The following is a 144,179-nucleotide window of genomic DNA, read 5'->3' as shown; positions in this document are numbered from 1 at the left end:
ATTATGCAGCTAAAATACTTCAAGTTATTGGATTTTTAATGCCTAAGGTCACAGATATGCATAACAAATAAGTGTCATAAGGTAATTTAACTTCAAAAGCTTAAGAATGAAATTTCATCTTTACATTTTTTTATTAATTTTTATTAAAGAAACTTTTTATTAATAAGAAATCAATTTAATAAAAGAACCAACATACAGGCCCACATACATATTTTATTAAAAGGTAAATGAGGAACACATGGGATGAGTTTGCTATAACTATTTATTCGCACTTATTCTACAATGCAAGTGAACTTTATCATTTTATTTGGTTTGCAATGTAGTAGACATCTACTAATATGTCTCTTGCTGCTGCTGGAGAAAATAAAAAATAACGTATCTGTCTCTCTACTTCTGCCCCTGTGAATGAGTTTTATCAATTTAATATAGCTGCCAAAGTACTGAAAACCATCTTGCAATGCCTCTTGCTGCTTACGTTCTGTCTCTGATAAGACAGTATGGTGCTTAAGCTATTAAGCCGCATTCGATTCTCGAAAATCACATTACATTTTTTTTTAATATATTAACTTTACACCGACCCGTTTCTCTCACCTCGTGCAACGACAACGTCCTCAAGTTCCCCCTCCTCCTAAATCGTTCCACTGTTTTAAGTTTGAACTTCATGGGATCAAAATCCCATCAAAAGTATTGCGGTCACGGATCCAAAAATAATAAGCGTGAATCAAAAAATAATAAGCACAAAAATAAATAAAAAGCGCAGATCAAAATAATGAGCACAGATCAAAAAAGAACAAGCATGAATCAAAAATATATAACACATTTAAAATATGCTGCAAAAAAAAAGAAAAAAGAACAATTAAAGCAAAGTCATAAGAATTGTAAACAAAATCATGTTTTGATTGGTTATATTACTGTTTATTGTGCTCTCTGACAATTTTGCTCATATTTTCATTTTTTTGTAAGCTTACGCTGAAGTTTTCTTTGCTTTTGTTTCCAAGTCCTGTACTTGGTTTTCCAAAACTTGCCAGTAGAGTTTCATGTAAATTTAGGGGGCATTTTGCATCCCCATTGGTCCACTAGTTCTTGATCGACAGCTCCTCCTCCAGCCAATCATTCAAAGAGGGGAGGTGACGTCACTCCAATGCGACTCCGCTGCTCAATCGCACAATGGTAGATGAAGGTGGATAACTGTCAGTTGGCAAATCCTGGACAATCACAGGTAATTGAATATAACTATATTATTTGTGGTTGACAGATACTGTTTTGAGTGTTTTCTGCCAGCTCTAGGAAACAAGTAACAAGTGTTGTCCAAGTAGGCCATTATCATAGTCCGTTAACACATGCATCGAGTCAGCTGAGTCTTTAGTTTAGGCATTATTTAAGACTTCCTTGTTTGTAGGTTATTGGCTGCATATCTAAAAAAAAAAACAAGGCTGGGTTGGTGTGGAGGTTTGATGCATGTTTTTACTAGCTGTACCAATGTAGTCGCGAGTTCAGAACCCAACTTGATCTGCTTTTCCATGCTGCTGAATGTGCCATTATGTACTGATCCTACGTTGTCATTGTTGGCATGGCCACATGCAGTTTCTTTTTCCATGATACTTCAGCGAAATCAGAAACAAGTGACCAAGCGTCCCCACGTCAATAAATAATGCAGTAAAGTTGGCTTGACGTTGGACATCCTTTATTCACAAATAGTTGCAAATTTAGGGACCGTCTCTAAAGATAAAGGCAACCAGTGGCGAATTCTCAGGGCCAGCAAAGCCTTCTCTGAAAATAAATATTTTCACCTTTTTCATATGTATTTATAATCGCTTTCCACTCTTAATTAAACTACAAACAAATAGAGAAATACGAAAAGTTTATCCAGTCAGAATTTTTTCCTTGATGCTTACAAGCAAAGTGTGACAACTGTTTCACAAATCGCATGCCCGAAGCCTAGCACATTAGCCGAAGCAGCACATGAGTCTGAGCTCCACCCCCGTCAGGCCTTCAGAATTTCCACAGAATCCCTCAACACTGCAAATGAATGGGCAACTAAAGTCAGATTGTCAGATTCATCAGCCAATCAGATTGATTTATTTGTTCTTGGTGATTGTGATCTTTAGGATATGTCCCAGTCGAGGCTGGCCTTGAGTGACGCAATCACGCTTTAAGTGATGTATGTAATTTGAAAGCGAAGAGCGCGAGATCGTCATCATTGCCTCTATCGCCATTGAGAAAGAGACCCTTGTGGATTTAAAAACACGAGAAGTTCTGCAAGACCGTGTGATTGCTTAATTTATTAAATAGGAAATGAAGGATGATTTTCACTTCAAGTAAATTGTTAAGTGCTTTTTGCATTGTTATAGCAACATCAAGAGTTTTCTAAGTGTAAATTAGGCTGCTTGAGCATTCAGTGTCAGATCAAATTTTGAAAAGTAGTGCTGCATTCCATTCAACTCGGAAGTCGGATTTTACAACTTCCTACTAGGAAAAGTGCAATGGAATGCATCTTGAAGTCAGAATTACAACTTGTAAGCTCATGCAGAAATTCTCAACTCCGATTTCACCGAGATGCAGGGGCATGATGTCACACAAACATGTGGACACTCAGGGAGATATACAAAGTAAGTGATAAACATTCACTTTATTAAATAATATCGATAAATGAGTTCATTTCCACATTACATGATATTAAAGCTTGTTTAACAAATGCCTGTAGAAACAGGTGTATAAAACATTATAATCTTTTGATAATTGCACATCTCAAGCACAAATGCTAGCACTGCAGCATTGTTTATCAGTTGGGTTGCTAGGAGACATCTCTAATGAGAGTCAAACATCTGCTAAGCTAACGGGAGCATTGCAGTTTTTTTTTCCTTAAATGTCATCTTCGGAATATTGGGGAATGGAATGCATTTATGGTCGGAGATATGAAGTAGGAATATCCCACATCCAACTTGAATGGAATGCAGCATAACCATGTACCCTGACAAAACTAAATTTATTGCATGCAACATTTAAATTGCAAATATTATTAGATAGAGTTTTCCAGGTACTATAGACCTCCTTGGTAGATTCATATGAAAAATTATGATTTTTGATTTTCATTTCACAAAACAGTCATGCTGCAGTTAAAATTAGGCTTGCTTGAGCATTAAGTGTCGTTTCAAGTTATGGCTTTCATGCATGGACGTGTTTTTAAAATGTCAATTGTTATTATTAGTTGATTGCCACATAATGTATGATGCATACGCCATCCTATTCATTGTGAAACTGTGTTTTCTTAATGGCATGAATCGCACTGAAGGCCTAGATTTAAAATGCATGGCCCGCGGCTGCAGGCAACACTGGAGCATACATATCCAAAACATTTACAAACATTTCCATAACAGAGTGTACAACTTCAATAACATTTGAAGTAAATGGGTTCTGAACTCGCAACTACATTGGTACAGCTAGTAAAAACATGCATCAAACATCCACACCAACCCAGCCTTGTTTTTTTTTTTTTTTAGATATGCAGCCAATAACCTACAAACAAGGAAGTCTTAAATAATACCTAAACTAAAGACTCTGCTAAATAAATTCAGCTGACTCGATACATGTGTTACCTGACTGTGATAATGGCCTACTCAGACAACACATTGTGTCCAAGAGCTGGCAGAAAATACTCAAAACAGACAAAAGCAGCGTATCTATCAACCACAAATAATATAGTTATATTCAATTACCTGTGATTGTCCAGGATTTGCCAACTGATGGTTATCCATCTTCATCTACCATCGAGCGATTGAGCAGTAGCCATCAAAGTCGCATTGGAGTGCACCTCCCCTTTTCGAAATATTGGCTAGAGGAGGAGCTGTCAATCAAGAACTAGTGGACCAATGGGGATGCAAAACGCCCCCTAAATTTACATGAAACTCTCTACTTGCAAGTTTTGGAAAACCAAGCGCAGGACTTGGAAAGAAAAATACAGCATAAATGTACAAAAAAAAAAAAAGAAAAAAAGAAAATGTGAGCAAAATTGTCAGAGAGCACAAAAAACAGTAATATAACCAATGAAAACATGATTTTGTTTGTAATTCTTATGACTTTGCTTTATTTTTTCTGTTATTTTTTCTGTTTTTCTGTTTTTTTTTTTTTTTTTGGCAGCATATTTTAAGTGATTATATATTTTTGATTCGCCCTGCCCCATCATCCAGACTGCAATCTAGGGCTACTCCTTGACGCTGGTGTTGCGTGGAGTGTTGACACCTCAACTCAACTCATGTGAAATGCGTTTTACAATCACGAAAGGACATTATTGAAACTTAAAATTATTATTATTAGGCTATTACTGTTGTCTTTTCTGATAAAAGTCATGCTCAGCAGTTTAAATAATGTAGAAAAATTATACAGCATATCTTCTTTGTTCTTTGCTGAAGTCAGTAGATTTGACATGCAAATTTTAACAAGGGAGAAGGTAAAGACGTTATTAATATTATTATTATTAGACTATCATTGTTAATATTCTTAAATTATCTTTTTTGGATAAAATGTCTTAGCAATTCATAAACTTAATGAAAATTATAGATCTGCTTTGTTCTTATAATGCTAAAATACTATAAAGTCTCTTGGCAGATTTCGGTTGTGATAGCTCAAAATGATTCAATAACTCACTCATTGCACATAAGACACTCATTTGTCGCCATCTAGTGGCATCTCCAGAAGGGGTCACTGAACTAATCAATTAATGAACAATTTTGTGAAACAGAATCAAGCCACACCAAAATACCCTTTATTTTTGTAGCTAATTCTGCACAGTTGTGCAGATAATTTTCTATACTTGAATAATTAAAATAGCTTAAGTTGGTGCTTTTAGCTTATTCATTAAAAAAATAAAAATAAAAAAAATAAAAACACTGGAAAATATGTTAGTGGATCAGTGATTGTCACAATTTTTTTGCCCCTCATGAGTTTGCATCCCTGTGAGTTATAAACTTTAGACAATGATGACAGTTGTACCACTGATTTAAAAAATAATAATAATAATACACATTGGGTTGGTAGCGTGGTGATTCAGCCTTAATACCTTTGGATGTGAATTAATTTTCAATAATTCAATGATTGGAGTGATCTTATATCATGGTTACTACATGTAGAATGTGGAAAACACGGAATCTAGTCGTAAATTGGCATTAGCAATAAAATGCAGAATGTCATGGAATATGACATATTTGGATGAATGTACAATGTTTGAATGTACAATTAATCAAATTAAAATTGTGATATGTCTTAGTGTGATAATCTAAAAAAGTCTCTGATTTAACTGAATAAATAAATAATCTGCAAGTGATGCACGCATGAATGTGTAGAACCGCCAGCACATACAATGAAAACATCTCAGCTGATAATCACGTGTGCTCTTGTGTGTGTGAGATGACAGAGAGCACTCTGAAGTGCACAGCACATACAGACTATGTATTTATTAAACTGAATTACATCTTTAAGGGGATTAATAATCCCACTGGGCCATGGAGCATAATGCTTATCTGGAGGTGATAAACTACAGTAAAAAAACCCCCACAAAAACACCAAAATAAAAGAACGATTTAAATGGACGCATGTGTTTTTGCTTAAAAATTACACTTGTTGGGCACATAAAATGTCCTGGAGTTGTCCTGGAAAATTGTGCATTGAAAAGAGTGGGAACACTGAATCATGTTTTGTGCTCCCATAGGTCTCTTAGTTTGTTACTTTGGGGGCACTCAAAAAATGCATTTTAGTTGCTTGTTCAATTTAGTTAATCAAAACGGCTAATGCAATACAATTCTTGAACATTTTGGCACACCTTATTTTCAAGTCAAAGTTATTTATAAAAAAAACTGCAAAGTAGACAAAAGATACATTAAGGTCAGATTACATTCTATTGCATACAATCAATTTAAATTTGTAAAACTGAAATTTACCTAATCCATTTGTGTTGGGACTACATGAAGAATTTTCAATGACCATAACCAGATGTACATAAATCCAGATCAAATCCCACACAGATATGTTCGAAATTGAGGTGTTATTTTTTTTAACATCATCTGTCCATGTAGTTTATTGATTTCAGTACCTGACTTTGTATTCCACTAAATCCTTCACCTTTTAGACATAACTAAACAAATTTAACTTAAATACGGACAATACTTTAACAAATCTGTCCAAAACGATTGCTTTTTTGTTGAAAAGACTTAATTTAACTGCATAACTGCATTTTTCCCTCAATTTAATTTAGCTTATTGAACTTTTTTTTTTTTTTTTGTATTTGGGATGATCTTCAAGTGAACTGCAAGCTTACACTCAGTTGGGATTTAAACATAATGTGGAAGAAGTGAGAACAGATTGTCCACAAATCAGTTAATCTGTTGTTTTAATATTATGGCTGTATGGCATAACACTATAAATAACACCTGCCACACAGCTGTTACGAAGCTGAGACGAGGAGTTGAACCCAGATGCAGTTTTATTACAAAGCTCAAGGAGAAACAGAAAAAAACAAAAAAACATAAACAAGGAGAAACCACAGATTAAATCAGAATTAAAGTTAACTAAGATAAACAATGACTGACTGGTAAATAACTCACAACACTAAGAATCAAGGGAGAGGAGATCACTTTAGAAGCTGGTCCAAACGAGACTAGACAAAGACTGAGGGGAAATGGTGAGGTTTTTTACTGTCCTGGCTGATGGTTTGATGGGAAGCAGCTCCTGGGACTGGGATACTCGACGTCTAGGACGGCCTCGACCATGAGGAGCTGGACGATCAGGATTTTGACTATGGAATTGAGTAAGGAGTGATGGGTACAGGATGTCATGTCGGGGAACCCAGGACCGCTCCTCTGGACCGTAGCCCTTCCAGTCGATGAGATATTCTAGTCGACCCTAGCGACGCCGAGAGTTCAAGATGGCCCTGACGATGTAAGCTGGGCCATCTTCCAGGAGCAGCGGCGGAGGTGGAGGATCACCCTCATCAGGTTCTGTGGAGGGAGAATGAGGAGAACATATATGAGGTTTCAGAAGGGATACAAATCAAATAAAGTCAAATCACTTTTATTGTCACACAACCATATACACCAAGTGCATTAGTGGGTAAAAATTTTGGGTGCAATTCCGAGCAACATAGCAGTCATGACGGTGACACATAGCAGTCATGACTGTGTTGGGCCTCATGTATTCAGATAGAAGACAAAGGCAGGCCTAACAGTCATAAAAAAATAACTCAAGCCCCACCTTCCAAGTCGTAAATTTTACTGATAAAAATCGCGCCAAAATCAAACAAAGGGAGTCCAAAACAGACTACAAATCCATGAAGCCTTGCTCACTAAAGGATCGAACTCTCAACTCCTATTGGATGAGGCACACAACAGAACGTCCCTCAAACATGACATCATCAGGAGTTAAAACACCTCTGAAATGCTTCCAGAATTTGCTTCCAGCGACTTTGTTCACCGAATATAGACGTAGCTTTTTTTGCTGCTCGGAAGTAATGTCCGACTTGAAACTGTAGCCATACAATCTCCATCTCGCTGGACGAGTTGAGATTACTCTGTGTTCAACCAAACACTCTAACGGATCCGAAGGAGACCGCCGAGCAATTCGCATCTTCATCCGTTTGCCTACAGAAGTGAAGAGATGAAAGATTTCTCTTCCATCTTCAATCAAGTCGACATTTCTGAGTTCTCCGCCAGCCCGACGAGAATCAACAGCTGTACCGCCCGCCGACAGAGTGAGTAAACGGCCTCCCGTCATCACCCGAGCCTCAAGGAACCGGGTCAGAGTTAAAGAACGAAGGAAAACACATTCTACCTGTGTCCTCATGCGAGTCAAGTAAGAGGTTTACATCTGGGCAGAGATAGAATATTATAGTGTGTTATTCTTGTGTTTCAAGGTTTTTGCTTGTACAGTTTACGGATCGCCATGTCTGCTCATTATTAATACTCAGGGTATTAATTATCGAATTTGTTTTGCTGTATTGTGGTCCAACCAAATTGGATTGTTGTGCAATTTCGCCATCGCGGGTGAGACAGCAGCTGAGTTCATCCATTAAAGAGTCAAATAACGCGGGACTGTTTACAAGCCGTCCACCGCGTCTCTGAGCGATGAACTAAACAGCTGCTTTCTCTCCCACGATTGCGAAATCAGCTTTAGGGCTGTCACTTCTCTTTCTCTCTTACTAATCACACACACACACACACACACACTGTCACACATACACCTTATGTGTTATAGGATTATTTTGATTTCCATATTTAATCATATCACTGTTTAGTTTGTAGTTGTAAGTCGAAGTTTATTGACTGCATTGTATTAATTATTAATTGATATTACTGCATAAATAAACTTTGTTTATATTACAAAGAGAAGTGTTTTGGTTTGTTTTGCATACGCCTGTGTCATGCTGACGGGATGTCAGTGCTCGGATTCAAGCCTTCATTCATTGTTCTTTTTTCCGGAAAATCGATATTCTTCGGATGTCGATTTTCCTAAGAAAACAATCTAATATTGAGACTGTTTTACTATTCGGTTATTAGTCCCTGATTTCAGGGTGGTGCCCCGTCAATGTTAATCCTAATTAATATTCTATTGATTTTTGATAATTGATAATTATCTTTGATGATTGAATTTGAATGATCAATAAGCTAGTATTAATTTTAATTAATGTTTCATCGATGTTAACAATTAACGATTATCTTTGATAACTGTTGATTTAAAGGATTTAAAAAAGCTAACATTGATTCTCATCAATGTTCTATTGATTTTAATAATTAATAACTATCTTTGATAATTATTAATTATTGCTAATAACCAAACTTGCTCCTAAACGTAGCACACTACATTTACTGGAGCCCCATATGAGGTTTTAATGAGTTAGATTCAATTGATTAATTTAAATATTAATTAATAACTACAGAAATAATTATTAATTATTTCTAATAATAACACTGATCTAAACCACCAGTAAAGCCCTACAACTGTGATACATTGCAGTCATAACAGTGATGAGACATATACCAATTTACAATAAACATCAGATTTACACAACACAATTTACATATCTAATATACAATGTACAGTATACGATACACACAATATAGAATACACATACACACAATATAGAATACACATTATACAATAAAAATAGTATATATAGTATATATAAAATATACAGTAGGTTGTATTGTACTGTACTGACATTCAGGCTGTCGGGTTGATTATCAGTTGCCAGTGTGTTGTTAAGAGAGAATATAATTTATGACAGTCCAGTGTAAGATTAATAAAGTGCAGTGCGGATGTATTAGATCGTGAGAAATCAAGAGTTTAAAAGTCTGATTGCTTGGGGGAAGAAGCTGTCATGGAGTCGGCTGGTGCAGGTCCTAATGCTGCGATACCGCCTGCCTGATGGTAGCAGTGAGAGTAGCCCATGGCTTGGGTGGCTGGAGTCTCTGATGATCCTCCAAGCTTTTTTCACACACCACCTAGTATATATGTCCTGGAGGGAGGGAAGCTCACCTCCGATGATGTGTCTGGCAGTTCGCACCACCCTTTGCAGTGCTTTGCGGTTGTGGGCGGTGCTATTGCCGTACCAGGCAGTGATGCAGCCAGTCAGAATGCTCTCTACAGTGCTGGTGTAGAACCGAGTGAGGAAGTGGCGATTCATTCCTCAGCCGCCTCAGGAAGAAGAGGCACTGATGAGCCTTCTTCACAATGGCCTCAGTGTGGATGGACCATGTGATTTCCTCAGTGATGTGGACACCGAGGAACTTGAAGCTGCTGACTCCCTCCACCGGTGCTCCATTGATGGTGATGGGGCTATGTTCTCTGTCTTTTCTCCTGAAGTCACAAGCTCCTTTGTCTTACTGACGTTGAGGGAGAGGTTGTGCTCCTGACACCAGCGTGTCAGAGTGTGCACCTCCTCTCTGTAGGCTGTTTCATCATTGTCAGTGATCAGACCTACCACCATCGTATCATCAGAAAACTTAATGATGGCATTGGAGCTGTGTGTTGCCACACAGTCATGTGTGTACAGGGAATACAGGAGTGGGCTGAGAACACAGCCCTGTGGGGCTCCAGTGTTGAGGGTCAGTGATGAGGAGATGTTGCTGCCCATTCTAACCACCTGGCGTCTGCTTGAGAGGAAGTCCAGGATCCAGCTGCATAGCGAGCTATTTAAGCCCAGAGCCCGGAGTTCCCTATCTGTCACTCACTCGAAGTTGTGTTGATGTAGTGACACTAGGGGTCACTCTTGGGAGCCCCAAACACCTCTGCTTTTTGAAAAAAGGCCAATGGGAATTGGCGAGTTGAATTTGCATGCCACTCCCCCAGACATACGGGTATAAAAGGAGCTGGTATGCAACCATTCATTCAGATTTTCTCTTCGGAGCCAAGCGGTTGTGTTCAGTGAGCTGAATTACTCTGCCGATCCATTCACCTCGAAAAGCTGTTGGATTTACGCCGCATTACAGCGGACTCTCCCCCTCTTGCACTGGTGAAGTGCAGAGAACGCCCCTGGGCACTTCAGCAGCTAAAAGAGTATATTCTTCCTACTGAAAGAGTATATTTTCCCTTCTTAAAAATGGCATTAACGGAGAGCGTCTTTTTAAAGATGCCTCTCCGTTTGTGTGTATTTCCTGGTTGTGGTCATTACCTCTCCGCTTCTGATGGCCACGATCACTGTCTTACGTGCTTGGGCGCTGCCCACGTGGAGACAGCGTTCGTGGACGGGTCATGTTCTCACTGTGAGAGCGTGACCATGGCAACTTTGCGGTCGCAGTTTTTCCTTCGTTAGAGGGAAAGAACACCCCAGCGGCTCCCTGCCTCAGTCCTTCTACCTACGGGTTTGAGGCCATGTCGGTTAGCACCTGGGGTGATTTGGGGACCCCAATGGGAGCCACTCCACCGGATAACTCCACACGGACCTCCCATTCCCCAATATGCTCATTTGCCCCGCTGGGATGAGACCTCATCTCAGGGCGAGTTCGTGATCTCGTTTCGGCACTCGCAAAGTGGATGAGCTCTCGATTGCAGCATCGGAGAGCGGGCTGTCCAGTCTGACGCTGAGGACTCGACTGGGCTCCTACCTTCGGGTGTAGTCGCCCAGTCGCAGCCTGACACGCAGCTGGCAGCCATGCTTGCCCAGGCGGCTGTGTGTGTCGGGCTGGAGTGGAACCCTCCACCCCCCCGAACCCTCGCAGCCTGACGATTGGTTCCTGGGCCTGGAGCACCGCTCACGGCCGCGCCCTGCCCCAGTCCCTTTCTTCCCGGAGGTGCATGAGGAGCTCACGAGGTCGTGGCAGGCACCTTTCACTGCTTGGACCCGGTCTCTGAGCTCCTCCGCTCTCAATACCCTCGATGGTGGGGCTGCCAGGGGGTACTCGGTGATTCCCCAGGTGGATAAGACGGTTGCGGTGCACCTGTGCCTGCAAAATGCCGCCACCTAGCGGGGCCGCATGAGACACCTGTCCAGCGCCTATAGGGTTATGTTGTCTCTGGCGACTAAGGCCTGCAGTACCGCTGGACAGGCCGCCTCGGCCCTGCACTCCATGGCTTTCCTGCAAGTGCACCAAGCCAAGAAGCTAGGAGAACTGCACGAGGGTAGTTCTGACCTGGGATTGATGCAGGAGCTTTGCTCGGTGACCGACCTCGCTCTCCAGGCAACAAAGGTCACAGCGCGGTTTCTCAGGCAGGCGATGTCCACACTGGTGGTCCAGGAGCTCCACCTATGGCTCAACCTGGTCGATATGAGAGAAGCTGACAAGGCACGGTCCCTTGATGCCCCCATTTCCAAGGTCAGCCTGTTCAGCAACACTGTCGAGGACTTCGTCCAGCAGTTCTCGGTGGTGAAGAAGCAGATGGCGGCTATACAGCACATCCTGCCCCGGCACGGCTCAAGACCCCACACCCCATCTGCTCGTCGCCAAGGGTGTCCTCCTGCAGCAACAGCACCGGCTCTGCCGCAGCCCTCCACCGAGGCCCACCACAGGAAGCAGATGCCACCCATCTCACTGCCGGCCGCCAAGAACCCAAGGAAGGCTTCGAAGCGCCCCTGAGACAGGCGACCCAGGGATGAGGAGACCCGCTTCTATGGAGCTGGTGGACAGACCACTCCATCTCCCGGTGGTGGGCCGGGAGGAGAATCTTTTGTTTCATTTTTCGCCGCATGCCCAAGAGGCTGCGGTATCCAAAACTTCAACAAAAGAGTGGTTTTCTTGTTCCCTGGGTCACATGTCTGGTGCGCACGGCCATCGTTATGACCACCATCCACCATCACATTTTGGCAGGTTTGGCGCTCCAGCGGAGGACCCCCGCCCCTGTGCGCCCAGCTGTGGCACAAACATGCCCACACCGGGTTGGTTCCAACGGACTGCGGGGACGATATTCCTCCTCCCCCCTCCTCGACCAATCTTGTGGTGGGCGTCAGGAGCAGGTAAGTGCTTCAATGTCTCTGGACTCAGCACGGCCACGGGGTTCGAGCCCCCTCATCGTAGCGCCTCAGGATCCGCCCCGCTGCGAGGCCCCACATGCTGGTATGTCCGACGTGATTGTCCACTTGGTCCCCCTCGCCCGGAGTTTGGACGCGTGGCTCGCACTTTCCAACCCGTCGCGATGGATGACCCAGACCGTCTGAATCTGCAACGTGATTCAGTTTGCCAGGCGCCCACCCAGGTTCAGCGGTGTCCGCTTCACCTCGGTGAAGGGCGAGAACGCCGCTACCTTGCGTGCGGAGATCGCTACCCTTCTACGGAAGGGTGCGATAGAGCCTGTCCCTCGGGCCAAGATGAAGACGGGGTTTTACAGCCCCTACTTCATCATACCGAAGAAAGGCAGTGGGTTGCGGCCAATCTTGGACCTGTGAGTACTGAACCGGGCCTTGCACAGACTCCTGTTCAAGATGCTGAAGCAAAAATGCATTTTAGCGAGCGTCCGGCATCAAGATTGGTTCGTGGCGGTAGACCTTAAGGACACATACTTCCACGTCTCGGTCTTACCTCGACACAGACCCTTCCTGTGGTTTGCTTTCGAGGGCCAGGCGTACCAGTACAAGGTCCTCCCCTTCGACCTGTCCTTTTCCCCTCACGTCTTCACGAAGGTCGCAAAGGCAGCCCTTGACCCGCTAAGGGAAATGGGTGTCCGCATCCTCAATTATCTCAACGACTGGCTAATCCTAGCTCACTCTCGGGATGTGTTGTGCACACAGGGACCTGATGCTCACACACTTCAGCCGACTGGTGCTTCGGGTCAACCGGGAAAAGAGCAAGCTCTCTCCGGTTCAGAGCATCTCTTTTCTCGGCTTGGAGTTGGACTCAGTCTTGATGATGGCGCACCTCACGAATGAGCATGCACAGTCTGTGCTGAACTGTCTGAAGGCGTTCAGACAGAAGACAGCGGTTCCACTGAAACTTTTTCAGAGGCTCCTGGGGCATATGGCATCCTCAGCAGTGGCCACACTGCTCGGGTTGATGCATATGAGACCGCTCCAGCACTGGCTTCAGACTTGAGTCCCGATATGGGCATGCCACCGGAACACATCACGTGGTTGTCACGCTGATCTGTCACCGCCTCTTCAGCCCTTGGACCGACCTTGCACTTCTACGGGCAGGGGTTCTGCTAGAGCAGGTCTCCAGGCGCATCGTGGTTATGACGGACACCTCCAAGATGGGCTGGGGCACTGTATGCAACGGGCACACAGCCGCCGGCTCCTGGACTGGCCCGCAGCTGTGTTGGCACATCAACATCTGGCCCTTGGATGGGATGCGGAAGACCCAAGTGGCCTACCACCCGCTGTGGTAGACATGATCACTCAGGCTAGAGCTCCCTCTACGAGGCGCCTGTATGCCTTGAAGTGGCGTCTGTTCGCTAAGTGGTGTTTTTCCCGACGCGAAGACCCCCAGAGATGCGCAGTTGGATTGGTGCTTTCTTTCCTGCAGGAGAGGCTGGAGGGGCGGCTGTCCCCCTCCACCTTGAAGGTGTATGTGGCCACCATTTCGGCACATCACGATGCAGTGGATGGTAAGTATTTGGGGAAGCACAACTTGATCATCAGGTTCCTGAGAGGCACTAGGAGGTTGAATCCCTCCAGACCGCACCTCATCCCCTCGTGGGACCTCTCTGTAGTCCTTCGGGGTCAGTTGAGCTTAAGGCATTCTCTTTGAAGACTGCCCTCCTGACTGCGCTCACTTCCATCAAGAGGGTAGGGGACCTGCAGGCGTTCTCTGTCAGCAAATTGTGCCTGGATTTTGGTCCGGGCTACTATCACATGATCCTGAGACTCTGACCGGGCTATGTGCCCAAGGCAGACCTAGCCTTGGCGTTGCTGTGTCCGGTGCGAGCTTTACGCATCTATTTGGATCGCACGCAGAGCTTTAGAAGCTCCGAGCAGCTCTTTGTCTGCTTTGGTGGACAGCGGAAAGGAAGCACTATCTCCAAACAGAGGATCACCCACTGGGTCGTTGACACCATCGTGATTGCATATCACGCTCAGGACGTGCCACCCCCCACTCGAGCCCACTCTACTAGGAGTGTAGTGGCCTCCTGGGCCCTGATCAGTGGCACCTCTTTGGCAGACATCTGCAGAGCAGTGGGCTGGGAAACACCCAATACCTTTGCGAGGTTCTACAATCTCCGGGTTGAGCCGGTTTCATCCCGTGTATTGTCAGGTATGAGCAGGTTAGTTCCGGGACAGCTGGCCAGGTGTACTGCTTGCGCATAGTGCCTTTCCCCTCCCTTGAGGTGAAGACATGTGCTTTTGACTCTCAGTCATGTTCACAAGCTGTGATCCCTGGATGACTTTCCTCCTTAGCCCTGTGGCAGACGAGTTTGCGGAGAAACTCGCTGCCGGCCCAGTACGTGTGTTAATTAGGCCCTGTACTGGGGTAGGTGCTCCACATGTGCTGGTTCCCCATAGGTGACCCCATGTGATATCTTCCACTAAATCGTTTCCCTGTTGGTAATCTGCGTCTTCCTTGGGCAGAGGCCCCTCTGCCCCCAGTCACCACGTTTGTAGAAACTCCTCCCCCTCGGCTAGGACCTACCATGAGACATCTCCACATGACATACTTCCGACAAGACTCGGTAAGACCATGTGATGTATTTCCACTCAAAATAACCCCCCCCCTTCTCTGGGCAGGGTGTGGTCTCTGCGGTGTCTTCCCCTTGGTAGTGACACCCCCCCGACATAGACATTAATGGCCCCAGTCGGTTAACAAATTCCACTCTTTTTGGGGAGAAAAAAGAGGAAAAGAGGCCACTGTTGGGCAGTCGACTTGTTCCCGAAGGACTGTTCGACGCTCATAAGAACATTAGGGGAGGTTACGTGACAGCCTGGTGCGCTGGCTATGAGGCACACAGTGGTCTGCCCATCTCGCACCGCCAGTCCACGTAACACAGTTCAGCTAGTTGTGGCGTTTTGTATAGGGACCCCTAGTGTCACTACATCAGCACAACGTCGAGTGAGCGACAGATAGGGAACATCCTGGTTACTTTCGTAACCACCGTTCCCTGATGGAGGGAACAAGACGTTGTGTCCCTCTTGCCACAATGCTGAATTACCTGCTGAAATGGCCTGGACCTTGTCTCGGCTCCTCAGCACAAAACCTGAATAAGTGGTTGCATACCAGCTCCTTTTAAAAAGCAGAGGTGTTTGGGGCTGTTGGGGAACGGAGGTTACGAAAGTAACCAGGATGTTTCACATCAAGCTTGGAGGGCACTATGGTGTTGAATGCTGAGCTGTAGTCTACAAACAGCATTCTCACATAAGTGTTCCTTTTTTCCAGGTGGGAGAGAGCAGTGTGTAGTGTAGATGCAATGGCATTATCAGTGGAGTGGTTGTTGTGGTAAGCAAACTGCAATGGGTCCAATAAGGGAGGCAGCACAGAGCAGATGTAATTTCTGATTAGCTTCTCAAAGCATTTGCTGATAATGGAGGTCAGAGCAATCAAAAGTGATTTTGGATTGCTTTGGTACAGGCACAATGGTGGATGTTTTAAAGCATGTGGGGACCACAGTCAAGGAGAGGGAAAGGTTGAAAATGTCCGTAAAAACACCAGCCAGTTGGTTTGCGCACGCTCTGATGACGCAGCCCGGAATGCCGTCTGGACCAGCGGCTTTACGGATATTCACCCGTCGGAAGGATCGGGTAACATCCGCTACAGAGACGGAGAGTGAACTAACCTCTGTAGCTTCGGCTGAGAGAGCTCTCTCTGTGAGAGCGGTGTTATTTCCCTCAAAACGAGCATAAGAAGTATTTAGCTCATCCGGGAGAGAGGCAGCGGTGTTCACGGTGGAGTTTTTATTCCCTTTAAAGTCCATGATGATATTAATTCCCTGCCACATACTTCTAGAGTTGGTGGTGTTAAACAGTCCTTCAGTCTTGTCCCTGTACTGGCATTTTGCTGCTCTGATAGTTTTGCGGAGGGCATAATTGGCTTGTTTATACTCCTCCGCATTCCCAGAATTAAAAGTGGAGGTCCACACATCAAGTGCCATGCGAACATCACTATTTATCCATGGCTTCTGGTTGGGGTAGATCCGTATTTCTGGGTTAGAACAACATTCTCTACGCACTTTCTGATGAAACACATTACGCTATCAGCGTATACCTCGATGTCATCATCAGAGGCGGACCAGTACATCTCCCAGTCCACGTGATCAAAGCAGTTTTGTAGCATAGAATCTGATTGGTCCGACCAGCACTGGATCGTTCTGAGGGTGGGTACTTCCTGTTTCAGTTTCTGCCTGTAAGCGGGCAGAAGCAGAATGGAAGAGTGGTCTGATTTGCCAAATGGTGGGCGGGGGAGGGATTTGTAGCCATCCCGGAGGGAGAGTAGCACTGGTCCAAAACCCGGTCCCCTTGTGTAATGAAACTGATGTGTTGGTGGTATTTTGGTGCGATTGATTTGAAATTGGCTTTGTTAAAGTCCCAGGTCACAATGAACGCGGCCTCAGGGTGCGCGATTTCCTGCTCACTTATACTCCCATACAGTTCCTTGAGTTCCCGGTCTGTGTCGGCTTGTGGCGGGATGTACACAGCAGTGATAATGACCGCTGTGAATTCCCTCGGTAGCCAGAATGGTCGACACAGAAGCATGATAAATTCCAGATCAGGAGAGCAGAAAGACTTGATAGAATGTACGTTCCTCTGATCACACCAGGATTTGTTGATCATAAAACATACACCACCACCTCTGCTTTTACCTGAGAGGTCTTTCACTCTGTCTGCTCGGTGCACTGAGAACCCCACGGGTTCGATGGCTGAATTTGGAATCTCAGCAGACATCCAAGTTTCTGTAAGGCAGATAATGCATTTGAAGTCAGGTTTATGGTGTGCAATTGCAGAACCAATGTCCAAAAGTGTTTGTCTGTCATAGACAATAAGGCAGACAACTTCCAAGACAAAAAACATAAGAATTTTAAACAAAACAAACAAAAAACTGCTATGTTATGTCGGAGCTCGCAACGCAGCAGCCATACTTGGCGCCATCTTGAGCCCCCCCCCCCCCCCACCCCCAATGGAATGAAGGAGAGATACATTAATGTGATGGTAGTGCTAGATGGTATTGGGCCTCATGTATTCAGATAGAAGACAAAGGCAGGCCTAACACAGTCGTAAAAACCTAACTCAGGCCCCCACATTCCAAGTCGTAAATCTTACTGATAAAAATCAGTGATCGGTGAGAGGGGCGGCCACAGTGCTGAAATTCCAGATAAACCTCCGATAGAAATTGGCAAAACCAAGGAACCTCTGTAACTCCTTAATGGTGGTAGGTTGGGGCCAGTTGGCTACGGCCTGCACCTTGGAAGTATCCATCTGAACTCCGCTAGAACTGATGATGTACCCCAGAAATTGAATGGAGGACTGGTGGAAGAAGTATTTTTCGGCTTTCAGGTACAGACTGTGTTCCTGTAGGCATTGTAACACAAGTCTTATGTGGTTAATGTGTTCACTTAAGGATGTCAAGTAGATGAGTATATCGTCAATGTAAACTAGGACAAAACAGTGGAGTATGTCACGGAAGATCACATTCATGTAAGACTGGAAGACTGATGGGGCATTTACCAGGCCATACGGCATCACCCGATATTCAAAGTGGCCGCTAGAGGTAATGAAAGTGGTCTTCCACTCGTCCCCCTTACGGATACGGATAAGATTATAGGCACTGCAGAGGTCGAGTTTAGTGAAAATGTTGGCCCCTCGGAGAAATTCCAAAGCAGCTGGTACCAAAGGCAATGGGTAGGAGAACTTCACAGTGATACTGTTTAGGGCATGGTAGTCTATGCATGGGTGAAGACCACCATCCTTTTTGGCCACAAAGAAGAAACTCGAGGTGGCTGGAGAAGTAGATGGGCGAATATAGCCTCTTTCAGGGCTTCCTCCACATATTCCTCCATAGCTCTCTACTCGGGTACCGACAGTGGATATAGCTTGCCTCTAGGGAGTGATGAGCCTGGGAGAAGATCTATGACGCAATCCCAGGGACAATGTGGAGGAAGTTGGGAGGCCTTTTGAATGCTGAAAACTTGTAGATAATCTTGGTAAGTCGATGGGATGGAGATGTTTAGTGAGATGTAAGGGCTCTCTACAGAAGTGGCCAAGCAATAGGTGGATCTAGTGGGTGAAGGGTGAGTGGGTAATGTAAGGCATTGGGTAAAACATCACTCGCCCCAGGCAGCTACCTTTTTGGTGGACCAAGAAATGATTGGATTGTGGTGGAGAAGCCATGGTAGACCGAGTATGAGGTCTGTTGTGGCATCGGGGAGAATGAGTAATGGCAATGACTCAGTATGAAGGGCTCCTACTTGGATGGTGAGTGGTGCAGACTGGTGTGTGATCAAGCCTGAGCCGATAGGTTTGCCAATGACTGAGAGAATGGGTAAAAGCTTAGTTACTGGTTCTGTCCAGAGGTGGAGCTGTTTGACGAGTGCAGGAGTGATGAAGTTGCCTCCCGAACCGGAGTCTAGAAGGGCATGAACATGGATTGATGCAGTAAGAGTCAAAACCGTGATGGCTATACTAAAGGGTTTCCCACATACTGGTTCACAGGAAACAGAGCTTACCAGCAGCCTGGGAGGATGAATGGGACATGTGGATATGTGATGATCTGCCACTCCACAGTAGAGGCAAAGGTTGTTAATAATCCGCCTCCTTCGTTCAGTTGGAGTTAGGTGGGTTGTGACTAGTTGCATAGGCTCCTCCTCCTCAGTCTTTGTTATAGGAAGTGGTGGGGCTGGATAGTTGCGGTTTGTCGAGCACTGTTTTACACGAAGAGAGAATTGGATGAGAGACTCCAGTCCAAGAGAGTCATCCACACTAGCTAGGTGAATTTGAAGAGACTTGTTTAAGCCCTGGTGGTAGTGAGTAATCAGTGCTGGCTCGTTCCAATGAGAGGTGGAGGCGAACGTGCGGAAGGGCTGGGCGTAATCTGCAACAGATTACTTGCCTTGATTGAAACGGCTTTGTTGTTCGCTGGCAAAATAGGCTCCAGTAGTGGACTCAAAAACCTCACGGAAATGGGTTGTGAAGGCATCGATGGACTGAGTAACAGGACCTCCCTGTTTCCAGATGGCATCACCCCATTGTAGAGCCTTCCCAGAGAGGAGAGAAATAATGTAGGCTATCTTGGAGCGATCCGTGGAGAAGTGTTGGGGTTGTAATTCAAAGGCCAGTGAACATTGGAGGAAGCCGCTGCATGTCTCATCATTGCCAGAGAAAGATTTTGGTGAAGCCAGAGGGCAGAAGTTACCAGGAAATGGAGTGAATGGAGGATGAGAGTCAGAGTCTGGTACTACCGGGGCTGAAGCGAAGTCTGATGCAGGAGGACATGCTGCGGCAGTTGAGGTAAATGATAGTTTCTCCAGTTGACGTTGAATGTCATGAAGCGCCACTTCGTGTTGTATAAGTTGTTGTTCATGTTCAAGAAAATGCTCCAGGGTTGACGTTGATCCTTCTGGGTTCGTGTTTAAAGGTCTAGTCTTCTGTTATGAAGCTGAGACGAGGAGTTGAACCCAGATGCAATTTTATTACAAAGCTCAAGGAGAAACAGAAAAAAACACAGATTAAATCAGAATTAAAGTTAACTAAGATAAACGATGACTGACTGGTAAATGACTCACGACACTAAGAATCAAGGGAGAGTAGATCACTTTAGAAGCTGGTCCAAACGAGACTAGACAAAGACTGAGGGGAAATGGTGAAGTTTTATAGTGTCCTGGCTGATGGTTTGATGGGAAGCAGGTGGATGTAATTAATAAACAGGGGAATGAGAGGAGTTTGGAGGAGCAGAGGCTGACGAGGTCCTGACAACAGCGCAGCTATTTGCACCCTAATAGTCTATTGGAAACATAGAAATTTAAAACAAACTGCATTGTGAGTGTCACTTCAGTGGTGTGGGGTGTAACACTGGTGAGACTTTTTATTTTCAACCCAGGTTCGATTCTCTATTTCTTACACTCTTTTTCCCATTCAGTTTCCTGTCTCCTCTCTTAATATTTTCTTTAATACTGTTGGGCCTCATGTATTCAGATAGAAGACAAAGGCAGGCCTAACCAGTCGTAAAAACCTAACTCAAGCCCCCGCATACCAAGTCGTAAATCTTACTGATAAAACTCGTGCCAAAATCAAACAAAGGGAGTCCAAAACAGACTACAAATCCCATGAAGCCTTGCTCTCTAAAGGATCGAGCTCTCAACTCCTATTGGATGAGGCACACAACAGAACGTCCCTCAAACCATGATATCATCAGGAGTAGAAATACCTCTGAAATGCTTCCGGGATTTGCTTCCAGCAACTTTGTTTGCAGTGTGTCGACGCAGCTCATCGCTGCTCTCAGGTGTAACCTCGTGGCACAAGGAAGTAACGTCCGACTTGAAACTGTGGCCATACAATCTCCATCTCGCTGGACAAGTTGAGATTACTCCGTGTTCAACCGAACACTCTAACGGATCCAAAGGAGACCGCCAAGCAATTCGCATCTTCATCCGTTTGCCTGCAGAAGTGAAGAGATTAAAGATTTCTCTTCCATCTTCAATCAAGTCAATATTTCTGAGTTCTCCGCCAGCCCGCCGAGAATCAACAGCGAGGAAATGGTCTCCTGTCATCACCCGAGCCTCAAGGAACCAGGTCGGAGTTAAAGGACGGATGAATACACATTCTGCATCCTCATGCGATTCAAGTAAGAGGTTTACGTCTGGGCAGAGATAGAATATTATAGTGTGTTATTCTTGTGTTTGAAGGTTTTTGCTTGTACAGTTTACGGACCGCCATGTCTGCTCATTATTAATACTCAGGGTATTAATTATCACAAATTTGTTTTGCTGTATTGTGGTCCAACCAAATTGGACTGTTGTGCATTTTCACCATCGCGGGTGAGACCAGCAAACTGAGTTTATCCATTAAAGAGTCAAAGAACACGGGACTTTTACGAGCCGTCCACCGTGTCTCTGAGCGATAAACTTACAGCTTCTTTCTCTCCCACGATGGTGAAATCGGCTTTAGGGCTGTCACTTAATTCTCTCTCTCTCTCTCTCTCTCTCTCTCTCTCGTACTAACCACACACACACACACACACACACACACACCCTCATGTGTTGTAGGATTATTTTGATTTCCATATCTAATCATATCACTGTTTAGTTTGTAGTTGTAAGTCGAAGTTTATTGACTGCATTGTATTAATTATTAATTGATATTACTACATAAATAAACTTTGTTTATATTACAAAGAGAAGTGTTTTGGTTTGTTTTGCATACGCCTGTGTCATGCTGACGGGATGTCAGTGCTCGGATTCAAGCCTTCATTCATTGTTTTTTTCCTGAAAATTTATATTCTTCGGATGTTGATTTTCCTAAGAAAACAATCTAATATTGAGACTGTTTTACTATCTGGTTGTTAGTCCCTGATTCCAGGGTGGTGCCCCGTCAATGTTAATCCTTATTAATATTCTATTAATTTTTATAATTGATAATTATCTTTGATGATTGTTGAATTTGAATGATCAATAAGCTAGTGTTAATTTTAATGAATGTTTGATGGATGTTAACAATTAACAATTGTCTTTGATAATTGTTGATTTAAAGGATTAGGAAAAGCTAACATTGATTCTCATCAATGTTCTATTGATTTTAATAATTAATAATTGTCTTTGATAATTATTAATTATTGCTAATAACCAAACCCGCTCCTAAACATAGCGCACTACATTTACTGGAGCCCCATATGAAGTTTTAATGAGTTAGATTCAATTAATTAATTTAAATATTAATTAATAACTAAAGAAATAATTACCAATTATTTCTGATAGCAACACTGATCTAAACAACCAGTAAAGCCCTACAATACTAATTAGAATAATACATGCAAATGAATATAAAGCTAGTTTTACTATAGTGATATTATAATAACAGTGTTTTTTGATACAATTAACAATGGTGTTACTACAGTAATATGGTGTTTATATAGTAAACATATTTAAATTTGTGGTTACTATGAATACCATGGTTATACTGTGGTGACGTTGCAAATGCAGAGATGGTGAGGAGGCTGTTTTCCTTCTAAACTTTGTTCCCTACCCCAAACTACCTTTGTTACAGGCCTGCTGGCTTGAATTTTTGCATTTCAAAGGAGGAATAATGGCGTATTTGTGGTTGTGTTCGAGGTTTTTTACACCTGAATGTTCCAGAGGTGATCACTTCTGAATAAAACACATCTGATGCAGAGAAAGTGTCTGTAGTCCAAGGGCGTAGCCACTAAATTACTTTAGGGTGGGCCTCAATAAAAATGGATGAGCCACATTTTTGCCCCAATTATTTTTTTCTCCATATTTTCCTTAGCAAATGAAAGGCTGCACATTCAAAGAGTTCTTTTACACTTTCAGAAACAGAATTTATACATTTTTAAAAATTGTATAAATATATATTTGAAGTAAAAAAAATCTCTTATATTCTGGGTGGTCCTGGGTCTAATTTGAGTTGGCCCAGGCCCACCATAGCCCACCCTTGGCTATGCCAGTGCTGTAGTCTATTCCTATTTTTTTAATGCAGGCAGTTTTCGGAGCACAAGTAATTGTTCTTTGTTCTTTATATTTAATTTTTTTGTGATTGAAAATGTTGAAATATTGTGATCTTTTACACGCTTGTTTCTTGTTTATCTGCATTGGACTTGCACGACGGCTCCAGCCTCATTGTAAGTGCTGTGTTTTTGTGGGCTGGTTATGTATTAATGTTGTCAGTTAGATCATCATTTGGTTCTCACATCAGTGGAAAAGCGGGCTGGTATTGAGATTGGTTCTCTGTTTCCCAGGTAACCGGCTCTATCATGAGCAGCATGGTGGAAAGAGGTGTATATGTGTATGTGTTTTCTGCAATGCAAACTAAAGCCTTTTGGCAAATTTTTTTTTTTTTTTTTTTAAAGGGACAAGCCATTCGACATGTCACGCAACAACACCTGCATTTTGAACCAATTGAAGTTTATTTATTGATCTTGCTGGACATCCTCCTAGTAATGCATTACAATAATCTAGTTTTGAGGTCATGAACGCATTAATTAGTTTTTCGGCATCAGCAACAGAGAGCATGTGTCATAATTTAGCAATATTTCTTAGGTGGAAGAATGCTGTTCTACAAACATTGGTAATTTGATTTTCAAAGGACAGATTGGTACCAAATATAACACCTAAGTTCTTCGCTGTTGAAGATGATGTAACAGTACACTCATCAAGAGTCAAATTATGTTTTAGCGGCTTGTTTTTAGAGGTTTTTGGTCCAATAATTAGTACCTCTGTTTTGTCGGAATTGAGTAGAAGGAAATTTCTTGCCATCCAATCTTTTATTTCATTGATACACTATGCTAATTGTGAAATATCATCAGGTTTTGAAGAAATATAAAGTTGGGTATCGTCAGCATAACAGTGGAAACTTTTTCCATGATTCCTGATAATATCTCCCAGGGTAGGCATATACAAGAGGCCCTAAAACTGATCCTTGTGGCACTCCATACTTTACTTTTGTTTGGTTTGACAATTCCTCATTTACATAGACAAAGTGGTAGTGGTCTGCTAAATAGGACCTAAACCATGCTAATGCAACTCCACAAATGCCAACATAATTCTCTAGCCTATTCAAGAGAATGTCATGATCTATCATGTCGAATGCAGCAGTAAGATCTAAAAGCACTAGAAGTGAAATGCAGCCGTGATCAGATGATAAGAGCAAGTCATTTGTAACTCTGATAGGTGCACTCTTTGTACTGTGATGGGGCCTAAATCCTGAGTGAAATTGTTCATATATACTATTTCTGTGTAGAAATGAACATATTTGGGAGGATACTACCTTTTCTAGTATTTTTGACATAAACGGGAGATTTGAAATCGGTCTTTAATTAGCCAATTTGCCAGGATCAAGCTGTGGCTTCTTAATAAGTGGTTTGATAACTGTCATTTTAAAGTTTCATGGGACATGTCCTAAGGATAGCGAGGAGTTAATAATATTAAGAAGAGGTTCTGTGATTACAGGGAATACCTTTTTTAAGAGCTTGGTTGGTATTGGACCTAACATACAGTACATGTTGTGGCTTTTGATGTTTCGATAAGTTTTGTTAGCTCTTCATGACCTATGACAGCGAAGGATTGAAGTTGCACATGAAGGAAATTATGAGCACTGTTTTCTGAGGTACTGTGACAGATGATTGCATAATTCCAATATGATTTCTGATTATTTAAATTTTATCAGTAAAAACATTAATGATGTCATTACTCTTGTGCTGCGATGGAATATCTGGTTCTGTTGAGGCTTTATTCCAAACAAATTTAGCCACAGTACTGACCCAGCTAACAGGGAACGTTCCCACAACTTTCGCTAACATTCTGTAAAGGTTATGTAAATGTTAGGATAAAACGTTCTTAAAATAATGTTCACGGAACGTTCTTATGATGTTATAATGTTTGATAAATGTTCACATAACATTCTAAAAACGTTCATAGAACAATTTTCTTGGAACATCCTTTTGATGTTATTAACAACTGGCGAATGTTCTCATAATGTTGGGAGAAAACGTTCTTAGAAAAATGCTCTTGGAACGTCCTTTTGATGTTATTAACAACTGGCGAATGTTTTCATAATGTTGGGAGAAAACATTCTTAGAACAATGTTCTCGGAACATCCTTTTGATGTTATTAACAACTGAATAATGTTCTTATAATGTTGGGAGAAAACGTTTTTAGAACAATGTTCTCAGAATGTCTTTTTGATGTTATTAACAACTGAATAATGTTCTCATAATGTTGGGAGAAAAAGTTCTTAGAACAATGTTCTTAGAACGTCCTTATGTTATTATCAACTGAATAATGTTATCATAATGTTGGGAGAAAACGTTCTTAGAACAATATTCTTAGAATGTCCTTATAATGTTATTAACAACTGAAGATTGTTCTTATAAGGTTGGGAGAAAACGTTCTTAGAACAATGTTCTCGGAACGTCCTTTTGATGTTATTAACAACTGAATAATGTTCTTATAATGTTGGGAGAAAATGTTTTTAGAACAATGTTCTCGGAATATCCTTATGATGTTATGAAAAACTGAAGAATGTTCTCATAAAGTTGGGAGAAAACGTTCTTAGAACAACATTCTTGAAACATCCTTTTGATGTTATTAACAACAGAAGAATAGGGAAAAACATACTTTAAACAGAATTCGTGGAATATCCTCAAGATGTTACTAAATACTGATAAACATTCTCATAATGTTAAGAGAACATTCTTAAAATCTTTTATTCAAAGCGACTTACAAATGAGGAACATCACAAGCAATTTGTCATAAGAGCTAACAATATTCGTAGGACACATTGCAAAGCAGGGTGTAAGAGATTAGTACAGTGAAAGCTAGAGTAGAAGTGAAATGTGCAAAATGGAAAGAGAGGTTTTTTATTTTTTATTAATAGGAGTTAAGTGCCTTTGATTATGGTTGTGGGTTAGTCAAGTGAATGCAGAAGAGTCTTGAGCTGTTTCTTGAAAGTTGTAATGTAGATCGGGTGGAGGTTGGCACTCCAAAAGAGGGTGACGGTTTTGATAAGTGATTTTGTGCCTCGTTGTGAAGGAACAACCAGGCGACGTTTGTTCATTGACCGTATCTGACGTGAGGGAACATACCCTTGTATATTGAGGTAGGGAGGTGCAGTCCTGAAGGCCAAAGTCAAAGCCTTGAATTTGATGTGGACGGCTAAGTTAGCCAGTGGACTGAGACTAAGAGAGGTGTGACGTGTGCCCTCTTTGGCTGATTGAAGACCAGATGTGCTGCCGTGTTCTGAATAATCTGCAGAGGCTTAGTTGCGCTGCCTGGAAGGCCGGCCAAGAGATTGGTGCAGTAGTCCAGTCTTGAAATGACAAGAGCTTGAACACGGAGCTGCGCAGCATACGTAAGACAGGATGATGATGTTAAAAATAATTGTGAGTGTTTACATAGTTTCGGGGGAAACCTTTGAACAATATTCTCGGAATGTCCTTTAATCATCAAATTATTTAAAAGGTCATGCAGGTGACTTTGTACAAAAACTCTGACATGGTTTCATAATGTGACCTGACCTTGAGGTGATATCTTAAACATGTTAACTTTCTTTCCAGGGACATTCTCTGCTTAAAACATTGTTGCTAGGAATTGTCTTATTATGTTTATGTTCAAAATGAATTACATTTTTGTTGAGCAATGGTACCACCACCCCCACCACACACACACACACACACACACACACACACACACACACACATACTTTTTAATTGACAATTCACATCATTCACATAAAAAAAACAAAAACAATAAACAGTGTGAATACAAATTAAATGTAACAAAATAAAAAATACATGGAAAGGCCATATGGATTGATTTAGTCAGAAATATTAAATTCATTGAAATAAGACAATATTTATATAGATCAATCCATCCATCTAGCAAATGTTTAAATTGTGGTTTCTGTCAAGGTTTGCACTACACCTTTAAAAGAGATCTTTTAAACCTTTGTGGTTCTACCATTGGAAGAGCCCAATTTCTCTATTGTTAATGGTCAAAGAAGACACTGTGCACTCTAAAGTCTCCCCGGAATTGAGGCAACTCTGCATAGAAGGAATTGAATTTTGTGGCAATAAATGTACCAACAGGGTAATTACAAATATTCTTTTACAGGCATATTACCAGAACCCTGAAAGATGGAAATATGTGCTTAAGGAATTTGGTGCTGTAGAGATTAAGAAAATAAGGAAAATGTATTTGTCATTTTCACTTCCTCCTAAGGTTAAAGAGGTGAACTTCTAAATTTTAAATAAGACTTATCCAACAAATGAATTTATTTAAGATCAAGATTCAATTTGTGATGTGATTAATTGTGTATTTTGTTAAACAGATATCAAAAATTTAGATCATGTTTTTTCGTTGTGAATTGGTGCAACCTTTTTGGAGAGATATGCGGAGCTGGTTACAGACCAGGGAGACTGAACTTCCACCCCTGACAGTGAAGATAATCAAATTTGGTATTTTCTTTTTTAAAAATAAGGAACTAGACTTTGGAACAAAAACTTTATCAAATGATTGAAACTTGTATAAGTTTGGATAAGTTTAAGCTAATTTGAGAAAGCCCTGTTTATACTGTATATATATATATATATACAACAAAAAAGGGAATATATATATATATATTCCCTTTTTTGTTGTTGTTGCCCTTCTTTTTAATTCCTGGTTATGTTCAGCCAGAGGCAGAGGATTCGTTGCTTTTTGTGACTTAACTGTACTTAAACTATAATTTGTTGAAGCACTGAAAAAAATATATATATAGAAGAGCGGCAACAGGGGTCATTTTACGACAGTTTGCGAATGCCATTCAGATAAATGGGGAGAGTCTTAAACTGACACCTTTCTAAAATCATCCGTGACTTCTCGTATAAAACAGCAGTTATATCTTAGTAAACTCCATAAATAGTTTACTTCAAAAGGATTGTTTAATGTAAATATGTTAAAGATTATCAGAAAGGCAGTCAATTCATTAAGTGATGAGCTGTTTCCTTACAAAAGCAGTTTATTCAGCATACTGAAGCATGTCATCCATACACATCCATTCATAAAGAATGGCTCACTAATCTTAACTACTTCAGGGGCCGATTACACGACAACATTTTCAACTAAAAGCTGAAAGCTTTTTATGCGTTTTGGCTGTTCGTTTACGCGACAACGGCGTTTTGGGGCCTGAAAACGCAAACTTTTGAAAACAGGTTTCAAAGTGCAAGTTTTTGAAAATGATGCTGTTATCGTCTCCGTGTAAACATACAAAAATGCGAATTTGTGAAAACAATGACGTCATGCGCACACGTATTACGTGTTCAGTCTATAGGCATGCACGCGAGTACTTCAAAACAACGCGCGAGACATTCAAAACTACAATGGCGGACTACAGGACTGTGTTTGTGATGCTCAAGATTTTGAGTTTATTGACGCTTCTCCAGCAAAGTAATTGTAGTAATAAAGCAACCTCATCGTCCGTCCAGACAAAATTGCTCGATGCTTTCGCCATCTTCATTGTTTGTATTCACCGCTCTGTGGAAGAATGCTTGTGTGATGTTTAATTTGGAACAATAAAAACATTAAGCACAGAAATAAATCTTTTTTTTTTTTTTTTTTTTTTGACAGTTGGTTTAAAAAATATATTTTATTGGTGTCACAACTATTTAACAGCAATGATAATTTACTTACTCTGAATTCGCTGGAAAATATTCCTTCCCAGCATCTTTTAAGGAATTTATGACTGTGATTGATGCTATACAAAAATGTCCTGGTGTGATTTAGAATATTTTATTAAGATGAATACGGGTATTGATATGCATTTAAGGAAAGAGGATGTTTTATTTTATTTTGATAGTAAAATTGAACATAAAGCATGGTATATTATAAATGTATTGTTGATTTATGGAAAAAATAATTCATAGACGTAAATGGTCATCACAGAAACCAAACTTCACACACTTCAAAATAGAAGTAAAGTATAACTTTAATATGTTAACAGGAGTAAAAAACAGTAAAGCGCTAAAGAAAATTAACTTTTATAAAGCCATGAATATTCCCTTTTGAATCTTGATATTATATGCATTGTATATTGTATCATTTATAGCCTTTTGAATTCTTAAGCTTTCAGTTGGTTTGACTGTCATGTTATATTGATTAAAGCAATAATAATAATAATAATAATAATAATAATAATAATAATAATAAATGCTTATGTGCGCAGGCGCGTAGTGTTTCTTTACAAAGTGACATCGCTAACTACTGGCCTGGCATGCATAATACAGCGTTTTTAGTCGTTTTCACGGCTTCGTGTGAACGGGGATCGTTTTGACAACGTTGTCGTCTGTACGCGAAACTTTTCAAAAACGCAAAGAAAAAACGTTCCCGTTTTTATTACATCGTTGTCGTGTGAACGTACCCTCAGTCAGAAGCTGGCTTTTTGAGCGCGCAATTACGGTTCGCGCTTGCGCAGTTGCGGGCGAAGACAGCAGTCGTTTAGTCTGATCACCGCTTCAAACATTGCATCAACAGGTAAGTGTATAAGAGCTGCTAATTTTCTTAATCATTATGAACTGTTTGTTTTGTTGATTACCAAGTTCACAGCTGTTTTACCTTACTGTGCATTTAATGTTTGAAAGTATATTTTACATGTTTTTTTAGCAGGATATTCTATTGTAAATCTAGCACACATACTTTGAATAAATTTTATGTGAAGTGCACTAAATATAACAAAGATATAAAAAGAAACATGATAATTTTAGTTGGGGAATGACCCAAATGATACAAAATAAATAAATACATGTTGCAACGAACCATAGACAGTAAGCTTTTTTCTTTTCTTTTCTTTTTTCTTTTCTTTTTTTTTTTTTTTTTTTTTTTTGCTATTGTGAATTTTCCTGCCCACCTTATCAGGACTAGTGATATTTGAGCTCCATTTTATGTTGGTAGTTTGCGCAGTTGTGTTTGTAAAACTGATTTTGCTAGACATATTGCATATAGCAGATGTTTAGTTGATTTTTTAGATTTCAAAATTAAAAGTTCAGTCTCTTTCATAAATACTGTAACATCCGTACTAGTGAAATTACATTTATGAGTGTGAAATATACAGAGAAACAATAAAATTGTGCACTTTTTTGATAGAGAGAGAGAGAGAGAGAGAGAGAGAGAGAGAGAGAGAGAGAGAATATATAAACTTGACAAAGAATTGATTGATTTGTTCATCTTTATGGAATTGTTTTACAAATTCTCAAGTCCTGTACTCTTAAGTTAATTAACACCAGTATATGAGTTTTGGAAATCCCTGCATGCCTTTAAAGGTTAGGGCACAAAAAGTGGGTTCATATTTTTATTTTTTCTCTACAGTGATTCAGCCAAAAAAGATATTTTCACACCTCCTCCACAACAGCATTCATACATTTCTTGACGAACTCACCATCACTGAATGGCCTACCGCTGGTTGCAATCAGTTTAGCTACCTGAAAGTTAGCTCGAACGGATGACTGGTTCAACTGGGTTTGGCGTACAAACGTATTCTGCTGAGCTGATAGTACACTTTTTAGCTTCGACACTTTGTCTGCTCTCATTTGGCCTTGCAAGCTTGCATACTTTTCTCTGTGGCAAGTTTCATAGTGTCGGCACAGATTGTATTCTTTGAACACAGACACTGTTTCTTGACAGATGAGACAAACACCCATTTCTTTGTACTGAACAAAAAAATAATCACTTGTCCACTTTTGGTTAAATACTCTGCATTCTGAATCAACCTTTCTCTTTCCCAACCGTTTCGCCATTTTGTCGTCTCTTTGAATTTTCTCGCTGGCTCGCGCTTCACCTGTTCGATCGTGATGGCACGTTATGTTGAACGTACCATTCTGTTGGTAGGTGAATTTTACAAATAATTAGGCTACGTTAATAACTAAGGGAAATTTTTGTTTGAAAGCCAACCTTTATTATCAAATACAGACATGATATAAGTAAAACACATATTTAAAATCGCATTTTAAAATTACAAAATATGTCTCTGGCATTGTTCAGAGGGCCGATCCAAATGTGGGGGCGGACCGCATTCGGCCCGTGGGCCGTAGTTTGGGGACCCCTGGTCTAGAGAGATTTAGTACATGGCCCCTTCAGGGAACACAGCCCCTCGAGGGAACATCCCTTAAATTTGAAATTGATGTTCAAGGGGCTCTAGGAAATTATGATTCAGATTCTTAAGATATGTCTGATGAAAGTGTAAATGACACACACCATCTTTACAAGTAAGGCTTGCACAGTGGGCCAATGAGTTTCAGGTCAAACACAATGCAGCTGATGGCCTTCTTAAGATTCTCGGAGAACATCACCCAGAACTTCCTAGAACTGCAAGAACATTGCTTGGCACTTGTGAGACTGTTACCTTTGAGGTGAAATATAGGATGCAGTATTTCTATTTTGGATGCAATTATAATTAATTAATAATTACAAATGCGAAACCGAGGACAAATGCACAGATACTTGAATATGTACCCTAGTAATGTTATCACTCATTTAGATTGTCTGGACATTTCTTTGAATATTGATGGCTTGCCATTGTTCAAAAGCAACAGTCAGTCACTGTGGCCAGCTCTTTGCAAAAATTAATTTGTGTCCATGCACTGTTTTTCCTCTTGCTCTGTGTTTTGGTGTGTCAAAGCCTAGGAATCTTGATTATTTTGACAGATGTTACTCATGACCTCAATGACCTTTTACAGAATGGATTAGAGACTGACAAGGATGTCATTAGAGATAATCTGTGCTGTGTCACTTGTGATACCCCAGCTAAAGCGCTTGTTAAGTGTACAAAGCAATATTCAGGCTGTTACGGTTGTGATAAATGCACACAAAAAGGTTTCTGGGATGGTAGTCGGGTTATTTACCCAGAGACCTCTAATCTAACTCTAAGAACAGACGTGTCTTTTCATGAGCAGTTTCAGGAAGAGCACCAACAGCCTTAAGGGGTTTCTCCTTTTTGCATGCTTCAAATAGACATGATTCAGCAATTCCCTGCAGATTATATGCACCAATGCTGTCTTGGTGTATTGCGAAAACTGATTATTTTGTGGTTGCGTGGAAAGTTCAGAAAACTTTTGTCAGCTGGCCAGGTAAAGGAGATCAGTTCCCGACTTCTTGGTTTAAGACCATTCATCCCAAGACCTTTTTGCAAGGAAGCCACGTGGCCTGGAAGAAATTGACAGGGGGAAAGCCACTGAACTGCGACAATTTGCCATTTACACAGGCAAAGTTGTACTGAAAGGCATTCTCTCTGAACTCTATGAACATTTTATGCTATTCAGTGTGGCATTGGCCATTTTAGTATGCCCACACCTAGTGAAAGAGTATAACTCATATGCAGAGGATCTGTTGGTGCACTTTGTGGAGGAGGGTAGAAAGTTGTATGGGGATGAGTTCTTGGTTTATAATATGCACTCTATGGTTCACCTTGCCTCTGATGCGTACACTTATAGTGGGCTAGATGAATGTAGTGCTTTTCCTTTTGAAAATTACCTACACCAGCTGAAGAGGTTAGTACGCTCTGGTAGGAATCCTCTGTCACAAATTGTCAAACGTCTCAGTGAAATTGACAAGCACAGAGAGGAAATAAAAAAGCAGCCCAAAGCTGTGGTTGGTACTCAAAAACCAAGCAATGTTTTTGCTCTCAGTGACATGCAGTGCTGTGAGGTTATTTCTGCCGTAGGTGAACGGAGACAAAGAAACAATGGTACTTTGTCGCATTTATGAGAAACTTGAGCCATTCTTTATGCATCCTTGTGATTCTAGGTAGATTGGTGTTTATAAGGCCCAAGTAAAGCACACCAGAATGAAAACAATGTCTGAGAGGCAATTGGTCAGAAAGGCATTTTTAATTGAGGCTGAGCACGGTGCCTGCATCGTCCTCTCAGTGCTTCATTCATACTGACTTTTTTTTTTTTTTTTCTGTTTTTCTCCCTACCACCCCCTTGCATTTTTGATATTTTGTACAAGTATTGAGCCAGGCAAATTGATTTGCCGCCTTTAATGCCACTTTATCATTATTGACTGATATTCATACCTCTATAAAAAAAACAAAAAAACATGTAGATTAACAGAAGCGTGACCGTACAAACATCTGCCTTGTCAATGATTACGTTTTTCATACACTTTTAAGTGAATTAAGGACAAATAGTGATAAATGCATTTCACTGAATTTTTTTATTTTATTTTATTTTTTACATCTTTACAAACAATGGACCTTATTCATGAGACATAAGCAGAACAAATTCGTTTGTAGTAAATGCATTCTTATGTTTATTGTCCCATTGAATGAGACAATTTACTTAATCATTTTACTAACTTAATAATCATTGTACACACAAAATGATTGAGTTTCGTGAATAATGGCCAAAGGTTTGGCCTTACAGATTTTACAGTTAAGGGGGTACTCACACTATGCCCAGTTGCCCTGTACTGTGCCCAAGCCCAATCTCCCCCCCCCCTGCTGGCCTGCACTCCTATTGCACTTAACATTCCAGGCCTGATCACGCTTGCGTCATTACGATGCAGCTTTTTGTTTTGAAGAAAACATGAAGAACAGTGCTCTCGCACAGCACAATGGAGTCCATTGTAATTTTACTTTGTGGCTTATTTGGAGTAATTTGAAGCACGGTGACACATGGCCCTCTCACATGCCTAATAGATTGATTAATAGATTTACTTATGCAGTGCAGCGATTTTCACTTAATCGTGTTGCACGTATCAGAAGATTTTTACAGAGGCAGCTGACGTTGAGGGAGGAATTTGCAGCTTTACTCACCGACTACTATTCCCGTTCATTAATAAGGTGAGAACCAGACCAGTTATAAACCCAAATATTCTCGAATAAATTGAAAAGGGTACCCGTCATGTTTTGAGTTCCGTGCTCGGCCATGTTTAGTGACCACACTAGATGCATACCGTGCCTGAGTCCAACTGAACTGTGCCCCAGCCCACCTCTTCAAGTGGGCCTGGGCACGGTTCAGCATACCAGGCATGGTATGGAGTGATCACACTAGTCAAACGAACTGGACTTTAGGATTCAAATGTGCTCGGGCACAGTACAGATCGCTTAGTGTGAGTACACCCTAAAAGGACAACTGTATTCTGTGACTTTACAGTCAACAAGGCCAGGAAATCACTGTTATATAGCAATGCTGTGTTGTAGGATCTTTTTTTTAATTTATTTTTTTATCTTCAATGCTTGTACATTTTGACCATTGTTGAGTTTTGTATGCAGAGTTTTAATGTCTGTATGCATGGTTGACAACTCATACTAAATGTTTATGAGAAATAACCAATCAAAGCCAATCAATGCAATGCACCCTCATCATTTGTTTATCTACAGTTATACTGTTTATTTGTTTTAACATCCAGCATACCTCATGGTACATTGCAGATGATGATCAAAATTTGGTGTCAAACTGTACATTTTCATGTAATGCCACCTGGGGAAATTAAAAAAAAAATAAGTTAGTAAGTCAAAGTTCCCATCCAAAGGGATCACCATTTTTGTGACTTCAAATGAAACATCTTTATTCCACAATGCAGTTTGATATAATTCTATCTTTCTTTTATAAAATTAATTTGTTTTTGTTTTTGTTTTGTCTAGCCTGCATTTATTTTACAGTTCAATTCAGAATACAGCATTGTATTTTATTGTAAGAAATTGCTGTTAAAGCTTGTATAATCCTGACAATTTTTATAGTGTGCTCTCTAGGTAAAACCCTGTAATGAACCACTATTTCATACCTTTGTATGCACCTGAGGACACACATGCTGACAGTTTAACTGATTTAAATTACTTTTTAGTGCACCTGCACTATGTTGATTCCGGACCCTCGTTGTTTATTTTCAGAGATGCTATGCCGTGATTAAATTTCCTCAGGATAACACTGTTGACGTTGTGCCTTCTACATGGCTCGAAATAACAAGCGAGGTATTACCAATAATTCAAACAAATGTCTACAGTATATGCAGCTGTAGGTGGATGTCTTTTTAATTTTTGACATGCAGCTCTTGTTCTCAACAGGCTGTATATTGCTGTTGGCTGCATATAAACATAACAGCCAAGGTGAAGCGAAGAGATGCACCTGATACTACACTCTGGTCGAAGCATGTCACGTCTGTTCTAGTTTATGCAGGTATAGGATCTGTTTGAGGTTTCTGATATTTTCGTGGTTTATACTGTTCTATATTTTACTGTTCTACTAATTTATTTTCCAGACAGCTACGAAGAAGCCAGGTGCAAAGCAAATCAGGCACCATAACTACAAACTTAGAGAGTGAGGGTGAAGATTTTACTCGTAGAAAAATAAGACCCCCAGCACGATACAGTAGAGCATTGGATAGTAGCAAGTACAATTTTTTTTTGTTAATACAGTGTTATGACTTTGCATAGTTGTGTTTAGGTATGGATAAAACCATTTTTTAGAAGGGTGGTGCTATTGACACCAAATTAGCTGAGTCTAGGTATATTTGTGGTTGGTCGTTTCAGTTCAGTGTAGTGGAACTTTCTGTATTAAATTATTTGACATATTTCTCATAGTCTTTTTTTTTTTTTTTTTTTTTTCAAACTAGATGACAACCCTTGGCACCAAAGATGTCATGAATTACAAGCAGACCCACATGTTGAGTTAATTGTTTTGATGAGCTCAGAGGCCTGTTGTAAGAAGCTTGTTGAAGGTTTCAGGTTGACAAATCCAGACATATGCAAACAGGGTAAGATCTGATTCCGTGGTTGCACTACATTCGTTTTTAAACCTTTTCTTTCAACTCAGAGATTGAACCAGAGTTCATGGTTAAACACAAAGCACACACACATGAATGAGTGACGTGCTATGAACAGCCAATTTAAAGAAACACAAAGAGATTCACTTCTCGCGAGAGAGTCAGCACAATTCACGTCCATTTTAATTACACTTAAACAGCAAAAACAAACACTGCTGCTTCTGTGAAAGAAAATGTTTGGCTAAATCAATGAAACAAGTGATTTTATACAGTTAATAATTTACATAGGTCCACAACAAGCTTAAAAAAAAAACATGTTAGCATAATAACTTTAAATCTTTATATACTGATTCCAAAACTTATTTGTAGGTATATGTTTATATTATTTTACATTAAAAGCTTAATACTAATTATCAAAATGTAATTGCACAAGTGTAATAGATTAAGGGTATAATATAAATAATATTTAATTCATATAAAATAATTATAAATTATTTTATAATTTATAATTATATAAGCTGAGCAATTTTGTTTCTAAACTCCTTTCACTGTAAAGTGAGCTTTAATTTACAGGGGGAGTGTATTTACTGTGTCTTATTTCGGTTTGCCATCTAACCCAGAATAAAACCATCTGTGGAGCAGGTTAGCCATGTAGCATAAGTTACCATGGTGATGAACACCGCTAAAACCAGTCCACATTCTTAACACTAAAAAACTGTTTTTTTGGGTAGCCACCAAAACCGGCTTTGTGCAACAGGCCTCAGTTGTCCTTTGCATAATGTAAACCTACCATTTACTTAAACCTACAATTGTATGCTATTAATTATTTTTTCAACTATTAACTAGCATTAATAGTTGCTGCCTACTATTAATGCCTTGTTTATCTGGATATAACCTGTGATTGTTTTCTGCCTGCCCTGACCTCTTGCCTGTTTATTGACTACCTCTCTCAGGGATGTGATTTATTTATTTTTTTTCATATAAATACGGATTTCCGTATTTTCTGACCTCGGTGGGATGACCTGTGTAAATTGCGTAAATCAGAAAAAACAATTGGGGGATTGCGTGCATTGTCGTCATCCAAACCGCCAACTGGATCCTTGATGCTTTCAACATTCTATGTTGTGCTTGTTGTGACTGCGCAGAACGACTGCATCATTCCGGACGTAATTCAGGTAAGTCATCTTTATCTTAATGAATCCAGAGAGTCCGTGAAAAATAGACACCAAACATAGATGGATTGGAACTCAAAAACATGTAGTGTCATTTTTATTAACCGTCATTTTCACTTTGGTGGGAAACTGCAACGGACATGACCGTATAAGTTACAAAACGCTGTAAAACCTTAACATTTTGGAATTCTTGCTTGTCTATGTGATATCCATGAAAGCAACATTATAGACTGAAATCGCGAAATGGCCTTAAACAATTTTAAGGCCATTCCATGATTTAATGGCTTACAACAGTACAAATGCTTGACTTACTACTCGTTTCTAAGTCAGGCTGGAATAAAGGGTCTGCTTAAATATACTAAAACTGCAAAATGCTGCATTTTTAAATACTATTATTACATGCGGATTAATGCAGACAGCACTGCATGAGTTAAGGCGCCATCTAGCGGCTGTGTGTGGAGCTCTCCTGAGCCCAATGTATTAACTTTTTACGTGTGCAAATTATTGCTGAAATTAATTATTGCTGATGCAAAGTAGTGAAGGAATGCCATTTGTTAATCATATTTAACATCAGCTTAAGACAGCTTTGCACAAAGTATCAACCTATTTGATTAAACATTTGTTAGTTGACTATTAAACTGCAAAAAAAAAAAAAAAAAAAAATGATTAACCGAAAACTAAAATTGCCAATCAGAATTGAGTAATTACAATGGTTTGTATTTTGTGTGGCCAAATGTGAAGTTTATTTCAGGAAAATAGTTGCTTATAGGATTTAGCCTCCTTCCTGATGTTGATTTACGGCTTTTAATTGAGTTAACATTTTATTATTAACATTAGAGACTATTTGTTGTGTTGTATTTGTCATTTTACTGTCAGAAATGAATTACAATGTCATTTATTTCTATTCTTTGTTTCCAGCATACCATAAACTCATGGCTAGGATAGATGTGAACAGCCCTGAAGTAAAGACAGTTGATGAAGGGGTAAAAAATTGTTTTAAATGGAGTTGGTTGCAGGAGAGTGTCCAGGTTGTAGGTTGTACCCTTTCACTGAATTGTTTCAGTAAAATCAGTGAACCAGGCAAGGCAATTTGCAACATATGTAACCAACCTATTAATTATGGAGCAAATGGTAAGACTGCACTGCAGAAACATATGGAGCATCCAAGACACATAAAAAAAATATGGAGAATCCAACAGCAAAACACGGGCATTGAGATGGCACCCACAAATAATGCTATTGTTGCGGCTCCTCACAGCGAAAGGTCAATTCCTCCTCTGTGTGACATAATATAATATAGTGTGTGTGTGTGTGTGTGTGGCTGGCTGGCTGGCTGGCTGGCTGCGGCCTTCCTCCCTTTTTTGTCCTTGGCTGATTACATGCCTGCTCTCTGGATTACCTTGGATATTACTGTTGCTGGTGATTGACCCCTACCTGTCTGTATTACTATGTTAATTGTTATTAAAGCCGCACATGGATCTCAACGCCGTTGACTCTTCATTACAGACTGACATTACTTCAAATATATCTGAAGCGGATGCATATTATTAAGGTGGAAGAGATTAAAAAGAATATACTAGCAATTTAATTGCATTAAGGTGACACTTTTATACATGCATTATTGATTAATAGTAATATTAGTAGTAGGTAATCATTCAAAAGTTGATTTATCCATATATATCTTTTTTTCATTCATAAATAACATTTAAATTTGTATAGTGCTTTTCACAATACACATTGTTGCAAAGTAGCTTTACAGAAGGTCATGCCTTTAAGGGATGGTTCATCAAATAATTTTTTCATAATTTACTCGCCCTCATGCCGCCTTCATTTGTGGAACATAAAAAAAATATATACTTTGAAGGATAATTGAGGTGTTTTTGTCCATACAATGTAAGTCAGTGTGGTCCAAAACATTCAAGCTCCTAAATGATATTAAAGCAGAATAAAGGTTATCTATACGACTCAAGTGGTTTAATACCGAAGCAGTTTTGGCTGAGAGACCATAATTTCCTTATTCACAAGCAGTTTACTTGCCATGTTCATGAGAGAAGCTTGTTCACACTTGCACAGACCTGATACATGTGCAGAGCGCTCTCCAGAAGTTTAGTGGATGTACACATGCTCTACACAAGTGTCAAGCATAAAGAAATGTGAACAAGCTTCTCTCATGAATGTGCAAAGGAAACTGTCGATGTCAAGTTTCATTGCGACTTAGTAGTCACATATTGGGCTCCCTACTAGCCCTGCCACTGTGGTAGTTTATTCCCTTAGAAGTCCACCTTAAGAGACCAAAGTAATACAGGCAGAGTTGGTTGTATTTCATTTTCTGTAAAGTCCATCTGAAGTGACACAGGCGGTTGACATAGAGGCACCCCTTCACCATTCATTGAAGCACTCAATTAATAAATAGAATAAAGAGCACCAGAAATTTTTCTAGGCTACACCTGGGTATTTGAAAGTTCTCTCAAGCAACAGAACACTGTTTAGTAGTGTTTGGAGTCATGTTTAATTTAAAAGTAAAACATTATTGTAGAATTTATTCTAGGGGCCTGGGTAGCTCAGTTGACAGTGACACTGACTATCACCCCTGGAATTGCAAGATCGAGTCCAGGGTGTACTGAATGACTCCAGCCAGGCCTCCTAAGCAACCAAATTGGCCCGGTTGCTAGATAGGGTAGAGTCACATGTCACAGGTTACCCTCCTGGGGGTAGCGATAGTGGTGCTCGCTCTCAGTGGGGTGTATGGTAAGTTGTGAGCAGAGAATAGCACGGGCCTCCACATGCGCCAAGTCTCCACAGTATCACACACAGTGAGCCACGTGAAAAGATGACCATCTCAGTAGCAGAGGCAACTGAGATTGTGCTACCACAAGAACTTAGTGAGCACTGAGAGTTGGACATGCCAAATTTGTTAAAGGGGGAAAATGGTCCAAAAAAGAAAAACATACTTATTGTAATTTATTTCCTTAATTTCAGTTGATTACATGCCATGCACACCTACATTGCCCTGCACTGCTTATTCATTCAATAAATATTTTTGACTAATACTGATTCAGTGAATCCTTGACATTTTGATAGCCTAATATAAAATTAGCAGAAAAGCGAGTCAATTTTTTCCTGAAGCTTATAGTATCAGATTAGGTTACTAGAATAATAAAATTAAGTTTTTCAAATGGATTGCCTATACACAATGCTTTTGACTGTTTACTAAAAGGATTTTTAACTTTCAAACTAGTCAATTACAACATTTCTGTTTAAACAGCACTGAAATGGGTCATTGGCACATCCCTATTGCTGAAATGAGCTACATTAACTTTTGTCAGATTATTTCTCTTCGACTAATCATGTTTTACCATAAAACAGGGATATCAATAAAAAAAATCTGTTTCAAATTGTCCAATGGACCTATGAACTGCAAATTTAAATGTTTTTATAAATTAATGAAATTTAGATGAGTCATTGTGAATGAAGATGTGAATTTTTGACAACCATAAAGTGTCTCACTACTTTTAACCTTCTCTTTTGTGTTAACTTGTTAACAGCAAAAATGTCAGAGAATTCAGAACTGAAGCCATTAACCGAGCTATTTTTGTTCGACTGGACGAAGTGGACCAGAAACTTTCAGATATCAAATCCATGCTTTTAGGTATTGTCCCACCAAATGACTCTTCTGATGAGTTTCTGTTAAATCCTTGCAAGAGCACAAATGAATTGGATGATTTTTGCATGAATTTAAAAGATGGCGAATAAAAGAATAAAACTAAGTTATTTAAATTTACCAGTAGATGATATGTCTGTTGATGTTTTGTTTAAATTTTGAATGCAGCATTTGTCATTCTTTTATTCACATAAGTCCCAGAGACATTTTTACAACATTTGATACTGTTTTAGTGGTCTGCACATAAGTCTGTATGGAACTGAAATGGGAAAAATGCAGCCCGCAAAGCGCTAAAATATAATTTATTTATTTCAGATCCATCACCTAAGCCTTCTTGGTAGCAAAACTCCAGGTGATGCTGTAAGGAGGGTGTTGCGCACAGCTGCCACAAACAATGTGTGAGCTCAGTACAGCATGAAGGGTCGAAAGGAAAAGAAAAGCCTTGAAGACCTGGAAATTTGCACAGTGATCATTCATAAGTGTTCCATTAAAAGATTTTCTGTACCTCAACTGTGGTATATATTGCTTTTATACAGGTTTAATCATCAAGCATATGTGTTCAATAAATGGCCATTTAAAACAGATATTCTGATACACAAAGATATTCTTTTTTACTTTTGCCTACCTATGCTAAATGGTTATTTCAGAATCCCAACAGAATTCATTCAGATTCATTGCACCTGTAACATGATGGGATACATTCTTTAGAACATCTTTGTTTTGTTAAGCTCTTTAGGGCTTTCCACACGGCTTATCCATAGTTTAAAGGAGATGTTAAACCAGGGTTAAGGAAAATTGTGGCCATTATAATCAATTAGATTGTATACTCTGGATGTGTCACCACATTGCGTTGCACAAACAATAGAACAGGGTTCCAATATGTCAATGAAATACCTCTTTTGAAAATAAAACAGGATGCAGGTTATTCAGACATTATAATCATTGTCGAAGTCTACTCAAGTTCAAAGCTGATTGTCTGTGCTTTATGTAAATTTACATTTATTCATTTATTATAACCTTTATTTAACCAGGATAACCTATCTGAGATTAAAAATCTCTTTTACAGGAGTGTCCTGGCCAAGATGGGCAGCAAGTAAATCAAAAATTCACAACCTAATTAAAATCAACAGAATTCTGTAAAGTTTAACAGAAGCTTTTATCCAAATCGACTTACAAATGAGGAATACAACAAGCCATTTATCAGCAATAACTTGAGAAGTGCTAACAATACGAGGTTCCAATGTCATTCAGAAAAGTACAGGCTAGAACAGGGAGAGAAGAAATAGTAAAAGTTTGTCATTTTGAATGTTCACTTCACATCCAGTGTAGACAGACTCAAGCTCATGTGCCATCTGCCTTGCACAGTGTAGAAAGGGTGTTATTGTGCTGTCAGTTGAAAATAAGAATGACCCTGGGTTAAAATTTTCAGGTGTGAAAAGTGTTTAAAGGTTTTTATTTTTGATGCAAACAAATGATTTATAAAAAATATATTTTTAGAGGCATGCCGCAAGATGCATCCAAAGGTGTCTATAAAGGTGTTTGTTGAATGCATTGCAGAGACCTTAAAGTATGCTCCAAATCGCGGAACAAGGGTCAGTTTTTATAACAACATGGATGCGTACCACATGGTGGGCGATGTCTTACTGGCATATTGGTAAGGCTTAATGCAAATATGTGATCTTTTGACACACATCAAATTGAAATAAGTTCAGTTGCATGAAGTAGCTAAAGTGAATGTCTTATGATAATCGCATAATATAATAACAATTAAAAAATAATAACTTGAGGCAATCTGTTCACTTCACAGGTGGAGAATCAGGAGAGTGGACACCAGTAGTGTGTGTAATGTGTACACACACTTATATACTGTTACTGTTAATGTTATAAAATACACACACACACACACACACATTTAATTTGAGGCTTCATAATTTTGCATGAAAAATTTAGATGTATCTGAATTTATATTTGTTGTCCTTGTTTTTTATACCATTAAACCAGTTTTTTTAAATGGTTTGAACATTTAAAATCTGTTATAAAAGTTTTAATAAATGTTTCATATAACATCATTTTACATGATTTCTTTATTATGAGAAAGAATACAGTTTGTAGGGTTGTTGTTGTTTTTTTTTGTTTTTTTTTAGCAGGAATGCTATCCTTCAAATGTTCTATTCATGGTAGGAAGACTGGACATTTTCATGTACTTGAAATATTACAAATAAACATTCCAATAATTATATTGTGAGGGAAAATAAAGTTAGCAAAATTTAAAAAACATTACTCAACCCTTTCAATGACATTCTAATCACAACAAGAAAATTATAAAATTGTAACGTTAATATAATGTTTAAATAAACATTTAAACTGTTATATTGTGAGGGAATTTTTTTTTAACCTTTAAATTATGTTCTAATCACAATAAGAAAACTGGACATTTTAAAGTTCATAGAATATTAAAAACAAATGCTCAAAAAACATTATATTTTGGGTGAAAATAAAGTTAGGAGAATGTTGTAAGAAACGTTTTTGTAACCTTTATTTAATGTTAAAAGCACAACAAGAAAACTGGACATTTTAACGTTTATAGAATATAAAAAAGTTAATGTTCAAAGAACATTATATTTTGGATGAAATTAAAGTTAGGAGAACGTTGTAAGAAAAAAGAAATTAACCTTTAAATAACTTTATAATCACGACAAGAAAACTGGACATTTAACGTTTTAGTAACATTTTTAAACAACGTTTGGAAAAAGTTTTTAGAACCTAAAATTGTTACCTGGGGAATAAACATCTAGGATTGTTGTGGTTATTTTCTATGAGTTTGCTAAAATATGCTGACCTGGCAGCTTTTAGTGCCTGTCTGTAGCTACAGACACTATACTTCCATGCACCGCGAAATACCTCTAATTTTGTATTCTTCCACTTGCGCTCCATTTTCCGAGCTGCTCTCTTGAGAGCATGAGTGTGATCATTGTACCATGGTGCGGGGCTTTTTACTTTAATTTTCTTTAATCGAAGGGGGGGTGACACTATCAAGAGTGTTAGTGAGAAGACTGTATTTATATTTTCTGTTATTTCATCAAGTTCTTTTAGGCTTTGGGGTTTACTGAGTGTATGAGATAGATCTGGAAGATTATTAGTGAAGCTAGCTTTAGTGGTCGAAAGAATAGTTCTACCTGAACGATAGCGTGGTGTAGATTGAGTAACATTAGCTGATCGCAGCATACGAGGTAATGATCCGAGATGTCATCGCTCTGCGGCCGAATTTCTATAGTATCAACATCAACTCCATATGACAGAGTTAAATCTAGCGTATTATTATGGTGATGAGTTGGTACTGTTACATTTTGTCTGACTCCAAGAGAGTTGAGAATATCGATTAATGCTAATCCCAATGTGTCTTTTTCATCTATGTGAATGTTGAAGTCACCAACAATTAAAGCTCTATCTACAGTAACTACAAGATCTGATACAAAAAAATTAGCAAATTCACCAAGGAAATCAGAATAAGGCCCGGGTGATCTATATAATGTAGCAAGGGTAAAAGACAACAGAGATTATTTATTTATATCTGACGGTGTCACATTAAGCATTATTAGTTCAAAAGACTTAAATTGATATCCTGTACTCTGAGTAACACCAAAAACTTGTAGCAATACTTCCTCCTCGACCCTTCAAATAAGGCTCATGTTTATAACAATAACCTGGGGGAGTAGGTTCATTATGTTGGCTTGACAAAGCCAACATACTGATCTACTATTTAAGCTTATTCTTCTTCTTCTGAGCCAAAATTTAAACAGTATCTCCTCCTAGAGCTTTCAAGCTACAAACACCAAACTTTCAGACTGGTCTGACTCGGGTTGCTGTCTCTTTTCTAACTGATTGGATTTCCGGTATTCCCGTATCAGACTTCCGAACAGGACTGATTTTAAATTGACTCCCATTCAAGGTGTGAAAACTTTTCCCTGTAATAACTCCTTTAGAGGATTCAATCTACTTACTATCACTCCACCACTCATACTTTCTATCACTCCATCACTCTCTTTTCTATCTTTCCATCACTCCACTCTTTTTATTCTTTCTTTCACTCCATCACTTTAACACCCTAGCAACTGCATACACCCTAGCAACCAAAACCCATTCAAAATGGCTTACATGGATATCTCCTGATCAGAATGTCCTACAGACATGATAGTTGGCTTGTTTGAATTGGGTGAGCAATCAGTCTTCAAGTATCATCATGGAAACTACTTAGCCACGCCCTAGCAACCAAACCCCACTGACTTCCATTTAAAATCGCTTAGATGGTATCTCAGGATCAGAATGTCGTAGAGACTTCATTGTTGGCTTGTATGACTCAGAACAGCAAGCAGCCTTATTGGTTTCACAGTGGGAACTGCCTAGAAACCACATGGGCTCACCCTAGCAACCAAGTAACAAATCAAATATCTCTGCACCAGAACATCGTAGAGACTTCCGTGTTGACTTATTTCACTCAGGATGGCAAAGAGCCTTGATAAGTATCACCCTGGTAACTGCTTAGCAACCAGATTTGGTTACCCTAGCAACCAAGTAACAAATCACATATCTCTGCACCAGAACATCGTAGAGACTTTCGGGTTGACTTATTTCACTCAGGATGGCAAGGAGCCTTGATGAGTATCACCCTGGTAACTGCTTATCAACCAGATGTGGTTACACTAGCAACCAAGTAACAAAACACATATCTCTGCACCAGAACATCGTAGAGACTTCCGGGTTGACTTATTTCACTCAGGATGGCAAGGAGCCATGTTAAATATCCCCTTGGTAACTGCCTAGCAACCAGATTGGGTTACCCTAGCAATCAAGTAACAAATCACATATCTCTGCACCAGAATATCGTAGAGACTTCCGGGTTGACTTTTTTCACTCAGGATGGCAAGAAGCCACATTAAGTATCACCCTGGTATCTGCTTAGCAACCAGATGGTGTTACCCTAGCAACCAAGTAACAAATCACATGTCTCTGCATCAGAACATTGTAGAGACTTCTGGTTTTGTTCATTTGACTCAGGGTAGCAAGGAGCCTTTTGAGTATCACATTGGTAACTGCCTAGCAACCAAATAGGGTTACCCTAGCAACCAATTTGCCATTCAGAAAAACAAGCAAAGGGTAGGGATGCATAGGACTTCTTGCAGATGGCTGTCTATCTGTATGATGTTCCTTCTGTCTGTCTGACTGTAAGACCTTCAAACTTCCAACTCTTCAAACTATTTTAAACTTTCAGACAAGGCTTTGTCAAGCCAACATAAAGTTTGTCTTCAAACTTTACTATCTAGTTTAAACTAATATATTCATCCAGTTTAAGCCAGGTTTCAGTCAAACAGAGCGCATCCAAACTATTATCTGTAATAATTTAATTTACAATTAGTGCTTTGGTTGAAAGAGATCTAATGTTTAGTAGCCCTACCTTCATATGATGTTTATCTTTAATTTTTTTGTTTTGTTAAAGTTTGACCTTAATCAAATTTTTTTTCTATACGATTTAGTGAGAGATTTGTGTTTGGTAGTTCTCCTCTGAAGAACGAAGATGTCATCTACGGGAGAAATTATGTATCTACTGCGGACAGTCGGGACATTTACTGGCTGCCTGCCCTACTCGTCCCCCTATGAAGGGGGACGCGGTGGTGAGTTTGGAACTTTCAAACCTCATTCTTATTGAACAGTTTGAAGTTTCTGTTACTTTGCATGTTCTAGATAAGGAACATCATGGATCTGGCATTTTAGATTCTGGGGCTGCAGGTAACTTTATTGACCTGGGTCTCGCCACAAATCTAAATCTGTCTTTTGTCCTCTGTGTCCCTCCTTTACATGTATCAGCGCTAGACGGACGACATCTGGGAATTGGCAAGATTCAGCAAATTACCCAACCCATTCATCTTCAAGTGGGCCTTCTTCATTATGAGGAGATTCAATTTCTAGTCACGCATTCTCCTAAGAACCTGATTGTCCTTGGTCTGCCATGGCTGAGACTCCACAACCCTGAGATCTCATGTAGAGATGGACAAATCACTCGTTGGAGTACTTCCTGTTTCCGGTCTTGCCTCAAACATCCTGAACCCAACTCTCTTCCTCCTGTAAGCACCACGACTATTCTCACTGAGAGGGTCCGGGCAGTGAGTAGGGTAGGGTGTGGTCTTGTGTGAACACTTAATGGCCCCCAGCTGAACAAGATTTCCATTCTTTTTTGGGGAGAAGAGGCAGCCTGTCCCCATTCTTGGGCAGTCAACTTGTCCCCGAGGTGCAGGGGACTGTACGAGGCATGCAATGGCCTGCCCATCTCGCATCGCCATTCCACATAACACAGTTCAGCTAGTTGTGGCGTTTCGTATAGGGACCCCTAGTGTCACTACATCGACATAACGTCGAGTGAGTGACAGATAGGGAAAGTCTTGATTACTTTTGTAACCTCCGTTCCCTGATGGAGGGAATGAGATGTTGTGTCCCTCCTGCCACAACACTGAACTACCCGCTGAAATGGCCGGGACCTTGTCTCGGCTTCTCAGCACAAAACCTGAATGAGTGGTTGCGAGCCAGCTCCTTTTATACCTGTATGTACGGGGGAGTGGCATGCAAATTCCACTCACCAATTCCCATTGGCCTTTTCTCAAAGATCAGAGGTGTTTGGGCCTCCCAAGAGTGACCCCTAGTGTCACTACATCGACACAATGTCTCGTTCCCTCCATCAGGGAACGGAGGTTACGAAAGTAACTAAGACGTTATGATGCACCAAGATCTTCACCAAACTGGATCTTCATAACGCCTACAACTTAATCCGCATTCAGGAGGGGGATGAATGGAAGACTGCCTTTTCAACACACACTGGCCACTACGAATACCAGGTGATGCCTTTCGGACTTTCCAACAGTATATCTGTCTTTCAAGCCTATGTAAATGACATTTTTCGCGATCTTATTGGCAAATGGGTTATTTTCTACATCGATGACATTCTGATATACTCCTCTTCCCTTGATGAACATGTTCAACATGTCAGAGTGGTATTCAACTGCTTTGTTCAACATCAACTGTATGCCAAGATGAAGAAAAGTGAGTTTCACCAATCAACCATCTCTTTCCTGGGGTATGTCATCTCCCCAAAGGGGGTCACCAAGGACTCTGCTAAAGTGCAAGCCTTGCTGCAGTGGCCACTACCTGTGTCTGTCAAGGACCTACAGTGCTTCCTTGGTTTTTCCAACTTCTTTAGACATTTCATCCAAGGTTTCAGCTTGGTTGCTGCTCCACTCACCTCGTTGCTCCATGGAAAAGCTCTGAAACTAATCTGGACACCTTCTGCTCGTCAAGCCTTCGATGATCTTAAACTACGCTTTACGACTGCACCCATTCTCCATCATCCAGACCCCACTCGACCTTTCGTGCTGGAAGTGGACACCTCTGATTCAGGAGTTGGTGTAATACTCTCTCAATGATAAGGATCTCCTGCCAAACTCCATACCTGTGCCTTCTACTCACGCAAGTTGTCAGCTGCTGAGAGAAATTACGATGTCAGGAACCATGAACTTTTGGCCATGAAAGTGGCCTTTGTGGAGTGGAGACATTGGTTAGAGGGAGCTCGTCATCCTTTCCTGGATCATCGCAACCTAGATTACATTGAGTCAGCTAAACGACTAAATCCCCGTCAAGCCCGATGGTCCCTGTTTTTCTCCAGATTTGATTTCACCATTACCTTTTGACCTGGCTCCAAGAATATCAAAGTAGATGCCCTTTCCCGCATTTATAGTTCCACTAACTGCAGCAACCCCGTGACTCCGATAATCCCACTAACCCTCATTGTCGCTCCCGTTCAATGGGACATAATGGCCGACATCACCCAAGCTCAGAATCAAGAACCCAGTCCCACTGACTGCCCTCCTGATAAAGTCTTTGTTCCCAGATCCTTACGCAACAGAGTTCTTCAGTGGGTTCATGACTCAGCCTGCTCCAGGCATCCAGGTGCACAAGCTACTTGCAGGTTAGTGCAAAACCGGTTTTGGTGGGAGAACCTAGCGACAGAGGTTGCTGACTATGTTAAAAACTGCAATGTTTGTCTAACCTCTGAATATCACCCCCAATCTAATGGACAAGCTGAATGCCTTAACCAAGACCTAGGTAAATTCCTCTGGGCTTACTGCCAAATGAATCGGCACGACTGGAGCCACTTCCTTCCCTGGGTCGAATATGCTCAAAACTCCCTGTTCAAACCAGCCACCGGAACCACTCCTTTCAAGTGCTGTTACACCTGCAGCGCCTGCTACCTCTCCTGAAAGCCGACAGAGGTCGCCATCTTCAGAATTCTAACTGCTACTCATGAACTACATTTCCCATAATCCTCCGCACAGACTGATTACTCACTCACCTGTTTCATATCATCTCTGTCTATTTAAGTTCCCTGTTTACATGCATTCATTGCGAAGGATTGTTCTGCCTAATCTGCAATTCTGAGCGTTATTAACATTCCTGTTTTTCCTGTGTTTTTGACTCCTGCCTGTTGATCGTATTTCCCTGCCTGCTTGTGAGTTTTTGGACCTATTGCCTGTTTACTGGATTACCCCTCTCTCTCTCGGATTTACTTGGTTTGCATTTCTTGGACTTTCTCCTATTTACCGAACCCTTGCCTCTTTTGACATTTATCCTTTTGTTTGCTACTTTGTTGAACTGTTCATGCTTTTATTAAACTGCACATGGATCTTAACACTACTGCCCCGGCATCTTCGCTACAATGACGAGCAGGGGGGGCCAGAGCATATTACAGTGTCTGACATAATTTTTGCAAATTCACACACCTCTTTAACATTATCTCTAGTGATTTCTGACTGGCAAAGCTGGATATCATAAGTGCCGACAAATTTTAGAAAATCTATGTTTAGCATTAGCCAGCACATGTACATTTGATCTGATGTCAGATGCTCTTGGACCCAGAATGCATTTAACAACAGTGGATGGAGTCTCTATTTCCACGTTCCTTACAATAGAATCACCAATTATTAGGGCTCTTTCAACATGATTCTCATTGGGTGCATCAATGAGTGGGGAGAATCGACTGGAAATCGTAACAGGAATGGGAGAGTGGTGTCGCTTTGCTGAGAGAGTATGCCGGCGAGACGTCACCCAAAATGTGTGTGTTGCTCTCTGTACTGCCCGCATCCGAAACAGTATCTACCGGCTTCTCTTTCTCACTGACCTCCACCTGCGTTCGGATGTGTGTCTCTAACTCATTAAACTTCTCTGTCAGCCTGACTAATTCCTTACATTTATCACATGTGAATCCCTCACTGCTGATGGAAGAAGCTATTGTAAACGTGACATGCAATGCAGGAAGAAATAACATGAGCGGATGCCATGACTTACCGCAATTGATTGTTGTTGTTGTTTGTTGTTCCTGAGCAGTGAGGGTTTGAGATCGATGTGAATCCCTCAAGCAATTTTTTGTTGTTATTGTTGTTCTTGATAAGCAGTGCTTTGAGATCGATGCAATTATCCGTGCAACACAGAGGAGAAAAATGCACACAGTTGAATCGCGATAAGAGAATAATGCGGGGGGAAACCCGATGCACGCTGAAAGATGGCTGATGTTAAGGATTAAAAGCTGAAAACAGATAGATAAGCAATGCTAAAAAAGCTAGCAGGCTACGAACACAGACTCGAGCTAGGCGCCAGCAGCAACAGGTAAAATACACACAGATGAAACAGTAGAAAAGCGGAAAAACCCGAAACACATGGTAAAATGACAAAGGATAAAATGACGAACGTGTGAGAATAAGAATAAGCAATGCTAAGCAGGCTAGCAGGCAACAAACACTCGTGCAGTGTGCCATCAGCAACAGGAACACATCAATCAGCGTCTTTGACTTTGAGACACTGAGAATTTAATATATATATATATATATATATTTTTTTTTTTTTTTTTTTTTTCTTGATTTCTGACAAATAATCAGACATTAGTTCTGAATACCATCTGACATAAATGGTACCTTAATGGATCAATGGTAGCAATTTGATTTTTTTTTTTGTAATTCAAAAACTAAATTTGACTCGTCCTTCAAGAACAAATTAAATTTTTCAAGTCAGCCAAACAGCTGCTCTAGGAGAGATGCCAACGGCACAGACTGGTCATTTAAACCAAAGGTAGAGAATCATATTAAAATGTATTCATCGCTGTCCTTTATATACACATCTACCTGTCTCAATGATTGACTTACAGCCATCAGACAAATTGATTCCTTCTTATGTAAAGGAGTAAGTCTGACTCAGGCAGTCTGACAGCTGGCTGCTCCTCTGGCAGTTTGGTGGGAGTGCCAGTTACCAGACTAGGCCTGTCAACCTGAGCCACCCACACAGAATTCACTTAATTGCTTTATCACAGCTCTTGTCTAGGGTCAGAAATGGAGTTTCCTCAAGCCAAGAGAGGGAATTATTAAACAGAGGGAAAATTCAATTTGTGCCAGCACTTGTCAGATACATTTACCCCCTTGTCAACAATTTATTTTTGCCCTTTTAGACAGAGAAACTTCAACAACAGAGTGAAAACATTCCACCCCCCCCCCCCAGGAGGTTTCATGGTAATTTTGTGATTTTTATCAAATTCTCTTGAGGGGTTATTTTAGAATCAGAATCAGAATCAGCATTATTGCCAAGTATGCTTACACATACAAGGAATTTTTCTTGGTGACAGGAGCTTCCAGTGTACAACAATACAAAAACAGCAGCAAGACATAGATACAAAATAAAACTAATTATACACATACGTACAGACACACACATACATACACACATACACATGGGTAGTGCTAATCTAATACAATCTGTTATTTACAGTGCAAATACAAATCTGTAATGTACAGTGCAAATACAAATCTGTTATGTACAGTGCAAATGTTTTTTTTTTTGTTGTTTTTTTTTTTTTCTACAGAGGAATAAAATGGCAGAAGAGGTTGGATGTGTTGGATAAATATAAAAAAGACTAAGCGGTGTATTGCACATAGTTATTGCTCAATGGGGCAATTTAACTGTTCATGAGATGGACAGCCTGAGGGAAAAAACTGTTCCTGTGCCTGACGGTTCTGGTGCTCAGAGCTCTGAAGCCTCGGCCAGAAGGCAACAGTTCAAAAAGGTAGTGGGCAGGGTGAGTGGGGTCCAGAGTGATTTTTACAGCCTTTTTCCTCACTCTGGAAGTGTATAGTTCTTGAAGGGGGGTGGGGGGGGGGGGGGGGGCAAGGGGCAACCAATAATCCTCTCAGCAGTCCGAACTGTCCTTTGTAGTCTTCTGATGTCTGATTTCGTAGCTGAACCAAACCAAACAGTTATTGAAGTGTAGAGGACAGACTCAATGACTGCTGAGTAAAACTGTATCAGCAGCGCCTGTGGCAGGTTGAATTTCCTCAGCTGGCGAAGGGGACATTGGGGATTTGTTTAACAACAAATATTATGTTTTAAATTGTTTCCTTTTCTACTCAAGAGGTGAATTATATCTGTCTTCGTACAGACGTTGTCTGAATGTTGCACTGTTGTAAGCAATTTTCCCCATAATACTGAAAGGTAGTTTAAATGGAACACAAAGCACAATTGTACATTTTTCTGGAATAAACTCAGAACATATTATGGTTGCTCTGATACCAAAATTTTGGCTTCGGTACGATACCAGCCCTTGTACCTCAGTATCGATACTAAATCTATACTAAATAGCCTCGGATTACTAATGAAATCACAGGAATTGATGACAAGAACTGTCTTGCAGTTGCAAATTCTGCATATTCCATTAAAAATTTTCTGGATTCCATGTTTTATGTTTTTATTAAATGTTATCATAAAAACAGTGTTTAATCAAATGAATAAGAAAAGCTTTAATCAAATGTCTTCAACTTCACACATCCAGTTTCCAGAGGTTTTATTTTGAGTTCCTCCTGTGTGGTAGTTTTCAATAAAGTCTACATTTTATGGGTGCATCTCAATCGGAAGGCTGCAGCCTAGTTAGGCTGTGTCCCTCCTAGACCAGTCCTTCTAAAGCTGTAGACTAGGCTCCTCCTCAGCATTCCAGCGCTTGAATGAGACGGTCTAGTAAGTGCGCATGTGCAAGGGATTGAGGGTGATTGAAGGCTGTGAAGGATGCACTTGATGCATCCTCCAAAATATGGGGAACAAAGGCTGCAAAGCGGGGCTGCTTTCCAAGGGTCCCCACAATTGAGACGGCCTTCGACGGTGCTTGATGACGTGACAGCCAAGATATCCAGCCTAACTAGGCTGCAGCCTTCTGATTGAGAAACACCCTATATGAAATGCTGAAATACTCGCAAGCTGAGATCTCAGAGCAACACCGGAGGAGTTCATGTGAGTGTTCACAGCCGCTCATACACTCATACACAATGCATTATGTGCATCACGTGCGATCTGTTTGTGTATGTGTGTGAAGTATGACAGAGAGCAGAGCGGCACCTCTCGTTCATTCTGAAGAGTGCAGCTCGTGTAGACTGCATACTGTTTAATTAAATGACATCCGCTGTTTAATGATCACACTTTGCCATATAAAATATTTAATTATATTTCTAAAATTATAGCATCTAAAAATAGCACCACAGTGTAGTATGGTAACGAAATTAGCAATAAGATGATATCCTACCATTTTTTTTGTTTTGTTTTTTTACCATGCAAACCCTGAACACATTCTTCCCTGTAAAATATTTTAAAAACAAAAAAGTTGAACTGGAGTTGTTGAATTGTATATTCAGCTTTATTTGTGGGGTATCCTGAAAAAGATAGTTATTCATTATACACTATATAAACAGAGGTTTAAAGTTTAAGTTGTACTTCACGGTTGATAAAGCCCTATAGCTCAGACCCTTTAGTCATTTATTTTGTTCTTGCCTTCCTTTCCAAAGAGGATTTATCAAAAGAGCTGCAAGCAACCCTGAAGAGAGGATGTTAATTGCTGTAAAGATAACCAAAATCCCCACTGAGGAGAAGGTGTGACTTTTTAAATGAGACAGACTTGTTTACAGCCCAGGTAATTAAGTGATTATTATCTCTAAGATATGTTTTACTAGCCTTATTGGATTTGTGCATGGTTTAAGCCGTATTGACCAGTTCTGTGGTAAAATGTCATGTTAGTCTAATAAAAAAAGTTCAGCCTAGTGGATGCAAGAGAATAACTCTTAGTAATGCTGCTTAATCAGGGATGTTTCACTGGGTCTGAGGCTTTGGTCAGATGCAGAAAAATCTTGGGGAAAGTAAACAACTGAGAAATTTTGCAGCTTTGGTGATCTTACACAGGTACAGCTCTGTATGTTAGAGACAGCAATGCATAGTGTTGAAAGTCTTTGAAAGAGTTTGTGCTTATTTGCATCATTAATAACTGATGATGGCTTCCATTCATTTTGTGTATGCCATTAGGCTTCTCAACAAAAAAAACAAACACAAATGGTTTCAAACTGCTAACTTTTGAGATATTCCTGCTTAAAAATATATAAATAAATACATGAACAAATAAATTCATACTATTTGGCTGAGGATTGTATACAGTTTCTCTGTATCTGTTTTCTATGAGACGGCCACACAGAAATGCACCCCACAGGTTCCTCCCTGCACAACAGGAGGTGCATTCTGTAATAAAAACTGCCTTGAATCTACTAAGAGATGTTAATAGCCACACACTGCCGTATAACCTCTGTGTTTGAATTAGGGCAGTTTCTCCCTCAGCTGCAAACACAGCTTGTATGGAGCTCTGCTATATAAAGAACCAGGAAATTATGAGATTGGATTTGGCCAAAGTCCTGACTAAATCCTCAAGACCCTGCTGTATTCTCTTCAGGGTAAGCTGGTGTTGGCAGTGTACCAGTTACCAACGGAGGGTCTCCCATACATGGAAAGCTCCAGTGACAGATGGTGGTGGTGTTGCTTATTTTTCAATACTTAAGATGACTCCAAATTATGAAGAGAAAATTAGAAACAATTATATGCCACTGATTATGATTAAATAAAGATTATAAGAATAAAGAGACATATACTGCATTTTATTGAACAGGACTGGATATTAATGTGTAATTTTGTGTTATTACCAACTTCCTGTTTCAGAAGGATAAAAAGAAATAAAGATCTAATACAAGGAGAAGCTCTTTCATCTCTCTGTCTCTTCTCCCCACTTCTCTCACCATCCTTCCTATGTCACTTTTGATCATTCCAAGCCTGTTGTTGACGGTTCCTTGGCCTCATTGATTTTAGCCGAGTCTGGCACTGAGTGTTGCAGGGAGCAGCGAAGCTCATCTGCAGTGAGTCCGTTCTTTAATTAGAGATTCTCTCAGCCAGTGTTCCTCAGCCTGATGCAACAGGATTTCAATAGAAGGTTTTGCTAAAGAAGCGGAAAAGCTAATTGCTGTCACGCTCTCACTGTCGGAACTGTCGGCATGAGAAGTGGGGAAAGAAAAGCCCAATTCATCTCTTTTATGCATGACAGTTATAAGACAGGGAAAAATGAGGGGAATGGATTCTAAGAGGGTTGCCAGGCATGTTGGGTTTGAGATCTCCTACCAGAAGGAACTTCCACTAGGATCATTTACTCACCCGATTGTTGTTCCAAACCTGTATGACTTTCTTTCATCCACTGAACACAAAAGGAGAAATTTTGTACAGTTATTACTGTAAATAGGTACTGAAAATTTTCAAGCACCATAAAAGTATACGAGTAAACTGTATATATAGTATTATATATTCCTAGTCAGAGCTGTTTTGTGAACCGGATCAGTCGATTATTTGAAAAGATACAACTCAAAAGAACAATTCCTTTACAAACTAAACATTGCTACTCTCACAAACTCTCATGAACATGACACAGAAAGCTAGAGCAGATGTAAATTTCTCTCTGTTACTCACACAAAGCTTATGTATGACTTTATACTTTTATGGTGCTTTTAAACCATTTTTGAAGCTTGAAAGAACTGGTTTCTCTTGAGTGTAAATGCATGGAAAAGAGGGACCAGGACATTGTTCAAAAATATAAGGGTGAGTAAATTATGACAGAATTTTCATTTAAGGCTGAACTATTCACAGTTTCTGTATTCACTATATCTACTGCAATACTCCATTTAGACAGACACTGTTTCATGTTTTGTGCTGCTACAGCTCACATAAAAGTGAGTGAATGAGATACTTATGAGGCACCACTTGACAAAAGCAGAAGTGGTTTCTCTAATTTACTCTATGGTTGGTCCCCTGTGCATGTCCTCTCTTCAACTCTGACTGTTGAGCCTATACAGTAATTACAGTTTTAATTGAAACAATTACCTTGAGTCAGTAAAGGAGATCTTGTGGGGCTTCTCTACACTAATCAAAATTACCAACAGGTTCTCACTCCCAAGTTGTCAAAGACTGATGCTTGTGCAATAAGAGCCCAGCGCATCAATCTACAGACGCCAAAAGAACCCTCTGGCATAAGTTTTACGAAACATCTGGCAAGTGCGTTCTTTTCAATGTGAAAACCGTCAACTGACTGACACGATGTGCCTTACAATTTTAGCATCATTTAATTATACGTTGGGGTACAATTTTGTCATTGTGACATATGTTGGGGGTATGATTTTCATTTCATTTGAAAGCAACATTTATTCACAATGGTTAATATTTAATCTGTTTTTTATCTGTCTATTTAATCTGTCTGTACACATCCTGTACTGCTGAAGTGACCCGTTTCATTCCGGGTGTATTCTGAGTCTTACAATCATTTTATGTGAAGAACAAACCTAAATGTAGGTTTTTAGTCACCGAACAGTCCACCGTAACACATCCTGCACAAGTTTAGTTATAACACACAGTGTTGCCAACTACTTTCAATGAAAAGTAACTAAAGCCTGCTCAAAAAGTTGCTAAATGTTGCTAGATGACGTCATATGTTAATTAGCATATTCATGATGTCATTGTATTAAATTTGCATTGTGCCTTATGCCCTTTACATCTGTTTGCTCCTCTCCTACTCTCTGTGCTCACATACTGTATTTTAATACAGCCGAATTCCCAATAAAGCTGTTCTCATGTACATATTTGTTCTGTTTCTGTTGTCAGACAACAGAACAAGTATGAAATAGTGACTGAAACGCTGCCCATTAAGACTACATGTTAACCAGTAGTCACTTCCAAGCAATTTCCAAGCTGCTGCTCTGCACTGCTAAAATCCGGATTTTATAACATAAGTTAAAAACAATGGCTGTGCTGTGATTTTGGCTATATTTACATGTAAAAAGATCACTCTGAGAGAAAGTTAGAAGCGGCAGAATGTCCTATTTTTTCTCTCGCACTGCGCACAGCCTCCATCTGGGTAACAGTGAGTGATAAGCAAGAAAAATAATGGTCAAATTAAATTGTTTAAATTAAAACAAAGGAGGAGCAAACAATACAGATTAGTGATTGGTCCTTGGCAACTCTGTTTGCACATGTGCATCTCATTCAAGTCTGTGTCAGCTGCCGTGCGGTCAATTGAATGTGCTGCTCTTCTTTGCCACTCAGTGAACAGAGTACATGCAGAGAGAGGTGTGCCTGCAGCGGAAAAGCAAGACCTCATGCTTGAGCGGTAGTACTAGCGACTCTTATACAGAAAGTAGCTAAGTTTTGTCCAAAAAGTCACTAGATTTGTCGCTAGGTGCTTTTTAGAAAAAAAGTCACTAAAGGGGTCTGAAATTTTGCTAAATCTAGCGACAAAGTCGCTAAGTTGGCAACACTGATAACACATTCAAAATTTGCTGCCTCAAGCGTAATGACACAGGTTTGACATCAGAGACTCAGCGATTATGCCATTGGCTCTCACGTGTCTTGTGACCAGTTGTGACAACCTCAAGTTCAGTTGCATACATTTTTTGAATGAGATGTGTGAGATGTAGAATCAGGATGACAGTTCCTTCATGGAGAGGGGGTATTTTTACCGATTAAAATCTTCAGTTTCACTCTGCTACTCACACAATGCCATCATATGGTTTGGAATATTATTATAGTGTTTTTTTTTTTAATGATCATGAATGTACTTTATTACATTTTTTGTTTTATTTTATGTTATGTCTTTTCTGTTTTTGATAACTGGTTAGGTTTAGACATATATGTGCGGTTGGGTGCTTAAAAATATCTATAAATAATGTAATGTATATCAAATCAAATCACTTTTATTGTCACACAACCATATACACAAGTACAATAGTGTGTGAAATTCTTGGGTGCAGTTCCGAGCAACATAGTAGTCGTGACAGTGATGAGACATATACCAATTTACAATAAACATCAGATTAACACAACACAATTTAAAATCTAATATACACATAATTACACATAACACAATATACAAATAATAACATACAATGTACAGTATACAATACACACAATATAGAATACACATTATACAATAAAAAAGTATATATAGTATATATAAAATGTACAGTAGGTTGTATTGTACTGTATTGACATTCAGGCTGTCGGTTGATAGTAAGTTGGCAGTGTGTTGTTAAGAGAGAATATAATATAATAATAATATAATTTATGACAGTCCGGTGTGAGATATAACAGTAATAAAGTACAGTGCTGATGTATTTTGATCGTGGGAGATCAAGAGTTCAAAAGTCTGATTGCTTGGGGGAAGAAGCTGTCATGAAGTCGGCTGGTGCGGGTCCTGATGCTGCGATACCGCCTGCCTGATGGTAGCAATGAGAACAGCCCATGGCTCGGGTGGCTGGAGTCTCTGATGATCCTCCGAGCTTTTTTTTCCGAGGCTCCAGTGTTGAGGGTCAGTGATGAGGAGATGTTGCTGCCCATTCTAACCACCTGGCATCTGCTTGACAGGAAGTCAAGGATCCAGCTGCACAGTGAGCTGTTTAAGCCAAGAGCCCGGAGTTTCACATCAAGCTTGGAGGGCACTATGTTGTTGAATGCTGAGCTGTAGTCTACAAACAACATTCTCACATAAGTGTTCTTTTTTTCCAGGTGGGAGAGAGCAGTGTGTATTGTAGATGCAATGGCATGATCAGTGGAGCGGTTGTTGCGGTAAGCAAACTGCAATTGGTCCAGTGATGGAGGCAGCACAGAGCAGATGTAATCTCTGATTAGTCTCTCAAAGCATTTGCTGATGATGGGGGTCAGAGCAACAGGACACCAGTCATTTAAGCAAGTGATTTTGGATTGCTTTGGAACAGGCACAATGGTGGACATTTTAAAGCATGTAGGGACTACAGACAAAGAGAGGGAAAGGTTGAAAATGTCCGTAAAAACACCAGCCAGTTGGTTCACGCATGCTCTGATGACGCGGCCCGGAATGCCGTCTGGACCCGCGGCTTTGCGGACATTCACCCATCGGAAGGATCGGGTTACATCCGCTACAGAGATGGAGAGTGAACTAACCTCTGTAGCTTTGGCCGCGAGAGCTCTCTCAGCGAGGGTGGTGTTATTTCCCTCGAAACGAGCATAAAAAATATTTAGCTCATCTGGGAGAGAGGCAGCAGTGTTCATGGCAGAGTTTTTATTCCCTTTAAAGTCCGTGATGATATTAATTCCCTGCCACCTGCTTCTAGAGTTGGTGGTGTTGAACTGTCCTTCAATCTTGTTCCTGTACTGACGTTTTGCTGTTCTGATTGCTGTTTTTCGGAGGTCATAACAGGCTTGTTTATGCTCCTCCACGTTCCCGGAATTAAAAGCAGAGGTTCGCGCATCAAGTGCTGCGCGAACATCGCTATTAATCCAAGGTTTCTGGTTCGGGTAGATCCATATTGTTGTGGTCGGAAAAAACGTCCTCTACGCACTTTCTTATGAAAAACGTTCGGCTATCAGTGTAAAGCTCGATGTCGTCATCAGAGGCAGATTATCAAATTATGTATATCAAAGTGTCTCTTTCATGTTTTATATTGTTGATTATCGGTTAGGTTTAGAAATGGGGTTGGGTTAGGGGATCTAAAATATTAAACTGTATATGATTGTATAATGTAATATCACACTAAAATATTTATAAGTATTATAAAACATTGCGGTTAAGCACACAAAATAATATTCAAAGATTGATAACTAACGACAACTTTTTCTCGTTGAAAACAATGGGGTTTCTCACCACATCAGTGTAGGGCCTTGGCCCACTCAAAATGGCAGCAGAGACCGCATGGCCCTTTGTTCTATAATCAAAGGAGAGATATTGAACTCAGTTTCCCAGGATCCTTCACAAATTCACAACTGGATGCGAAGTCCCGCCCATGGACCCAGTCTCAAACGCCATTGGTCGAAAGGGGCCTACGACCGATGACGTCATCTTGTCAATAAAACCAGCCGACAGATGTAGTTCGGGCTCTCTGTGCTAAGCTATGCCTGGCTGTTAAGGGACATCTGTACTGTGCACATACTGAAGGAGTTTTCCCTCCGTTTTGGACTGAGAACAAAGAGACCACGTTTTTCTAACCTCATCATTTGGCCATGGTAGAGTAAGATTAACTTAGCTTTGTTCAAGTCTTATAGTATACTTATAACAACCGGTTCAGTTTCACTGTAAAGCAACAGTGAATTTATTTCGAAAAACGGAAAGGCGACCAGTTTCCCTTCTCCCTCTTTTTCATTCAACATTGACTACTTTCTGAATTCTTCTCCATCGCTGGATCCGAAGAATAAAGCAGAGACGCGTCTTTTCACTGACGAGCGTAAGACAAGGGACCATCCAGACCGTTTCTCCTGACCGCTCAATGCAACAGGAATTCCAATGGACAATCCTACTGAAATCACACAGCATTTCTCAAGTAAGGCTTGATATCTGGGCAGATTTAGTTTAGAAACTGTGATTTTTCTTGTGAAACTAAATCGTATTTTTGATTCTAAATGCTGATGTTTTGAGTATATTTGTATGTTAAACTCTGCTCGCTGTTTCGAGTTGGGAGATTTGTATTTAGTTTTCTTTTGGGGTTACGTTTGTTTTGTTGAGTGATCTGAACTAGTAATTCAGTCCCGCTGTTACGAGCGGTTACCCTTAATTAAATTGCATGCACTTTTCCTCTCTCTCTCGCTCTCATTCTCTCTCTCTCATTGATATTAATTGAGTGAGCAGCGCCGTGGTTTATGTTCGACTCAGGCTGGTGAACCAAATTCTCCCGCCTGTTCCGTCAGTTCCTTTGTGTGTCCGCTCATTTCCACCCTCACGTGGTATCAGCTCCATTTTAGATCTAACCCTCCATTTTGAACCTGATCCTCCAGTTTGATTCCTTTGTTACAGTAGCTGGACACACATACACACTAGCATATAGCTCCACTGTTAGTTTAGGATTTCCTTGATTTATTTTTGGATTATATTCGGATAGTATTGGCTGTGTTCACTACTGCTTGATTATAATAAATCTTGTTATATTATAATAAGTACTCCTGTTTGTTTTTGTTTGAATATTGTGTTGAAGCCAACCTCTGCCACGTGAAGAACTCCCAAGTTACCTCAGAGTACTGTTATTTTATTGGTGTTAGAAACTAACTGTAACTAGATTACTATTAGATTTGTATAGCAATAATTTAACTAGTTTTTCCCCTTTTTGATTATTTTGATTAACAATTAAGATACTTAACCTACAGGGTAGATTTTGTTTTGTGAGACTCAATCAGTAACTTGCTATCATTTTTCTCTTTTCAAAGAGTGGTGCCCCGAGAATAGAATTTAATGAGTTAAATTCTATTTAATTATTATTGAATTATTATTTAATTGTTATTTAATTATTCCATAATTAATAACAATTAATTATTGATTATTTCTGATAGTAAAACTGATTTAAACAACCAGTAGCACCTACATCAGTGAGAGGACGCCAGGGGGCACCTTTGGCTTCATCATGCAGATGCGGACAGCTTCTGCACAAGCGTCAAAATTGGACGCTTAGGGAATGAGAATGGGTTGAAATTACAGCCACCAAGTCTTGGATACAAACAAAACAAAGCTTTTTTTTTTTTTTTTTTACAATGATGACTTGAATAAAAACTTCTAAAAAGTCATATTCATAGAAAATTATAAATGTGTGAATTAGTGCAATGAACTACTCACTTGAACACCAGCCATAGGGGCTGCTGAAACTAAATGCGTAATTACGCCACAAATAGAGAAGAATGCAGGTGTATAAAGACATATTTTTAACAGTTGAAGTTTTTTTTTTACTTGACGTCATCTAAAAAACATGTCACTCATGCACAAGATACTGCAAAAAAAAAAAAAAACAGCGTGATGCGGCACAATTGACAAAGATGTCTATCTAGCGAATGTTTACATAGGTAAACAATTGAAAAATAGCATGGACAGACACAAAAAAGAGAGAGAAAGAGTGGATGCATTGAGATAGCAAACTGAGAACAGTCTGTTTCTTTTGTGATGTAATCAAACTGTGAGCAATAATCCGAAGTTGAGGATTACAAAGCGGATGCCATGCACCCATTAAGTAAATACAAACAGAATCAATAAAACCATTAAAGCATGGCCCTGGATACAATGAAGCCACTTTCAGTGGTAATTATAAACAAACTGATCAAACAGTAAGGAGTGTGGCTCATTTTTCTTAGACATTTCCTTCCTATTTATTATTCTGGAACCAAAGAACTGTAATATTGCCCCTATTTACACCTGTTATTAAAGTAATATCCCAGGTTCAATACAAGTTAAGCTCAATCAACAGCATTTGTGGCATCATGTCAGTTACCACAAAAAACAATTTACGACTCATTTTTCTTAAAAAAAGAAGCAAAAATCGAAGTTGCAGTGAGGCACTTACAATGGAAGAGAAAAGGGCCAATTTTTGGATGGTTTAAAGGTGGAAATGTGAAGCTTGTAATTTTATAAAAGCACTTGCATTAATTCTTCTGTTAAAACTCATGTGTTATTTGAGCTGTCAAGTTAGTCTTTATTGTGATTTTAGGGTTTATTGGCATTACATCGTCATGGCAACGAAGTTGTAAAGTTGGCTATAACTGTAACGAATGAGGCTGGTATCCCATCAGCTGACCACCAGAGGGAGCCCTCTCCCGAATACTGACACTGTTCCGTTTCTTCTATGATTACTTCCTGTTTGAACCATACGACATACTCATATACTCCCAGGATAAAGCACAACACAAGATGTTAAAATGGTCCTCTCCCACCTGCTGAAACACCAACTCTACGTGAAAGCCGAGAAATGTGAGTTCCATGTTACCCATACAACGTTCTTAGGGTATATCATCAGCCATAGAGGTGTTGAGATGGATGACTCCAAGATCAAGGCAGTCACAGAGTGGCCAAGACCCAACACTGTTAAGGAGCTACAACGTTTCCTTGGTTTTGCGAACTTCTACAGGAGGTTTATCCGCAACTACAGTCTGATCTCTGCCCCCTTAATGTCTTTGCTCAAAGGAAACCATCCAAGCTACCATGGAGTGACTCTGCTCAAAAAGCCTTCGAAAAGTTTCACGACAATGCCCATTCTCAAGCACCCAGATCCTAACCAACCATTCATTGTGGAAGTGGATGCCTCAGACTGCGGCATAGGGGCGGTTCTCTCTCAATGCCACGGTAACCCTGGAAAACTATATCCTTGTGCTTTCTTTTCCCGTAAACTCAAATCAGCTGAAAGGAACTATGATGTTGGAAACAAAGAACTACTCTCCATGAAGTCTGCGCTAGAAGAATGGCACCACTGGCTTGAAGGTTCTGTCCATCCATTCCAAGTAATCACTGACCTTAAGAACCTCGAATACATCAAGGGAGCAAAAAGTCTGAATCCATGACAAGACCGATGGTCACTTTTCACAAGGTTCCAATTCACAGTCACCTACCGCCCTGGCAGTAAGAACTGCAAAGCTGATGCTCTCTCCCTTCGTCAACATACCTCAAAACGAATCTATACTACCACCTGTCATCATCGCACCCATAAGCTGGGACATCATGGAAGAGATCCAAAGAGCCCAAACAGACCCTGCACCACCTGAATGCCCTCCAATAAAACAGTATGTACCACGCACGCTACGCCAAAGAACAATCCAATGGATCCATACCTCCCTCAGCACTGGACACCCTGGCATCCAGAAAAAGATTGGCCTGGTACGTAACTCATTTTGGTGGCCTCCAATCATTAATGATGTCACTGCATACATTAAAGCATGTCAAGTTTGTGCAAAGTCTAAACCCCCCAGAGAACTGCCAGCCGGCCTGCTACAGCCACTGCCTATCCCTCAGAGACCCCGGTCCCACCTGTCCTTCGACTTCATTGATCTGCCAAACTCCAATGGGTATACCACCATCTTTGTTACATTGATCGTTTCTCTAAGTCATGCAGACTAATCCCCATGAAAGATCTACCCACTACCATGGAAACTGCTAACGCTCTGTTCCACCATGTTTTCAGAATCTATGGTCTGCCAGAAGACATATCTGACCAGGGACCACAGTTCACTTCCAGAGTCTGGCAGACTTTCTGTAAACAGCTGGACATCAACATCAGCCTCACGTCTAGTTATCATCCTCAGGCAAATGGACAGATGGAGAGACTAAACCAGGAAATCGGCAGATACTGCAGTCGAGAATAACAGAGGTGGAGCGACTTCCTCCCATGGGCTGAATACACCCAGAACTCCCTCACGCACTCATCTACTGGACTCACTCCCTTCCAATGTGTGCTGGGCTACCAACCTTCTATGTTCCCTTGGTCGGGTGAACCCTCTACGGTGCCAGCGGTGGATGATTGGATCAGGTGGAGCGAGCAAGTGTGGGACAGTGTGCACGTCAGATTGCAGCAGGCCGTCCGGGCCCAACAGATCCAAGCTGATCGACGGAGGCATCCCCACCCCGACTATCAACCTGGCCAGAGTGTCTGGCTATCTACACGAGACCTCAAGTTGCAACTACCCTGCAGGAAACTCAGCCCCAGGTATGTTGGTCCGTTCAGAATTATAAGACAAATCAATCCTGTAACTTGCCGACTGGAGCTACCTGCTAACTACCACATCTCTCCTTCCTTTCATGTGTCATTGTTGAAACCTGTCCACCCAACATCTGGCCCCGGAACCATGGATCCTGAGCCGCCTCCTCCATTGGAGATAGACAGATCACCTGCCTACATGGTCAGAGAGATCATAGACTCACGTCGTTGAGGGGGCCAGATGCAGTACCTGGTGGACTGGGAAGGTTATGGACCAGAGAAGAGATCTTGGGTAGCCGCCAAGGACATTCTGGACCCATCATTGATCCATGACTTCCACCGAGCGCACCCGAATTGTCCTGTACCACGACCAAGGGGATGACCCAGAAGAAGAACAACGGGGGAGGGGGTTCTGTAACGAATGAGGCTGGTATCCCTTCAGCCGACCACCAGAGGGAGCCCTCTTCCGAATACTGACACTGTACTGTTTCTTCTATGGTTACTTCCTGTTTGCACCATATAAATAGCCATGCTCTTCCATTGTGACTTTGCGAATAATTGCCAGTTTCACTGCCTTACCAAGCATCATTCTCATTGCCTGTTTACTGCCTACTTGTTATGACCATTGTTCCTGCTTTACGGATTTACTGATATTGGATTACTGTTTTGTACTGTTTGCCTGGTTGGACTGGTTACCTGTGTAACGACAACATTGCCTGCTTCAACGATTACGTCTCTGCCTTGTGTCTTGGATTTGTTTGCTGATTATAATAAACTTCTTGCATATGGATTCTACTTTCGCCTCCATGTCGAGTCCCTTACAATAACTTTACACAGAAAAAGTTAGTAAGTGATTTTATCACACTAAAATCATGTTAACATGCATATTGTTTGATTTGTGGCTATACTTTTGAAACAGTGAGAATTTTAAAGGTGCTATAAGGGATTTAAGCCGTTCTACTTCCACGTGACAGAGCCGTTACAATACAATGAGAACGAGCAAAATGACTGACAGGTCGAAAGTGTCAGAGACGCAGCCCGCGTATTTTTTTTTTATTTTTTTTTTTTGCTGTTTACAGAGTCTAGAGCTATCACAGACACCGGTGAGATATCTCACGGCACTAATTTCAGTAATATCTTTCAGGAACAGGAACATTTTTTGCATACCTTTCTATGAAAAAAAAAAATAGCTTACTGCACCTACAGTTTACTGATTGGTCCCATTCACTTTCAATGTAAGTGCCTCACCGTAACCCAGATTTATTTAATTTTTTTAAGAAAAGGAGGGGCAAGTCAAAATTTTTGTGGTAATCAATATTATGCCACGAATGCTGTCGAATGAGCTTAACTTGTATTGAACCCAGAATATTCCTTAAAGATCTGCTTTCCAATCACAAGTGGACAGCGCTAAATATAGGTGTAAAATCTTTTTGATCCGATCACTCAAACCACAACTATTGTTAGTCAAAAACACCTCTGACAATACCACATTTTTAGTGTAAGCACAAATTTGTCTATTGGCATCCTAGACAACAACAAAGGACCGCCCACTTATCTGTTAATAAATAACTGTGCTAAAACTTTACCAGTAACATGCAGCTTTAAAATAAAATACCTGTCTGATTCGAAAAATTTGAAAAGTACATACACATACATGCACAAGTCTTCACAGATTTTCTTCAGTATGCAGTTCAGTTAATACAGATACAGTGCTAAAATAACTAAATTATATTCAAAACATTCAATTACATACTTTGTTGCTTTATTTCAGCACACTGATGTAGTGAGTGAAGTATATAGTCACAAACTCTGATCACAAGTCAGGAGAAAGGTGTAAACAGGGCCTTTGATATAAATATTGATATCAGTGCAATTACTGTGATCTACATGATCTACATCTGGCTACACGCATGAATGTTTTAGATGTCGCTTTACAAATTATGGCTTACTATTTAAATCTTTCCCGTGTAGTGGAATGGAAAGGTGCTCTGAGTGGTAAATTGAAGCACACACTTACAACTACAAGAATCAAAATCTGATGTTGCTTGCGGTGCAACTAATTAGGACAAATCTTGAAAGCAAATGCTACAATTTAAGAATAATAGGGTGTCTGAGCTTGTGCTTGATGCTCCTTTTAAGAAGAGGTAGTAGAGCATTGGCATTAACTTTTTGGCTCACCGGCCACTGTGGCTAGTGGTATTCAAAATTCATTAGCCACTCAGCATTTTCACTAGCCAAAATCCCCTGCCCCAAAAAAGTGATAAAAACAACTGGAAACTGTAACTGCATGCATTTGTTTGGACAATTTATTTGAACAAGAATAATATGAGATCAGCAGGACACAGGCCTGATTTAAGTAATATTTAGATTATCTGATGGCAAACATGGCCAGTTAGAAAAGGAGTAGGATAGAACAAGGGGAAAACTTTGTCAATAATTCATCCATTTTTCCATGGAAGTCCACAATTTATCCCCTCTAACTTTACTAAATTGTACTTGCCTTCATGAAAGTTCATCATTGTTCTTACATTTTTTAACCTTGGCATTTGTAATAAGAAAGGCCATAACCACAGGTCAGACCATGACATGCTTCACAATACTGTGGTTAGGCTAATTTAGAAATAAACAAAAAATAAAAAATAAACCATAGGCTAGTATTTGGTATGAAAAACTAATGGCCTAAACATATTTAGAAACCTTTAACTACAACTTTCACAGTTAATAGTTCCATGGAGTAAGGAGATATTGTGTAGATTAAACTCAGTCACCATTCACTTTTCTTGCATCTTTTTCCATAAATGGAATATTTTTTTTTCATTCATGGAAGAAAGAAAGTCCTACAAGTTATGATCAAAATAAAGATAAATGAATGATGACAGAATAATTATTAATAATAAAAATAAAGTCTTATAGACTAGCCCTAAGCAATTTATTATGCATCTATATCAGATACCAGTTAGTGTTACTGCAGTTAAAACGTTTTAGTTTGAATGATGATGTGTATTTTAAAAACCTTGTAATCTTTAAGTTGTCTCTTTACCTCATCTGTGCTGTTTATAATGTCAGGGCTGTCTAGCAGTTTAAGAGGTTCAACTTCCTCCATATAGAGCTTTATACAGGAACGGTCTCTTTAGAATTTAAATGGGTCACATAAGTTTTGGGTTACCCACCACTGCTGATTTCTACCCGATTTCTACCCACATTTGGCGGGTGTTAATGTCAAGCCCTGTTTACGACTAAAAATATCTGTGATTAGCCACTGGCTGGTAAATTTTCCGATTTCACTCACAAGTGATTGAGTAGTATAGTGGCGAAAATTTGTCATTAAATAATGTCTCTCTAAATAGTATTTTCTGTTCTTCTCAGTCAGTTGTTCACAAAAAAACAACAAAAATGGAAACTTTTAATTCTAATCACACATAGTGTGGATGCGATAAAAAAGCTGTGTGCCTCCACCAGTGCGGGTCCTACCTATAGGCAAACAAAGTAAATTGCTTAGGGCCCCCGATCCATCAGGGGGCCCCCACATTGTCAAATACATTATAAGTAGTGTTACGAACATACTGACAGGGGCCCCCACACACATTTTTGCTTAGGGCCCCCAAAAGGCTAGGACCGGAATTGGCCTCCACTCTTGATAAGTGCTCAACCAAAACACTTCTGTAAGATTCAAGCCAAACTGCCGCTATTCTTAAAGAGGCTGTTTTAGCACTTGTTCTACAAATCAATATAAATACTCATAAATAGTTCAAATTACAAATTTAAACAATAAACATGATACTATATACAGCATATATATATATATATATATATATATATATATATATATATATATACACACACAACAGTTAATTCCGTTCCTCAATTCTGATTGGACGAGAGACGTTCCACGAGCACTGATGGTCTGACACCATCAGCACTGGGATGCTTCTCTGTGTGTGTATCACTCCACTTATGTTCATGCCATTCTAAACTAAAGTGTTAAAGCAGTGCATATGTGTTAAGAGCTACTGTTTGTCTTTTTTTTGACATTACATATGTTAGCCAGCAGGTGGTGGCAAAAGATAATTTTTGTGTGTAATATGAGCCAGTTAGTGACATGAAATGAATCCACGTCAGCCACTGTTTACATACAACAGCGCTCCGTGATCGCTACTACACTACTAAAGCTAGGAAATAGCTTTAAACAGCTTTAAACAAACAACTTCAGCATTACGATTCATCACAGCTGAGAGACACAACAGACTGATTGATTACAGAACTCAAGGTGCTTACCTCTTACCGGGGTTTACACATTGGATACACACTGTTTAAAATGGCGGAGGACATTGCGGTTTCTATAGTGATCGACTGTTGCGTACCAGCTACCGCGAAATAGAGAGGAATATTTTACCACTGAGAAAGCTGATCTTCAGAAAGCTGACAGCATCCCTGCTTGGGTGTGGCAACAGGTGATCTCTCTCTCTCTCACACACACACACACACACACACACACAAACACACACACATCAATACTTGTTTATCCAATAACTTGTTAGAAACAGCACAAGCCGTGATACTATTTCTGAAGTGACATTTTTGAATTACTAATGAAGGCTTGGACACATTTTGAACCAGCAACGGCAGATTCTGATCCGTCGCGTAAGAAAGTAGTTCCATGCACAAATGCGTTTTTATGACCGTACTCAGTTTTTCCCAAAAAATTTTTAAATTTACTTGTTCATTGAACTGTTGTAAATAAGCAATATCACACTCGCAATAGTGCTATATGGCCCTAAATCAGCACTGCTGTGATTACCGCCTGCAGCCGAATCACAGCAGTGCTGATGTAGGGCCATATCGCACTCTTGCTCATGTGATATTGCTTATATATATATATATATATATATATATATATATATATATATATGCACACACACATGCAATTTCAAGACATCATATTTATTGATGGAATACATAGAAGGTATACATTTTTAAAAAGTCAAAATGTGAGCAAAATGATGAAAAACTAATGATAAAATAAAATGTGTTAAATTAATATTTTCACAATGGACCATGCTAAAAGGTCCCTTGAATTATTTACAGAATTAGCTGAAAGATAATTTCACAAGTAAGCAAAGTGAATTATACCCAAATGAATCAGAATCAAATCTAGGGCTTGTAAATTGGAAATTAATTGAATCAGGAAACCTGTATCAACACTGCTTATTATCCATTCTTTACTGAAAAGTATTGATACAATTATTTAAATAATAATTGAAAACTGACTGTTTTAACGAAAATGTGTATGTGCTATGTATAGTTATGCTCATTAGAGTATTGCGTCATTCCTCTCACATCACCTGTATTGAAATCAATTATGAATTGAGTCTCTTTCACATTAGGAGTGAAAGCAGCCTAAATAAAGCAATACAATATCAGCGGTTCCATGTCAGTTAGGATGCTGCCATAGAACACATTTGCCAGTGTAGACAGACAGCTCACTAGGTTTCAAAACTGTGTCTTGAAGTAATTTGTAGCAGACAAGTTACTGCTCAGTAACATATATCTACATTCCCTATCCTGACACAAAAACCCAGTCCGAGCAGATAAGAGAAAGTCCAGCAGGCATTAATGCTGACGTTTGTACATTCTGTCCTTGCGGGTGATTCAGGGGCTGTTTTTCTAGCTGCTGGTATAATGGAGAGGAAATCAGAGCTGACAACGCCTGATGTTGTGAACAGAGGAACTAAATAAAGTACAGGGTGAAGGTGTCCATTTATTCTGATGTTCCTGCCAGTGGCACTACCCCATGTCCTTTCACAAAGTCTCTTTGCCTCTCCAAAGTGTTATTACTTATGGTGGGACAGAAAGTGTTATCACATCCAATATGTTTCTTCTCAAGCTTTGAGCATACAGATATTACTCCTGTCATATTGCTTATTGAAATTATATAAATTATTCCAAAAATGTTTATATTAAAATTGATTAGAAAAGTTATTGTCTTAGACTGACAGTATTTATCTAGCAGTAGCAGCAAGTACTTCCACTTGGGTCTTTATTCAAATTTCTATAATACCTGGAGAAAGCTATCAGTTAGTGTTCCCATTCGTCTCAAATAAAGTTGCTCGGTTGGGGTCCCGAATGTATATGATTTTAAATCTCCTATTTTTGATCATGGACTTAAATAACTTTTTGAGCCAATCACCTGAGGTGCATTATATAAATTCCAGTAGCCAGGAGGCACACTAACATGAGCAAATGATGCATTTATGGTGTTGTTACAATATATTTAAGCAGAGGTTAACTGGCCAGCCAAACCTTGACCCCTTGTTACAAACAGCTCTGATTTGATTTGCTTTTATATTTTTAGCCTTGATGTCAATGAAATAATGAACAAAATAATAACTCTGATTTATTGATTATTGTCCATTAAAGATATATATGTACATACAGTATAGGCTTTGGTTGATTACTCAATACTAATGCACACACAGAGAGGCTTGAAAGTAAATTATCAGTCTGCCAAAAAAAGCTTTTAGTCTAAACTTCATAATGCATGGCCAGTGTTCATAATTGTTTTTTTCTCTTTGTGCTATATTGCTTTATGCTTTGTAGATACTGCAAGTAAAAAGTAAATCCTTAACCACAGTCTTGGAGTTAAAGTAGTTTTTAACTAGGCCTTGCAATTGATCTAGATTTTTAATTACATAAACCAATTTCTGCTATGATTGCATGACCATAATACAAAGAAATGTCTGTTGGACTTATTTATATTACTCTTCACCACAGCTTTTGAAAGATCCTCTTGAAGTTTTTGTTGAAAGCTCCTGATGCTCCTGTTAATGAAATCACATATAAACACAATGTCTTATTGAAATTAAAACTTTAATTACCATCAGATCTAATGAAGCTCTTAGGAATGTCTCATAAATGTTCTTTGTAAATGTTTGTGTTTTATGTGAATCAGACACTTAATACTAAACAGTAAACATGAAGTGTGTGTAAATGATTGTAGTAAAGCAGGTCTATACATTGATATGCTCTAAACAGTTATTCCCGTCCAGGGGTACATATACCCCTAAGGGTACTTGGAATTTGGAAAGATTTAAATTTGTCTTTGTTTAGACTAAAATAAAAATATGAATATATAAAATATGAATGAATAATTAATCTCATTTTGTAGTTCCTTTATAAAGCATTTACAAGCATTTAAGTGGCAAGTATACCCTGTGAATGCTGTATAAATGACAAATACACTTGGGTTGGTTTTGATTACACTCATTGTAAAATATATGTACATATAAATAGACACCAGACAGAAGTAGTTTTCTGCAACAGTGCTCTTATCTCACTCACACTTCTGTCTTCTCAATACAATGCCTTATCAGGGCTCGAGTTGAAGGGGAATGCGAGGGGATGCCATGCCCCCTGTTGCAATAAATACAAAAAATCATCCCCCTTGTAAAACCACCATTCCCCCCTTACCATCCCCTTTAGATCAATTGTGTCATGTATTACTAAGAACTAATCGTGCAAGTAAAATATGAAACTTTCTATGTTTGATAAATAATAGACTTTAAATAAGGGCGATTAGCTGGTCAGAATTAGATTTCGACATGCGTGGGGTTGCCAGATTTCTATAGGTGAAATCCCCTAATTAGATCTTCACATTTGTACAGTTTGGAAATATTCTGCCAGTGTGACGCTTTAGTCAAGCAATCTGTCAACCATGAGCACGTGAGCTCTCTCCACAGTGAAAAGACGCTGGATTTCTGAAAACGCCAGCAAACAGGTATGTCAGAGTTTAGCCATATGTTGATTTGTCCTTCCTAGTGTTCACATGAAACTTACACCACTGAAGGTAATGCAAATTTTCAAAAGTTTTGCGCACTTTCAAATATGGCCAAGAGAACAGTTCAAGAAAATATTTTGTCTTTCATTAAAAAGAAGAGAACAGAAGGTAAGATATTGCTATGACGAGTGTACAGTTACAATATGTACATGTTTTTCAACCAGTTTTCAGGGTTTTGCCCATAAAACGCTTTTGTGTGTAGAATAACTTTTTTACACCACTGTTTAAGCATCCATCATAGAAACATTAGTTCAGTTATTGGATTAGAAAAAATGCGTGTCTGTGACAGTGGGCGAACTATCTAGAAATAAAACCTTTTTCATGATCTTAACGTGGATTCTTTTCACAAAATTCACCATAAAATACAATAACGGTACATATTATGTTCATGTGTCCTAAGTGTCAATGAAGTGATGCTCATTTTTGTCCAGATCTATTAAATTAAAAATACATTAAAAAAATGCAATTCACACAAACCATTTAATTGATTACACCTCTTCTATGATGAGCATTTTTTCAATTTCTGACTTTAAAGTCATATTGATCTTTTTTTTCTGGGGCTTAAAGTAAAAAATGGCATGTGTTGTCCAGAGACAGTAAAAAAATTCCTGAAAAAAGAAATGATGGTGTTACTCAGTGGTTCTCAATTTGTTTGGGTCACGCCACCTTTGAAACAAGAAAAAAAATCATGCTGAAAAAAAAAAAAATGCTTTTAAAATATTAAACTACATTTTCTTTCATCTTCATTTGACAAAAAAAGGTTTTATTTAAAATACAATGAAAACTGAATGGAAAGTTACACTTCACTCCAGAGGGCGCTTGGCCGATCAGAAAACTGAATCCTCCATTCATCTGCATTTAACTACCAGAAAGTTTTATATCTCATTGGAGACAATTTTACTCGTTATCTTTTTATAAAAATTGATAATTGCAAGGATTCACACCTATGAATGGAAATAAGCTTCAGCAGTCTCTTTAAAAGTTTTTTTTTAAATCCTCATCCAGTAATAATAATCGACTGTGATTGTCGCATCCTAGCCAGCACTGAAAAAAGTAATAAGTATCACGTGACAGTGCCGTTTCGGTCAGGATCTCTGGACATTAATTAACACCTGATTAATTATACTAATAAACTTGAATAAAAATGGACCTTTCCGCCATAATTAACTCACCCTCGTCATTTAAAATCAGTATTACTTTTTTCATCCGTGAAACACAAGATTGAGGGATGAGAGGATCATGTTTGTGGCTGTCCAAGCACCGAAAGCACATATCAAAGCACCTTAAAGTTGTCCATAACACTCGTGCCTTAGATCCAGTGTTGCCAACTACTTTCAATGAAAAGTAGCTAAAGCCTGCTAAAAAAGTCGCTAAAAGTCGCTAGATGACATCATGCGTTAATTAGCATATTCATGATGTCATCACGTCGTATTTGCATTCTGCCTTGTGTCAGCCCTTTACATCTGTTTGCTTCTCTCCTACATTCTGTGCTCATATACTGTATTTTAATACAGCCAAATTCCCAATAAAGCTGTTCTCATGTACATATTTGTTCTGTTTCTGCTGTCAGACAATGGAACGAGTATGAAATAGTGACTGAAATGCCGCCCATTAAGACTACATGTTAACCAGTTGTCACTTCCAAGCAATTTCCAAGCTGCTGCTCTGCAATGCTAAAATCCTGATTTTATAACATAAGTTAAAAACAACAGCTGTGCTGTGATTTCGGCTATATTTACATGTAAAATGATCACTCTGAGAGAAAGTTAGAAGCGACAGAATGTCTTATTTTTTCTCTCACACAGCGCACAGCCTTCATCTGTGTAACAGTGAGTGATAAGCAAGAAAATTATGGTCAAATTAAATTGTTTAAATTAAAACAAAGGAGGAGCAAACCATACAGATTATTGATTGGTCCTTGGCAACTTTGTTTGCACATGTGCAGATCATTCACATCTGTGTCAGCTGCTGTGCAGTGAACTGAATGTGCTGCTCCTCTGTCTGCCACTCACTGAACGGAGTAGACACAGAGAGAGGTATGCCTGCGGCGGGAAAGCAAGACCTCTCGCTCGCACGGCAGTACTGGCGACTCTTCTACGGAAAGTAGTTAAGATTTGTCCAAAAAGTCACTAGATTTGCCGCTAGGTGCTTTTTAGAAGAAAAGTCGCTAAAGGGGTCTGAAAAGTCGCTAAATCAATGACAAAGTCATATAGTGTGTTGTGTGATGAAAAGACAGAAATTTAAGAGTTAATTCACAAAGTCACTAATCTTAAACTGGCGCGCACGCAAGAATGACCTTGTTTACATGAGCGCACCTGACATCAAGGCTTTGGGCTGTCAAGAGCTGCGCGCGCAGGACGCGCTGTGGTGCCAGGCTAAAGATTAAAGGCAGAGGACAATAAATTGCGCACATCAGTTCTTATGTGTATTTTCACTATTTTTGTTATATTTTTGCGCCCCACATTTTGAGAACCACTGGCATAACTAGTGCAGAATAATCTTTTATTGTTATTTATTTCTTAAAAAATTAAACAGCAAAACAATTGTGTTCTAAATATAATTCATATTTAAAAACGCTTTTGTCCACCAAATCAAAATCATTGGGTGAAATCAACATGGTAGCCATTTTTTTGTTTATGTTGACCATAAAAATCATTAAACAGAGCGGACACCTTTCGACCCTCAAGACTGAGCGGCAAGTTTTAAAAAACATCTGATATTAATTTTGACATTTTTTATGAAAAGGCACATTTTGTCATGTGGTGTAACTCTGAGAAAACTTCTTGATATTCTTGACTCAGAAATTCATAATATTTATAAAAATATATTTTTATACCTTGAAAAATGTGTTTGAAAACCTTTTTGTTGTTTTTACTCTCATGTATTAAAGGTACAAAGAAAGTATTATCATATTTTTTTACTTTATGGTTACACCACATAATTTTTTTTTTTTTTTTTTTTAGAAAATGCTATAAATTTTTTAAAAAATGTATGAAAACAAATTTGACACAAAGATTACATTTCTGAGAATATGACATAATTGACCTCAGAACTGTCAAAACCTGCTTGCAAACATTCTCAAGTGTCTCATTAAAGGGGTCATGACATACTCTTTTTTTGTTTTGTTTTTTAGTTTAGTTTTATTATATTCCCTAAGGTCCACTAATAATGTTAATAAAGTTTTTTGCACCAAAACAGTCATAATAATAATTATAATATAAATCATTTTCCACCCTGTCTCTGGCCCTCTGTCTGAAACGCTCGGTTTTGCTTGAAATTCAATGTAAACGTCCACTGTTATAATTGGCTAACATCGTGCAGCCCCTCAAATACAGCCATATTTGAAACTCAGTCAGAAGAGAATAAATAAGCTCCACAACATTGTAAAACTAAATTTCAGGGTTTACACATATCGTACATCCAACACATTGCATCCGCATATATTAAACTGTTCATCTTAAGCACAACTATTAACACTCAGCAACATAAACTATCAAACAGTCACGACATTTGAAATATTCATGAGTTAAATGTGTATTTACAGTTTTGTGATTGGGTCTAAGTGTTTTTAACTGCCCCATCCTTCAATAACAGTTCTTTTGCAAAGCTTGAATCGTATTATGACTGGTTCACAAACAATCCATGCTGATATAAGCTGAAAAAATGCACATACAAACATCCAAAACACGGTGAAACAAGACGTATACACATACAGTATCATGCTGCATTGAGGCGCACATCGCCGGAAATGCATCAAAATGGTCAAAGACATCCATCTAGTTCATGTTTACATATACTAACAATTAAAAATAGTGCACAGCAGCCTAATGAAAGAGAATTACTTTTCCTTTTCAGAGTTGTAACTTGACACAGCATCTTTTAAAAGCAGCACAAGATACATGACAACGGTCAAAGATGTCTGTGAAGTGCATGTTTTTATACAAGAATAATTCAAAATAGTCCAGATGGGTCCCCTTTGGAGTTCAGGAATAGTTAGGCCACACTAGGCCCATTTGTCCTGTTCACTCTCGATGTACGAACTGAGCCCCACTGGCGGGGCCAAGGGTGTGATGATGTAAAGTAGGCGTTGATGTTTTTCCGCTGTAGTGGTGGTCATGAAGTAATGGGCCCCCTAGTGAAATAGGGAAGTCGGGGAAGTAAAGAACAAGGTGTTATTGCAGCTTGATTTCAATAAATGCTTTTATTACCTTGGGGATTAAGTTTTGAGTTCTGAAATTTACAGTTTGTTTTTATAGTAGAATGACCTCTTATATGACAAAATATCAAGGAAAATTTTATTCCCCATGACATGACCCATTTAAAGGCAGTGCAAGCTACTTTATTCACCCATGTACAGTCTTGACTGTTTTTAATTTGAAAGTGAATCATTGTAATAATGCCGACTTTAATTATATTGTTGGGCCTCATGTATTCAGATAGAAGACAAAGGCAGGCCTAACACTGTCGTAAAACCTAACTCAGGCCCACATACCAGGTCATAAATCTTACTGATAAAAACCGCGCCAAAATCAACAAACCAAAACAGACTACAAATCCCATGAAGCCTTGCTCACCAATGGATCGAACTCTCAACTCCTATTGGATGAGGCACACAACAGAACGCACCTCAACCATGACATCATCAGGAGTAGAAATTCCTCTAAAATGCTTCTGGGATTTGCTTCCAGCAACTTTGCTGCCGTGTGTAGACGCAGCTCATCGCTGCTCTCAGGTGCAGCCTCGTGGCACAAGGAAGTAACGTCCGACTTGAAACTGCGGCTATACAATCTCCATCTCGCTGGACGAGTTGAGATTACTTTGTGTTCCACCGAACACTCTAACGGATCCGAAGGAGACCGCTGAGCAATCCGCATCTTCATCCGTTTGCCTGCAGAAGTGAAGAGATAAAATATTTCTATTCCATCTTCAATCAAGTCGACGTCGCTGATTTCTCCACCAGCCCGCCGAGAATCAGCAGCCGTACCGCCCGCCGACAGAGCGAGGAAACGGCCTCCATGCATCACCCGAGCCTCGAGGAACCGAGTCGGAGTTAAAGAACGGATGAACACACATTTTGCGTCCTCATGCGATTCAAGTAAGAGGTTTACATCTGGGCAGAGATAGAATATTATAATGTGTTATTCTTGTGTATCAAGGTTATTGCTTGTACAGTTTACAGACCGCCGTGTCCGCTCATTATTAATACTCAGGGTATTAATTATCACGAATGAGATTTGCTGTAATGTAGTCCAACCACATTGGACTGTTGTGCATTTCCGCCATCGCGGGTGAGACCGGCAAACTAAGTTTATCCATTAAAGAATCAAAGACTGTGGGACGGTTTACGAGCTGTCCACCGCATCTCTGAGTGATAAACTAACAGCTGCTTTCTCTCCCATGATCGCAAAATCGGCTTTGGGGCCGTCACTTTATTCTCTCTCTCTCTCGTACTAACCACACACACACACGTGACCCCTCATAAACATTCTCGCACACATTTTTGGCTAGTAGATAGCTTTGTGATAAAACTCAGCTTTGTCCCTAAGCTACCATTGACTAGTTTCTCTCCGCCCACATTCGCGGCCATATTCTCTGGCCGGAAGTCTCGCGTGACATACTCTCCACGAGAGTCACGTCCGCCATTTTGTGCGTGTCCGTCCTTACACACACACACACACACACACATCCTCATGTGTTATAGGATTATTTTGATTTCCATATCTAATCATATCACTGTTTAGTTTGTAGTTGTAAGCCGAAAGTTTATTGACTGCATTGTATTAATTATTAATTGATATTACTGCATAAATAAACTTTGTTATACTTCAAAGAGAAGTGTTTTGGTTTGTTTTGCATACACCTGTGTCAGGCTGACGGGATGTCAGTGCTTGGATTCAAGCCTTCATTCATTGTTTTTTTTTTTTTTTTCGAAAATCGATATTCATCGGATGTTGATTTTCCTAAGAAAATAATCTAATATTGAGACTGTTATACTATCTGGTTATTAGTCCCTGATTCCAGGGTGGTGCCCCGTCAATATTAATCCTTATTAATATTCTATTGATTTTTGATAATTGATAATTATCTTTGATGATTGTTGAATTTGAATGATCAATAAGCTAGTGTTAATTTTAATTAATCTTTCATCTATGTTAATGATTAGTGATTATCTTTGATAATTGTTTATTTAAAGGATTAAAAAAAGCTAACATTGATTCAAATCAATGTTCTATTGATTTTAATAATTGATAATTATCTTTGATAATTATTAATTATTGCTAATAACCAAACCCGCTCCTAATTATAGCGCACTACATTTACTGGAGCCCCATATGAGGTTTTAATGAGTTAGATTCAATTAATTAATTTAAATATTAATTAATAACTAAAGAAATAATTACCAATTATTTCTGATAGTAACACTGATCTAAACAACCAGTAAAGCCCTACAATATTAATGATAAAGCTTAATGGTATCCAGGGTAATGTGAGATAAAAAGGAACACATTTCTGGTTTGTTGTCAATAAAGGGGTACATGAGGCTTAATATGCTCTAATATGCTATAGCAGGGCAGTTAAGTTCACATTTCACCAGCTACTGTATGTTAACAAGTATAATAGCTCCATGCACAACAATCCGTGCAGTGTTACATATAAAACTGTTTTGGCCCAGGCTTTGTATTTATTTAAATGTTCATACGGAGAGAAACATTTATCTCAAAAGCCCCATTTTTTAGCCATAATTTTCTAAACATATTGCTATAAAAAATGGAGGATGAACCCCTAGAGCTCGATTTCTGGATGTCCTGTGAATTCCTGTACTGCACAACCACATGATGCATGTGTTGACAAGGACAGCTCCCCAGCAAGGTGTCATTTCCTTGTGCGAAAATGAGCGGTGTGTTGTTTTGTTTATGCACCTTGACAACTCGAGTGCTTGCAATATCATGCCACCCTGCTTGTTCAGCTGGGCTCTGTGTCTCTGCTGACCTTCATACAGTCAGAAAAGGGTATGCTGAGAGCTCACAAGCAATAGCCAACAACTGACACATCCCTGGTTTTGTACCTGCTCATAGAGCCGTGAAATCGCTTTGCCACTTCTTCCACCTCGTCTTCTCCTCTGTCTTTTCTTCATTTCTCCCTCACTCCTCCCTCAATTTCTCTTCCTTTCTCATATCTTGTTTTCTAAATTCCACCGAGCTGACAGCCTAAAACTTAAAAGGGCTAGTTTGCAGAAAGCTTGTTCTCTCTCTGTCTCTCTCTCTCCCTGTCTCCCTTTATCTCTTTCCTTTCTGTCTGTCTTTCTGTCTTTACTCTCTCCTTCTCCACATCCATTTTTTTTTCTTATTTTCCTTCGAGCTCTAGAAAGTAATTCTCCAAACTTTATGTTTTGGTCTGGTGTTATTTTTGCCTCTGTTTCTCAGCTGGGAGAATCACCCCTGCCGTGTAATGAGAACGAGGTGAGGAGAACTGGGAGTGTAATTATTTCCATTTGGGCACCGGTGAGGGGCAGCTATGCATTTGCCTCTCATGTGACAGCTTTAACAGGATCTTTCGCTAGTTTTTCCTGCAACAATAATGAGCAAAACATCTCTTGATATCTCCTCCAGGTAGTTTTAAAAAGATTCCTGGTAAACAAGTATATAAAGAACCTTTATTTTTAATATAAAGAACAGGAGCTGCTAGTGCAGGAGAGAGGTGTTAGTATATTGAGATGTGAAGGAGCGTAGAAAAATGAATGGTAGTTATAAGTTTGCTTGTGAAGGACATGGTGAATCAGATACCTGTTTGAAGAATTCAAAGAACTTTCTTGCTTTAATAAAACTGATCTTTGGCATATCAGAAGCATTGGTGCAAACTGTAAGATTTCTGGAATACTGTGCTGATGATAAAATTTGCGGCACGTGAGACCTTGCAGCATTTTGAAAATTTAAGTATAATTTGGCCTATAGCCTCCAACGAAGTTCTGACAGTGTCATAAATTTTGGGTCGCAGTCCTGCATTGTGACTCCTCTAATCTTGATCATCTAATAAAGAACAAATAAAAGCACTGCAATTGAGGATGTGTCTGTGTGTGTGTGTGTGTGTGTGTGTGTGTGTGTGTGAGAAAGAAAGAGAGAGGGCTTGACAGAAAGAGAAGGGGAGAGATGTTAAAAACTGACTAGCTTTTCTATATGATATGCAACATAAATATCAAATTATTTAGCGTTCCTTTCAGTGTTCTGTAGCATTCAGAGTTTGCTCTTTAAAAAAAGTAGCAGTTCACAAATTTCCTCATTTGCCGAGCCATGACAAACTTCAGATGCCCCGCCTTGTTTTTCTTTTCCAGGCAAAACATCTGCAACATTAGCATAAGGGCATGTTTGGTTTGTATGTTACTATTTCAACTTCATGTGTCAATGAGGATGTCAGAATGTGACAAGACTGATCACTGACATGACATGACACTAAGATGTATAATACAGTCTGACATAAAAGACACACAGATAATGGCACACAGTCTACCTTGTCTTTTATGCAAAATCTCACCAGGTCATAGTGTACAATCTGACAATCAACAATTGTAAAGCACAGAAAAAAACTGCACAGTGTGCACCCAGCTTTGGCAATCACATTTTGTTTTTTGACAAGAATTTAAAATCAAAACATTTTCCCCCCTGAATTACTGACAAGCATTATCCCCAATCAGAAATTTTTGCATCAATTAAAATGTGTAAACTTTTTCCTGTGGTGCTACCGATAGTGTGTTGCATGAGCTAACTCCGAGATACGGGTTCGGGTCCCATGGAAACCAGGAAGTAATTGTGTTCACATAAACAATTGCACTATTCTGAGGTTGTGTTTTTGCTCTAAAATGTAATCTTTACTTCATTGATGGTTAGGTTTAGGGTTGGGGTTTAGGTTAGAGGGTAGGGTTAAAAAAATGCTTTCCAGTTAACTATATTACATCACTTACATCTAAAAATACAACTTACTTTAAGCACTGCTCTGTAAACATTTCACCTGGAAACTGGTCAACAACACTTTCATCTTAGGCCACTGGGGGCAGTAGTTAGAATTTTGGTAAGCACCACTTATTTTCTTTTCAATCCGATACCAATAATTTCAAGTCCAATATTGTCAATACCTACACCAATACGATACTTCTATTAAACAGATTTTTTCTTTTTTTTGCGATTTCTTGGGATAAAATAGGTAATTTAAAATATTATTTTTAGTCATAATTTAAGTTATTATTATTGTTATTATTATTATTATTATTATTATTTTTTACATTTGTAAGCCTAAACAGAAAAATATTAGACTTCTGTTTTGTTTACCCTTTAAATTAACCATGGTTTCACTACAGTAATCATAGTTTAACCATGGTTACCACACAATTAACCATGGTTACTACTACAATATTACTGTAGTAATACAATGGTTTCAACCAAAAAAACACCCCCCCCCCCCCCCCAAAAAAAAACATGATTTCTACAATATTACTTTTGTAAAACCATGATTAACTATTTTTTTAATTACTTATTAACAACAATTACACACAAACTCATAAGAAATGTCACCTTTAGATATGTTTTATTGTAGCGTGAATTTACTCCAGAAGCTGTTTCTCTACAAGGCACTGATCCCTCTTGTTTGAACGAGCCTTGTGATTGTGCAAGTGCTTGTCTGCTTGTGTCATTCAGCATGCAAGTTAAGATGAGCGAAAGAAGAAATAGTTCCCATCCTGCACAAGTATTTGCTAATATAGCCTAATCCTTTTTATTTCACTTTGAAGCTTATTGTTTATTGTTCACGTTCATTGTAACCAAATAATAATATCCCTAGTTTAAATTTCTTTTTTTAGAATCTATATTTTTGTGTGAGGATCTATATTTTTAATACAACATCAGTATCGGAAGTATCGATACATTAGGATCGATCCGCCCATCCCTACCACAGAACTTTCAGCCTCCTGTTGTCGAATTCACAGTGTGATCAGTCTAAACTGACAAGTGGGTATATTCCCCTACAGTTGTGTGTGTATGTTTGAAAAGATCTTCCTAACACTTAATCCTGACATGAAACCTCTATAAAGCACACTCTGTAATTTCAGAACCAATCATTAATTGGCCACAAAGGCCAAAGAGTGGCAGTCTGCTCTAATGTTGACAATATTCTACTGCAGTTTTTGTTGTTGTTGTTGTTATGGCTGAAATGGGCCTTGGGCCATTGTTTGATGTATTATCCTCCATTTGAGATGAAAAACAAGCGCTTCCACGCTGTCCATTCCTCTCTGCCATCTGGACGGGCCTCTCCAAGGTCAGAGAAGCCTCAGGACAATCCATAATTAAAATTCCAGAACCACACAGCTCACTGCCTTAAGGTTGATGAAAAATTGATGGGCATAATATCTGGGATTAAAGTGTGTCTTTTCCCTCTTAGATTCCCATCTTCTCATGTGTCTCTTTTCCTCTCTACAGTTTTTAGTCACCACCCTGTTTTTATTTTTTATTATTATATTTATTTTTTTATATTCATAGATATTTTGGAGGTATAAAGTTGACGACTAAATGTTCAGGCCCTTATTTGTTGTATGAATAGGCTAATGTTGGCCTGCGATAAACTGTAATGGACCCAGACAGCCAGCTGTCACATGGGGCTTCCAAACAGGTATTGCAGACGGTTAAAAAGCCTGTCATGCCACTGCTAATTTAGCACAGAGGGTATTCTTGTTGAGGTCAGGAGGCTACTTTGCCTTCGATGTCATTAGTTTGAATAATGCAGGTTGCCAGAGTGTTGCAGGTGCATCTTGAATAAGCTGATCTTTTCTGAGAGAACTTCTTGAAGAAATAAATAGTCATACAAAAGCCAGTTTCTCATTCATTTTATCCCTGAGGTAGATTTTTCCAAGCTATTGAAAAATGTGAAAAATAAAATAAGAAATATATGCTCATGAAATAACTTACCATCTAATAATTAGTACATGATGTGTACAAATAATGACAGATAGCATTGTCTTTTTAGCAAATGAATAAAAAGGTCAAAATAAAAATTCCTGCTCAACCTAGAGTCTCTTTTTTTTACTACTAAAAAAGTGTGTTATTTACACCTAATTGCTTTGATGGGTCAAAAATAGCTAAATTAATTTCTTGTGAGAAAGTTACAGCCAGTGATGGGCTGTTAGCTTAACTACATTTCTCAGTAGCGAGGTGGTAGCTTTGCTAGTTTTTAAATCAAGTAGCTTTTCAGTAGCAAACTATTTAATTGACTAGGTAGCGTTGACAAAAGGTACAGAGTTGCTATATTATATCAAGCAGTGTGTTTACTGTTGGCAGTTTCAAATCAGAACTTGAGATGCCCAATTCACAAATGAATCACTATTTTGAGTCAGTTCTTTAAAATGAATTGATCACATGTGATAGCAAAACAGTCTGAATCAGTTTGCTATTCAGTCTGAATGCTTATGCACACTGAATCGTTTGGAGCGTTTTTTCACTCACCAACACGCTAACGGTATACTTTAAGCAAAGAGAACAAAGAGAACATTGGTTGCTTTGGATATTTATCTACAATTAATGGAAACCAAACTTTTCTAGTGCTGAAGAAGGTCTTTTATTAAGTTGAACATGTTTGTAGCTTGGTAGTACCATTGTATACTTTAAAGTACTTTGACGTACCATGTAAAACAGAATGGTACATAAATATGTTAATTCAATATCAAAGTACCATGGTATTATCATCTGATACCATCAGATACTGGAGTGTTATTGCCCAGGTGTATCACACCGTTACATATAGAAATACAATAGCAAGACACAGGATAATATGAATAGTATATGAACTTAGAGTTATTATACACAGGAATGTGCAAAAGGAAATTATATGCAGAGGTACTGTCTGGGTTTGTACAGGTACTGTCAGGGGCGCATTAATGCACAGGCTTATACGGGCTGAAGCCCAGGGGCCTACAACTCCCATGGGGCCCAGCAGAAGGAGCGCGTTTAAATGCTTTCAGCGGGAGATGCAGTTGTTGACACCACTCAACAACTTGAAGGGGGCCTCAGTAGACCAGCGAACACCCACCCCCGAGATACCTTAAAGTGCCCCTGGATACTGTAGTAGTATAAACATACTTTTGGTAATTTGGGACAATGCTTTTACTTACTCTATATTTAGAGTACTCTAAACTCTAAATTTACTCTACAATAAAATACGTAGGTTGTTAGTGTTATTTTTTTTATTATTATTTTTTTTTCAAAGCTTAAGCTGTGATTAAATTGATAAGGATTCGGAGAAAACCTGAGTAATGCCATTGACTGTTCACTACAGCAAACTATAATCAGGAGGAAAGCCCATTTCTAGTAGAGCTCATATTTTCATTAGGTGCTCCACACGATGGTGGACCCATCTGTTTTCAGGACTGTGCCAAACTGAGTAATGATACCTTGAAATCATAGATGTTCAGGAGATGAGAGAGTGGAGACCATTCTCCATTCATTGAACAAATTATATAAGCCACACCTGATCACCCAGGCTTAGAGACTATTCCTGCTCAGATGGTTGGACAGATTGTAGGTTCTTTCTTGTAATAAGAAGACCATTGAGAAAAGGCAAATCAGTAATGCAATAGTGTAATATAACTGAATTTGAATATGTATGCACAATATTGTCTCTGTATGGGGCAGGAAATTAAATTCTGTATCTTTTTCCTTTCTCAGTAGTATGCACATTAACATAATTCAAGTTCTGTAACTAATAAGTTGATGAACACTGTAACACTGTAATAAATAATAATAATAATTCTCAGCCTGTTCAGGCCAGTCTGGTTTGCTGGCTGTAGAGGGAAATCAGCTGGCTGACCAGCTAAACGAGCTGAACTCCAGCTTGATTAGGCTGGGAGACCAGCTACAGTTGAACAGCTGAAGACTTACTTAGTCAGGCTCCCAAACAATGACTATACAGACCGAAATGCACAGATGTGACTTCACCACATTTTGATTTTGTCAACTGTTGAAAAGTTACGCTACCGCAAAATTAAGAATGTCTACATAAAATGAAAGTGAGGCTGTATCTCTCAAACACTTTGTTCTATCGAAGCAAAACTTGGTATGCTTCATTAGGACCATGACCTTAGAGTACATGCAAAGTTTGGTGACAGCGCCACCTATGGGTCAAGAAATGTCAAATAAATATTTAATATATGATAAATAAATACTGTAGATATGTATTTATTTAAAATATAGCTGTATCCATGTGCTTATTGGATAATCAGTCTAATGATTTTTTTTTCTATTATCCAGTATAATTTCTTATACTTATTATTCAGTCTTCGTATTATAAGTCTTTATTCTTGCCTTTCCAAAGTATTCTCCTTTTAAAATCATAGGTTTGGCAAAGGTGTTAGACTTCTTGGTTAGGTTTAGGTTTGGGTTAGGGGTTAAACCAAAAATCATAATAACATTGTTCGTTTGTTTGTTTATTTTTCTCTATGGGAGTAAAAGTTGCATGTTTTTGTACAAGCCAACTCGTAAGATTTCTAATGATTTTACCATCTTAGTAATTATCACGACTTTTCATGAGACCAGGTTAGAAAGGAGACACTGAACTGAAAAAAAAAAAAAAAAAGCAGAAACATAAAGCTGAAATTAGATACAATCTATAAGACCCCATTTAACATTAGAGTAATGGTGCCTTACACATGATCAACTGCAGTGAAAATGTCTTGGTTTCTGTTGTAACCTCCATTCCCTGATGGAGGGAATGAGATATTGTGTCAATGTAGTGACACTAGGGGTCACTCTTGGGAGCCCCAAACATCTCTGATCTTTGAGAAAAGGCCAATGGGAATTGGCGAGTGGAATTTGCATGTCACTCCCCCGGACATATGGGTATAAAAGGAGCTGGCCCGCAACCACTCATTCAGGTTTTGGGGCAAGACGTATCTACAATGGGAACAGGCTGCGCCAGAAAACAGGCCTTTTCTCTCCTTTTTTCTCCCCATAGAGTGAAAACTTTTTTCAGCTGGGGCCATATGTATTCACATCGGGGAAGGTGTTCTTCCTCAGGAGGGAAAGACACCACGGAGACCACATCCTGCCCGAAGGGGAGGTTAACATGTGGCAAATATGTCACATGGGCTTGCCAGCATCTGTATCACATCGGGGTCAGGACTACCCACGTGCAGCTCTTTCATGCCTTGGCCTGGTGTACTTGCAGGAGGGCCATGGCATGCAGGGCGGAGGCAGTCTTTCCAGCGGCACTGTAAGCTTTGGCTGCCAGAGATGATGTAGACTTACAGGCCCTGGACGGGAGTCTCGGGCAATTCCGCCAGGTGGCGGCGTTTTGCGGGCACAAGTGCACCGCAACCAACTTATCCACCTGAGGAATCTCCGTATACCCCCTAGCCGCTCCACCATCGAGGGTAGTGAGAGCAGACGAAACCAGAAGTCGGGTCCAGGCAGTAATAGGTGCCCGCCACAACTTCGTGAGTTCTTCATGCACCTCCGGGAAGAATGGGACTGGGGCAGGGCGTGGCTGTGAGTGGTGCTCCGAACCCAGGAACCAATCATCAAGCTGTGAGGGCTCAGGGAAGGGTGGAGGGTTCCACTTCAGTCCGACACTTGCGGCAGCCCGGGCAAGCGTGGCGGTCAGCTCCACATCAGCCTCAGACTGGGCTGCCACACCCGAAGGTGGAAGCCCAGTCGAGTCCTAAGCATCCGGCTGTGCCAACCCTCTCTCCAATGCTGCGATCGAGAGCTCATCCTGTCATGAGCTCTGAAAGAGACATTAAACTCGCACTGAGGCGAGTTGCCTGTCTCATCCCAGAACTCGACTGGGGCATGGAAGGTCCATGGGGGATTACCCGGTGGAACCACTCCCATTGAGGTCACCAAATTGCCTCCAGAGCTGGCAATTCATGGCCTCATACCCGTAGATAGAAGGCCTCATACCCGTAGATAGAAGGCCCGGGGCGGGGAGCGGCTTTTCCTTGGAAGAAGGAAAGCTGCAACCGCAACATTGCCATAGTCATGTTCTCGCAGTGAGGACACGAACCATCCACGAACGCTGCCTCAACGTGACTACGGCCCAGACACGTGAGACAGCGCTCGTGGCCGTCAGAGGCGGAGAGATTGCGACCACATCCAGGAACTACACACAGACGGAAAGTCATCTTTAAAAAGATGTTCTCTGTCAGTGTGCACTCTTTTAGAAGGAAATATACTCTTTTCTGCAAGAATATATACTCTTTCAGCTGTTGAAGCACCCAGGGGCGTACTCGGCATCAATCGCGCAGAGGGGGAGAACGCCACTGAAACGCCCCGTATATCCAACAGCATACGCTTCTCGATGTGAGGTGAATGGAACGCCAGTGGAACTCGCTGCACAACACCACTCGGCTCCGATGAAAAAATCTGAATGAGTGGTTGCGAGCCAGCTCCTTTTATATCCATATGTCCGGGGAAGTGGCATGCAAATTCCACTCACAATTCCCATTGACCTTTTCTCAAAGATCAGAGGTGTTTGGGGCTCCCAAGAGTGACCCCTAGTGTCACTACATCGACACAGTGTCGAGTGAGTGACAGATAGGGAACAGTTATGTGCTGTCCACTGGCAAACATTAGCTGTCTCAAAACTCTGTCAAACTGATGCATCCAGTATTCTATTTTGGCAGCTGCAGTATCTTGTTTGTATGATTCAGGTGTTCTTAAAAACATTATTGAACTAATTCTGTCAGTCTTCTTCTTGCCTGAGGGAAGCTTCAGGGGTAAGTTAAGTCATCCTGATTTTCTTCTTTGATTACTCGCTTCCTTCATTTTCAAGTCTTTGACAGCTCTCCACTGTCATGAGGAATCCAGTGGGAGTTGCTTTCTCAGCAATTTTCTCATTTTCCCTGGTGAATTCTTCCATTCCCTTTATTCAGCTCTTGTTAGAATGATGGCAGACCGGCAGTGCGATATGTGGCCACAATTCCCTTAGGTAAGAGAATAGGAGGTTCATTGTTCTTATTGAAAATCATCTGACCAAGCAAATGGATATAAACTGCTGGCTTTTAATAAATGTATTCTACATTGTGTGCTTTCTTCTACCTAAAACCAGGGGTTTGTGAACCCCTAGCGGTTCATGATAGAACTGCAGTTTTGTGATATTGTAATAGAAATGCCAATTCTTTTAAATAAAATAAACCTTAATTTTATATACAGAAATTAGTAATTAAAACTAGTGTATTGTCAGTCATTAAGGACTGGTCAAAGCAGTTCAGATGACTAAAAAAGGTTGGGAAGCTCTGCCATTCTCTGTGTTTTGTAATGGTTAGATTATGTCATATGAATAACACCTGTTTTTGCCTGATTTGCAAATTGAGTCTGTGCTCGTCGGCTCCAGTCTGCAGATTTTGGGCCAATAGGACTTGAAAGATATCTCAGAATATTGTATTGTGTATAATGGGTACAGACTCTGATTTCTTGCCCTCACTCTGTGATTCCATCTAGTTGGATTATATCAAACATGTTTACGATTTTAGAGCCGACTACTGAGGACATCTAGCAATTTTCCATGGAGGCAAATAAAGGCTATAAATTAGTATTGTTGGGCCTCATGTATTCAGATAGAAGACAAAGACAGGCCTAACAGTCATAAAAACATAACTCAAGCCCCCACCTTCCAAGTCGTAAATTTTACTGATAAAAATCGCACCAAAATCAAACAAAGGGAGTCCAAAACAGACTACAAATCCATGAAGCCTTGCTCACTGGAGGATCGAACTCTCGACTCCTATTGGATGAGGCACACAACAGAACGTCCCTCGAACATGACATCATCAGGAGTTGAAATAATTCTGAAATGCTTAAAGATTTCACTTCCGGCGACTTAGTTCACTGAATACGGACATAGCTTTTTGCTGCTCTCCAGTGCAACCTCGTGGCACAAGGAAGTAATGTCCGACTTGAAACTGTAGCCATACAACCACCATCTCACTGGACGAGTTGAGATTACTCTGTGTTCAACCGAACAGTCTAACAGATCCGAAGCAGACCGCTGAGCAATTCGCATCTTCATCCGTTGGCCTACAGAAGTGAAGAGATTAAAGATTTCTCTTCCATCTTCAATCAAGTCGACATTTCTGAGTTCTCCGCCAGCCCGCTGAGAATCAACAGCCGTACTGCCCGCTGTCAATCAACAGCTGTACCGCCCACCGACAGAGCGAAGAAACGGCCTCCCGTCATCACACGAGCCTCAAGGAACCGGGTCAAAGTCAAAGGACGGAGGAAAACACATTCTACCTGTGTCCTCATGCGATTCAAGTAAGAGGTTACGTCTGGGCAGAGATAGAATATTATAGCATGTTATTCTTGTGTTTCAAGGTTTTTGCTTGTACAGTTTACGGACCGCCATGTCCGCTCATTATTAATACTCAGGGTATTAATTATCACAAATTTGTTTTGCTGTTTTGTGGTCCAACCAAATTGGATTGTGCAATTTCGCCATCGCGGGTGATACAGAAACTGAGTTCATCCATTAAAGAGTCAAATAACGCAAGACTTTTACGAGACCCGCTCGTAAAACCGCGTCTCTGAGTGATGAGCACAGCTGCTTTCTCTCCAGCTATCGCGAAATCAGCTTTCGGGCTGTCACTTAATCATCTCTCTCTCTCTCTCTCTCTCTCTCTCACTAACCACACTGACACACACACACACACACACACACACACACACACACTGTCACACACACACCCTATGTGTTATAGGATTATTTTTATTTCCATATCTAATCATGCCACTGTTTAGTTTGTAGTTGTAAGTCGGAAGTTTAGTGACTGCATTGTATTAATTATTAATTGATATTACTGCATAAATAAACTTTGTTTATATTACAAAGAGAAGTGTTTTGGTTTGTTTTGCATATGCCTGTGTCATGCTGACGGGATGTCAGTGCTCAGATTCAAACCTTCATTCATTGTTTTTTTCCCGAAAATCGATATTCTTCGGATGTCGATTTTCCTAAGAAAACAATCTAATATTGAGACTGTTTTACTATTTGGTTATTAGTCCCTAATTCTAGGGTGGTGCCCCGTCAATGTTAATCCTTATTAATATTCTATTGATTTTTGATAATTGATAATTATCTTTGATTGAATTTGAATGATCAATAAGCTAGTGTTAATTTTAATTAATGTTTCATCGATGTTAACAATTAACGATTATCTTTGATAATTGTTGATTCAAAGGATTAAAAAAAGCTAACATTGATTCTCATCAATGTTCTATTGATTTTAATAATTAATAATTATCTTTGATCATTATTAATTATTGCTAATAACCAAACTTGCTCCTAAACATAGCACACTACATTTACTGGAGTCCCATATGAGGTTTTAATGAGTTAGATCCAATTAATTAATTTAAATATTAATTAATAACTACAGAAATAATTATTATTTCTGATAGTAACACTGATCTAAACAACCAGTAAAGCCCTATAGTATCAAACCAGTAAAAGATTGATGTGGGTCTAAATATCATACTTTAATGTTTGCAAAAAAGCATGTTTTTTGCTGGTAATTATGCCTCTGTACACAGATGATCTCCTCTTCCTGATATCTTATACTAGTCTTAATAACTACTGTTGTGTTTTAATCTTTCCGATAATCAACTCAACACTTGTCAATACAACAAACAAACAGAACAAATGATGCAGAGGCAGTTACAGACTACGATCAATGCAAACATTTCTAAATTAATGGAGAACCCCCCCATTCTATGTAGTAACATCTACTCACCTAATACAGTATGTGTAGATGGACTCCATCCTCCACTGCTTCATTGAGTCGAATTTATATATGATCCTGTCGTTCAGTCTTTCACATGTTTTTAGATCTTCCAATAACTTTTATTCCATCAATATTTTGGCAGATTTTAAAAGTCTGTTTTCACCTGTCGCATTAACCACAAGCAGCCTTGATGAAGCATAAATTTGATACTTAGAGCTGATTGGCTTGAATGATTACTTCTGATAAAGACTGGTTATGAATGCGGAAGGAGGCAAATTTCATTTAGCCTCCATTTGGCCTTTTTGGAAGCTGTTTGAACGGAACCAGGTGATGTTGTATTATTTAAATATCTATTTTGATTGGTCAGTTTACCAATAACAGGAGGCTTTATACCGTTAGCCTTCTCCCTCATTCATACGATTCATACTGTAATTGAAACTCACCTGGTTATTGCGCATGAAGCAAAAAAGGCATATGAGTTGTGTATGTTATGAGGTAAACTGGGTAACACTTTACAATACGGGTGCATTAATATGCATTCATTCATGCTGTATCATTAACTAATGGTTTGCAAAGATATCATTATCTTATGACTTTACTTGTTGAGGCACATGACTATTAGCTCATCATTAAGTAATTGTTGTAATTAACACATGAATTTGCAGTAATAATACAGTAATTAAGCATGTATTAATGCATATTAGTTCACCCGTATTGGGTGGAAGTTCAAATATATGGCTTCGGCTCATTGTGGTAATTTACACATTAATTAACACTATTAGTTCTTATAATAAATTGTTAGAGAATTAATCCACAATGACACTTTTAATTAATAGCAATTCATATATGACTTAATATATTAATCAGACAGACTCTTTATTAGTTGCTAATGTGGCTTAGTTAATCATGAGCCATACATTAAATCAATATTATCTGTGCATTAGTTAAGCATGAATTAATGCTTATTAATGCACCCATATTGTAAAGTGTTACCGTAAACTGATTAAAACAATTGTTCATTTTATCACTTTTGTTGTTATGTTATTTGTTTTACAATATTTTTAGAAGGTTCAGCCTCATCTGACTCTTCTGATGAGCCGCCACTGACATCTAGTAGTTTATGATTCTCCAATACTTAAATCTGAAATCAGTGACCAGCCAATTAAAATCAAGCATAACACTGAATATTGAATATTGGGTTTCCATGTGACTGTGTTTGAATCGACATGGCAGTTGGGTAGATGCCCAGTTATTTGATGCCCAGTTTTTTTCTATAGTCATTTACATTGTATGTGTGTGATATGTAGTATTTTCTTTTTATCTGTTCACATTTTAGAAGTCAGATAATGTAATCCAGCTTTAAGACTCACTATCAAAGAAACATGCAACAAAATATGTGGTTGTCAAATGCTTGTTAACTATGCTTTTTCTTTACAGGTTCTAAATCCCGGGACACACCACACAGACTCAAGGAGGCAGAGAGGCAAGTACAACAAGAATAACTTTATTTGCCTGATTTTAAATGTATAAAATATGTTTTAAAACTGGCCAGCACAAAACTGTAAAACAGCACAAATCACATTCTTTTTTTTTCTTTTTTTTTTTTAATCCCCCTTTTCTCCCAATTTGGAAAGCCAAATTCCCACTACTTAGTAGGTCCTCATGGTGGCGCGGTTGCTCACCTCAATCCGGGTGGTGGAGGACAAGTCTCAGTTGCCTCCGCTTCTGAGACTGCCAATCCGCACATCTTATCACGTGGCTCATTGTGCATGACACCGCGGAGACTCTGCATGTGGAGGCTCATGCTACCCTCTGCGATCCATGCACAACTTACCACTTGCCCCATTGAGAGCGAGAACCACTAATCGCCACCACGAGGAGGTTACCCCATGTGACTCTATGCTCCCTAGCAACTGGGCCAATTTGGTTGCTTAGGAGACCTGGTTGGAGTCACTCAGCACACCCTGGATTCAAACTCACAACTCCAGGGGTGGTAGTCAGTGTCAATACTCGCTGAGCTACCCAGGCCTCCCACAAATCACATTCTTAAAATATACAAATTCCCCCTTGGATGTAATATTACATCTGGAGTCCTTGTCCAGCAATAGAAGTCAGACACTAATGGATTTAAAAAGTCCAGTCCAGGATTTCCAGGAATCCACACACAAAATCTGCTCCCATGACTCCACTCCACAACTTAGAACAGCCGCGTGGTCTGTCTCCAGGCAACGGGAAACCGGAAGGCACTGAAACCAAACAACGGTAATTACCCAGAGGATCAAATATGCCCCAGGATTTCAACAGTTACACCTGTGGAATTCAAACATTCCTCTACTTATTGTAGGCAGCACTCTTCAAATTATGCTTAGTTTACATCGTCTCTCTCATCAGCACAAACTTATTTTCCCCTAGCTTACAGCTCTATTGGGCATCCTTGCATTCACAGCTGAGCAGCATCTCGACTCCACATGTTGGCTCTTACTTCCAAGGGAAAATGTCCTGACAGGTAAGTGGTTACATCTTTTGTAGGGAATGACTCATTTGGGGGACAAATGAGGTTTCAGCAATAATTAAGCATGTGGTAATTGTGACATTTAGGAAAAACAAGAGCAAGAAAGGTGATTACATACACACTGTGATAGCAAAAAAAAATAAAAAATCTCAATGCAAAATACAAAACCCTATTACTTCACAAAGCAAAATGTGAAAATACCTTGCACTACTAACTTTGTATCACAACTCAAAACATTTATATTTATCATTCCAAGACCCCCCCCCACACACACACACACTTTATCCTCCCCCCCCCCCAACAGCCCCAACCACAACTGTTATAAATATTTTTATTGTGCCACCTACCTCTGTTCTATAACTCCAAGAGGGGACAAGTGTAAATTGATAAGCAGGCTATTGTCCCAACAAATAGTTTTGCCCCAAACTTTTCCCCTGACAAATAGTCTTTGAACTTCTCTGAAACTGCCCATTTTAGGGTCAGGAGCTCAAGCTTAAATAAGCTACAGTATAATTCTGACCATTCTTCACACCTCCTTCACCGTCCTAGGGGTGCTTCCATTGAGTGACATCTGCAGTTTTTTCTAGGTTCTTGGCAATCCCTTCCCTGCTTACCACATGCCCAAGGTAATTGACTTTGGGAATATCTTGTATTTAAGGAGTTGCTGTTTCTATCCATGTCTGTACAGCCACTCAATCACCTGTTCATGGTTCTGCAAATGACTGTCAAAATCTAGAGAAAAGACTATCACATTATCAAAGTAAATAAGGATGGTGTGATTGACCAGGCCTACCAAGCACCTTTGCATCAACATCTGGACGGTTGCTGGGGTATTTAAAAGTCCAAAGGGCATCCTCTGGAACTCAACTAGACCAAAAGGGGTAGTAAAGGCAGTCTTTTCTCTATTCCTGGGATTGACCTCTACTTGGCAGTAGCCACTGGCCAAAACGATGGGAGCTCACATGGAGTGGAACTTTCCCTCACCATCCCACTATCCAGCATTCCATTCAAAAGAGCTCTTAATTCTGAAAAAAGGGATGGTGGTATTGGCCGTTAACATTCTCGACTCGGTGGTGCACTCCCTGTCGGAATATGGTGTCTCATTGTAATCGTATGCCCATAATCTTCTCCATGGGCTGCAAAGACCTTACTCCAGTGGCAAAGTAGTACGTCCATATTCCTCTGCTCTTCTGAAGTCAACCCTGCACCTCTAAGGACCTGGACAGGGTGATCGTCCTTAGGGAGTAGCTGTACCATTTGCACATCCACCTCCACTGTGCCAGGGTTGTCTGCTCACAACACTAGCTCCCTTTCTCCATGAGCATCAGCTGGATCTATCTGGTAAATAGAAGTAAGAGGGCGTCCAGGCATTCATAGCTGAGTGGTGTCTCGACTCCATGTGTCGGCTCTTACTTCCAAGGGAAAAGACCCGACAGTTACAGTTACTTAATTTTAAGGAAAGGACTCATTTCTGGGATGAATGATTAACAAAATGCAAAAATTAAGCATGGGATAATTAGGAAGTGACAATCAGGAAAAACAAAAGCAAGAAAGGTATTTACATACACACTGTCATAGTAAACAAAAACTCACTGCAAAATACAATAACTCATTACTTTACAAAGCAAAACAATATCTGAAAATAGCTTGCACTATAAACTTTGTACCATAATGTGAAACATTGCTATTTGTCATCCCATGACATTGACAGTAGGTATCAGTGCTGGTTGCAGCTGCTCAGGTTCTCTTTGAGGTCCATGATGAATCAGGTTCATGTTTTTTTTTTTACTTCTCTAATGGCACAACATGCCCTCTCAAAGGGATTGGCTCAGATAAAGTAGGTAAGGTCCATGGAGGATATATGCATCAGATAATGATGTGGATCCTCATGCATAAGGAACTGCACCAGTGCTACTCCAGGATCACACTGGCTTATACATGCACACGAAGAACAAGAACAGTACATAACAGCTATATTTCAGTGGTAAAATCTCAAAGTTCTTAAGCATGTCTGTCTTATCACTAAATTCTAGTGATGGTAAGTCAGACTCTTTTCCACAAATCAGTCCTTTGGGATGGTTAATTTCAATGAACCGTTTAAAAAACTGATGTAACAGTTCTTTAATGTCATCGAATTATGACGTCATTAGTACGTATTGCTATCAACCCAGTGTTGTGGAATACACGCTCAAACATATTAAAATAAAGCCATATATAAGCACATATTGCTGATTATTGATTGTCTTAATCAACTCAATCCTTAAAAAAAAAAAAAAAAAACATAATCCAGCTCATAACAATTAAAAATATAATCTGCATGCACAGTACTCAATAGTAAAATTCATTTACATTTCTGAAAGGTTTTTGCCTATTTTAATAAAAATGTTGTTTAATAAAACTTGTTGACTGCATATTCACAGTCGTTTTATTTATTATTAAAGAAACATACATTTCACCATCTCATTCAAGTCCTCGGTTCAAGCATGCTCATCAACAGCTGACTTATCGGTTCTCAGTTCAGACATGTACGAAAGAGGCGATTCTCAGTTTAGTGTACTGTTGACTCTAGAACGGCTGTGATCAACTCAATGTACTGCTGACTTGAGAGCTGCTGTCCCCGGATCAGTGTTAACTCAGGAACAGTTGCAACCGGACCATCATTGATAAACAGTAATACTGGAAATATGTTTATGACTTGATTGTATGTTTTATTTGTTATACTTTCTGCTGTTCAGCAAAATACATCAGAAACATAAATTTCGCCCCCCTTATTCACATGGCACACGTATGCTAAGTATCAGCAGCTCATCAGTTCTCAGTACGTCGGACATGTCCAAAGATGCGATTATCAGTTCAGTGTACTGTTGACTCGAGAACTGCTGCAAGTGACTTATTGTACTGTTGACTCGAGAACTGTTGTGACCGGGGTGTTCAATTCAATTTGTGAACTAGTTTGAGCAGTTCATTAAAAAAAAGAATTACAAAAAAAGCAGATATCACCAGTTCTAGGATCATATTACTCCCTGTTATCAGCTCATTTAGAGTCGGAGTGTCAGGCAAGTCCAAGAGACAGGTTAAGATGGAGTAACTTGTGGATCAGTGTTGATTCGAGACGCAAACTGTTTCAAAAGATTCAGTCAGATTTGGTGAACTGGTTCAACTCGTTCAATGAAAAGAATTGGTTCAAAAGAATAATTAGCTCAGGAACGGGACATCACAAATAAATCTTTTTTTTATACAGCACACACAATGCAGTGCAAAAGCAAAGGTCAAAAATATTTAATTAGAGTAATACATAAGCAATTTATACTATTTAATAGGGCTGTGAATCGTTAATTTTTTTTTAACCAATTAATCGCAGAGTTTTCTGTGATTAATTGTAATTAATCATGGTAAATGGTACATTAAAACAAACATTAAAATATAGTCATACATATATTTACTTTATACTTCTTCTCAAATAACTTGGCTAGTCATAATTTATTTTAATGATGTATGTACATGTTAAAATGTTTGTGGATAGAGTTACGTAGATGCATTTTTATAGGTATAAATCTTTGATATTTATAATATATGTCTACATTCCATAAAATCAGTGGACATGTTGTAATTAAAAGTTGGGCAAAATCGACTGCCAATTTCCAGTGGACTTCCTTGTATACATACAGATATAAAACAAACTGAATGCTGAAGTTTAATTTGCTGAAGTTTAAAATCTCAAAACGATTATTTTCTCTGCAGTTCAGTCTCTATCGCGAACACGCTGGGTCTCTTTTGCGTGGTTTTTGCTTTTGACACCAGTTCAGATGACAGTGAGAGAGCATTTTCGGGTGATGCAAAGATATACAGAAGCTTGCCTGTATCTCTCCCACACCTGGCTAATCACTTGCAGGTGAAGTCTCCATTCTCTGTACAGTAAATCTGCTCCTGTGTTTTTTATGCCCAGGACACACAATGAGTTTCTGTGTTAGGATGTGCAGTCGATTTGAGCGTGTATCTCCTGGAAATTGATATATGGCAATTTTAGCCAAAGGAAGTGCAGAAAAACGTGAACTTTCAGGAAGTAATAATAATAATAATAATAATAATTCGCACTAATTGTGTTAATTATGTGTTAAATCACACTAGATGGTGGGGGAGAAAATGCTAATGCAAATGTTTTAGAAAATTTCGATAGGAAGGCTGACTATTTATATATATATATATATATATATATATATATATATATATATATATATATATATATATAGTCAGATTTTAGTTTTTAGTTACTAATTATTCTTTTGCACCGGATTTTAGTACAATCCCATTGAGTAAAAATGAAGCCCAGTCATTACATTTTGAAAATAAATTGAATTGATATGTTTTCTTATTCAAATTTCAAATGAGAGCTGAAATTGAATTTTAAACATCATTTTTATATTTTCTTCTCTGTAAAAATAAATAAATACATAAAATAAATAAATAAATAAAAGTCAGTCAATGTTCTGTTTATACTGCAACTAGAACTAAATGAAAATATCTGAACTGTTTTGCATCGAAAGCACAATTAGGAGATCAGCGGTAGATAATGGCAAGGAAAAACCGTTGCTAGAGCAATTAAACAAGCCTCACTTCCTCAGTAATGGAGCTGTGACAGGTCAACTGCAAAGGATGTTTGGCAATCTGTTGCTCTTCAAGGTGGCAGTGTGTGTCAGTGTTTTGCTTGTGTTTATGTTTTGGCCTCTAGAGGTCCTCCTGGTGCTCTTATACCTAGCTTCTCCATTTGTAATCAGTGTAATTAAGTTCACATGTGTGTCATTTAGCCCCGTGTATTTAAGTTACTCTGTCTCCTAGTTTCTTTGCTTGGTGTTTAGTTGTCCTGAAGGCAGTTGACTGAGTAAGTGATCTCTCAAGACGTTTGATTAACGCTGCCGTACGTTTTTTTTCCCCCTTCACAGTTTTATTTCTCGTGGACTTTCTCCTCTGGAGATTTTTATTTTGCTTTTTTTTTTTTTTTATGCATTTGTGGTTGCCCTTTTTGGACTGGTTTAGTTTTTTGAGGATTACTTTTGCTGTTATTTGCTCCAGCTGTGGACTTTTTTGGGGGGGGGAGCAGCCAACCACTTGTTTGTCCCAAAAGCTGTTTGCTCCCAGGTTGTCCAGTGGGGTTACTCCTCTCATCTAACCTGCCATCCAGACACTTTTCGCACCCTTGAATTTGGTGTCCGCCCATCAAGGAGGATACCAAAACCTTTGTAAGTGCTTGTCCCATGTGCAACCAGGGGAAGGTCTCATCACTCTCCTCAGGGTTTGCTTCATCCTCTCTCTATAGCTCGAAGACCCTGGTCACACCTCTCCATGGATTTCGTTACCGGACTCCTGCCATCTTAAGGTAACACCACCATTATGGTCATTGTTGGCAGATTCATTCCCTTGCCCAAATTACTCCCTGCTAAAGAGACTACAGAGTTGATCATAACCATGTTTTGAGTTTTTGGTATCATTCAGGACATTGTTTCTGATTGAGGCCCTCAGTTCTCTTGATTTTGGCAGGTATTCTGTCAGCTTTTGGGGTTAACAGTGAGTCTTTCATCTGGTTTCCATCCTGAGTCCAGTGGTCAAACAGAGGTTAAACCATGACCTGGAGACTACCCTGAGGTGCATGGCTGCCAATAATCCATTATGTGGGTGGAATATGCCCACAACACTAAGCTCCTCGGCTACAGGCATGTCCCCCTTCGAATGCCAGTTTGGTTATGCTCCTTTCCCAGACCAAGAAATGGAAGTTGGAGTCCCCCCCACTGCACTTCATCCGCTGTCTTCGGACTTGGAAGAAGGCTCAACACAACCTTCTTGGAGTCTCTCGGCAGTACCAGTGACAGGCTAATCGCAGACCTGTCCCCACTCTATGCCCCGGAGAGAGAGTTTGGCTCTCCACAAGAAACCTTCCCTTATGAGTGGAGTCCCGCAAACTCTCCCAGCGACTCATTGCCCCTTTCAAAGTGGCAAGGAAAGTTAACCCTGTTACTTACCTAGGTCCTTAAAGATTAATCACACTTCATGTCTCCCTTCTAAAGCCTGTTTTGTCTTCTCCTTTGCTCCGGCAGGTAAACCTCCTTGCATCATTTGAGGCCAGCCAGCTTGCACAGTTCACCGAATACTGGATTCCCGTCGGGTGCGAGGATCACTTCAGTATCTCGTGGACTAGGAAGGCTATGGCCTGGAGGAGTGCTCCTGAGTTCCTGCCAGAGACATCTTGGGGGGGGGTTGGGTCCTGTCAGTGTTTTGCTTGTTTATGTTGTGGCCTCTAGAGGTCCTCCCGGTGCTCTTATACCTAACTTCTCCATTTGTAATCAGTGTAATGAAGTTCACATGTGTCATTTAGCCCTGTGTATTTAAGTTACTATCTCCTAGTTTCTTTGCTTGGTGTTTAGTTGTCCTGAAGCCAGTTGCCTGAGTAAGTGTTCTCTCAAGACGTTTGATTAACTCTGCCCTAGGATTTTTTCCCCTTCACTTTTATTTCACGTGCACTTTCTACTCTGGAGATTTTTTTTTTTTTTTTAAATAGCATCATTACATAACTGTTTCTCCCCAGTTATGTAACCAACTTGGAGTGCTGTCATCTATGCAGAATTTGTTTTAGATTAGGCATGTGAAAAGACAGTGAGATTTTTGCTCACACTCAAAAGCTCACAGCAGAAATGGAGATCCACAGATGAAGACATTCTTCCTGCAGCATTTCTTTCTGTTGCATTCTAGAACCTCTGAAGTGTGTCTCCAGTGGTGCAACATCATTAGCATAATAACCCCCTTCATCTGAATAAAGCAGCAACTGGATTGTGGGTAATCTTCAAAGGAGGGATCAAGCTTTGAAGGTAGCTGTGGTGGCTTCAAACACAGTCGACATGCTGATCCCCCATGGGTGACCTGAGCATGGTAATTGTTACTTTTCTTGCAGGGGTTTCAACCTTTTTTAAATCTATCCCAAAATATCTGATTACCCAAATCAGGAATTCTCATCATTAGGAAAACATTATGAAACTGGTCTTTTATTTCTTTTCTTCTTGGAAAGAAGATAAGATTATATTAAATAACAGTACTGAGAATGCTGAAGGAAACATTGTCTTCACTGTCAGGTAAAAGATTATCCCATTGATACTTGATGGTACAAAGAGATTTCACGATTGTAAGCCATGCAGGGACTGATTGCCTGGTTGATGTTAGTCTCAACACAAATACTAAACATACCTTTGACAATGCCTTGCCTTATTTTATGCGCTATATATTATCACTTTAAGACCATAATTATGTTGCTTTGGGTCTTAATAAAAGCACAAAAGACAGTCACTTGTGCAAACACTTAATCAAACTCCTGTGCCCATTTTTTTTCAGTAACAAAAAATCTGACTGGAGCTTGTCCTTTTTGTTTCTTGATATTTTACTGGGAACATGTGAAGTTCAGCCACAGCAGGTGTTTATTAGGCCTCGTCTCTGAGTGACAGATTAAAAGAGATCCACAAATAAATCCCCACACAATTTCCACAGCACCGTGGAAAAGCTCCAAAACAATCAATTTATGCAGCATTCTGCAGTTTGCTGGTTTGTTGGAAGAGGATTAAAAAGAACTTTGAGCAGTGAACACAAAGATTCTGATAAAGCCGGAAGCCACTTTTAATCAAGCCAGGCTTCCTGAAGTATACAAGAGGTATAGTCTGAAAACTTTGGAAAGTATGGTGTGCCATTTTAAAGTACTTGAGAAGGACTAGTGATTGCTTCTCAGTGGTATTTGTGTCCCTTTGTTGCTATGCATATTTATAAGACCTACACAGACTAAGAAAAAATATTATTTAAGATTAAATATGTTTGAATAAAAGCACAAGCAAGTGGATTGGTATTCAGGCTGTGTATGTATGTGTACAGTGTGCATGTATTAACATCTTAAAATAGCGGAGGCAGGGGAGAGAATTCTTAAAGTGTCTGTCATATTAAATTAACATTATCTTCACTTATAACTAGGTAGGGTCAGGGAACCATGAGCAGGACTCCTCTATCTAGAGAAAACCTAAATGCAACCTAAAATCCAAAAGAGCAAAGGGGAGCAAGGAAAACTGGGAAGAGTCATTATCTTAACCCCAGATTCTAAAGCCAGACTAAAGTCTCAAACAAACCTTGTTTAACCTGCTGTTTACTGGGTGTTGTCAATAAGCAGTGGTAGTCCTGACCCACATGGTGTCCTAGGTGAGATCAATGTATGTACCGCATAGCCATGTTCAATATTGTATTAAATATAAACATGAGTCACATTTTATTTTGTGATTTGACTTAATGCTGGATTACACAATATGACTTTAGCAGTGAATTAATCCCTGATTTTCACTGGGGCCGAGTTGATGCTCTTCAGCTCCAGTCTGCAGATTTTGGGCCAGTCGGAGTTGTCAAATTTCACTGAAAATCACGTAAACTATGATGGGTAGTGACTTCAGTTTCTTACCCTCAGACTAGATGGAATCATGTTTGATATTTATGAGCCAACTGACCAAGACTGCAGAGGAAATATTTTAGTGTATGATGCTCAACAGCTCAAATCTGAAGTCACAGAGTGACCATCCAATTGAAGAGGTGAGGGGCAGTGAAGCTCAAGAAATTGAGATGGCGAACAAGTAATTAAAGTCACCACTCACCACTCACCTCCAACTGGCGTTGCAATCTTTAGAGACCATACTGGCCGCATCTGTCCACCAAAGACTGCACCCAAATGTGTTTTGCAGCAGCAATATCATGCTTCTCCTTGAAATGGAGGGTGTGTGTTTCCACGCAAGTTTGTAATCGGATCAGATCAACTTGACAGTAAAGTGTGTTCCTCAGTCATTTGGTGTGTGATGGCCAGTTTTTATCTGTAGCCATTTACATAATCTATAAGTGTATAATCCCTAGTATTTCTAGTTTAGATTTTAAAAGTTGTGTAGTTTATTACAGCCTTAACTTGGCCTGTACTGTAAATTGAGTTATACTAAATACAACTAATACAACACTTTTTTTTTTTAACTCAGTCTTTGCATGGGCTTAAGTGAATCGGTTCTTCTTCTTTTTTTTTATTTATTTTTTTTTTTTTTATAGGAAAATGTTCATTTACCATCCCAACAAACAATTCACTTAAATGAATTGGACTTCCTAACACTATGTAGATGAATTGATGAATCGTTTGTATAACCGGTTCACTTTCAAGAACAATCAGAATGAACCGATTCACTCAAATATTTTGGACTTCCCATGATGAGAGAGAGGTCAGTGTGTCGATTTGCTTGGCTGCTACGTGCACAATGAATGCAGTGTGACAAAAACCAATGTAGTGCTTTTGTTGTGTTACACCATTATTTATTGCAAGAGTAGCTAGTTACTGAAAAAGCTACACTATTGTGTAGTTTAAATACTGTCATGCTATTGTATAATGTAATTAAGTAAGTACATTAGCTAGTTAGTTAGTTAGAACGTTGACGCCCAAGGTGACTGCCTTGCCTATGCCAAGATCCGCCACTGTCATTTAGTCTCAGTACTGTAGTCAAAGAACATATAAGACTTCATAAACTATTGAAAGATATAGCAGAACTATATAAAGGATATCTCTAAATGAAAATGTTTTTTTTTTTTTAATTTAAAACTAAATTTCACTTTGTCTTAACCCAAATGTAAAGTCCTTTGACAGACAAGTCTTCATATATTGACTGGGAAATTGTTTGTAATTTTGACTTTAAAGCATACAGTATTATAGAGAACATATCTATGTGACCTGCTCCATCATTCTGAGTCACTTTGACCTAGAAACTTATTTTACGCACTCAATTAAAAATGTTACGTTTAAATGAAGAAAAAAAAAATAAATGAAAAAGTCTCAGCCAACATTAAAATGATTATATCTCAGCGATGGTTTGGAGAAGAAACATAATAATTATATAATTATAAAGCTGAGGTTTTCTTTTTTCTGCATAATGTTTTTCTTGGTCAAAGTGACTCAAAATGATGGAGCATGTAACATATGCTGTGACAGTTTACATAAGACCAGTAACTGCAATCATCAAATCACTTTATTAATGTTGAAACAAAGAAGTCAATAAATCTGACTGCTTGGGCATATCTCATTCGCAATTCACCTTAGATTGAGTTTTCCTCCTATGTCTCACAGTTTCTCAGGAGAAGCATTCTCTATTTATAAACATCATTAAGGGCAAATGCATTTATTATTAAAAGTTCATATTAGACTACAAGCTCCCCTCGTCTGACCAGTGTGGCTGAAATGCTTCTAGGAAATGTTAACCATCATGTAAGGTTTTTAAAAGAAAATGCAGTAGCAACATCTAAGATGACTCAGGGGCAACAGGGGTGAGTTTACTTAAGGCTAATACACTGCATTACAGGCATATTTAGGAAAAAAAAACACTTCAGTCTCCCACGGCTTTCATTATTCCTATTTTTAAGTCTCACAAAACTGTTACAGAGGAAAAATAATAGGCATTTAAGACAGTAGACGCACACCCTCACCCAACCACCCACAGCAGGGACCTTGAGGAATATAGCACAAGTAAATCTCAAGAATTTTCAGCATCTCAGTCAATACAATGTACAAATCCCCTCTAACTGGACCTGTTCACTTCACCTTAAGGTTTTTTTTTTTGTTTGTTTTGTTTTTTATGCAAGTCCATATCACTGTCTAAGCATGATATTTAGCTTCCATTGACTGAACAGTTCTAACGAGAATCCCAAAAGGAACCTGTTGGCTAAAAGATGCTCACAACATTTTAAATAGATCCTTTGCAATACTGGCAATAATATTACAGCATTTTTGAGATCTCAAATGATAAAGTAAAGTAGAAAATGCTGTTAAAGGTCTTGACAGCATGGCATCACTGATTAGATCACAAGTAGTCTCGCAATCTACACTTTTGACTATTGGAATAGTCTGGTTCTTATACTATTGCAAATACTGACCAAGAACTGTCCACTTAGGGGCCATTGTGTTCTTGCATTACAAAAAAGCTAAATGGAGCCAAACAAATAAAGCAGAATGTTAGAAACTCATTTTTAATAGTTATTTTAACTTGATGTGGTGTTCAAAAAATGTAGCACTTATGTGGGTAGGCACATAATTCAGCCTACCCAGAGGTGGAAATTAATGAATTACAACTATTATCGTTACAGTACCATACAGTAAATTATTCAAATTTTTTGAGTAGCCTATACATTAAATATATCCTAAGACTTTCGCTTTTACTTGAGTTTATTAAAAATGATGTATTCAACTTTGCTATATTTATTTTTCACCACAAAGTACAAAAAAATGGCATAACATTTCTGAATGTTTGGCAAGTTACAGTATAGGCGCTCAATATGCTTCCAAACTGATACACGCATCTGTGTAGCATGATGGAAGCACGTTGGGCGCAGCAGTGTGCTCCAGAGATAGTATAGCGCAAATCTTTTGCTGAAGTCATCCAGGCTTTACTTGACATTGCGGCGCAAAGCACAAAACTTATGCAATACATTTGAATTTAAAGAACTGTGGAGGAAGTAAAACATCTCAAACAGCTAGACAACCTAGACATTCTAAACAGCAGTGATGGAAGAAAGAGGAGACAACACTATGCCATGCACCCCAACATAAAATACAAATCTTTTTAAACTACACATCATAACCCTTACTAAAATGTATCACGTTTTTACTGTGGTAACCAGTGGTCAAGTGGGCCGGTATTCACTGGAATGCTGTACAGACAATTATACGCAATGCTTTTCACAGTTCTGGCAAGTATTCTTGTACCTTTCATGCCTGTTGCATACAACATGCACTGAAGCAGTGCGTGAGCAGTACCAAAGCTGTACGTCAGACAATTTTAGCAGCAATAAACACTTGTGCTTTTACGCCGGCAGCATGTCTGCTATAGAAACTGCAGCACTCTAAAAAACAAAGTTATAAAATGGTTATCAGGATTGAGCTATTGATAAGTATTACAAACCTGATCGTCATAAAATCTTATGTACGTGATGCTAGGGTAACGTAATGTTGTTTTGTAGAATTATTTGAAGTAGAGACAGCCAACACAATAATCTCCGCTCATTACAAGCATCATCACTCAGTTGAATGGGGAGGGGGAGGACAATGAGCTTTGAATGTTGTTTTGCACAACAGAGGACTGTTCGATCACTCAGTTTGGCTCAATCACTCTTAATAATATAGCTTAATAATATAGTCAGAAATATGTAATTATGTATAACAATTGAATAGCGATATAACATTTTGGTAACACTTTACAATAAGGTTTCATTCATTAACATTAGTTCGTTCATTAACATTAATTAATGCATTAAGTATCATAAACCACAATGAACAATATATTGTGCATATGCATAGTTTCTAGATGGAGGAAGGTGCATTTAGAGAGAATGTGTGTACATCTAAATTTTTGTTTGTCTTATAAACAACTATGACATTCAGAAAGTCATCCAGGCATAGAAGCAAGGCTTTTCTTTAAGTTTGTCTGATCTGACTGGGTCAGGATGCATTAAAATGCATCACACTGGCATGACTCACCAGATGCTGAGGCTATTTGTCATGGGTTTGCATGCACACACAAGGTTTTGATAACCTTTAAATTATGTCGAGTTTTGAGACAGGCCTCCTGGATCTGACAGCTGTCGGATACAGGATAGAGTGTGATAGTGTTTTTATGTGTTTTACTACTCTGAAGGATCAATAGACCAGCCGCTTTGATGCTGGTCTGTGCTTGTCCACAGTTCACACAGAGGCTGGAGGTGATTTCTCTCTAGACCCAGGCTAAGCTTCTGATTCTTTCCTCTCCAGCTCTGAGTGAAATTTGATCTTGACAAGCAAACGTGTTTTGCAAAACTGTCTCAGGTTGATGTGATCAATACCACTAACAAGTGGTGAAAGTCCGGACTAATAAAAGTTTGATTTAGAGTCAGACTTATACAATAATTAGTCTTTTAAAAATGTAATGTAAACACTTTAGTCAAAATTGTACCAGTCTGATTTTTACAAATTTGTTTAACTTAGTCGAACGCAACACAAAGTAGAGATATCATCAAACACACAAGGAACGTAAATTTTTGGATGGATGAGGAGATGGCATTCATGTTGTTTCAGCTGAAGGAGATTAACTTAAATGCATCAAAATAAATAAATATGTGGGGTGGCTGTGGCTCAGGTGGTAGAGCAGGTTGGCCACTAATCGCAAGGGTTGGCAGTTTGATTCCCAGCCCACATGACTCCACATGCCAAAGTCTCCTTGGGCAAGACACTGAACCCCAAGTTGCTCCCAATGTCAGGCTAGCACCTTGCATGGCAGCTCTGCCATCATTGGTGTGTGATTTTGAATGGGTGAATGAGTCACAGTGTAAAGTGCTTTGAAAACCACTAAGGTTAAAAAAGTGCTATATAAGTGCAGACTATTTACATAAGTAAAAGTGTCAGCACTTCCTTGTCAGCACATGTATCACATCAGTAATTACACTAGTAAAAAGTGTGAATTATCTTTGTAATTGAAACATTAAGATAATGCATAATGTGAAATATGAAATTATATAGCTCAGATTATATAGCCCCTGACAGCCTCTGTCAAGATATAGATTTCTAGTTAGTTTCAAAACTAAATTTGTTTAAAACTTTTCTTGATATTGGTCTTGACATAACTTAAACATTCAGACACTATTTAACAACACACCACATAACCAATTTTACGTTTTTTACAGTTCTAGATTCTCATATATTTATTTATTTATTTATTTATTTATTTATTTTTACAGTAGTTCCCTCTTCAGTTTATGGAATACAAGCAGAAAAGAGCCATGATTCACAGTATATTCTGCCCGTAGCCTCCCAGGGGAAATGCCATTTAGAGCTGGCCTTGCTGGGTGTTCAAAACAGCCCAGGACCTATTAAAAGGCTGCTGGTGTCAAACCAGCATCATAACAGCTGCTTAGACCCTGCCCCCAGCAAAGGTCACCAACACAAATCTGTGACTAATCTTCAAATGCTTCACAGCAGTACAGCACCATCAGATTCAAATCATACACACTTGTTGACTAACCTTTACCTAGTGTTTTTTCCCCCAACAACAAAAATGTGGCAATGTTTTAGAAGAATATTAATTTTGACAAATGCCTGTTGACATCTGGCTACAGTCATAGCTCACAGCAAGAAGTCACTGTGAGGCCTTACTCACAAGCACATAATGGCACTGCTCCCCTATTAATGTCAAATATTTGAATTAACCCCTATTTATTATTAACTTTTCTTTGTAACTTGGTACAATTCTGTATTTGCAAAAATGTGTCTTTATGATGAGAAATTTAAGGTCTTAACTGTAGTCGCTTTTACACATACTGTCTTTTCCATAAAGTTAACTGCAATTTTCAGTTTAGAGGTCATGTGTGAACACAACTGAAAAATTTTGCTCTGGCTATTTCCCTGAATGAGAAGTTGTAACATTACCTGAAAAATCAGTTTTGATGCTATGTATGAATAGAGTCATAAGATTTCCATGCATTGTGAAGGCTGCAGGTTCACGCATTCGTGCAGTTCCAAACATTTGAAGCCGCTCAAATAAACAATTATCAAGATATGTTTTGAATATCGTCAACAGCCTGAAAAATATTGTTAAAAAGTTGCTTGGGGCCTTAGAAATCGTAACCCATTCCCTGCGTGAGATGGAGATGATTCAGTTACTCTGGAGTCCAAAAACATCTTAAGATTGGAGAGATAGTGAAATTATTCCATTTAGTATGAGGATATAGAAATATTTGCTATTTAAGAGCTGACTATAGAGGAAACCTCGTAGTATTTGATGCTCCACAACTCAAATATGAAGTCATATGGTAAGAGGCTAATGAAAATTGACCATGCAAGCCACAACACTGGTCCACAAAGAAATACAGATGGCCAACAAGCACTTTAAATGGAGGTAACGATTTACTCGCCAGCTCACCACTTACATCCATCCCGCATAACAGTCTCCGTCTTTCCAAACAAGACTGCACCCAAATGCGCTCAGTCCAATTCTTTTGAGACTCAGAAAAGAGAAGCAGCAACATCAATGGCAGAGCTCTCGTACACCCATGTTTGTTTAAATCTGTCATGCATCTCTGTGGTGAGCAGGGTGGAGCTGAGTGGCTTCTGGGCAGAGCGACGCCGGGAAGATAACTGGCGAATGACTTTCACCTGTGTGCCACACCGGTCTTACCAGTGTCTATGTGTTTTGTCAAGCTGGCCCCAGCTCCCTCCTATCCACAAACTGTTACACTGGTGCCGAAACCCGGGAGTGTAACAGTACGTGGAAAGGAGGAAGCTGGGGCCGGCTTGACAAAACACAGTCATTTATTGTTGCACTTTTCAGTCACACACAATAACACACTTCTTCACACTACGCTATGCTTTTCAGCTTCACTACACCTAAACACTGTTGGCTTTTCGGCTCAACATGCTACACATAGACTCTGTTTGCTTTTCAGCTCAACACGCTACAAATAGACAGCTTCATGCATCTCTCTCTCCCATCTGCCTCTGTCTCTTCTCCTTAAGTACTCCCACTGCCCCTCGCTGGAACGCAAGACCGGTGTGGCACGCAGGTGAAAATCATTCACCACTTATCTTCCCGGCGTCGCTCTGCCCAGAAGCCATTCGGCTCTGCCCTGCTCACCACAATCTCTTGAGGGCGTGTGTTTACATGTGAGTTTGTGATCGGATCAAATTCACAGCTGGAGAGATCTCCAGTCGTTTAGTGTGGGTGATGCCCAGTTTTTGTCTGTAGCCATTTGTCGGTAAGTGTGTGATACCTAGTATTTTTAAATTCTGTTCAGATTTAAGAAGTGATGTAGTGTAATCCAGTCTAAAGCACTTCTCTTCATCCAAGCGGATGAAGAAATTTGTTGACTGATAAAATAACTAACAACATCTCGAAGTTTAATGGCATTTTGGGGCTGATGTGTGAATGGTCACAAAACTGTAAAAAGATGGAAACCATTGCAGGTGTGAATAACAGATGTGATACATTTACCAGTAAAGCCAATACAACAATTTTACTGCAATTTGTCAGGTTGCATGTGTGAAAGGGGCCTGTGGTAGTTCCACGTACAATGGAGCTCAGCGAAAGATTTACATCCAAGATGGTGCATAAAGCCGATGGAAATATTAATCAGAAATATAAATACATGTTTATTCAGTACTGAAAAGTTTCCATCAATGCATCCATCTGGAGATAGATAAATCTTATTACTGATGAATTCTGCCCTACAGAGGCAAAATGCAGTAAAAATTGGCGACACTGAAACTGAGATGGCTTCAACATTATTTCGTTTTACTGTAGATTTTGTAGTTACTGCAATTTTCATACCCCTTTGTTTGCAGGAAGTATGTCTTTGAAAGGTGTTCCAGTGCTTTACATGATTCATCTCTGAAAACAAATAAGTGTTAATGAATATTTTTTATATTATAAAAGTAAGAAAAGTTGAGGTATCAATTCTCTCTGGAATGTAACCAGAGAACCTAGAGTGCCTGCTAAGCAGGAAGGATGATAACAATATTTATACTTTTTAGTAAGAGCACTGATTAGCATAAACTCTGTGGCAACAACTCAGAAGTGTTCACATTCCTGTGCCTTTGCATCAAACACACATACTTTGACAGGATGTGATTCTTACCTGCAGTTAAAGTGTATGCCTCACAGAACAGTGTTACAGATTAACTGAGAATTACTGACTATAACGAGCAGTTTCTTAGATTGCAAACAGGGTGTTGTAAACAATATGAATGTTCATCAACTGAGTCTGCATTCTTTCTATATGCTCAAATTAGAAATTCTGGTGCATTCGATGCAAAATCACACTATCCACAGCACAACAGTCGGGCTGCAGAAGTAAAAAGACCTACCTAGAGCTGCCCGGTATTTAAGCGATTGTAAATGCTTCTGTAATAGAAGTCAGTGTGATTTCAAGCAGGATCCAGCAATCAGAGAATTTGTTGCTGTGGAAATGGAAATTGCCCCAAGAAACGTCAACACTGACCGCCAAAAATCATTCCAAATAATCTTAGTCAATTTTGCAGTCCCATGTTTTCACCAGTAAATACTGAGTTATGGTATATGCTATATTAATATATATAGTAATAAACTTCTTATACAGGTAAATGACATTTCTTTACTTAAAGACAATATTTTTTATTGTATCATCATGGCTTATTGTTAATGCTTATTGTTCATGGCTCGATTGCATCATTCAAAATACTTGATGGCATGAGTATTTTTCTTATGAAAGATTATTTAGCACACAGTATTGTACCTTTGTCTTTTTTTCTGATTTTTAGATACTTTTTCTGTCAAATGTATCAGATGTTGTAATGTTGTGATGTTGTGATGGTTGGTTTGGTTCGAGGCTTAAAACTCCTTATTGAAGAATTTTCTGAAATGTCTATGGAGAAAATTAATGGGGAAAATACAGTTCAAATATCAAAGCCACTGAAAAGTGGAAGTTCACTGCATTTTTCCACTAGATAAACATAAACAATAAAGAACTACAGACAAAGTGTTCTAAACATTCAGTGAGACAAACAATAAGAACTGCTGACTGAATTGTTTACATTTCATAAGGATGAATCTGACTCACTTTTGATGGCTCATATTCCAAAACTTCCAAAGCATGCTGGGCAAAATGGTATAGATAAAGTGAGTCCAGTCTCCCATTCAATGCGAATGTGACCTTTTCTATAAATGCAGTTCTTACATTAAAGCTTAGCAATGGTGGTGGACTCTTCCCATCTGAGTTATTACACTCATTACAGTCTGCATTGCTCCTTTAAATGAGCATATTTATTTAACTGCCGATGGAGGAAGTGTATTTGGTCCAAATGTGAATAGGTGAGGTCCTTATAGAATACATTACACATATCAGGTCAAGTGTAACCAATTTTTATCATGCACAAGCTAACATGCATATTTTAATCATGCATTTGCATGCGTATATTGAATGATCCAAGAATGCATACTGTGCAAATGAAATGAATGCTGTGCTTTCTGTGCCAAACTGAAATATCCTCAGTAATGTGTTAAAATGGACAGTTTTATCCACAACACCAGAACCCAACTGGTAACACCTCTTCCAGGTCTCTTTCTGCTTTCAGTGCTTCTACCCCTGGTGTGAACAGTCTGTATTCAGTTATGTCAGGGTGAAGCTGCCTGTATTATATGTCTTGCAAGGTGTTGATTGGATTACAGTTGTGGGACGAGGTGGGGAAGCTGATGGGGTGAGTGTCTGGAATGAAGCCGTTTATTCCCAGCGGTGTCAGCAACTACATGGCCAACCACTCATTCCTGAGTTAATACACCCATCCCTAAAGGGAAGCTGCTTCACAAGGCTCCATCAGCAGAGCACTAACCTAGGAAAAGGGTTGCTTAATCCAACCACAACCGTCACACTGGAGATAAAGCTGGAACACAGCAGCATATGTTGTTAGTAGTTAAACTTGTCATTGGCGGTGTTGCTGAAAAGGTTACTGAAGGGGTAAGTTTGGAGGGAAGAAGTGTGACCATTTGAATTTGACCACCATTGTGATGGATTTTCCTCTCTATCCGGCCAACATCTGTTGGCCTATTTTGCTGTCTTTTAAGTTTTAATTCCAGATATGCCAATTTCAGGTATCATGAAATGTAATTATTCATGTTTTTGAGAATATGTGCAATTGCATTTCACTTTTATTGACTCAAATACAGTAGTTAATGCTTAATATTAAGTTAAGAATCAAGTATTCAAGTGTTACAAGTATGTAAATGTCTCTTGTTCCCATTTGTGGCAAAGCGGTCTATGGGGGGGGGGGGGGGGGCTGCAATATGGAAGTGGGAAGGTAAATGCTGAGTAAGCAACCCCATTTCTATAAACGGGGAAAATTACTAACCCAAATCAGAAAGGGCACACACATTCATGGTTCCGAACAAAAGGGAGCATGAGATGTGGATACAAACAAACATCTCTTTATTTTTAACATTTGGATAGGCAACTAAATACTCTTTACATCATTACTAAAATATTAAAAGTCACAATGAAACCCAGACATTAACTGCATGGTTCACAATGGGGTTCACACAAGACTCTCGCACATTAAAAAACAGGTACAGTTTCGGTACCACACTGAAAGCTGGGGCTTACCAGTGGCAGGAATGCTAGCAAGCCCCCTATAAAAGACACTTCACCCACCAGTGTAGTCGCACACCCACATAACACACACACACACACCAGAGTGTTTGGTTTCCCCAAACACTCTGGGGAAACACTTTGCAGGGAGAAAACTGTCTATCCCACTACACATTCATCCATCAATGAATGGGAAACTGCTGTGTGACGATCGGAAGGTATTTGATATTACAGTAGAGCAGCAGGATTTTGGATCAGTGCTATTTTGCATTTCTAGTAATTCCATCTGCATTATCTGTCTTAATAATTGGCCTACTCTGTCTTTTTTCCCACAGGGGCCTAAATGACATATTGGGTGACATATTGCGTGGGTAAATGTCATTGTGTACCAATTTCTCTCATAAGCACACCATTGTTATTGTCTCAGGTGTTTCATCATAGAAATATGAACAGCAGGAGCAGACATGCATTCATGGGCTATAAAGAAAGTCCACTCATCTCATGTCAAGCCTGGGCTACACTTTGCAAAGTGACCTTGCTAGAATCAGGATATTGTATTATAATAGGGAGATTTGTTTACATAAAAGATATGCTAATGAGAGAGAGAGAGAGAGAGAGAGAGAGATGAAAAAAACATTATAAAGAAGATACTTTCATTTATACAAGAAAGTTTAGTTAACCTACTGTAGTAACACCTGTTCTGACACCATTAAACGGAACATTCCATTTTCACAGCTGGATACAGTAAATAGTATAGTCAGATTCTAAAAAGCTGGGATGTGCTGACACAATGTATATAAGAAACCAAAGCTGAAATAATTATTTCTGAAATTAACATAATAGATTATAAACAAGTTGCTACAAGGGTTGTGTAACGTAGTTGGCAGTGCTGGCAATGGCAATGATGATGACGAAGACATGAAGATGAAGAACCCAAGTGCAATTTATTTACAAAGGTGATAACCAATAACCCTAACTACAAACGTGAATCATAAAACATGAACATGGACATGGACTTGACCATGGCTTGACTTGATTAACCGTGACTTGACTACATAGCACAAAACACATCCACATACACTCAATACTTGACAACTAGACAATGCAAACATAAGGGCTTAAATACAAGACATGGGAGAACATAAACCAATGAACAAACAGAACTCATAACAAGCTAATTAAACAATAAACCAATGAAAACATGACACATGAACATATAGGGAAAACATAAAATCACATGACAAGGGAAACAGGAACTAAACATTTCAAAATAAAAGACATGAATCAACAAAATACACATGACAGGTTGTCTACATAAGACTACATAAAGTTGTCTGCTTAATTACACTTAATTCATCAGAACATAAACAGTTTAAGTGTTTGTAGAATGAAGTGTAATAGAGCGCATCATTCTTGTTCCGGAAGTAGAAATTCCAAAAAAAATTTCAATAGACAAATTTATTTTCACCTTTAAAGACAGACCTACCATGAACTCCAAGGTTGTGTATATGCCTTTGTTGAAGCAATCAGTCATCGTTATTACAACTTAATTGTTTAAAAGTCATGTTTAAAAGCAGAATTCCTGGTGAACAACTACACTACCCATGATCCAGCAGAGAAAGATCCACCAATCATAGAACTGCATCCAACAGCACCTGCAAAACAAGTCCAGCAGCGATCACCCACTTTCATGATGCACTGTTTGTGGTTAAAGGTTGGCTCTGATTGATTAAGTCATGATGATGAGGGACACCAGACCTTCTCTGTAGAAAGTATTAGAACATGTCATTCAGTTCTTACATTCAAGAGCTAATGATTGAATTGTGATTGTCTCCAAGCAGCATGTTGGATTCATGAGTTAGATAACATATTCTTTGGATGAATATGATTTAAGACATGCTTGATAATTTAGCCCCAGAGAATGCATGCACAAGCACAATGCATGTATCAGTGTAAATCAATGGACCTTTGAGTTCCTTTGATGTCTGCAAGCCATATCTTTGTGATTAAGACATCAGAATGGCAGTGTGTAATTGACTGCTCACGAGGATGCTACAATGTACCTCAACTGTGTATGATATAGCCACTGCAAGTCTCCCTGAAATAGATGTTTAAATGGTGATTTGGAGATCAATAATGAAGTGGAGGATAACATAATGTAGAGCTCAGCTAAAACACCATGCCATTTCATTTGCTTTTGATCTTGAAGCTGGGACCTGTTACAGTATGTTATCTATTATACAGCTTTACGGGAGTTAGATAGCACATGGCAATGTGGGGAGCTAAAGGGAGGGTATATGCTGTTAAAATGTCACAAGCAGGAGTCAGCAAGTCCCAACACAAAAGGTATTAATTTTTTCAACACAAAAACTTGCTTTTCAGTACTTCACTCTTAAACATGCACACAAGCCTCTGTGGGCATGTGGTAGCTCTCTCTCCCCCTCTCTAATGTCTGGCTCGCTCTTAAATCCATCTCCAACTCTGACTGCAATAACAAACAGCTGTTAGAGATGATCAATGACAGGTGATGATCCTTACGTTCTCATCTCCCGATCTCGTTCTCCATTCACAAGTTGGTGCTCAACCACGCCCCTACCTCCACAATAACTTTTATATTTATGCTGTATCATGAATTGTTTTGTGTTTCATTATTACTTTACTGTTTACATTAAGCTGAAAAGCCTAAAATAGACTGTTTAATTGCAGGTTTCATTGTCATAGGTTTCCCCAGAATCTTTTTGTATGAAATAACATTGCAAGCATTGTATACAGCCGACAAATACTGTTAGACAGTGGAGCGCTTAGTACAGGCACAGATACTGACACTTCACTCGGACTCCACCAGCTACCACCGGAGATAGTCAGGACACCGGGTTTGAGTAATCCAAGCAGTCCAACAGGACGTGCCAATCGCAAGGCGAAGAGATTGTAAACAAAAGAGGGGTAAGCGTGGAGGGCTGCGTGCTAGGCTTAAGCTAAACCCACATCAACCGGCACTCCCGAGCATTTTTCTCGCTAATGTACGATCTCTTGCGAATAAAATCGACGAGCTACGGCTGTGGACTACACAGAAAATGCTCGCAGACTGCAACATTCTAATTTTCATGCAAACCTGGCTCAATGACAACATCCCTAACAGCGTGTTGGAGCTAGCAGGTCCTAACATCTTCAGGTCTGACAGAACAGCTGCGGACTCCGGTATAAGCAAAGGTGTGGGTGTGTGTTTTTACATGAACAAAACATGGTGCACAGATACTGTTATCGCTAAAGCCAAATGTTCCACTGGCCATTCTACCTGCCCCGTGAATTCTCTTACATTATTGCTATTGCTGTTTATGTCCCCCCAGAGGCAACTAGCCTTGAAAGAACAGTGCATCTGCATATGCAAACTGCACACCCCGACGGCGCCTTCATTGTTGTGGGTGATTTTAATCATGCAAATCTGAGGTCTGTACTACCCAAATTCTACCTAAATGTCCTCTGCCCTACAAGAGGAGACTTGGACCAAGTTTATACAAACATAGCAGAGGCCTACAAAACTATCCCCCTTCCCCATGTAGGTAAATCAGACCTTATATCCCTTTTCTTACTACCCAAATACACCCCCATCATTAAAATACTGAAGCCATCTGTGAGGACAGTGAAGGTGTGGCAAGAGGGAGCAGATGCCTTACTACAGCAACAGTTTCAACACACAGACTGGAAAGCATTCTGTGCTCAGGCCACACTGGACTCCCATACAGACATTAATCTATTCACCAATGCTGTTCTGGACCATATCAACAGATGTGTTGAGACAGTATCAACCTTAAGGGCAATAAAAACATTTCCAAATCAGAAGCCGTGTATGAACAAGGAGGTGCAGCTCCTACTGTGTGTGCGGGATGCTGCCTTCAGGTCAGGAGACCGGGATGCCTACAGCTCATCCAGGGTAAATCTGAGGAGAGGAATTAAAGAAGCCAAGCATGCCTACAAACAGCAGAAACTTCAAAAACGCTGATCCTCAACGCATGTGGCACAGAATTCACATCCTCACGGACTATAAACAATCTAACTCTCACCCTGATACCAGTGATGCCTCCCTTTTTGACAGTCTAAATGCTCACTTTGACCAGAGCAACCTTACCACACCCAGTAAAGGCATAGTTCAATCGAACGATGTCCTGCTTTCCTTCTCCACCAGCAGCGTGTACTCCACCCTGAGCAGGGTGAATGCACACAAGGCTGCTGGCCCTGATGGGATCCCAGGTCATGTGCTTAAGGCCTGTGCAGAACAGCTGTCTGGAGTGTTCAAAGACATTTTTAAATTATCCCTATCCCAAGCAGTCACACTTCAAAACAGCCACTATCGCACCTTCTGTGCCAAAACATGCTACAGCTATGGACCTCAACAGCTTTAGATTAGTTTAGATCAACCCAATCGTAGCCAAATATTTTGAGAGGCTGGTCCTAACACATCTGAAATCCTGTCTGCCCTCAACATTAGACCCCTACCAGTTCACCTATCGTCCTAATAGGTCAACAGAGGACGCCATCATCACTGCTCTTCACTCTGCCATGACCCACTTGGATAATGGCAATTCCTATGTGAGGATGCTATTAATCAATTTCAGCTCAACATTTAACACTGTCACTCCAGCCAAGTTGATAAACAAGCTCACACACCTTGGCATAATTACCTCCATCTGTAATTGGATAATGGACTTTCTCACTGACAGACCACAGTTGGTGAGGCTCAGTAACATGACCTCCTCCACCCTTACTCTGAGCACTGGTGTTCCACAGGGCTGTGTGCTCAGCCCTCTCCTCTACTCCCTGTACACCCACGATTGTGTTTCTGCTTATGGTTCTAATACCATAATCAAGTTCACGGATGACACCACAGTGGTTGGTCTTATCAGCAATGATGATGAAACGGCCTACAGGGACGAGGTCTGGCACCTGGAGGAGTGGTAAGCCATTAACAATCTGGCTCTCAATACCCAAAAAACCAAAGAAATTATTGTAGACTTCAGACGGAGAGTCATGCAGACACCACTATTCACATAAATGGAGAGGAGGTGGAATGCATGACTAGCTTTAAGTTCTTGGGAGTTCATATCTCCGATGATCTGACCTGGAGCATTAATTAAAAGAAGGCACAATAGTGCCTATTTTTCCTGAGGAGACTGAGGAAGTCTCACCTATCTTCACAGATACTGGTGAACTTTTATCGCTGTACCATTGAGAGCATTCTGACAAACTGCATCTCAGTGTGGCTCAGCAGCTGACAAAAAGGCTCTCCAGCGAGTGGTGAAAACTGCTCAACATATCATCAGTGCCCAGCTCCCAATCATTACAGAAACTACAAAAAACACTCCATGTGGAGGGTAAGAGGCATCCTCAAGGATCCATCTCATCCCAGTCATGGACTGTTTACCCTCCTCCCTTCAGGGAGATGCTACAGGAGCCTGTACTGTCACACCAGTTGGCTTAGGAATAGCTTCCTTCCCTCCGCTGCTGCCCTTCTGAACTCTGAGCGAATGCATTAACCTACCCCCAACATATTCTCCACACACCCTCATCCATACTTACAATGCACACCACAGTGGTCCATCTGGGACCCTCATGGACATTTACAATGTGTATTCACAATGGCCCATTCAGGCCCATTAATCTGCCTTTGCACAGGACAATTGCTACTATTGCACCTATTTCACTGTATTTTACAGTAGCTTGCACAGCATTTTTTTTACAGTATTTGCACAGCTTTTGTTTAGCTAACTGTTACTGTTTTTAATTACTACTGCTGTCCATAATCCGGCACTTTACTTCTACAGTTATTACTTTATTTAACTTACTTGTCATATTTATTGCTATTTGCACTTTTGGTCAGAAGCTAACTGCATTTCATTGTCTCTGCATGCGTACACTGCACAATGATAATAAAACTGAATCTGAATCTGAATGAAAACTTGCCTTACTATTGGGACATGTTGTCACAAAAGGTAAACTTGTGTTGAATTAACTTTATCTTTTTTTCAATAGCTTTTATGTAGTCAATACTTTAATGTGCCTATGTAGAAACTGACTTTCAATAATAAACCTACACTGGAAAATATTCACTGGAGTAAAAAGTGTGACAGCTTACCTCAATGTATATAATGATCGACAAAATGGCTTGAAGTACCTGAATGTCCCATTTTCCATTTGCATTACAGTATTCAACATTCACATAGATGAAAATGACACACTGGGATTAGCATTTATTGATATTCTCAACTCTCTTGCAGTCAGACAAAATGTGTCAGGACCAACTCATCTCCATAATCATACGCTAGATTTAATTCTGTCATATGGAGTTGATGTTGATACTATAGAAACTCTACCACAGAGCGATGACATCTCACATCATTACCTCATCTTTTGTTTGCTGCGATCAGCTAATGTCACTCAATCTACACTACGCTATCATTCAGGTAGAACTATTCTTTTGACCACTAAAGGTAGCTTCACTAATAATCTTCCAGAATTGTATCACATACTAAGTAAGCCAAAAAGTCTAGAAGAACTTGATGTAATAACAGAAAATATAAATACAATCTTCTCTAGCACTCTTGATAGTGTCGCCCACTTCGATTATAGAAAATTAAAGAAAAAAGCCCTGCACATGGTACAATGATCACACTCATGCTCTCAAGAGAGCAGCTCGGAAAGTGGAAGAATGCAAAATTAGAGGTATTTCACAGTGCATGGAGAATAGTGTCTGTTGCTACAGACAGGCACTAAAAGCTACCAGGTCAGCATATTTTAGCAAACTCATAGAAAATAACCACAACAATCCTAGGTGTTTATTCAGTGCTGTGGCTAAATTGGTTAAGAATAAAGCTTCGACTGAACCAGATATTCCATCGCAGCACAATAGTAATAACTTCATGAATTTCTTTACTGATAAAATAGAAATCATCAGAAATAAAATTGGAATTATGCAATCAACTATCACAGCACCTCAGAAAACAGTGTCTCATAATTTTCCTTATGAGCAACTTTAATGCTTCGCTGTCATAGGTCATGAAGAGCTAACAAAACGTATAAAAACAAATCAAAGGCCACAACATGCATGTAAGATCCAATACCAAAAGAGGTATTCCCTGTAATCTCAGAACCTCTTCTTAATATTATTAACTCCTCGCTATCCTTAGGACATGTCCCAAGAAACTTTAAAATGGCAGTCATCAAACCGCTTATTAAGAAGCCACAGCTTGATCCTGGCATAGACCAATTTCAAATCTCCCATTTATGTTGAAAATACTAGAAAAGGTAGTGTCCTCCTAACTATGTTCATTTCTACAGAGAAATGGTATATATGAACAGTTTCAGTCAGGATTTAGGACCCATCTGAGGAATGGTGTTCGCACCCTATCAGAGTTACAATGACTTGCTCTTATCATCTGATCGCTGCTGCATTTCTCTTCTAGTGCTTTTAGATCTTAGTGCTGCCTTCGACACCATAGATACAAAGGTTCAGGTTCTATTTATCAGACCGCTACCACTTTGTATGTGTAAATGAGGAATTGTCAAATCAAACGAAAGTTAAGCATGGAGTGCCACAGGGATCAGTTTTAGCACCTTTTCTCCTTATATATGCTTCCCTGGGAGATATTATCAGGAATCGTGGAATAAGTTTCCACTGTTATGCAGACGATACCCAACTTTATATTTCTTCTAAACCAGACAAAATTTCATAATTCTCCATTGAGTGTATGAATGAAATCAAAGATTGGATGGCCAAAAATTTCCTTCTACTCAATTCTGAAAAAACAGAGGTACTAATTATTGGACCAAAAACCTCTAAAAATAAGCCGCTAAAATATAGTTTGACTCTCGATGGATGTACTGTTACGTCGTCTTCTACAGCGAAGAAATTAGGTGTTATATTTGATACCAATCTGTCCTTTGAAAATTAAATTTCCAATGTTTGCAGAACAGCATTCTTCCACCTCAGAAATATTGCTAAGTTAAGACACATGCTCTCTGTTGCTGATGTCGAAAAACGAATTAATGCGTTTATGCCTCAAGATATTGTAATGCATTACTAGGAGGTTGTACTGCAAGTTATATAAATAAACTTAAATTGGTTCAAAATGCAGCTGCCAGAGTGCTGACTAGAACCAAGATATGTGATCATATTAGCCCAATTTTATCATCATTACTTGGCTAACTGTTAAATGTCGTATTAATTTTACAATTATGTTAACTACATACAAAGCTTTGAATGGTCTAGCTACCACGCTATATTCCAACATGTTCATTACGATCACAAAATTCTGGCCTGTTAATAGTTCCTAGAATATCAAAATCCACAAAAGGAGGTAGATCATTTTCCTATTTGGCTCCTAAACTATGGAATAGTCTCCCTAACACTGTTCGGGATTCAGTTACACTCACTCAGTTTAAGTCTAGACTAAAGACTCAACTATTTAGCCAGGCATACACCTAATTTATCCATCAACTCACAATTAGGCTGCTTTAGTTATGTCTTCTGGAACCAGAAAAAAATTCTCAGAAACATTTCTTATAATCTATAACTCTGCAATAAATTGAATGGCATCTACACTAATATTATTCTATTTGTTTCCCTGTCTCAACCTTGGGATTCATATACCGAGGTTACCAGAGCCGGCCAGACCCAGCTCTGTTCCTGCTTGGTGTCAGACTCCACTGCTATGTGTCACTGAGTGATAATGACAAACTACAGCCGGTGCTAGCCAGACATCACTTCAGTCTTTTACGACGGACTTCAGAGGATGAACTGATGTCAACTCCAACTGTAAGACATTGGATACTTCATATGCTACTGCCTAAACCTTGGATTTAGGATGGGCCACACTAAACCTCACCGAAATGACCTGCCGTTTGAACTGCGATGCACCTTATTGATCTCTGCCTGCATTACCTTTGTTTATTGATGGACACCACTATGGAATACATAGACTATTAATTAATTGCCAACAAAAGCCTTCATCAGCCAACTAACAAAGGACAATGCATTTATGTGAACTTCTGCAGTTAATCCAGGATGGACTTCAAAGACATTAGTCATTAATCTAATAGTTCATACAAAATCGTTGTTTAAACACTGGCCCTTAAAACTAAGTTAAACATTTTAAAACCATGACTTGCACTGCACACAAATAACTAATACTGGCATTATATCCATGCTGTTTAGCCAGAGGGGAACTGGCCCCCACTGTAAACCTGGTTTCGTCCGAGGTTATTTTTCTCCATTAACCAACATCTTATGGAATTTTGTGTTCCTTGCCACAGTCACCTTTGGTTTGCTCACTGGGGTGCTAAATACAATTATTATTTAACTATTTAGTTATTTATTTTTATACACAATTTAGACTTTATAGATATTACAGTTTCATTTTCTGTTTAAGCATAATTTCCGGAAAGGTGCTTTGAAACAATGTGTGTTGTGAAAAGCATTATGCAAATAAAAATGATTTGACAATTGATTGCAGTTTTTGTGAAATGCCTAACACCTTCTGTGACATTGTTGCTACCTTTTAATCTGACAAATCTTTCCATTGTGGTTGAACTGCCAATCATTGTTGGCCAAATGCACTAACAGAGAGATGAATAACCCCCCACAAAAAGTTGATACTTTTTGGTCTGTCGGCTTTTTATTGTCAATGGTGCATAAGTTCTCTTCAACAACAGGCAACCCAGAATTACTTTCAGACTGTATGCATGTGTACTTACCTTTTATTATTAAAAGAACAAGAAAAATAGTATTAGAATAACATACAGCTTAGTCATTCTAATGTAGGTGCCCATTATAACAGAAATCAAAGGATTAGTGCAATTAAAAAAAAGAGTAAGACAGTGTGCAGACAGTTTTGTTGTAAGGAAAATTCTAAATAAAAATCAGATTACTTACAATATTTACCAACAGAGCAGCACTAAAGCTAAAAACAAGGGTCCATTTGCTTATACAGTATATGGAGATCAAAAGTACTTACCAAATCCTAAGTTAAAGGCACCTTTAAATTTTTGACCCCATCTACAGTGTGCACAACAGGTAGGCCAGCATAACATTGCCGTCAAGTGTCCTCATTTTAACTAACCTTCACAGAACAGGTCATCCATCAAGCAAAGCTCCTTGTCTCCAGGCAGCTGTTTCTCTGATCCTCACTCTGATCCTAAAGAAAGATCAAAGTCCCTGTAGCACAGTTTGAAACAAACTTTATCTCCTTTGCTACATATGACATTATATAAGTTTTAGGGTACAGTGTACAGTATGTGTTCACTAAAAATGTTCAAAGGATTTATGCTATGTGCAAAGAAGCTTTGATTGCCATTTATCTTGTCCACCTTGGCAAACCAAAAACTACCATGAGACAAATTCTATTTTTTCCAGTGTTTCAATACCTGTTCTATGAGCATCCTGTCCACCACTAGATGTTTTTATTTTAATTTAATTTTTTTCCCCCTCCAGGGCATCTGACAGTAACAGGAGAGTGGGAACACCCTATGGAGAGATTTACATAGTGCTGTGCATACAAACATCTAAAAGAACCACACAAGTTGCATAAGTCCACACCTCTAAAGTGTGCTGAGCAATTAGAACCTGGAAGTCCATTAGATAATGAAGGTATATAAACAATCAAATGGATGATGATCTCAATCAAAACCTCACAGCTAAAAGCATGAACATGTGAACCACAGTAAGCACAAATTACAAATTGGATAAATTGTCTGTATTGTTAGTAAAAAAAAAAAAAAAATACATAATAATAATAAAAAATAAATAAATAAAACAAAGCAGAGTATGAAGCCCCTCTAAAACTAAAATCCTAGAATCATCCCTGCCTTCCAGTAAGGTTTAAAAAATTTGGTATTATTCTCTCTATCTTATGTGTCTCCAATGATTTCCTTCTCCAGTAAATATATAATGAGCTACTGTAGCCATTTCGTTCAGCCATCGAACCCAAACATCTCGGCAACTGAGCAAATGTGCATCCTTGAGGGCAGAAAGGCTCATTGTGTATTTGGATGAAACCTTGTACAAATCACTGTGATATCTACACACGTTTTGTGTTGAAACCTTTTAAGGCATGAATAAAACATGGCTCTAAGTACTGAAAAGTACAGCTTTGCCACAAATGTGTCTCTCAACTCTGAGTGCAACTGCACAGTAATGTATAATCTCTACTTGGAAGCTTCTGACATTCATACTGCCAAGAGAGCAGCTTTAAGCAGACTTCTCTGATAATACGAAAGCATAGTATATAATGTCAGAGGAATTGGTGTCAACTTTTCATTTAGATGTATGCTGAATATTACATGATGCAAGCAACACAACAACAGTATTATAATACACAATTCTAGCTCACTTTTCCGGTTGGATCCAGTACAACAAGATTTAACACAAAGTGTGTCCAAAGCAGCTATGTGGAATTATTATAGTTATTATTTTACTTGCAACTCAAGAGTTTGTTTTTTGACATAAGAGCTGGAATAAAGGCATGTATACATTTTATTGTGGAGTCATGATATCAATTTGGAAGGCTAATTCTCAATGGGTTCCCCCGGGAAATTTTAATGGCTTTTTAGAATAAAGGTCTGTTTTGTTGTTCAACATAAACAGGGTTGGTGAGTAACGGAATATATGTAACGGGAATACGTATTTAAAATACAAAATATAAGTAACTGTATTCCACTACAGTTACAATTTAAATAGTTGATAATTAGAATACAGTTACATTCCAAATGTATTTTGATTACTGAAGAGATTACCTTCCATTTTATTGTCATTTGTTTCATTTAATATTTAGTCCTTTCAGATGGAAAACATTTACACATATACAGGTGCATCTCAATAAATTAGAATGTCGTGGAAAAGTTAATTTATTTATCAGTAATTCAACTCAAATTGTGAAACTCGTGTATTAAATAAATTCAATGCACAAACTACTTCAGTCTGTAAGTCTTTGGTTCTTTTAATTGTGATGATTTTGGCTCACATTTAACAAAAACCCACCAATTCACTATCTCAAAAAATTAGAATACATCATAAGACCAATAAAAAAAAAAACATTTTTAGTGAATTGTTGGCCTTCTGGAAAGCGTTCATTTACTGTATATGTACTCAATACTTGGTAGGGGCTCCTTTTGCTTTAATTACTGCCTCTATTTGGCGTGGCATGGAGGTGATAAGTTTGTGGCACTGCCGAGGTGGTATGGAAGCCCAGGTTTCTTTGACAGTGGCCTTCAGCTCATCTGCATTTTTTGGTCTCTTGTTTCTCGTTCTCCTCTTGACAATACCCCATAGATTCTCTATGGGGTTCAGGTCTGGTGAGTTTGCTGGCCAGTCAAGCACACCAACACCATGGTCATTTAACCAACTTTTGGTGCTTTTGGCAGTGTGGGCAGGTGCCAAATCCTGCTGGAAAATGAAATCAGCAACTTTAAAAAGCTGGTCAGCAGAAGGAAGCATGAAGTGCTCCAAAATGTCTTGGTAAACGGGTGCAGTGACATTGGTTTTCAAAAAACACAATGGACCAACACCAGCAGATGACATTGCACCCCAAATCATCACAGACTGTCGAAACTTAACACTGGACTTCAAGCAACTTGGGCTATGAGCTTCTCCACCCTTCCTCCAGACTCTAGGACCTTGGTTTCCAAATGAAATACAAAACTTGCTCTCATCTGAAAAGAGGACTTTGGACCACTGGGCAACAGTCCAGTTCTTCTTCTCCTTAGCCCAGGTAAGATGCCTCTGACATTGTCTGTGGTTCAGGAGTGGCTTAACAAGAGGAATACGACAACTGTAGCCAAATTCCTTGACACATCTGTGTGTGGTGGCTCTTGATGCCTTGACCCCAGCCTCAGTCCATTCCTTGTGAAGTTCACCCAAATTCTTGAATTGATTTTGCTTGACAATCCTCATAAGGCTGCGGTTCTCTCGGTTGGTTGTGCATCTTTTTCTTCCACACTTTTTCCTTCCACTCAACTTTCTGTTAACATGCTTGGATACAGCACTCTGTGAACAGCCAGCTTCTTTGGCAATGAATGTTTGTGGCTTACCCTCCTTGTGAAGGGTGTCAATTATTGTCTTCTGGACAACTGTCAGATCAGCAGTCTTCCCCATGATTGTGTAGCCTAGTGAACCAAACTGAGAGACCATTTTAAAGGCTCAGGAAACCTTTGCAGGTGTTTTGAGTTGATTAGCCGATTGGCATGTCACCATATTCTAATTTTTTGAGATAGTGAATTGGTGGGTTTTTGTTAAATGTGAGCCAAAATCATCACAATTAAAAGAACCAAAGACTTAAACTACTTCAGTCTGTGTGCATTGAATTTATTTAATACACGAGTTTCACAATTTGAGTTGAATTACTGAAATAAATTAACTTTTCCACGACATTCTAATTTATTGAGATGCACCTGTAAATGATGTGATCCAAAGAGCATTTGAACAGCGGTGAAACACGTTCTTATGATGTGTTACATTCATATGAGCAGACAGAGAAGTAAGTGTGAAGTTTGGAGCAGAAGGAATAGAAATAAACCTTGTGTAAATTGTTAGCTTTACGCTAAGCTAAAATGCTATTTCTAGCCATTTTACATGCACGTTACCAGGCACGATCATATTTTTTTATCAAGAAAATTCACGTTGGATCACAATTTCTTTTTTTCATAATTACCTTTGATATTAGGGCAAAAATTGTATTCTTGAAAATAATTTTTGTATTGTTTTCCTGTAAAAAATATCTAAAAATCCTTAAAACAAAATCAATTTGATTAATCTTGTTTTAGAAACAACACTGCATAATATATTTAGGTTTTTCAGAGAATGTATTTTTAACATGTGTATTTTGTCTTACTGTACTAGCAGAGTTTTTATAGTCAAAACAAGTGAAAAAATCTACCAATGCTGAAGAAGTAATCCAAAGTATTTAGAATACATTACAGACCTTGAGTAATCTAACGAAATACATTACAAATTACATTTTACAGCATGTCATCTGTAATCTGTAGTGAAATACATTTCAAAAGTAACCCTCCCAACCCTGAACATAAATTACACAGTCTTACCTCAAACATGAATTTTGAAGTTGCTAACAAGTTACATAAGGTCTACAGTGGTTGTCTGCATAATAGCGCAACAGTGCCCACCTACGTTTTCAGCTGTCTGGGTTCCGGAATTATTTTTCACACTATTTTTTTCCTGAAGCTTTTCACAAAATCCTTCATAAAAGAGTTCTAAAGCCTGTTTTATATCGCACCCTGGAGCAGTGCGTGAGCCGAACTGAAGCAGTGCATCACAACAACAACGTTTGCAGCAAACAACGGGTGTGCTTTTACACCAGTGGCGTTTCTGCTGCAGAAACGTCTTGGTTATGTAAGTAACCTCGGTTCCCTGAGATGAAGGGAATGAGACATTGCGTCCTTGCTGATGCATATAGGGATTGTCCTTCGACACGCCATAGTTGAACCCTCTCTATAATAATGCCAATACTTTTTTTCTCTCCTCTTTTTCTCCCCAATTTGGAATGCCCAATTCCCAATGCGCTCTAAGTCCTCGTGGTGGCTCGCCTCAATAAAAGCAGGCACACAAACACCATTCCTCAGAATTTTCTGACTGAGGGACAAAGAGTGCATGGCTCGCACCTCAAAGATCTCTGAGTCATGTAGTGCGGCCAGAATTCGCAATGTCTCGTTCCCTTCATCTCAGGGAACCGAGGTTACGTACATAACTGAGACGTTCCCTTCCACTCAGTACACTTGACATTGCGTCCTTGGTGACGCATATGGGGAACAGAGACCCATCACGCCGCACTACACGGCATAACCTTCCCAGAGAGGAAACATGACACTGCAGTCTCGCGGGACGGCGACTGACATGAGTATGCCGCAAGTGAATTACCCTCATGGTCAGCCAGGAGGGGAACACTCAGAATATATATATATATGAACTATGGGAACATAGTATGGATTAACCCCTTCACGAACCCAGTCAGAAAGTAAGTTTATTTATAATGAAGTGCCTGTAACTTTGGGGACACAACAGTCCGAATGCAGGTGGTTGTGTTAAGTGACATGGAGCCCGTACTTAAAAAGCATAAGTATATATTTGGCCAATAAAATAGCAAACGCTCTAGACAGAGAGGACTTGTTTTGAGAGAGACGTTATGTCTAGGTTGTAAAACCTTGCGAATGGGTTTGAGAAGACCATCCTACTGCAAAATATATGTTTTTTAAGGACACACTGCTCGTCCATGCCCATGAAGAGGTCACGCCTCTAGTTGAGTGTACTTTAACACCAATTGGGCAATTCGCACCCTACGACTCGTAAGCCAGAGTGACTGTATCAACGATCCAGTGAGAAAGTCTTTGCTTGGAGACGGACGTTCCTTTCGTGCATCCTCCCTAGCACACAAAGAGCTCGTCAGACAGTCTGAACTAGCGTGTGTGCTCAACGTATGTGTGTAGCGCTCGCAAAGTACATAACAAATGCAAGGACTGTTCCTCATCCGAATTAAATGGAGGAGGGAAAAAGACTTGAAGGTGAACCACCTGTACACTGAAGGGTGTGGTTATAACCTTAGGCACACAGCCTTTTCTGAATTTGACAGTGGTTTTGAAAGACCCGGACAAAACTCCAGACATGAATTGTCAACGGACAGTGCTTGCAAATCACCAACCCATAATACTGAGGCCAAAGGCAGCAGTGATGCAGTCTTAAGAGAAAGCACTTTTAGGACCAAGTTAGGTCCCAAGTCGGGGCTGTAGCCAGGTGAGGGGAATTTAGCTGCCCTGCCCCCTAGGAATTATGATTAAATCAAGTTTTCCTATAGTTGTGCAGGTTTCAGGTGTGTGATACGCAGATATAATCGCCACATAAACTTTGAGCATAGACGAAGTGAGCCCTGCGTCCGATCGCTCTTAAGAAATGTACGAATTTCAGGTATGGGGCAGTTCACTGGGACTTTGCCATGTGAAAAGCACTAATTAGTGAATACATTCCATTTTTAGTGCATAAAGGTGTCTTGTGGACAGTGCTCTAGCCTGTAATATGGTGTTTATAACCAACTGAGCCAATTCTGGCTCGTCTGCTGTGCTCTGTTCAAAGGCCACACATGTAGGCTTACCAGCTCTGGCTGGGGATGCCAAACCATGCTTTGTGTTTGAGAGAGAAGATCTTTCTTTAGCTGTATTTCCCATGGAGGCCCGTCCAGTATTTCTACCATCTCCAGAAACCAGGACTGATTGGGCCATTTCATCACAATTAACAGAACTGTTTCCATGTCCACTTGGACTTTGCTGATGACAGAATGGAGGCACGCCAGGAGAAATGCATACTTGCATTTCGCCGGCCATATGTGGGCCAGTGCATCATGGCAACATATATACGCCACTACTGTGTTGTCCGAACGAATCAGCATGTGGTGATTCACAATATCGAAAAAGCTCTCAAAGCTGGAAAGACAACCAGTAGCTCTAGGCGGTTGACATGTCACGGCCATTTCGCACCTGTTCAGATCTCGAAAGTCAGGCGTTCATTACACACCGCACCCCAACCTGTGTTGGATGCATTTGTGGTCAGCACTTTCCTTCTGAAAACTCGACCCAGCATAACACCCTGTTGGTAGAAGGCTGGCGCTTTCCATGGTGCTAGAGCTGCCAGACAGAGGCGAGTCACCACGATGCGCATGAAAATGAAATGGCTTCATTGGTAATGTTTTTTCAGTTTGAACTGTAACAGACACAGAAGAATGGTCTGTACCTGCTCATTCATGAGGCGCATGCATGAACTCCTAAAAAGGAGATTTACTAGCTGGGGAAAAGTGTGTTTTTGGCCAAGTTGACATTAGACCAGATTTTCCATATGGCAAAGCAGCAAGTCTCTATTTTCGCTCAATAGTGCCTCTGATTGGCTAGTAATAACCAATCGCTGAGGTAATTCAAATAATCAAATAATGGCTGTAAATCCCGCTGTGTGTGTCACAGTCTGTGCGTGAAACACCGGCACATCTGGTGATCAGACCACAGGTTGTGGTCGATTGTTGCACACACTAGCTCTGATTCACACCTGAGGACTTGCCACGCATTCGCACAGCGGGACAGCAGGCTTATTAATTCATATGAAACAACCTCATCGCATTCTTTGCAAGAAGATTGTGTATTTCGGCTCATAACACCCGTGCGTCTTCGGGTAGAACCGTGGAAGACAGAACAACGTTGAAATGGGGCGGCCGATGTGCAAACTGGATTGTATAACAATGTTCTATTGTTTTTTTGCGATTAACATTTTTATTGATTCATCTATTAGAAACGAACAGCAAAACATATATATATACACATAATCAATATTTAACCCTAACTATTCCCCCCCCCCCCCCCCCCCGCCAAATCCCCCACCTGACCCCCATCAACACCCCAGTGGTCACATAATTACAAACACACAACAACAACAAAAAAAAGTATATAAATAAATAAATAAATAAATAAATAAAAATAAAATAAAATAAATAATAAACTAATCACACACATCCCCTACACCTCTCTCCACTGTCCCTTCCCTAGAGCCCTCCAAAAAAGATATATATTTGCCCCATTTCTCCCCAAACTGGTCTACCTCTGAACACCACTCCTGAAATTGGGGCGCTCCAGCCGATTTCCAACTCCTTAAAATAATCTGTCTGGCAATCATAATACTAGATAGGACCCAGTTTTTCACATGTTTATTCTCCAAATTAATGACTGCCCCATCTCCTAAAATACAGAGTCTGGGGCAGAATAAAATCTGAGAGGCCAAAACCTCACACATAAAACTCTGAATCCTCAACCAGAACTCTTGAATATTAACACATGACATGGGCTGTGTCTCCATCTTCTGATTGACATCGCCAGCAGGTGGGTGTGTCTTTAAGACCAAGCCTATGCAATCTAGAGGGGGTCCAATAGACTCTATGTAAAATCTTAAATTGCATAGGGTGATCCCTTGCATCTCTAAATGCAGATTTGACGTTTTTTTTAGAATCCTAGCCCACAATCCCTCCTCCAATACCAAGTTTAGATCTTTCTTCCATAATCTCTTAAGTGAAGCTGAAGTTCCATCCCTCAGACTTTGAATTAACAGGGAGTAATACACTGATGCCTCATGACCTTTTCCAAAAGCATTAATCACCACTCCCAGAGTATCTGCCGCTTTGGGGGGGTGTAAACTACTCCCAGAAACAGTACAAAGCAGGTGGCACAACTGTAAATACTTAAAGAACTGAGATCTGGAAATCCCAAAAAGTTGAACCAAATTTGGAAAGGATCTCAACACTCCACTCTCATATAGGTCACTGAGTGTAGTAACCCCTCTCCCAATCCATTCTGACCAGCAAAAAGGGGACTTATTGATGCATAATTTGGGGTTCAGCCATATGCTCGAGGCAACATTTAAATAAATGTCTGAATTAAACACTCTGGACACTTTTGTCCATACCGAGTTCAAATGTGAAATAACGGGATGTAACTTAACTTCTCCTATTAATTTTATAGAAAGGCTCTGCAATGGTGAAATATGGGCAAGAGCTTCCTGTTCTATACAGAACCAGGGAGGGGCTCTCTCAGGTGGAAGCGACCAATGAGCCAAATGTCTGAGACCAAATGCATAATAATAAAATAAAATCTTGGGTAGGCCTAGCCCACCTTAGTCAACTGGCCTATGTAACTTATTGAAATGTAATTTGGGACGCTTACCATTCCAAATGAAGGACTTCGCTATGCTATCAAATTGCTTGAAAAAAGAGAGGGGGACATCTATAGGGAGAGACTGCAGCAAGTAATTGAATTTTAATAACATTAACTTTCCCGATCATATATAAATGCAATGAAGCCCACCTGTCCACATCGCTCGAAAACCGTTTTATTAAGGGGTCAAAATTAACTCTAACTAAATCACACAATTTTGCTGGGAATAAAATGCCCAAATACTTAATGCCCTGTTTGGGCCATTGGAAAGCGCCCGGCTGGAAAGCCATTACTGGGCAGTACGCTGTCAAAGCCAAAGCTTCGGATTTAGACCAATTGACTTTGTAACCTGAAAACTTAGAAAAGGAATTATTAATTCTGTGGAGGCAAGGCATAGATCTAGTAGGGTCAGAGACGAATAATAAAATATCATCTGCATAAAGCAAAAGCTTATGCGCCACACCTCCCGCCTCCACCCCTAGAAAATCCTCCTCCTTTCTTATCATAGCTGCTAATAGTTCCAGGGCAAGACAGAACAATAATGGGGAAAGAGGGCAACCCTGACGAGTGCCCCTATTCAAAGTAAAATAATCTGAAATTAATCCATTTGATTGTACCGCCGCTACAGGGTGTCTATAAAGTAACTTAATCCAACCAATAAATGTACTCCCAAACCTGTATATTTCCAAAATTTTAAAAAGATAATCCCATTCTACCATCTCAAACACCTTTTCGGCATCAAGTGAGATGGCAGCAACCGGAGTCTGATCATTCGCCACTGACCACATGATATTGATGAAATGCCTAATGTTGTCAGAAGAGCTGCAGCCACTAATAAACCCCACCTGATCTAGATGTATAAGCCGTCATAACTTTACTTAATTGATTAGCCAAAGTTTCTTACAATATTTTTACATCTAGCTGGATCAGGTAAATTGGATGGTAACTCTTACACTCGCTGGATCTTTGTCCTTTTTAAGAATCAGACTGATCCGGGCTTGTGTCATGGTTGGCGGAAGCTTTTCATTCTTTAATGATTCCATATAAACTTCTAACAAAAGTGGAACCAGTTCTGCAGCATAAGCTCTAAAAAATTCAGCGGCAAAACCATCTGGCCCCGGAGCTTTGCCTGAAGGTAAGGCCTTAATTACCTCGTCAAGCTCCTCCAAGGTTATTTCAGAATCAAGAGAATTTTTTGGCTCAGTTGTCAATTTAGGGAGTTCTAATAGTTCCACAAATTTTCTAACATCTTCATCAGTAGATGAAGACGTGGAAATATAAAGATCAAGATAGAATTCTTTAAAAGCATTATTAATATCAGTGGCCGAGGTAAATATTTCACCACCAGCAGATTTCACTAAGGGAATGGTAGAAAAAGACTCTCTCTGTTTTATATATCTTGCCAGAAGCTTCCCTGCTTTGTCACCGGACTCAAAGTATGACTGTCTTGCCCTGAACAACCAAAACTCCACTTTCCGTGACAAAATAGTATTATATCTGTATTTCAATCGGGTCAGTTCTCTGAGGCCATCAGACGACATTCAGCGCTTCAGCTCTGCCTCGGCACTTTTATTATTCTCTTCCAACTCCATGAGTTCTTGTGCTTTGGATTTTTTGATGAATGAGGCATACTGTATGATCCGACCCCTAAGAACTGCCTTAAGTGCCTCCCAAGCCACGCCCACAGAGGATACTGAGAACCAGTTGGTCTCCATGTAAACATTGATTTCAGTCTTTAACGTTTGTTGGAAATCAAGATTTTGCAAAAGGGATACATTAAAGTGCCAACTATATGCTTTCTTTTTCTCTGTATGTGGCAACATCTCTAAACTCACCAGAGCATGATCTGAGACTAAGATGTTTCCAATTGAGCAGTCAACAACAGATGAAATGAGGGATTTAGATATATATATATATATATATATATAAAAATCTATTCTAGAATAAATCTTAAGAACTGATGAAAAACATTGATAGTCCTTACCAGATGGGTTCAAAAGTCACCAGATATCTGCAAGACCAAGATTTTTACCCATCCTGTGAAGTGTCACTGTTGCTCTAGGGGGCTTACACACTTTTGCTTCACTTTGATCAAGGACTGAGTCCATCAAAAGATTAAAGTCTCCTTCCAATATTATATCATGAGGGGTGCCAGCAGTTTGCAACATCCCTTTAAGATCTATAAAAAAGCCCTGATCATCAGCATTAGGCACGTAAATATTAGCCAAACTCAACCTTTGCCCCTGAATGTCTGCTAAAACAATAATGACTTCCTATTTGATCTTTAATCTGTTTGAGAAATTTTAATTGTAGATGTTTATTTATCAGTATAATGACTCCCCTACTCTTACTTGAGCCAGCACTAAAGAAAACATGCCCACCCCATATCTTCCCACATTTTTCAGCTTCCTGCGGGGAAAGATGCGTTTCTTGAAGAAAGACTATACCATATTTCTTACGCTTAATAAAATAAACAACCTTCCTTTTTTTCTTCTAAACTCAAAGAGTCCATATACGCATAAGAGAACCCCCACAACAACTTTGCCATCGGATTGCTCAAGTCCGGTGCCTCTGCACAGGTCCCATGAGGCAAAATTACATAACAGAAAATACTTAGTAAAACAGACCCCAGCCAACAGGGCTGAATAAACACAAAGAACATGTAGATTCATTCACAGAACTGTCTTGAAGGTGTATTCCTCCACAAAACAAACTCCAGCTGATATAAAACTGTTCAGTTTCCTCGGACAGACAGACAATTGTTCAGTGAGCCGACTGTTATGAGTGCAGCAGATGACGTAATCATTCTAATGTCCCTTAAAAATACTCCACAAAAACAAACTCCAGCCCACAGAAGGCGTAAGCACAAAGAACGATCAGATTCATCCACAGCTGACCCGAAGGAGTATTATTCAACAAAACAAACTCCAGCCGCTAGGCAGAGCCAGCACATAAAGGAACAAAACAGGCATCTCGGTTCCTCGGATGATCAAGAGTCAAATTCACTCGGAGGCCGCATAAACATGACTTACTCAGTCCGTCAACTTTATAAAAGACGTCATTTATGTGAGCATGTAGATATTTTGTGGTCATTCATAGTGTCCATTCTCAATCTGGGCAGGAACTTCAGTGTAAAATCGATCTTCCGTCAATGCAAAAGTTTCTTGTAGTGTCATGCCACAAAACAAACTCCAGCCGCTAGGTGGAGCCAATGCAGAAAGAAACAAAAAATGGCGCCCAGCTTCCTCAGACAGTCGAGACACTGAACAGCGAGTCAGTCCACTCACATAAGAAATGCCCAATGGTTTACTCACCCATAGTTTGTATGAAGGCCATTGCCTTTTTGGGGCATAAAAATACTTTGCTGCCATTCTTGGTGTCTATTCTCAGTTTGGCCGGAAATATCAGTGCAAAAGCGCTCTTCCGTTGATGTAAGAGTTTCTTACATTCCTTGAAACTATCGCGTTTCTCTCTTATTGAATTCGCAAAATCCAGGAACAAGAAAATATTGTGATTCTCGCCTGGCGCAATACGAGATCTTTATTGGATGATTTCAAAGATTTGACCAGAATTGATCGGGGCCTGTATCCCTCAGCAGATCTCCGAGCTGGGACTCTGTGAGCTCGCTCGATTTCCAGCTTATGGCCTGTTATGTCGAGCATACTCGGGAAGAGCTCGTCTAGGAATTTCACCATATCTCTGCCATCTTCATGTTCAGGAATTCCAACAATTCGAATATTGTTCTTTCGAATCCTATTTTCGAGATCTTCCAGTTTTCCAAAATAAATTCCAAGTCTGTTTTGGATGCGGGCGGATTAGCGGATAATTCCCTTTCTGAAGACTCAAGATAATCGATTCATTTCTCAACTTCTGTCACTCTTGTGACCAACTCAGAGAATTTTGTTTCCATCAGCGTAATAGATTGACGTATTACAGCGAGATCCTCCAAGTAAGCAACAACCTTCGTCAGCATCACCGAGATGTTGGACAGTTGACGCTGGATTTCATCTCCCGACGTGCCTTCCAAATCGAGTCCCTGGCTCGCAATCCCATCAGAGGCCTCCGCTTGAACACGTAAGTGTCTTTTAATGTCTCCAGAGTCTGAGGATTTTGACTTCTTTGCCATGTTTACCTCAAAGAGCAAATATGTAACTGTATTGAATCTCACCGATTATAACATGAAATTAATCAGTAAACCAGCAAAGTGCTCAGAGCTAGCCGCTCAAACGTCTGCTTCTCGCATGGCGTCACGTGACCACCCGAAAGGAATGTTTCGGGTTCAGTAATGTTCGGTTGTTTTTAGCACCCAGTTGGAATGCCAGTAAGAGCTCACCACGCATCCGCGTAACGGGACAGAGGGCAATTTGGTATGTTCATAACATGATATAATGCGCCGCTCACTATTGGGAAGAGGTTGCGCATAATGTGTGGGTTTTGAAGTGGGAAAACTCTTTATTTAAAAAGTGTGAGCGTCTAGTGCATGCACATCGAGCTCTGTACTCTTTTGAAATCTTTGTATGTTCATTACAAGATATAATGCGCCGCTCACCATTGGGAAGCGGTTGTGAAAAATGTGTGGGCTTTTAAGTGGGAAAGCCCTTTATTGAAAAAGTGTGACAGAGCGGGTACTGCTCTGTTTTGGCATAAAATGTCTCATAGCCTGTGAGTTTTGCTGAGTCATGACATAGTGCTCAGAAAATCTATCCACAGAGCCTCCGAAAAGGCCGGCTGAAGACACTGGAGCATCAAATAGAGTGGCTTTTCCCACGTCACGCATTTATGTGAGGGTCAGCCAAATGTGACGATCCAAAACCACCAGGTTGCTCATTGACTTGCCAATGGCCTGTGCAGTGAATTTCATGGCTTGAAGCGCTAAGTCCGTAGTGGTGTGGAGCTCTTTGATCATCTCTGGATCGTAGCCTTGCTCGTACATTTGTTTGAGGAGATTAGCTTGGAAAACTTGGAGAGCTGAACCAGTTTGGCCCACCGCTGAGTATGCTTTTCCAGCCAGTACGGATTCCAGGTCTCTCTGGAGATTACTCGAGGCCGAGCTCTTCGACTGCCCTTGAAAGTAAGCAAAGCATCTCCTTTTCAGTGGCATGTGCACACTCCTCACACTCGCTGGGGGAAGGAGCAGCAGCGTCATCCACTGACCACTCGCCAGATGCAGCAAGAGACATAACAGAATCATCCCCAGCATCAGAACCGCTGAACTTGACGAGGTAACAGAGGGACGAAGCTCGTCACGTACATACTGTATTGGCATAGATGCAGTATATGGAGATTGAGGGGCTCACGGGGCATGTGCCGGCACGAGGTCCACCTCAAATTCATCCTGCTCGACCCGCGGCCCCACCATGCCTCTTTGTGTGATACCTTGGGTGTCACAGAAGTGGCGGGTGGGATGGCGCATGAGGCTGAATCGTCCCTCAGAATGAGGGCGACTCGTAAGCAAAGCGTCTTGAGACTCATTGCCTCACAGTGAAAGCTGTCTGTCTCTATAAGAGCTGTCTCTACGTGGGTGCGGCCCAGACAGTAAATGCAGCTCTCATGCTAATCAGATGGTGGAATGTGTCCCTCGCATAAGAAAACACATCTTTAAAAAAGATGTGAACACGTAAGGGCTCTTTTAGTGATATATATATATATATATATATATATATATATATATATATATATATATATATATACACACACACACATACAGTACATATACACAACAGCTTATAAGGGTACAAAACTCCTGTCGAAGCGCTGCGGGGAATCAGAAAGCTGAAGCGGCCCGTTCACCAGCGAAGCGTCAAGGCAGAGTAAATTTTGGCCAGAACACTGCAGTGGAGCGGGGAGTCTTTTTGTTGCCCTTAAGATCCTGCCCGCTGACTTGTGTATGTCGACGGCGAAGTAGTAGAGGGCTTCTAGTCGAGAGATGAATCACTGTTGTGAAAGAAGAAAATTCTGAGGAATGGTGTTTGCCCACCTGCTTTTATAGTGGACAGCTTCGCTCATAAAAGGGTGGGGCTCAAACACCATAGACAATATTAGAATTGCCGTTACTGTAGAGAGGTTTCAACTAGGTCATGTAGAAGGACACTCCCGATACTGTTTGTGTCAGCAAGTATGCAATGTCAACTGTAGTGAGTTGTAAGGGAACTGCTGCGCTCTATTGACCAGTTTCATGTGACATCACTGTATAACCGCAAAATTATATAATTCTTCATTGTGCTGCGCTGTGGGGTTCGGCAAAATTTTTGTTTCCATTTATAAATCTTGAAAAGGTGATACTGCTGTTTAATAACCAGAGCCAAAATGTAATTTTTCTTTCAATAATGTTTTATCTTTTAAGTGACATTTTGCCAAAAACATGTCAGTTATCTGTACACGTGTCAATTATATTTATAACATCATCGATTCTGATACAATTAAACTAGAAATGCACATAGGACAATATTATTCATAACATTAATTGTAACACGCTGTAATAAAAAAGCACTATAATGGGAATATATAGTATACTGTATATTTAATGTGTATATTCTAACGTTAGTCAATAAACAACACATAAGATCATGAAGCATAGACTTTATTCACACCAACAGACTACAATGTAAACATTAGTCTTTTACACTAATATGCCTCGATTGCTTTCTGTGTATTCTTCAGGTGTTAAAAGCAGCTCTTACATTCATACAGATGGGATCACCACAGACGTTTTTGAAATGTTTTGACCAAATTAGAGCAGAAAACTACACAAAAACATTTGTAACGTCTGAATGAGATATGTTTACAGTGATGTACCAGCAGGTGTGTGCACTTGCCAGTCACACAACAAACTTGCCGCCATACGGAGGTAAATTGTGGATAAAATATATTTAAATTTCCATGGAAGTAAAATTTGGCAATATTTGTGCTGACCTCAGACCTGTATACACCTTTCCTGGGACTTGGCATGGTGTAAAAGCATTTTTTGTTTTGTTTTTCTTGCTATCGTTTAATAGGTGTTTTTCCATTCACTGCCATTGTTTCATCCCGCTGACGCTCACAAATATGGCGGCTGCGGGAGAAAAGTGACGTCACCGAAACAGTCACAGAAAATAAAGTTATAAAATGGCTTTCAGGAGTGAGATATTCATAAGTGTTACAAGCATGATTGTCATGAAATCTTATATCATGATGATGGTGTTATCTAATGCAGCCTTGTTGAATTTTTTAATGTATTGACAGTCAACACAATAAGCTCTGCTCATTTTTAAACATCATAATTTAGTGGAAGGGGAGGACGAAGAATGTTGTTTTGCACAACAGAAGATGGTTTGATCACTCAGTTTGGCTCGGTCACACTTAATAATATTGTTTAATATAGTTAGAAAAACATAATTATGCACAACCATTGAATAGTGATAACTCTTTGTTACAAAACCAGCCATTTAAGTGTTGAGTACTTTCCTCACAAAAAGGATGCACTTCCAATATATTAACTCACCATCTTCACCAACAGTCAGGTACAGCATCCCATGTTTTTTCCTTTGTTAATTAATCCTTATAAAAAGTTGAGGGTAACAGAGCACTTTAATACAAATTTCTTTCAGTACAAGACTGAGGTAAGTTCTGAATTTACCAACCACACATGCTGCCCCATACATTTGTTTACATTTGGTAACACACTCAGCTGTATATGAGTATTACTGTTAACCCTTTAGACCTGCTCTCAATGTAATGGTATATAAAAGGGCAGTTTTATTGTGTTTAAGACTATGACTTGTAGTAAACTGTAGTTTTAAATTATAAAACCGAACGTCTGTGTAAAAAAGACTCCGGAGAACAGAAGTTAAGATCCATATGCGGTTTAATAGTAAACGTGCAACTCATAAACAGACAGACAGGGTAAAATCACCAGTAATGGAACAGCATAGAAAGACGAGAGACATAGTCATAAAAAGGTCAGGGCAGGCAGCAAACTATCACAGTAAGAGTCCAGGTAAACGAAAGGTAAACAAGGCAGGCAGCAGAGTACAGGCAGAAGTCAAACACAGGCAGGCAGTATAAACAGAGGTAAACGCTCAGAAATGTTAGCGGGAGCAAAACAAGACTTCGCAATGATTACTGTTTGAACAGCGCTTAAATAGTCTATGAAATAGGGAACAGGTGTGGGTGTAATCAGTCCAGGTTGGCATGCTGGGAAGTGTAGTTCGAGGTGCCCTCAGAACTCGGGTGAGAGAGACCTCTGGTGGTGAGCAGGAGGAGTCCTTGAGTTCATATCAGAGCCCACCCCCTGCAAGCAGCTCCTGACGCAAAGAGGCATTCGACACCGGGGTCTTCCACGGGGTCGAGGGGCAGGTCTTTCCGGATGCGTCCTGTGAATTTCAGTGGTGAGTGTGGGGTCAAGAATATCATCAGCTCTGACTCAGGATAGCTCCTCTGGGCCATATCCCTCCCAGTCAACCAAGTACTGAAGAAAGTGACCCCGACGTCTGGAGTCTAGGGGCTCTCAAACTTGATAGGCCTCCTTGCCATCCACTATTATGGGCGGGGGGTTTGAATCATCGATCTCCTCCTCCCTCGGGCCACCAGCGGGTTTCAGCAGAGAAACATGGAAGGTAGGAGAAATGCGGTAGTTAGAGGGCATTTGAAGGCGATAAGACACCGGAGTAATTTGTCTAAGAACTTTGAAAGGACCCACATACCTGGGACTGAGTTTCTTGCGAGGTAGATGGAGAAGAAGGTCACGTGTGGACAGCCAAACCCATTGGCCGGGAGTGTAGACAGGATTGGGGCGTCGATGATGATCGGCCTGTTCCTTCTGCCTCCTAACAGCTCTTTGGAGGTGGACATGAGCATGGTCCCACACCTCTTCGCTCCCCTGAAGCCAGTCATTAATGGCCGGTAGCTCTGTGGGTTCTCCAGACCAGGGGAACAGAGGGGGTTGAAATCCCAGCACACACTGAAAGCCATCATGCCCGTGGATGGCTTCTGAAGGGAGTTCTGGGCGTACTCGGCCCAAAGCAGATAACGGCTTCAGTCAGCCTGGTTCTGATGACAATACATTCGGAGAAAGCGCGTGATCTCCTGGTTTAAGCGCTCGGTCTGGCCGTTTGATTGAGGATGGTAACCTAAAGTAAAACTGATGTTGATGTTGAGTTGTTGAAAGAACGCCTTCCAGACCCGGAATGTAAACTGTGGACTCCTGTCGGAGACGATGTCTTCCGGTAGTCCGTAGAAGCGAAACATCTGATGCATGAGATGTTCTGCAGTCTCGAAGGCTGTGGTGAGCTTGGGCAGAGGGATTAATTGACATGACTTAGAGAATCGATCAATGACAGTAAGAATGACAGTGTTACCTTGAGAGACAGGGAGATCAGTGATGAAGTTGATGGCAATGTGAGACCAAGGACGATGGGGAATAGGCAAAGGTTGGAGGAGTCCTGCAGGAAGTTGCCTGAAGGATTTGTTTACTGTACAGGTGGGACAGTTGTTGACATAAGCAATGGTCTCTGCCTGCATGGTGTTCCACCAGAAACGGTTCCGAAGCAGTTTAAATTTTTTTAATTATATTTATTTATCACACATATACATTTTGCACATATACAGTGAAATTCTTTTTTTTCACATATCCCAACTAAGCTGGGGTCAGAGTGCAGGGTCAGCCATGATACAGCACCCCTGGAGCAGATAGGGTCAAGGGCCTTGCTCAAGGGCCCAACAGTGGCATCTTGGCAGTGCTGGGGCTTGAACCCCCAACCTTCTGATCAGAAACCCAGAGCCCTAACCGCTGAGCCACCACTGCCCTCTGTTGTAGTGTTGCTGCGATACCTGGGTGTCCGGAACTGGTGGTAGTATCGACCCATTGTAAGGTCTTTTCTCGAAGGAGTCATGGAACATAGGTTTTCTCAGGAGGGCAGTCAGGAGGAGTCGGGTCCTGAATCTGAGCTTTAGTGATCTCTGTCATAATATCCCATTGAACCGGAGCCAAGACAAGAGACGTGGGGATAATTGGTTCAGATGTCTGGTTCTGAGTGTCAGACTCAAACAGACAAGAGAGAGCAATGGCTTGGACGATAGGTAATGGTGAAACTGAATCGAGTAAAGAACAACACCCACCTAGCCTGCCTAGGATTCAGTCTTTTAGCAGAGCATAAATATTTGAGGTTTCGATGGTCTGTTAACACAAGGAAAGGATGTCTCGCCCCCTCCAGCCAATGTTGCCATTCCTCTAGTGCCACTTTCATAGCCAGCAATTCTCGGTTGCCCACTTCGTAGTTTTTCTCAGCAGGAGATAAGTTACGGGAAATGTATGCGCAAGGGTAGAGTTTCGGGGGCGTTCCATGACGTTGTGAGAGAATGGCTCCGATTCCCATGTTAGAGGCGTCCACTTCAACCGTGAAAGGAGTGTTGGGGTCAGGATGGTGCAGGATGGGAGCGGAGGTGAAGTGAGATTTCAGGTTCTTGAAGGCTTGGAGGATCTTTGCAGACCAACACAGTTTGTAGCCCCTTCCCCTTAACATGGACGTCAGCAGGGAAGTGAATGAAATTAAATTTAGGATAAATCGTCTGTAGAAATTGGAGAACCCAAGGAAGCATTGAAACTCCTTCACGGAAGTAGGTTGAGGCCAGTTTAGTACTGCACATACCTTGCTGTCATCCATGGCAACCCCCTCTGGGCTGATGACGTAGCCAAGGAAAGACACAGAGGTCTGATGGAACTCACACTTCTCGGCTTTGGTGTACAGTTGGTGGTGGATAAGACGCTGAAGGACTGCTCGAACATGGGTGATGTGTTCTTCCAGAGAGTTTGAATAAATAAGGATATCGTTGATGTAGACAATAACCCACCAGTTAAGCATGTCTCTGAAGACATCATTAATGAATGACTGGAAGACCGAAGGACTGTTGGCCAATCCGAAAGGCATGACCAGATATTCGTAGTGGCCGCTACTGGTGGAGAATGCTGTCTTCCATTCGTCCCCCTCCCAGATGCGTATGAGGTTGTATGCACTGCAAAGTTCGAGCTTGGTGAAGTATCTTGCGGCGTGTAACTGTTCAAGTGCTGCTGGGACCAGAGGTAAAGGATAACGGAACTTTACCGTAATGTTCTTGAGAGTGCGGTAATCAATGCATGGACAGTGCCCACCATCCTTCTTGCCAACAAAGAAGAACCCGGCTGCCGCGGGTGAGGTGGATGATCGGATGAAGCCCTTTGCCAGTTCTTCCTCAATGTAGGTATTCATAGCCTCAGACTTGGGTTCAGACAAAGGAAATATCCTACCTCGGGGTGATGTAGTGCCGGGCAACAGTTCAATAGCACAATCCCTGGAGCGGTGATGGAGCTTCATGCGCCATTCTCTCTCCTCCGATGTCAGATGAGCATGCCCAATCTGCATGGATTCAGTACCACCAGTGCTGAATGTGGTCTGTGAAGTGACAGTAGAGAAGTGGACCGGTCTTCGAGAGTGGATGAGATTATCGAGGCGAATGGCTAGGTCGATAATCTGGCCCAGGGTTCTCCCTTCATCGCAGCATGCCAGCTCAGATTGCAGTTCCAGAGTGAGTCCTCTTCGGAAAAGCAACTTGAGCGTGTCCTCTACCCATACAGTCTGAGAGGCGAGAGTGCGGGAGGTAAGCTCATACTTGGCAGCGGTGCCCTTCCCCTGTTGGAGTGAGAGTAACAGCTCACCAGCATTCTTTACTCCCTCAGGATGTTCGAATACTTCTCGGAATCGCTGGAGAAAATCAAAGGTAGTAAACCTCGAACCCTCACAACACCACATAGGGGTAGCCCAGTCCAGAGCCCTTCCGGTTAATAAGGAGCAGACAAAAGAGATGCGGCTGTCATAAGTGGGATATAGCGTGGATTGCTGCTTCACAAACATCGAACACTGCATCAAAAACCCCTTGCACCTTACTGATGTGCCATCAAACTTCTCCGGAAAAGCAAAACGTGGGTTGGCGGTGAAGGTGTTCAGAGAAGGAGGGTTATTCACCGGAATGGGATACTAATCCCTCCGTAGAAGCAGTCAGCTGGGTGAGTTGCTGTTGGTGGGCAACCAACACATTAGCTTGAGCAAAAATTTAAATAGACAATTGCTGGAGCGCCGCTGGATCTGTAGTTGGCGAAGTCTTCTGTAACACAGACTCCGGAGAACAGAGGTTAAAATCCATATGCAGTTTAATAGTAAACGTGCAACTCATAAACAGACAAGCAGGGTAAATCACCAGTAATGGAACAGCGTAGGCAGACGAGAGACGCAGTCATAAACAGGCAAAGGTTAGGGCAGGCGGCAAACAATCACAGTAAGAGTCCAGGTAAACGAAAGGTAAACAAGGCAGGCAGCAGAGTATCAAACGGTGGGTAACAGGCAGAAGTCAAACACAGGCAGGCAGTATAAACAGAGGTAAACACTCAGAAATGTTAGCTGGAGCAAAACAAGACTTCGCAATTATTACTGTTTGAACAGCGCTTAAATAGTCTATGAAATAGGGAACAGGTGTGGGTGTAATAAGTCCAGGTTGGCATGCTGAGAAATGTAGTTTGAGGTGCCCTCAGAACTCGGCAAGAGGGACCGCTGGTGGTGAGTCCTTGAGTTCGTGACAGTCTGCTTAAGCGAAATAATTAAAATAATTAAATTTTGTTTTTGTGTGATTTTATTTTTTTTTCCTTCGAGC

Source organism: Myxocyprinus asiaticus, chromosome 10, assembly GCF_019703515.2.
Source record: "Myxocyprinus asiaticus isolate MX2 ecotype Aquarium Trade chromosome 10, UBuf_Myxa_2, whole genome shotgun sequence".
In the NCBI taxonomy this organism is placed as follows: domain Eukaryota; kingdom Metazoa; phylum Chordata; class Actinopteri; order Cypriniformes; family Catostomidae; genus Myxocyprinus; species Myxocyprinus asiaticus.
The sequence above is the reverse complement of the archived record's forward strand: the minus strand, read 5'-3'. Positions refer to the sequence as shown.